Genomic DNA, 144179 nt, shown 5'->3' with positions numbered 1-144179 from the left:
CAAGTACTCAGGTTTCTGACAACTTTAAGATTATATAATTGCACTGGAAAAGAATTTCAAAAACTAAAAAAAAAAAAAAAAAACAAAAAAAACTAGACCCATAAGACTGCTAGTTTAACATCAAGTTGAACAAAAATTAATTACATGGGACTGAACTGATGGAGGACTAAAATTATGTTTTATCACTTTTGTTGTTTGAGACATTGCTGACTTTTTAAGGTTTTGTTTTCTTAGTCAATAAAGCTTTTTTCTATCTATAGGTGACGGCAATTGAGTAACATATACTTTTGTGAAAGAAAAATGAAACATTTACCTTTTTATCTAGTTCTTCAAGAATTCAGAAATGGTCATGAGTATTCTTATTTTATAGCAATATAGGTATTTATATAAGTCCAATAAGAATCTGTTTTGTAACAGGACACATTTAGAGGCACTGGTTATCAAGACTTTGACAGGAACATCACCTTTTCAGATTTGACTAGACTGTTTTGAGAGATTGACTTTATGAAGCAAGTAGACTTGGAAAAAGACTGGTCAGTATCTTGTCTATGTGGTTTCCTTAATGTCACTTTCTCACAGTCCCAAGAACCTTAAGATATTTTGGGGACCGCAGAAAGAAATGTATTTACCCAAATTTGTGAAAGTATTATAGACACTCTATGAGGGCGAGTCAAATCCTTGGGTTGACTTCTAAGCCTTGAGAGGCTTTTTAAAAGTCAAATGCAAAATTTCTTACAAAAACTTCCAGCAAAGCCAACTTCCAAAAAGCCCACCCACATGGCCAATCACCATTCTTGCTAATCTTATGTAAATAATTAGACCAAAGATAAAACTAATTTTGCAAATAAATTAGTCTTACACTAAATATTTTTGGTAAAAATGAGGGTAAATGTAGAAAGAAAAATTGTTTCAGAAGACCCATTATTAGATTCTAGTTCATTCATTTTTTGTTTTTTTTCTTTGAAATTTTATTATCTATAATTAGAACTAAATTCTAAACTTTTAGTTTTCTCTGATATCCGGCTATAACTCTCCAGACTAATGTTTCCAGTTTTATTCCTACCCTTCTGACTTTGAAATTTTATTATCTGCAATTAGGATTAAATTCTAAACTTTTAGTTTCCTCCAGTATCTGACTATAACTCTCCAGACTAATGTTTCCAGTTTTTCTCCTACCCTTCTGACTTAAAATCTCTGGAAGTTAAAACTGTGCTTTTTTTAAAGCCCTACAAACTAAAGCTGGAAAACCTGATATCAACTTTGGGAGAAATCACTACAGCAACTTGTATATGAACAACTTTCATGCCTGGAGGGTGTATGGATACTCAGACACTGAAACATCTGATTCAAACTATAATTCAGAAAAATCAATTACTTTGCCACTGCCTGCCCATTCCAACTGAATATGCTTCAGAGACTGTAGAAAAACTAACTTACAGACTTCTCCAGACATTAATCTTTATTTTCTTTTCTGTTTCCATAGAAATGCTTCTTATTAAACATCTGTTTGTCTGTATTATATATAGAGGCCTTGCTTTGAAAACCTATCTGCAATTTCACCTCCTGGAATGGGACGTAGCTGTCTAACTGACCTATTCTCAGGACTAGAAGATTGATTCAAGAAAATATGGATCCCTTGTTTAAATCTATGTTTTTTTTTTTTTCCTTCCCTTTGGCAATCTCTTATCTGACAACCTATAGCCGAAATCACTTCACAGATACCAATCCTATTTTAATATGTCAAACTTTCTAAAAATGAGCTTTAAATGAAAGAATAAAAGAAAACAAAAATATCTCAACCCAAGATATACTCTAACATCTTTCTAGATGGCTATTGAGAGGATCTGCTGAGTGAAATAGCCCTGCAAAGCTGCTTTTTTTCTGGAGCAGATTTTTATCTGTAGAGAAGTCTACATCCACAAAATAAGGACACCAGATTTCTCTGAGACCTTCCTTGTCTAGAGCTAGAAAGATTATCTCAGAGGAGAGAGAGAGACCAAGAGTATGACCTTTGAAGTTCTGATGGAGAAACCATTACCACAGGCTACCATCTACTTTTTCTAAGTGCTGCTACCTTAGAGGCTTCATTTGTATAACAAGACAGCTTTTGCTAGCCATGCCTTTTCTCTCCCTCACATAAACTGTCTTAACATGATCCAAGCCCCTAAGCTTCTTGTAATCTCAAGATGATATAAAAGTGTTAACTATCTGACCCCTTCTTTGAGTTTTCATATTTTGTATGACTCCATGCACATGTACTTATGTTAATAAGTTTGTATGCCTTCTTTTCCTGTTAACCTGGTCTATTATCAGTTTGCTTTATAGACTCATATTATTGAACCTTCCATGGAAAAAATTTAAACCTCTTTGCAATATTAAATAAGTGGAGAATAATAGCTTTAGAGAATTAATGACACAGGGATTTCATGGAAGGAGAGATTACTTCAAGCTGGAAGGGAGAGGAGATCTGGATTCACCTTAAATAATGATAGTTTGAGGAAAAGTGGGAAGCACAGAGAACATATTCTGAGAAATGAAATGGACAAAGGCACAGAAGAAAGCACAATCGCATATTCAAGGGAGTTTCAAAGGTCAATTACACATAAATAATGGTTTCCATTGTGATGGAGAAATAAGTTATTGGGGGACTTTAGATCAATATAGAAAGCTGAAGATGCAAAGTATGCCAACTACTCCAAGTACATACAAGAGTAAGATCACGAGGTCAGGAGTTCGAGACCATCCTGGCTAACACAGTGAAACCCCGTCTCTACTAAAAATACAAAAACTTAGCCGGGTGAGGTGGCAGGCGCCTGTAGTCCCAGCTACTCGGGAGGCTGAGGCAGGAGAATGGCATAAACCTGGGAGGCGGAGCTTGCAGTGAGCTGAGATCTGGCCACTGCACTCCAGCCTGGGTGACAGAGCAAGACTCCGTCTCAAAAAAAAAAAAAAATTATTTCTAATAAAGCTGAACTTTTAAACAAAAAATGAGAATTTCTAGGTGCTAGAAATGAAGAGGAATGTCAAATATGTAGTAACTTGGTAATTGTACCATAGTTGAGGCTTAGGAGCTCGGATGAGTAATAAAACTTTAAAGAGATCTTGGCCACAGTCATTGTGCAGGGCAGGAGACTTGGAACTGGTCATCTGAATACCACTGAGAAGCAGGGAGTGGCTGTCCCATTCCCTTGGCTCTCACATTAACAGACCAGAAATACTCTTCCACCAACTCAGGAATTTAGACCAAACCTAAGTACTCCTCTCTCCACGGTGGCAATCTGCCTGGATATGCCTATTCATAGGCATATGAAGTTATATAATTTTCTTGAATCCTAGAAAATAACTTTGCCATTATCCGTTTGCCATTCTCAGTCTCCTGCAAATTCTATTAAATATACACTAGAGTTAGTCTTATACAGAATATGTTTTAAATTTTCCTTCATAAACTCTATTTTAAGTGATAGTCTCCATTTTATCTTTGACTACTTATGCAAAGTATGTAGTTAACCCTTTGACTGAAATATTGAACATTTTTTACAAGTCAGTTAATATGTGGGGGTGTGTGTGTGCATACATACCTACATATACAATTGACCCTTGAACAACACAAGTTTGAACCATTTGAGTCCACTTATACACAGATCTTATTCTGCCTCTACTACCCCTGAGAAAACAAGACTAACTCCTCCTCTTCCTCCTCAGCCTAAACAATATGAAGTTGATGAGGATGAAGACCTTTATGATGATCTACTTTCACTTAATGAATAATAAATATATTTTCTCTTCCTTATAATTGTCTTAAAAACATTTGCTTTTCTCTATCTCACTTTATTATAAAAACACAGTATATAATGCATATAAGATATGAAATATGTTTTAGTCAACTGTTTATGCTATTAGTAAGGCCTCCCATCAACAGTAGGCTATCAGTAGTTAAATTCTGGGAATTTTAAAAAGTTATGCTTGGATTTTTGCCTATGTGGGATGTATACACCTCTAACTCTAGTGTTGTTCAAGGGTCAACTACATAGTCATGCTGCTTGATGACAAGACTTTGTTCTGAGAAATACATCGCTAGGTGATTTTGTCATTATATTAACATCATAGAAAATACTTACACAAACCTAGATGGGACCGCCTACTATATACCTAGGCTATAAGGTTTAGCCTATTCCTCCTAGGCTATGAACCTTTACAGCATGTTACTGTGCTGAATATGGTAGGCAATTATAATATAATGGTAAGTATTTGTATATCTAAACAGAGAAAAAGTACAGTAAAAATGTAGTATTATAATCTCATGGGATCCCTGTCATATATGTGGTCTTTCATTAATTTAAACCGCATTACATGGTGCATGACTATGTATATTTTTCCAATTCAGTAATGGGATAAAAGAAAGTAATGATCAGATATACAAAGACTTTAAAGCTTTGCTGCTAAATACTCTTGATGAAACTACTAAAGGATGTACTCCAACAAGAAAGAAACAGAACCCAAGGAAAGCATAGCAAGAAACAGCAGTGAGCAAAGAAAAATAATAATAAAAAAAAGATAAATGGAAGTTAGATGAAGGCAGGGAATTTTCTTATTTGCCAGTGTGACACCTGAACAAAGAAGAGGACTTATATGAGATACTGTAAATACTTGCTAAACTTAACAAAATAAGCATTGAATTTCATAACTAACTAAAAAGTAAAAATAAATTTTACTTTTAGAAACAACATGTAATAACAGTAACATGAAAGATGATAAGTTTGGGGGGAATTAAAGTATCCTAGTTTATCTGTTAAGGGAAAAATAGAAACATCGGTCAATGTTAGGCTTTGTGAAAAATAAAAAATTGTGCACATTTTTGTATTTTTACATATTTAGGGAAAGCCGTTAAAACAAAGAAAATAGTATGTGTAACTTTGAAGAGGAAACAAAGGATGTGAATAAAACTCCATTAATGCAATATATTCTGAGAAAAAAAAGAGCCAATAAATAAATGAAAATAAAATAATTCAAATAAGCACAAAGATATCAGTATGCACAATAAATAAAAATGAGCCTCTTGTGCATCAATAGGTACACTTGAGGAGGATTCCCTTGGAAGAGTAGAGCTAAGAATCCCAATTCCTCCTCCCAAAGTGTGTGTGTATGGGAGGAAGAGGTAATATGGGGAATTCTTACCGTCATTATTTTAAGTCTTGAGAGATTTGGCTTCAACAGGATACCAAGACTGTCTCTTTGCCCATGAACTGAGACATGACTTCTGCCTGGGACTTCTCAAAGTTGCAACTTGGCCTGAGTAGTGGTGATGGTGTAGCTAGGAGTGTGCGGTTGTCCTGGGACTGGACATCTCAGGGTTTGTACAAGTATAGATTTTATCATTATTCCTCTTGTACTGAATATGGACCATGTGGACAGACAGCAGAGCTATGGCCATTTAAAATCCTGCCCTAGAAAACTGCCTTAAGGGAGAAAGAATGCAAGAGCTGTATGGTCCAGACTACCAGAGAAGAAGAGGTTGTGGGAGGACTTATAAGTCTGGGGAAAGGAATGCATTATCTGATGCATGAGAGTTACAGGTAAGAAATACAGGTAAGAAATCCAGAGACTCAGATTCCACACTGTGTCAGCTTTAACTCTCTGCCAGATACAAAGAACGCAATGGCACTCAGCTAAAAAAGAGCTGTCCCATCCTCTTATTCTTATTCCCCAATGATCTCCCCCATTCAGTGCTGGAAATTCAAACCAACAGCTAACAAAGATAAAGCAGGCATCTTTTAATCAAAATGAAATGGGTTAGTATAAATAGTAGAAAACAGAATTTTGAGTAAAAAGCATCAATGAGGATTAAAGAAGGACATAGTAGAGTTATAAATGGGCCAAACTACTAAGAAGATACACTAATCATGAACTTTTATGCAATTAACATAAATGTGCTATTGAAAAACATCAAATAAAATTAATAGCATTACAAGGACAATTTGAAAAATAAAGAATTCCAGTAAAGCTTTTTTAGAAAGTTAGAGAGGAAAATGTAAAAAATAAGTACACAGAATAACAACATATTCTTCTATCAATCTAATAGTTATATGTGGGATATATGGGAATACTACAACCAACTTCATGCTAATAATTTTAAATTTTTGTACAGAAAAAATAAAAAAGGCTATTCAATTTACTTTTGAGACTAATACAAACTTGATATTCAAAGCAGAATTAAATAAATTAATGTCATATCAAATTCAGAAATGTTAATAAAAATCATAACCAAGTGGGTTTTCTAAGCAACACAAATATTATTCTAAATTAGTACATTTTTGCACCCTAAAAAATAAAGAATATGCCTTCTTTTCTAGAATTGAATATTTATAAAAACTTGATGAAATGCCGGCATAAAAATAAGGTATTAACAAAGTTTAGAGATAATATCATGCAGATCATATATTAATATGTAAAAGAGAACAAAAAGGGCAAAGTTACTTATATCATCTTAAAAATTTTTAAATTCAAATTAAAACTCATGAGATATAGCTAAATTATAGTTTAACAGGAAATATATAGCCTTAATTTAATATATTAGAGTAAAAGAGAAAATCAGTGAGCCAACATTACATTCAAGAGGCTAGATGAAAAACAGTAAAATCATGGAAGTGATAGCTAGAAAATAAGAGAATGGAAATTAATGGAGTGTAAAGTAACATTAGAGTTTTTTGTGCTTCACTTTTGAAAACCTCATAAAATAAATCTCTGGAAAGCTGCATTAAAGGAAAAAGTGGTAAAAGCAAATAAATCTTACAAATGAAAAAGAATGTAGCTATAGGTAAAATCATAGTTAAATTTTATTAAATGCTAGATAGCAAACTGTCACATAGTATTTTTCCATCTTAATGCATTCATGTTTCTTATATTAATGAATTTAATAAAATTATCCATTTATGATTTACAACTATTTTAACCAAGAGCAAATAAACTTAAGAATACATATTGCTTTTAATGGTGAAACTTTAGAAGTATTCTCAATAAAGTTAGGAAAAATTCTTTCTAAAAAGTTAGAAAAAAAATACTTTGTAGTACTAATTAGACTGAAATAAATAAAGTTAAGGAAACTGGATTTAACAATGAAATAAAAGGACATTTCCTTTTCTCCGTGGCTCTTTGAATGGGCAGCCCATACTCAATCCACATACAGACTTTCTATTGCTGGCAATGGGATTAGTGTGAGGTTTGAGTACAAAACAAGCAATTGGGATCTACCCTTTGTTTAAAAGATTTCCTATGCAGGATGTTAAAGAGAGGCAAGGGTCCTGTCATCCTGCTTGAGGGCCAAGTCCTCCTGTTTAAAATCTTATGAACTCTTTGGGTGATCAAACTTGTCGCAATAATAAGCCAGGCAGGGTAACAACATAAGTACTGAACATAAAAGTTTTTCAATTTTAAAAGCTTTCTTATGGTCATTAAACATTTCAGACAAACACTCATTATGAACTAATTGGTAGCAAATGTTAATTTGAAAACTTAATCGGGCTTCAAGTTATAGTCGTTTGGTTTTGTGATTTAAAAAGCGAAATATTGAGAAATCGTGTAAGCATCTTTCTGTGCTTAAAAATTCCAATCACCAAACCCTATTGTTCTTTAAATACCAACCCTGAATAAAATGAGCCTTCTAATCCCAGAGTTAACTTCTCTAAATTCTTTATGTCATGAAAATAACTTCTTCTGATCTGTCTCCTGACTTTTTTCACTGTCATTCTCTAGATCCTTTGAGACATGTTTGCGTAATTCTCATAAAGTTTTGAAATCTTGAGGATAAGAAACAGACATTTTCTATAGAGATGTCTATCCCTTCTTAGAATTCCTTTACCTTTTTCTGTTATTCTATAACATCAAAACATCTATAGAGATGTCTACCCCTTCTTAGAATTCCTTTACCTTTTTCCATTATTCTATAACATCAAAATTTGTGGAGCATCATAATAGGGACTAAGTTAAGTATCTCAGCAATTTTCTTCTCTTACTAACCCCAGATTCCCCAGGATGCATAATTATTTTTTTGTTTCATAGACTCTACATTTGTTGTTCTGGTACATAATAATGTTCTTACTTTTTATCAGTTCCACCGGAGGCTGGGAAAGTTGAGGGTGGGTAGGTAGGCACACTAGGGCCAAATCTGCCTGATAACACATACATGTTTTTTACTCACCAAAATTCCCTTTTTGCCACTCCCAGGGTTTTCTCCAAGCCTTTTCTCTGCTACTCTATTTTTATCGCCTCCTTTACATCTTGGGTTAAAACTCACATCTAAACGTCATTTTTATGAGCTCTACTTGAGCTGATTATTGCTTTATATTACTCAACTTAAAATGCAAGTTGTGAATTTTGATTTTTAAATCATTGTTATAAATACTTGTTGAAGAAATGTATTTTACTTCTGTATATGTTTTCATAGTTTAAGCTTATGCATGAGTTATGCTTTCTTTTTCCTTCCTTCCTTCCTTCCTTCCTTCCTTCCTTCCTCTCTTTCTCTCTTTCTTTCTTTCTTTCTTTCCTTCCTTCCTTCCTTCCTTCCTTCCTTCCTCTTTCTCTCTTTCTTTCTTTCTTTCTCTTTCTTTCTTTCCTTCTTTCTTTCTTTCTTTCTTTCTTTCTTTCTTTCTTTCTTTCTTTCTTTCTTTCTTTCTTTCCTTCCTTCCTTCCTTCCTTCCTTCCTTCCTCTTTCTCTCTTTCTTTCTTTCCTTCTTTCTTTCTTTCTTTCTTTCTTTCTTTCTTTCTTTCTTTCTTTCTTTCTTTCTTTCTTTCTTTTTCTCTTTCTTTCTCTTTCTTTCTTTTTTGTGTCCCCATTATTTTCCTTCCTTTCTATACTGTCTTATTTTATTACCCAAACTGGTAGTTCTTTAAAATACTTGACCAACTAAGAATTCATTTTTATTAGGGGATATAAGATTAATTATATTACACATGAAGGTTGGTCAGAAATTATTGAGAGGAAATATAGAAAAAAGAGCTTCCACTGATCTATTTCATGGTTTTCATTATATAGGTGCATGTGTGTTTATATCAAGGTAAATAATATGGCATTTTGGTTATACTGATATAGTGTAACCATAGACTATGGTGCCATATCCATGTTGTGATCAAATCCCAACATGGATACATCCTGGATGATTCTGGCTGAGTTACTTTACTTCTCTTCTACTTAATTTTTCAGTCTGTATAATGGGGATGATTATAAGCACCCACTTCATAAGATTGTTGTGAAGATTAAACAAATTAACATATATAGAGGACCCAACATAAAAACTACACACATTTTAGCTATCACAACTTGAGAGTCCCAACTTCAAACTCCAAAGAACTCTGAAAACAAAATTATTTCTATGATTAATTTGAAAGCGCTGAAGTTAACTATGACAAAACTATTTATGGTCTTTCTTATCTCTTTTAATGTGACTACACTTACGTTACCATACAGAAACATTAAAGTGTTTTTAAGAACCTTACTGGGGGAATGCAATATTAAATTCAATATATAAAACATGTTACATTTCTATGCTAATATATAGAGATATATATATAGAGAGAGAGTAGTCATTTTTCACAAGCATGAAGAATGGGAGTAAGAATGCTGCTGTATGTGTAAGCATGTGTTTGCATTCACTCCTTCAGTGCATCTCGAACTTAAAAAAAAGGTGGTATTACCAAGGAAAAATGAAAACATAATACTCCTTTCCATAATTTCTTCTTCTTCCTTTGTATAAACCTTTCTCTGAGAAACTTCATTGTTAACCTGTTATTCTCTATTTCTTCCCTGATCCTTTCTTGATGTAGATGTCTTCTCAGAAATAAGAAAAAGAGTGATAGGAGAAATCATTAAATTTATAAATTCTGTGAATCAGTGAAATATTTTCTGTACATTTTTTCTTAAAGTAGGAATCAACAAATACTTTATTGGCGTATCACCAAAGCCTAATATAGCTTCTTTAACACTTGTTTTATAAACAAATATTTCATCCAGTCCTCTTGCTAGCCTTCTTAATAGACTAGGTGCTTTTATTGAATTGACCACACAAAAGTATAAATGTTTGTTCTGAAAGGTTTCAGCACATTAAAAAACTATTGGCATATATAAACTTTTAAAAATAAGATTTTAGTTTTGCGATTATTTTCCCCTGGCCCTTGTCTGTGTTGAAATTGGCTGCTATTGTGTTGATCAATTATAACTTTTTATAATCCTTGAGTATTTTTTTCCTTTGCTCTGTTAGGCTAGTTTGTCATCAACAAATGCTTTCCCCTTGCTACTCATGTTTTTAATATATTTAGCTTATCTCACCCCAATTAACCCCATAGGCACACTACTAGAAAATCTTTCCATACTCAGAATTAGCTATTCATTCTACTCTTTACTCGTTATTTCATAACAAGTACAAAGTCCATAATATGACCTCTATTTCTTGTCCCATTGTCATCAACCATCACTTCTAAGGAAATAAATTTAAAGCACTCTTTCAACATTGTCATATATTCTACTTGTGAACATTCAGTAGTCGTTTTGTTTATTCTTTTTAGAAAATTCTAACACCTCAGAAGAATAACAAGGACGTAAAGGACTCCTCTGAGATTATTGGTCCATGTTCTTAGTTAGGAATTAAGCTATTCCAGAGTGACTAAGTCTCATGTGCTTTTAATTTCGGAGAAAGAAATAAATCTATTTTCAATTATTATTTGGTTTTCTAGTTCTAAGACTCTGGATGGGTGTGGCAATGAGGAGTACTCTGTATCATTATACAACTTCTGGTGTTGGGGTACTGACATCAGAATACTGAACGGTATAGCCATGATGCTAACACAATAAAGTCTTCTAGGTTTTCTAAAGATGAATACATTTGCTGATAACAACACTTCACTTATGTAAGTAACATTGTCAATCATAGTCAAAAGCACAGTAGTTTTAATAAATTAATCAACCAGCCAAATTGATATATATAAACTAATCATTTTACTTGTTTTATCACATTTTCTCTTTCATTTTGTTTGTGTCTCCTGTGATGCCACCATTTGATAAATACTACCATTTGTAGATAAAACGGAGTTATATATAGAGATTAGGTTCTAAAGTCAACACAGAAGGTAAAGATGTCAGAGTCAAATTTACTACAAACCTGTAATAAGAAGATTCTTCTGTCTCTGTATAAATCTATCTCATCGTTTTCCTCACAAAGTTGAAAGGATGGCTCATTTTGTCTTGTTTTAGCTGAACATCTGATATATAGGTGATGTACTCTTGGAGGTGAGGGGCCATTATGTATAAAAGTATAAAAATATCTTATAACACAAGAATTACATAGCATGGCAAGATTCTCAATTTTTAGAACCAATATAAAACCAAAACTGATTGGGATATCAGCAAAGCCTTGTCTCTCCTGATATTTATTACTGGAAACATATACATATTCTCATTGATTGAAATGTCAGGCAGAATTGTCCACACTATTTAAATTATTGTTATTATTACTATTATTGTTTTGGCAGAGAGCAAATAACTGAATTCAAGTAAGTGTGATGCACATGTAACGCATCTTTACTATACTTCACCAAATTGCCCATGCTAAAGTCACCAATGATTTCCAAAGGATAATTTTGTTACTAGAACTCTGTTACAGTTGACACTATTGACCACGTTTTCCTTCTTTTTATTAATACTATCCTTCCTTGATTTCTAGAATCCCATTATCTGTTACTTCTGTCTTTACTTATTCTGAGTTATTATGGGTTTTATTTTTTTTAACCAACTCTTAAATATTACTATTTCCATGATTCTTCTTTCCTTTACTTCTTTTTATTGCTCACAGTGTCACTTACCATGTTGATTTTCCTGAGATCCAAATGTACAATCTCTAACCTGAGTTTTTGATTCATGTTTTATGGTCTATTTACCATGTTGACTGGGATGTCTCACAGGTATGTTAAAGCTAAGCACACGATCTTTGTTCAAACTTTCTTCTACAACATTCCTTTTTCTATTAATAATTGTACAACCTGTTCAGTTTTCCAGAAACTCAGTCATTTCAGCTTCTTTTTTGCCATAAAATCCTATGTAAAATTACTCAATATATTCTGTCAGTTGCCACATCTTAAATTCTCTAAAATTTGTTCTCTCTATGGCTACTACTGTAGTTCCAGCCAGCATGTTTTTCTTTCTTAGATTATGACAAGAGATTCCTTGCTGGTCTGCCTGATAGCAGCTTTGTTTCCAATATGTCAGCTGCAACAATATTACCAGGATAAAATGAAAATGTTTACTTCAATTCAATTGTTCTGAATTAAATTGTGTCTCTTCAAAAATCATATGTTGAAGTCCTAACCCCTAGTACCTCAGAATGTGAACATATTTGGAAATAGGGTCACTGCAGATCTAATTAATTAAGATTGGAGTAGGGCAAGTCCCTAATTCATTATGACTGGTATCCTTACAAAATGGGGAAAATGGACACATACATGCACACAGGGAAAACACTATGTGAGCATGAAGGCAGAGATGGGGGTGACACATCTACAGCCAAGGAACACCAAAGATTTATAGGTAAACACTAGAAACTAGGGGAAAGGCATAAAACATATTTTTTTCTCACACCCTTTATAAATTAACCCTGCCAATACATTGATCTCATATTTCTAGCCTCCAGAACTGTAAGACAACAAATTTCTGTTGTTTAATCCACACAGTTTGTAGTACTTTGTCATGGTAGCTTCAGCAAATTAACACAATAATTATTATATAATATTTTTGCACTCTAGATTTTTAAATTTTCCAATGGCACCCGTTATTTGTGGTTTCTAACACAAATGTCTTACCATAATACAATATATCAGACTTAATATGATCTTGGCCATATTTATCTCTTCACTTTTGTTTCTTATTGCTTTTTTCTCTACTATACTTCATTTCTCTTATTTTTGTGTGTGTGTTTAGTGACCTTCTACCTGAAATGGCTTTTCTGCCATCATTGACTGAGTGATTTCAACCTGTTCATTATGGTGCATCAATGGCATCTCATTCTCTGTGAGTTATTTCAAGGCAGAGTTAGATTTTCATCCTCTCTGTTCTCTTGGAATCCTTTCTCCACTCTTTTGCCATGTTTACCAGGACACTTTCAAATTTCACTGACTTTCCCCGACCACCCACTAATTTCTCATATATTGAATTCTTTAAGGGAAGAGATTTTGACTTGTTCATCTGGCACCAATGGAAGTTAAATATTTTGAATAGAAAAATGAGGCCAGACATTCTTCCACCCTGTCTTTACTCCTTCACAAACCCTTTCTCTTTTTCAGCAGAGTGCCTGGATATTCTATGCATTCTTTTATAGTTCTACTTTATAGTTAAAAGTCTAAATTTTTTCTTATTATTTTAATCAGATGTTAATCAGATGATACGTTTCCTTCAAAGTTGATATTTATTTACACGCTGGGGAAAGAACATGTTACAAACATATTTTAAAGTCCTGTTGGCCAGGATTCACACATTTTGAATATTCAATGCAGGAAATCATTGGACAAGGGAATAAAGTGTAATGATTTTAGCCTATCAAATGTCTTTCCAATTCAGACGTATGATTTAGAACTTAATACCAAACTGTACCTCACAGCAGTGGGCAACACTAAAGTTTAAAATGAAATTCAGTAATTGCACAAGGTCCTTGGCTATAAATGCACTGCTATAGAAGACAATATTGTCAAATGGAAGAGGAGAGACAAATTATTCAATACAACATTGCATTTAATATTTGTTTAGTGTTTATTTTAGCAAATATATGTGACAGTTAGTAGACACAATTCTGGTCATAGTTCATGATAATATTTCCTTAGAAAGAAATTTAAATACAATAATAATTTCAGGAAATTGTGAACTCTACTTGCTGAATTTTTTGCACTGTGACTCTCAACTGATTGTATTGTATTTTAATATTCCACTTAATGTTCAGTCGGGATCATAAAATTCCAAGTCAGAAAGCACAGCATAGGTCATCTAGTTAAAATCATTTTTAGATTAAATTACTAAGGTCTGAATAGGCTAAATAACTTGTCTAAGTTCATGTAGTTGTCTGGTGAATTAAGAAAGACTAGAACTCAGGTCTTCTAACTTTTTATGAAGTGTTCTTTCCTTTTTAGTATATTTACTTCTGTTGGAAGGAAAATCCAGTAACAAAAATGTAAACAGTAAATATACTCTATCCTTAGAGTATATATAGATAAAGAACACCAGTGTATCATTGATTATTTATTTTACCTAAAAATGTAAGTCCAAGATTGCACATTTTACTAATCTAAAATTATAGTAACCATAATAGACAGTGAGTATGAGTTTGAGAACTATGCTTTGGTTGACTCATGTCTATTTAAAATACTGCTTAGAGTAGTTTGAACTGTAGTGTTTTCCTTTCAATTAACATCCATGTAGAAAGCAGAGCATTGCCTCAAACCACTTCATTGACCACCCTTTTATAAAACAGTCATTGTAGAATACAAATATGTGAAGATATCAATAAAAGTTTATATATCAGGATTCAAAGATCTGGCATTACTGTGAGGTCAAAGGTTGCTGGAATTTTCTATTCTCTACTGTTTTTGTATATCAAATATGAAGTTCTTTACTTTCAGTATTGTGTTGAGTACAGAAACATGGAAGAGTACTTCACACACAGTCTACGTTCAGTAAATAGATGTGTGGTTAAAAATGTGTATGTGTGCTGAAGAAAACACATTAGCCCCTTTTTAGACTCAGGCAAGAAACAAATTATAAACACATTATTAAATAAAAGCTTTTGGCATTGCTATAGAGCTCTCTGTCAATAATTGTACGCTTTGGCTCCCTAGAGTAGTAATGCACACAAAATATTATACTTAGGGTTTCTGTTCTAAGAAAATTGTGTTACAGTTTTGCCCACTGTTGTGCTTCATGCTGTGGCCTACCTAATAATTCACTATTGAAAGTTGAGTTGCCTTTCGTTATTAATAGAATTTCCATAGAAAATATCCTTTCAGAAATAAATGTTCAAAATCCTATTGTACTTAGAGTTAGGATTCCTAGCTTCTGTCACCAACAAGCTATCTAACTCTAATGGGTTTACCCTGTAGGGTACGATTGAAAAAATCTTTTAATGCTTTTTCCAACCTCTGCCCAGATCTCCATTCTATACTGATCAATCATATTTTGAAGAGAACTCTTTGTTGTCTAGATTTTATATTATATGAAGAGTTTCATTTTGGTCACCAAGACTCTATTTTCTTTTACAAAGTTTAGTCCAATCCAATTCAAATGTCAATTCTTATCTCAAATTCAAATAAAATATTTTTCTGCTTTCCAACTTCAGGCCTGGTCCACCCTGTTAAAGAGAAGAGAATGGTGTGGTCTTGTGCTCATTTCCACCTTTCATTCTTTGTTTCTGACTTTCTATAACTTTCTTTCTTTGTTTCTGACTCACTCCTCTGCCTCTAGATCTGTTTTTTCAGTTGTATGTTGAGGAAAGAAAAGAATGTTAGAGGAAAAAGGCCAGTAGTCTTACATGTCTACCTTCTTGACAGGCAGCCATGTGTGACTTTTATGGGCAGACACCCAAACGTAAGTTCTTTTATGAGATACACTTGTGGATTATTTAGAGGTCTACATAGAAAATGTCCACATATTCACCCACCAATGCCCTTTCTAGATGGTATCAGTTGTATTTTCCTATATTCTGCAGTGACAGCAAACAAATCCATGCCTTAGTGGGTTACAATAACAAAAGATTAGATTTAATTTATATTACATATCCTCTGCAGGTTGGCCTTATCTTTTCTCCTACTTCCTTTTTTTTTTTTTTTTTTTGAGACTGAGTCTCGCTCTGTCACCCAGGCTGGAGTGCGCGATCTCGGCTCACTGCAAGCACCATCTCCCGGGTTGACGCCATTCTCCTGCCTCAGCCTCCCGAGTAGCTGGGACTACAGGCGCCCACCACCACGCCTGGCTAATTTTTTTGTATTTTTAGTAGAGACGGGGTTTCACTGTGTTAGCCAGGATGGTCTCGATCACCTGACCTCGTGGTCTGCCTGCCTCGGCCTCCCAATCTCCTACTTCTTTATTCTAGGGTTTGAAAGAAGAAACCAGCCTTTATCTGAGAGCTGCTGCTGTCATTACAGAAGAAACCACAAGATGGTTACAACTTTAAGAACATTTTAATTGAGAGTGTTATATGCCACTTCTGCTTATATCCCATTGGCAAAGCAAGCCACACAGCCAATATGGCAGAATTATACTTTCTGCCATATTGGCTGAAGTCAATATGGCAGAAAGTATAATTTTACCATAGGTAGGGAAATAAATATTTTTAACAAATAAAACAATCTTTCACCATGATCCCTTGCACTCTGGCTCTATCTGTCTTTAGCTTCTACCCCTGGAAATATACTTCATACCCTCTACTTTTAATTGAGAGACATTCATACTGGCAAGCCATGCTCCTGGGTGGAGTCTTTTTAAGATGGCTCCCATATGACTACATTATAACTACATCTACTTATCGCCAATATCTGATCACAGTGTCCATGGCCCTAGAGTTATGTATGATTTTCATGTTCGATAATAGGAAGGCATACTGTTCTTCTGATGCCATGTCTTCTTATCTTGTTATCAGGAGCTACTTTAAACTGATTTGCATAGTTAACATTTTCCAGAATAAACAGAAACTAGGATGTATGTTCTATCTGCTCTTTAACTCGAGATGATCTATTTCTCCCAAGAGCTTCCTTATCATGATCTACTCTGATGCACCAGAAGGTAGGCCAAGAAGTTTCTTAGGTTCAGTAAATGTCAGACTGAGGAATGAGATGCTCGTGTTTAATTCCTGAGTAAACCTTCAGTTTCTTTGAGGAATTCCTTATTCCTTTCTTATCTGAGCAGAGGAGCAGGCACTTCTCCTTTCATTAGAAAGGAAAGAGGTTGAAATGCTAGTATACTTATTTCTAAGTTAAAGGTCATGAAATATATAAATGCACTCTTCGTTAAGCTCTACTTTTCTGTTTGTATAGCCTAGGAGTCATTATAAGGATTGAGAGTTGAAGAATCAGGTTGGCCATCTCTTCTTAAGCCCTGGTGATGATGTTTGGTATCTCCTTGAAACTCTAAAATATGGAGGTTCCTCATGGCTATTACCCATAACTTTGGGAATTTAGCTGACGTTGAGACAGACAGACACACACACACACACACACACTCACTCACACATGTGCAGTCTTCTTCAATACCCTTTTTATTTAATCATGGACAAGTCAATTAGCCTACACAGGACTCAGTCTTCTCATGTGGGAAGAAACATTATTTACTCTAGAGAACTCTAACCAAATATTACTAAAACACTACGACAAGTGGGGAGATACTTTGAACAGGAGGTAGGAGGGACACTTTGATCCTGGACTTATTTCTACACTAATAACTAAGGGTAAAATTTGGTGCTACTTTTTTAAAAGCACGAAACATATTTTGAACCATTAAACATTTGCCTTCATTTTAGGTTGCCTTTCTGATTAAATAAAACACAATTCCAATTGTAGCAATCAAACACGTAGGTCCCCATTAGGCCAATTTTAAAACACTTCCTATTTTGTAAAACCCATAGTGCTTACACTTCAGAATTTTCCATCCCCAACTATTCCTTTCACGTCATAGGAAATCTATTTCATCTGAAATAAAGAAAATGTTTTAAATTAAGACACAAAAGGTCCAGAGAACTCTAAGTTCAGGCCAGTTATTCTTTGAAACTGCAACTGATGAAAAAAAATGGCTTTGCTGGCCTCAGTTTGTGTTACATTCTTAATTTTATTGAAATATAGATATTTTGTAATTTCCGCTTCCTTTCATTTAAAAAAAGAAATGAGCTGTCTCAGGGGATCATGGACATAAAGCTTCATGAATTACCTATATCCTGTGGAAACTGGTTTGTATATCATGCACGCCCTTTCTGAACAGCCCAAGGAGTACCCGATGTGCTGTGGACACTCTGGACCTATAAGTTGTGTGCATAGCACATAAGCTAAAGGGATTCATAGCTTTTCTGTTAAAAGGGCCACATAAAACAAAAAGAAGAATCAAATTTCCACTAGACTTGCATATAAAAATTTTAGTTGCACACATCGTTAATCTTATTTCAGATTTTATAGGGGTTATTCTCTACTTTTAAAACAAAATATTGCAGTAAACTGGTGTCTCAGTATTTAAACATTTAATAATTTTGACATGTCCCATGGCACCTACTATACTATGTGAAATTTCCTTTTAAGGTATCAGTTCTCAGTTGGGAATATGTAATTTTCAATCACATAGTTGTTTAAGTGGTTTAACAGGCACCATACACTAGAAAATAGCACTTGAGAGTTGAAAAGAATTTTTAATGGTTGGCTAAAAGTTTATGCAACAGGTACTAGAAAAGTAGGAAGAATAAAGTAAGAGGAAAATATTGTGTTTTGTTTTTGTTTTTGTTTTTTTAAAGGTTAGGTACCTTACTCTACTTTCCAGTTGCATCTGATATCTAACTCTAGTATTTGATAATCTAAAAACTATCATACTAGGGATGAAAAATGACCAAATTCACATGGAGAGTCTAGAGGTAAGAAGGCACTAGGTAGGGCAACCTAAAAAGAGCTCCTTATCCTTCTAGCTTGCTCATACAACTTTCCTGCAGGAGAGGGGGAATAATTGGTATAAAAACTGTGTTACTTTTCTTTGCAGAAGTAATCACAAATTATCTTGGGAGCTGCAAGGTGATAAACCCTTCAGAGAAATTGAAAGACCAGAATTAATGGATTTTTGTTCTTTGCCACATTGAAAGAGAAAATGGGTTCTTGAATAACACAGAAAAGCAACCTAAGCAAGAAATTGAAAGGGAAGAGGTTTTGAGAAGGCAGAGGGAAATCAAATGAAATCAAGTACAACAAATGGCAGAATATTACACAAACAAAAATGGAAAGAAGAAAGTTTGATCCATTGGAGGGATCTTCGGGAAGAGATGTATAATTTCTGGAAAGGAAGCAGTATGCCCTATTTCTTTGAAAATATGGAAGAGTCTTCTAGAGTTAAGAAATGTGAAGAACTTAGTTATGGGAGCTACAAAAACGAAATAGAGTGGAGATAGCCATTTGTAGTGCTTACAGGGACAATCACTAGTGGTTCTCTCTTACTGAAATGAATAGCTTAATCTTGATGGAGAGTTGTCTGGGACTTATCGATTTACTGGCCTATTACTGTACCCGGAACAAAGTAGTCAGTCAACAAATGTAGTTTGAAGATGAGCAAATAAATTAATGAATTATCTGGCTCATCACCACTTACTAATCATGTTGAATGGGGATAAATGATATAAACAGAAGAAATCTGAATTTCTTCTAGGAATTATGAAGAAATTATGAAGCCCTAAGCAGGAAACTAAAATATTTGCTGGTAGTGTGGTCTTATCTATGTTTCTATTTTAGGATAGGAGATTTTGTAGATAGAAGATTAGTAAAATAATAGCTAGTTAAAATAAATACAGAACAGAATCTGGTTGCTGAACCAGGGATTATTCTGCTAGACTGATGAACACCTGGAGTGTATTGCACAGAATCATTTGGAAGCCTGCCAAATTTATACTATAAAATCAAAATCTCGGAAGAGGGAAACATTGTCAGTTAAAACTGTAAAACTGGATATAATGGAGGGCATCAACCATTACAAAAGAACAAGTTATGTAAGTGACATAGATTTTTAAAAAAATTCTTAATAAAAATCACTAAAAATAAGGTCAAAATTACCATTATGTACACAAAACTCAGCGTATCAGCAACATTTGGAGTATAATTCAACATAGCAAAACACTAAGATTTGTCATTGGAAATGCACGATCATAACAATGAAATATGTAGTTTGTTTAAATAAAGACTTGGAAGAAGAGGTGGATGGAGCCCACATGTCATGAAGATATAAGCTTTAGTGGAACTCTTCAATTTTGCTTTTGCTATCATGAAAGAAAATACCTCCATGAAGATAAAAGAAGAGAGAATTAAGTGAAATGGTAGAAAGAATGTTCTATAACTGAGCTTCTGAAAGAAGGTCTTGTTTTTGCTCTTAGAATGAGAATGAGCCTGGGGTCCAGGGCTAGGTATTATTAGAAGAGCATCCACCTAAGAAGGTAAAGTCCTTCTAATTGGAGAGGGAACCTGGATCTTAGTTGAAAGGTAAACAGCACTGAATGACAGATTTAAAGATCAAGACATGACAGAAAATAGGAGTGGTCAAAGCTGGAAGGATTAAGGGTGAGCTAGTATGTTACAGAAAAGTTTGTGGCAAGCAATTCATGATTAAAGCAATTGACAGCAAGAGAGTGTTTGGATTACTTTCCTAGGGGATGCTTAGTGCATGAGAGGTGGGGTAGAAATATTAACAGGTGACAGTAACAGCAGCGTAAAGGAATCAGAGAGCACAGACCCGAAAAGAAAAACAAATATCATAGTGTTGGAAATTTTTAGCTTCCTTGTAATCTGTTAAATTCTCTCATGGGAAAAGGCAATTTGATATAATCATGTCAACCACAGATTTTAGAATAAAATAGGCTTAATATGAAACCTGGCTCTGGAGGGATCTGTGACGTTGGGCAAAAAAATAATCTCTACATTGACCTCAAATTCCTCATCTGTAAAATGGGAATTCTAATAGCAATTGCTATAATATCAGGAAGATTAAGTATGAGTTTAATAAGATGGCCAATTCAAAGAGTGTACCTTGCACATAGAAATCCCTATATAAATGTTAGTCTACTCTTATTATTAGTATTCTAAAAGTAAATTATCTGATACATCCTTTTTTTTTTTTTCTCACTCTGTCGCCCAGGCTGAAGTACAGTGGTGCTATCATGGCTCACTGCAGCCTTGACCTCCCAGGCTCAGGTAATTCTCCCATCTCTGCCTCCTGGGTAGCTGGGACTATGGGTGCACACTACCACTGCACAGCTAATTTTTTTTTTTTTTTTTGTATTTTTGTAGAAATGAGTTTTCACCGTGTTGCCCAAGCTAGTCTCAAACTCCTGGGATCAGGTGGTCCTCCTGCCTCAACCTCTCAAAGTCTGATAGATTCTTCATTTGCCTTGAAGTAAATTGTTTTCCCCTAGAAGTCCATCAAATTAATTCCTGATTAGATTTAAGACATTGTTTTTAAAAGATAAGTAATACAGACAAAATATTTTGCCAATATTTTTTTCTTTAACCAATGATCTTGTTCATCTTTAAAGAACATATCCAAATGTAACTTTGTTGGTAAAGTAATTAATTACTATCTTAAATAAAATTAGTTACATTCTGTCTGTTCCCATTAATCTTCTGAAGTGAGTGAAATTCAGTCACTGTACTTACAACAATGTATTTTGGTTTCCCATTCACATATGTATTTTCTGACTTGATAAGGAATGGCTTATTTTTATTATTATAATCTTTATGTTCAGCAAAGTATATGATACTTAAAATCAAAATTTTAAATACAAAAATTGGAGTCTACACACATAGAGCATATGCATACATGGAAGGAACATAATTAAGTCTTTGATTGCATTCATCAAAATATAGTGTCCAGAGAAAGGAGGATGTAAGTCCCAGCCAACTGAGTGGTACACAAACTATGTCAAAAGTATACATTTTAGAAAATGCAGGATAGCTCAGTCATTAAGAGCATAGTCTCTATATTCCAGTCCAGACAACCTTGGATTCAAATGCTTGAGCTGTCATGTATTAACACTTCGGCAAGTTGTTTAACCTCTCTTACTTACAGTTTCCATGTGAATAATAACAGTACTACTGCATAAAGCAGCTGGAATGATTACATACAATTATATATGTAAAACACTTAAAGCAGTGGTTAGCACATAGCAAGTGCTAGGTGTTAGTTATTGTTATTGCTGCTATAATTATTAGTGATTACTAATTATTCTAGGTATTGCCCTTTAAGCACCAGTGATAAGCAGCCCAATCCAGGGAGAAGTGACCAAGAGAGCAAAACACTTGAAATCATTTCATAAGGAACGTTGAACTATCTCAAGTTGGTAGGCTGGAACTGAGATGGAGAAGGGTGGAAGGGACAAGAATTAGGACAGCTATCTTCAAAAATAAGGCAATGAATAACTTTGAGTTAAGACACTCAAGAGGACAAAATTATACCAAAATTGGAAACCACATGGAGGAAGATTTAGGCTCAAATAATGGAAAACTTTTCTCAAACGGAGTAAGTCTAATGGAATATCTCTAAAGGTACTTTAAGCAAGACTTAGAGACCTCATTGTTAGGGATGATAAACATGAGTTTGAATCATCGAATGTTAGGAGGACTAGGCTAGCTGGTTCATCTGTGACTTGAACTCTATCCTATTCATTTTAAAGATGAGGAACTGAGGCCTAGAAATACAAAATAACTTGACCTTACACACAGAGAGAACAATTAGTGGCAGATCCTGGCCTAGAACCCAGTTTATCAGATTCCCACTCTAGGGCTCTTTTCTAGGAAGTCCTCTTGTTAACAAAAAGAAAGTACTTTCCAGAACCTGTTGGGGTGTATTTCCAAGTAACAACATGAAGCAAATGTACAGGTGAGGCAGAGTATGTGAGAAAAAGTGAGTAGGGCAAGCCATGTAGAATAAAGTCGTTGAGTCCTGTATATGAAATCCCTAGGGCTTCTCTGGTGACTTTTTGTATCCTATTATCAGATATGGGTTTATTTGTATGTATACATGATCACAGAGCATTATATTTTATTTAGTTATTTAGTTTTTTGAGATGCAGTTTCACTTTTGTTGCCCAGGGTGGTGTGCAATGGCACGGTCTTGGCTCACTGCAACCTCTGCCTCCCGAGTTCAAGTGATTCTCCTGCCTCAGCCTCCCGAGTAGCTGGGATTACAGGCATGCGCCAAAATGCCTGGCTAATTTTTGTATTTTTAGTAGAGATGGGGTTTCTCCATGTTGGCCAGGTTAGTCTTGAACTCCTGACCTGAGGTAATCCACCCACCTCGGCCTCCCAAAGTGCTGGGATTATAGGCGTGAGCCACCGCTCTCGGCCTAATGAAATGTAAAGTTTTATGGGTATAGATTATATAAAGCTGAGAATGTATTGGCTAATTTTGCTCCACGTGTCTCAAGTTTTCATCTGGAATAAATGTATTCTAGGTTTCAGTAAATGAACATAATAATTAAAATCCAATCCCCTCTTTCATTTTTCTACCAAGAGATCGGAGAATCTATGCTCAAATATCTCAATAGACATCATCCAATTTTAAATATCTTTAACAATAATAACTGAGTGAAAAAGGGAAGAGAAATTTCCTTTGCACAAAACCCAGTTGGTTCACTGGAGAAATTATTCCCTTTTTAAGGCATTGATCATATGAAGAATAAAAGATAGATTAATGGGCTGAATGATAAAACATTAGATCATTGCAGTTTGTTACAGATAAAGTAATAAACAAATCTTAACTGGGCAATAAACTATATTATATATTCCAAGTAGGTTTTATAGTCAGAAGATATTTTGTTTCACTGTGGGAAAGATAGGAATGTTTTAGAGCTTTCTCTTGTCCCCTAATTTCTCAAAATGTTTGAGATTATGAGTTCTCTCCTTTGTCTTTCCTTTATCAGAATATATGCCTATTACAGCGAAGTATATGTTTTGTTTGCTAATACACTGTCATGTGCTTAGAATAATATTTGACATATAATTGACACTTGATAAATATTACTTGAATAAATAAATTAAAAATTGAACGAATTGACAAGTGGTAGTAGATAGAACAGGGAGGAGGATAGTTCATGAAAACTACTTTAATTTTACCAGATCTATCAAATAAAAAGGAACTTCTTATAGTAAAAATAAAATCATTGCTTACCTAAAGTTCAAATTTAACTGCGCATTCCATATTTTATCTGGCAAGCGTATACTTAGAAAAGAAAAAAGAAAAAATCTTAGGACAAAAGTGCCATCAATATTTACATATAATAAGGAAAGAAAGAAATTTCTTCCAAGACTATTTTGATACATGTAAGGAAATCACAATATATGTGTTTAAAAAACAAAGCAAAACTTAAAAAGATTCGAAAGGGATAAAACTTTCTTTAAAAACACAATTTGGTTTATAAAATCTTGCTAGACTCAGGGATGTTATGACCTGTTCCATCATGTGTTTATGTGGGTGTGTTTTGGGATAAACCCTAAAACTTTGTTATTCTCTACTTGGAGGTCATCAGGGATGAGTTGCTGCTGCTGGTGGCAAACATGGCCTTCTACTTTGAGTTTTACAGTGTAGTCTCAAAAGAATTATTACATTAAAAGTAAAATAACACATCGATTCACAGTGCCAAAACATCAAACAGGAATTATTTTATTCACTGACACAGAGAAGTAGGTACTTAACAATCTTCCTGAGCTGCCCTCTTACTGATCCTTCAGTTCTCAATTTAACAATTAGAGAAAGTGAAAGAGATATTATTTGTGAGATGACGTGTCTCCCTAATAATACCATAAACTTCAGGAGTACTAGGAACCATATATGAAGCATCTATCTTTTGTGTGTCTGGAGTTTAACATGGATTCTGGTAAATAATAGGTACTCAATTATAGATTGAAGAAAATATTAGGACAAATGAAAGAAGCATAAATAGGAGTGTCAGCATCTTTTCTATCTTTTTTAGTTAACTTCTTAGTATGTTTTTCTGTTCTCATCACTATGTTTAAATGAGTAAATGAATGAAATCCCAATGCCTCCATTTCTTTATCTGAAATGTAATAATGTACCTATCCAATGGCGTTGTTATGAAGATTAAGTCAGTTAATCTGGGTAAAGTGCTTGGAATAGTGATTGGCGCATAGAAAATTTTATCTATCAGCAGCAGCAGAAGCGGCACCATTTTTTATAGTTGGAACTTTTCCAGTGAGAGTTTCAGACTGGACATCTTTTGTCCTAATAGTCACCCCTCTAGTTAGAAACCTGGCCTTGGGCTGGATAAGCCCTTTTTTGAGGCTTTAAAAGAAGCGTCACCCCTTCTGGATGAGCCTAGCCTCAAATGTTTCCTTGAAAAGTGATGTGTCCCCTGCATGTTTATTTGATTGTTTATTTTTCTTCCCCCTCCCTGCTTCTTTATAATTCAATCCTGAACGTTGATTGTCATAGTTGAACTCTGTTTAACTGTGTTCTTGGATGCCTCAATATTTCCATTTTATTCTAATAAGCCTATTGTGATGTCATTGTCTCAGCTGTTTTTAATTAAACTACTTCAATGGATAATGGAGAATGACCCTACAAATTGGCTTTTAAAATACAGATCTGTTCAACACAGAATAACATGTTTTTTATTATGTTGTCTATTTACCAGTTTTATTAGAACTCCCTACCATCTATTGCTTGAATAGACTCAGATTAAGATTCAGATTAAATAGGTTATAGCCTGGGATATCTAGTACACTAAGCTGGTTAATGTTCTTTCTTTGTATACACTCTCTCTCCAATTTTCTTAGACCCGAATTATATTAATAATTATAATGAACATAAACTATGTTTAGTAACATTAATTTGTGGTTATTATATAAAGTTGTTAAAATTTCCGTCTTCCACACTGCCAAATTCACCTTCCTGAGTTATCTTGCATAATGGTTGAAGATGGGAGACTATTTCCACTGGGCTTTCTTGCTTCAGCAACACAACTTTCTGATGAGATCATGTTGCAAATATGCTAGAAAACCCCTGTTCCTTTCCCTCCTTGCTACCTCCTGGAATCCAGGGATGGTGAGCCACCCTCAATTTGCAAACTTCACATAATTCATTTTGCCTTTAATCTGTGTCACAAAGTATTTTCTCCTGTAATGAATATGGATGTAAAATAAATATATATATATAATTAATGTAAAAAATATTTTTTCAGTGCTAATACAATTATGCTTTTTACAAAAATGTGTAATTCAATGCATCTCTTACCTCTTTACTTATTCGTATCCTACATAATCTAACCCAGTGGCTGTCAACCTTGGCTCTTCAGTGTTTTAAAAACACAGATATCCCTCCTTACATCCAGAAAAGTGATCGGAAATGTTAGGGGTGGAAACCAAGCATTATATTTTAAAATAAACTTTATAAGACATTCTGATACTCAGCTGTGAGATTCTTTCCATTGCATCCTAACTGAGAAATAATTAATCAAGCTAGTAATATAATATTAGTATTGCTTTATTACAGGCTGAAAATACTTCTTAAAATGTGCCTGCATAGATCATAAAGAAGACATTCAATATCCAAAAATGAGAAAGAGGTGTATATTAGTCTTACATCTTTGGATCTTGGCAAATTATTTTGTAATTGGGAACACCTCCTTCTTGGAAAGTCTTGGTCTCTAGTGAGGAACAGTGGAATGGTAATGTTAAAAATGAGTCACCTGGGGTACTCTTTAAAATATGCTCTATATGAGTGACATTAGAGTCCTTCACTATTCAAATGCTTTTTTTCTTCCTTTGTTGTTTTTTGCCTATGAATTCTTCATGTTGAAAAGGGCAAACCCAAAGTACAGTCACATTACGTAAATGAAGTTATTTGAGTTAATTATTAGTAATAATCTGCAATGCGATGACAAGATGTATTCATTTGAATTTTAATAATCAGTTTTTATTTGTACACTTTTAAAATAACTTGCTCCTTAAGGAAAATAGAATATATAAGTGCACTTTAGAAACTTTTTCTTAATCCCAAACATATTGTATACATTTTAAATAATGCTAGAAAGAAGATAGCATATCATTATGCTTCAATTATATATTATAATATTAATAAAATTCAGAAAATTTGCTAATCAATATGCATCATGATTAAACAGATAAATTCCCAAGTAGTTTTGTAGCCAAACTTTCATAAAACTCTCAGTTGGGGGGAAATAGCCTTTCATGGAAAGGTTGTACTCCTAAGTTTAAGTGACTGTTACTTGGTCTCTGAGTCATATAATGTACATTAATTTCTATATATCATAATGATACCTTAAAATAGAATGTGGTCTAATAATTCCTAATATCTATTCAAGTATACATGAATAACTCAGTTACTCAGAGGTCCATTTTCCAGGTTATGAATTATTTATTTCTTTTGTTTTGAAGAGGTTATTATAGCTGTCAGAGGCAGGAGAATAGCAAAGCTCCAAAACCTGATGACAGTGTTTATAAGATACTCAAACGCAGAAAAGAGGCGCTAGTTACAAAACCGAATAACTTAAGTTAAGGAAGAGTGAAAGCAAAACACTTCAGTATTTCTAAGACTCTCTCCATATGGATTATTGAACAACAACATAAAGCGAACCCTCCAAGAATTCCCATGTGCTTTTAGTTTGTAATGAAATACAGCAGATAGGATTTTTGCCAACATTAGATGTAGGAAAGGCGCTGATATCCAGAACTGTAGCCATGATATTTATTTGATACTACTAGCAACCCAAACCAAAGTTCTGACTGCCATTGATTGTGCTTGACTGCCCTGAGCTCACTGAATTCCAGGATTATTTAAGTTTTTCCAAACAAAGAGTATTTTATTTGGCTTTTCCCCATGGATTAAATTGGAGCATAAGCAATAGAATAAGGCAGTGCTAAGGGTAAATGCTATTAACTACAAGTATTGATGTGACTCAGGTAAATTCTATATGCCTAAGACTTCTGTGAACAATGTTCAGCTAAAAGCTATCACTAATTCGTTATTTTGAGTGTCAGAAGGTTTTTGGATAGATTTTACTGTCAAAATAGCAATAAGTGATCAAATGAAGAAACTGTGAGATTCATAACTACCCAAGATTTTACATCTTTTTTCATTAGGCCATTTTATCAATGCTCCCTGAGTTCCATTACACATTAAGAAGGATTTGTAACCACATATGCCTATGGAAAATGTATTTTCTTTTAGACAACACAATTGACATGTTCATTATTGCAGTACAATTGCATTAGACTTAACTTACATAATGAATGGGGAATAAATTAATAGTTGACACAATTCTGTTTTGGGATATTCAACACCTTCATCATCAGAGAACCTAAGCCTTTATTGCACTGATTTATGTACACTAAAAAGTTACTTTAATCTGTCTTGCAGTCTCTTATACTTTAGTTAATTTCACCCAAGATAATTACTTGTGAATGCTATACTACCTCCTAGAAAGCATTCTTACATGGAAACAATAATGAATGACAATAGCTTGCCTATGAGATGGAAGGAAAAACACAAAAATAGGTCGCTTACCAGCTAAATTTTATTGCTTGTACCAATTTAATCCTAGAAAACATCTGTGACAATTGTCCAATACAGTCTGGACTACTCCTAAAATGTTTGATTTTTAAAATCCTTATTCTGGCAATTCTTCTGTTAACGTTAGTGTACTGAAATTAGAGATGGATTTTGCCTCTTTTATAGCTCTATACCCCAACAAAAATAATACTTAAAGTCTGGAGTTAGCTATTATTTAAAAAAAAGAACTTCAGCTATAAAATGTCAATGACATCATTGCCCAAATCAACAATTACCAAAGTTCTCTGGACATTGTAACTAGAGCATTTAAATTAAAAAAAAAAAAAAAATGTGACTCTAAAGCTAAAAATGTTCTTTCTCCCAAATTTTAAAAACAATGAACGCAGAGATACTTTGGGGGAAGGAAGCTGGATTATAGATCCTTATGATAACTTAGAAGCATCAAATAAAAAATTAAGAAATTAATTAATAAGATACTTAAGTATTAACAAGGAAAAACAACTAGATAGACAGCTTGAGACACCTAAACAATTAAGGTATCATCTGTCTGCTCTTCTAATGTCTGAAGACACAAAATTTATATTCATCATTCAGATTCTTCTTGAAGTCTTGCCTTTTGGAATGATCAGAATCAGAATCAATTTTTCCTGAAATTCACCCTGTCTGGATTTGAATGTGCTCCTCATGATCTGCCAAACGCATTTCCCAACTTTCATGTCCTTATTCTCAGTCCCTCTACCTAAAGTCATAATATGTATTTGATGATAATACTTTGCAGTCTAAAATTCAACAATCATGCCCTTGAAAGCCACTAGAGACATGGAAGGCAATGCTGTTTTGTAAAACAGCCAGGAATGGCAAAGTAGGTACCTACCGCAGAGTGTTGAAATTCAAGTTATTGAAAAAGCAAACATAGAAAGAAACAAACAAAAAAACACAAAGCTAGCCCAGCAAGATGGATTAATGAGATAGCTTCAGCCCAACAGCTGCCATGTTGCAACATTTAGCCTAGGTCAGTGGTTCTCAAGATGAGCTGCACATTAGAGTCATGGCAGCAATGGAAACGAAACACAACTATACATGCCCACCATTTTCCTCCCAAAATGGGGGGCAAATGGTCTGGAGTGGGGCTCAAAGCATTGGAATCTTTTAACAAGTTCCCTAGCTGATACTAATACCGAAGTTGAGAGCCATTGTTCTAAAAGAAAAACAAACAGATTTTATTGAATTACATGAATTTATATTTTTCTGCTTAGATATTAATCCCTATAGGACAGAAAGAGGCTGCTGACTTTCATATTTACAATAAAGCCAATTCACTGATTGTTTTTCAAATGCCAGTGGGAAGTTTCCCTACACTGTCTTTGATCATACATTTATTCATTAGATAGTTAGTTGAGGTTAATACAGTCAGACATACAGAACAACTGTAACTATGTGTATTAGAGTTATGCAGAAAAACAGAACCAAGAGGATGTATACATGTGTCTGCATGTGTGTGTGTGAGTGTGTGTGTGTGTGTAGACAGAGAGGTATGGTGTATGTGTGTGTGCACGTGTGTTTGTAGATGAGGGGAGGGAGTTATTTTAATGATTTGGCTTACATGATTGTAAAGGCTGGCAAGTGCAAAATCTGCAAGGTAGGCCAGCAGGCTAGAAACCCAAGGAAAAGTTGACGTTTCAGCTTTAGCCTAAAGATAGTATGGAGGCAGAATTCCTTCTTCCCCAAGAGACCTCCTCCTTTTTACTCTTAAGGTCTTCGGCTCATTGTGGTTGAGGGTCACCACATTATGGAGAGTAATCTGCTTTACTCAAAGTCTACTGATTTAAATGTTAATCTCATCTAGAAAAAATCTTCACAGCAACATTTAGACTAATGATTGACCAAATATTTGGATGCCAAGTTAATACATAAAATTAACCAGCATGCTATGCAAACCACCCCACAAATGAAAAATGGAACAACTTGCTTTTTATTAAACAGAATTACATTGTCTTACTTACAAATTAAACCTTTTGGATACTGATGTGTTCTAACCGGCCAAACTAAAGGCCTGAATAAAAACCACAGGTTTTCTTATTTTCAGGCCTATGTTTCTTCGTTTATAATTTTCTTCGTTTAGAAGACGTGACGTTATCAAGAGAATCCTCCCTAGTTAAGATCCTTAGCACTAGAAAACTTACTTGATTTTATTCTTTGCTTCATCATCTTTCTACTTATTGAGTTAATGTACACTTCAAAGTGATGAACTTGCCTTTTTCTAAGAAGCTCAGAAACTAAAAATAACTTAAATAACTATTCTACTAGAACATACAAGATTTGGAAGTACTATAATTTGAAGGTGTCCCAGAAAGCATGTGTTGGAAACTTAATCCCCAATGCAACAGTTTTGGGAGATGGGTCCCAATGGGAGGTGTCTAGATAAATAGATTAATGTTTATTATAAAAGGGATTGAGACTGCATATTTGATCTCTTGCACTCTCTCTTGCCCATGATCACTTGCTCTTCTACCTTCTGCCATTGAATGATGTAGCATAAAGGCCCTAGCCAGATGTAGTCCCTCAACCTTGGACTTCTCAGCCTCTAGAACTGTAAGAAGCAACTCTGTGTTCTTCAGGAATTAGCTAGTTTCACATATTCTGTTACAGCACCACAGAATCATCTAAGAAATATGTTTATAATAGTGTGGCAGTTCTTAAAAATGGTTATGATTTCTTTGTATCTCCTTGCATCTAGAGGTAGAGTATATGTCCCTTTTTCTGACTCTGAGAATCCTTGTGCTGTTTCAACCAGTAAGGCAGAAGAAGTGATGTTATATGACTTCCAAGACTAGGCTACAAAAGGTCTTGCAGTCTCTGCCAAGTTTTCTTGAGATGATCACTCTGGGGGAGGCTAACCTCCATATAAGAAGTGTGACTATTCTGAAATTGCCATGCTAGATTGGCTACCTGAAGGCATTGAAGTAGGCAGTCCCAGCTGAACCCAGCCATCCCAGTCATTCTTGCCAAGGTAACGAACAAGTGAATAAAGTTATCTTAGACTCTACAAACCAGCCTATTAATTGAATATTATGAGTGCCCTCATTTGATACCATAAGGAACAGATTCGAGTTCTACCTAAATTCCTCAGCCACAGAATTAGGGCAATATAAAAAGATGGTTGTTGTTTTAAACCACTCAATATGGTGATAGTTGTCACATAGAAATAAAATTGGAGAACTAGCAGACACGACAGAGGACTAGAAACTAAGAGCTGAAACATCCATCTATCTTTTCTCTTGAGTTAATGCAAACATGAAGGAAGCTGATACGCAATGTAGACTGTCAAAAAGCTAAATCTTCTCTGGAAAGGCTAGCACAAGGCTGATGATACTATCATTGTGTTCTGGTGCCTACTTAATAGCTGTGATATAATGAAGGTACTTCAAAAATATGTATACTGAAGACCTCTTGACTTTAAATCTTAAACCTGAATAATCTCCAGTAATCCTGTATTCACCCATTTGCAATGCAAGAAATACAAAGCTCTCAAGATGCTGAGGAGGAATATCACTTGAGCCTAGAAATTCTAGGCTATAGTGCACAATGACTGTGCCTGTGATTAGCCACTGCACCCCAACCTGGACAACACAGTGAAATCCTGTGTCTTTAAAAAAAGAAACAAAGAAAGAAATTCAGAGTAATCAGCACAGTAAATCCTGTTGAGTCTATCTCCAGAATATTCCTCAAATTCATTTACTACTCTGCATCTCTACCATTGCCTTCCCAGGTCACTATTATTCCTTGCTTGGTTTATGATAATAGCCTCCTAACTGGTTACTTCTCTTTCAATTCATTTAGCTGCTCTGCTTAAAACCTTCCTTTTGCCAGGTGTGGTGCTCACATCTGTAAGCCCAGCACATTGGGAGGCTGAGGCAAGAGGATCACTTGAGCTCAGGAATTTGAGACCAGCCTGGGTAACATAATGAAACCTTGTTGCTACTAAAAATAAATAAATAAAACCCCAAAACAAAAAACAAAAACTCTTCCTTTTTTCCCATTACCTTTAGGTTAAAAACTCAATGTCCTCACCATGACCTATTAGGTCGTGATTGATTTAGCCTCTATCAACATCTGCAATCTTATATCTAGCAGCTTCACTGTTTACATACCATGTTCCAGCCACACTGGTCTTTTCCAAGTGCCTTGAACTTTCTCTTTCCTGCCAGTGTTTTTGTGTTTACTGTGCTCATTGTCTAGAACACTCCTCACATGTCTGGCTCCTTCTCATTTTCATGTTTCTTAATATTCTCTATTAAAAAACACTTTTTATTTTCCTCACAATACCAATTTCAAGGTTTATCAACTTATTTATTCATTTTATGCTGTATATTCTCTACCAGCAAATAAGCCCCAGGAAGAAACAGAGATCTTGTCCATTCTAATCCACCATTTCATCACCATTGCCTAGTACCATACCACAGACATAACAGATGCCCAATGAATATTTCTGAATGCCCAAGTGATTGAACCAGTACTTTGATTTTGACATTTTAATACATATGTAAATAATTGAGTGATCTGGATGCCTAAATTTGGCTAAGAGGATAGGTTATATGGCAAAGTGCTGATCTGTTTGAGCAGTCTTTCAATAAATGCTTTCAGTTGTCATCAGCACAGTTCTTATTCATCTTTGATTTAAGCATTTGTCATTGTGCCCCATTGTAGAATAGCATAATACAATGCATACATGCCTCACCAATCTGATACATTTAAGGTCACATTATTAGTAATACTTGAATATTGCTATTTCCGACTTCTCATTTTCTCATTCAGGAACTCAAATGCCTTGACACTTCTGACCCCTTCAACAACAGAAAGGATCTTATATGCACTTCAATATCAGTTTGAGCTGTAATTTCCCACCATCCTCTGCTACTCCAAGCTCTATCTTCACCATCAATCCTTGCCTCAGACAGGCCTCTTATTTCATTAAGGTCCATATTCCTACCTTTTTATTTGCAACAGTAATGTTGTCAGTGCTCAAACAGTGTGTCAAGACTCTTTGCAATGTTTCATACCACTATATTAAGCTCAATGGGTAGGGTTCCATAGCAGGAGAGCTTGAGCATCTGAACTAGAGTAGACTCACAGTACAAGTAGACTCAAAAGCATATATGGCTCACAACAATAGAAGTGTATTTCTTGATTACGTGACAGTAAGAGGTGAGAGAACAGGGAGATGGATCTGCCATCTCTTACACTTTCAGTCACACAGAGACCCAGATTGGTGAAGTTCCTGCTGTTTCAGCATGAGGCTTCCAAAGTTCCCTGGGAGAAGATTTTATTATAGGCAGCAGAAAAAAAGAGAAAAGATCACAGAGGAGCACTTCCATGAGCCAGATCTTGAATAGTAACATCACTTCTTACAATATTCCACTGGATAGAGCTGAGTCACCCTGGTAATGCCTAATGACAAGGAGAGCTGAGAAAGGTAATACTTATCTGAGAAGTCACTTTTCAGTAACAATTCATGAATTTTTGCTGGATAATTGGCTCTGCCTGCCACAGCCCATACATATTTCAGAATATAGTGGAACACCTTTTCCAGATCACACGCAGAGCCCTTCATGTCCTCAGGATCTCCACATGCTTCTAGGGTAGGTATATTGGAATCGGTTTCAGGACTTGGTACCACACCATACTCAGAATTACCATTTCATTCCTACATCAGTCTCAGATTCAGAAGTTGCTGAATCTGCAAACTTCTGCAAGAGTTCAAGGTTCTTTCTGTATCCTGGCTTGCAAAGGCTTCTGTTGAACCATAAGTTACATCTGTAACATTTTGGATAAGTACAGGTTTTTTTTGTTTTTTGTTTTTTACCTTCAAGGAAACTCTTCAACCCTCAACAAAAAGTCACTGGGAGAAAAATAGAGATTTTCTGGTGACAGTGTTGCTCAAAACTATCTACCAGTCATACCCATACCACAGCTCCAACCCTTCTCAGATCCTTGTAAGGAATCTGAATTAAGTCAGAATATTGGTTGGAATTTATGAAGCCATAGGGGCTAAAGAAAGAATTCCAGATAAGAGATAAGACTTCAGTAAAGACTGACAGGAATTCATTCATCAAACATTCATTCATTCATTAAATAAAGATAGCTCTCTGAGGTTTACAGAAAGAAAATGGCTTTTTGATGTATAAACAAGTGTAATATTCTTTACATTAACTATAAACTGCCTTATGGTAGGAGCTATTTGTTATTCTGTTAGTAATCTTCACAAAGTTGATTCTAAATCCTATTTCACTAGAAATTTAAGAATACATCTTAAAGTTCAAAAATGGTTATTGGAGGTTTTTATATATGATTTCATTGATAAAGATCTTTTAAAATTAAGATCAGAAGTAAGATTAGAATAAATGCAGAAAGAGTATAGGTATTTTCAAGATGAAGTCATAAAGCAACTAAAAATACAACTGAAAATAAGGTTAATATACTACAGAATTGTAATTACAGGCAAGAGTCCAATGTTCATGAATCTCAGTCTCCAGAAGACTGGCTAAGTAATGACATTTGAGAAAGTAAGCAGCAACTCTCCAATCCTTCTTTCTGACGGAAAGCTGGACAGGCCTAGCCTAGCTGGCTTGAGTTTGAGGGGCCGCCTCAGAAGGTAGAAGTGCTTCTTGCTTGCATCTGTGGTGCGTGGTGCCAGAGTCCAAATACAAAATTTTGTTCCAAGAAGAGATGCCAAGGGCCAATTTGCAGAAATGTGTCCAAATGTGCTGTCAAACCAAAGAAACCTGAAAGTCAAAGCCAAGACAACCAATAATCCAGGGAAGTCAACACCAAGAAACAATGGGTCAGAACTGGGCAATAACCAGGATCAAATGACTTGGGCAATCATTGTTCTAGGTAGGATATAAGGTAAAAAAAAGCCAGTATATATCTAATAAGCCGTAGAACAGGGCAGACAGTGAGAAAACTGGTTTCTAAAAAATAGCTAGGATAGAAATTAATTCTACCACATATTTTTAGGAATGTGAAATAAGTGGTAACAAATGTAACTTGAGTTGAAAAAAGCTGAGAGATCTTGGCTCTTCCTAAACATATTCTTTATTGACTTGATTTTCAAATAGAGTTTTCAATTTTGACCAATAAAGTAATTTGTGTAGAATAAGACATTATTGACAGAAGATTTGTATAAAATATTAGAACCCTAAAAGGATGCACTCATTCAGTAATCTCCTCTTGAAACAATTTAATTGCTTATAATCCAGGAAAAAAAAAAAAAAAAGCAGAGGCCTAAAGGTGAAGGTTTGATTAGACAGAAATTTAATAGCCATATAGTTTGAGTGTAACTTAGACTGGGTGCCCCTGAAACAAATTCAGACCCAAGAATCCATGTGCAAGTGATTTCTGAAGAAAGAGCTCCCAGGGTAAGGGAGTGAGACAAGCAGGAAAGGCAGGGGAACAACCCAAACAAGAATGCAATTTCAGGCAAAGCCTCCTGCCCTAGAGGATAGCTGCAACTCGATTCCACCAGGGTTCTCTGCAGTCTAGAATGTATGTCAGAGTTATTCTGCCCCAGTGCAAGAGAGCTGGCCTTCATATTTTTGCATTGCACTAGACCTTCATTAGTTAAGTTACCCTGTGTGGAGGTCCTCTTTTGAGCAGTCATAGGTACAGGTTGCTGGAAGCAAAAATGCAGTAAACTTAGGGTCAGAGCTCCATGAAATAGTAAAAGGCATCAGAGGGAAGCTGGACAGAAGATTGGTAACTGTGGTGGTGTTAGAAGTGACTTTAATATGCATATGTGTCTCACTCCTTTTGGGCTGCTATAATGAAATACTTTAGGCTGAGCAACTTATAAACAGCAGAAATGTATTACTCACATTTCTGGAGGCTGCGAAGTCCAAAATCAAGATGCCAATAAATCTGGTGTTTAGTAAGGGCTCACTCATTACTTAATAGATGGTGCCTTGTTGCTGAGTCCTTACATAGCAGAGGCACAGGGAGTTCCTTTGAAACCTCTTTTTAGTTGGGGTACTAACCCATTCATGAGGATGAAGCTATCAGGCCTTAATCACTTCCTAAAGGCTCACCTTCTTACTACTATCACACTGGGTATTAAGCTCCAATATATGAATTTTGGGAGACACCAATATTCAGACCATAGCAGTATATAAACTGTTCTATTAAAAATACATTCTACATAATCATATGATTAAATATTCTTTTATAGGAAAATAGTATTTTACTAAAACGGTTATAAGAGAATATTTAAGTCAACTACAACAAAAATTGGAAATCAGTTTACTTCTCAATCATAAGCAAAATAAACCCATAAACCAAGAGATATAATAAAAATACAAATAGGAAATGTAATAAAAGTGATCTGGGATGATGGTAAGTTGACCTAGTAACATAATTTTATAATGGCTGAACAGAGTGTAAATTCATGCATCACCATAAGACATAATAATTAGATTGAAAGGTAAATTATGAGAAAATATATAAGGTATACTGGAATGGTAATTGCATTATGATAAAATGTATTATTAATGAAAATATGGCATAAATATGATTTGACATTTGAAATAAAAAAGCTTTTAAAATGTGATGTAAAATCTTTGAAACATTCAGAAAGCATTTGACAGATGAGTTATAGAGTGGGAGTTAAACTCGGCTGTATCTGTTAATGGTTAAACAAAATCTAAATATGAACATAATGATATCGAATGATACTCCCAACACAAAATTATCAGGTATATAGGTAAATTTTTTACAAAAAAATTGAATATGCCTTTATTAAAAAATGGATTTTCTCCGATAAGTATTTATTCAAAAGCAATGTGTTTCCTAATATAACTGAAGCAATGCAAGTATAGATAAAGAAAAATAATGTAAATCTAAAGCATGAATCCTCCATTTCTATTTCCTCAACTAACCAATTTTAAATTGTTAGTTGTTTGTTCTTAACATCTTTACCCATATTTATACATACATGTGAAATGTATATAAGATTTATTTTTGTTCATTTAAAACAGTAACATTACACACAATGTTTTTTACTTTCCCTTGCCCACTTAACAATATTACATGACCATCCTTCCAGGTAAATACACATACATTTACTGGATTTTCAAATAGGAGAAAAAATTTTAATAATAGGGATGACCCAAAATGTATAAAATTATTTCTCTGTGAATGATGAATATTAAATATGAGGCTTTTTCTATGTCACTATAAACATTGATACACTAATAAATTTTGTACCTATGTCCTTGTATGCCAGTGTTTTGTTTCCAAAGGATAGATTCCCGGAAGTGGAACATCTGGGTCAAAGAGTGTGTACATTTTTTTAATGTAAAAGGTAAAAATAAAATTCAGTTGATGACCAAGTTTTTTTATTTCACTAAGAACATAAGAAGTAATCAAAAGGGAAGACTCTCACAAGCTACCTGAGACAAATTTGCCACTTGACAAATTTGTATATGTGTATGTATATGTATATCATCTATACCATATACCATGTTCTCTCACCCATGGTAAAATTAACTGTTTATTCCCCTAAATCTAATCCCTTCATCTATACACCATATTTCATTCTCTCTTGCCGACTCAAAGGCAGTTTCACTCCAGCACTTCTCCTCTTTTCTTCTGTATCTTACACAAACTCAATATTTCCACTTTCTCAAAGCAAAAAATCTTGGTTCTGTCCTCGACGATTCTTTCTCTCATGCTGAACATACAACATATCAGCAAATCAGGTTGATTATACTCTAAGATGTAACCAGGATACAATCACATTTCACCACTTTTAATGTTATAACCTTTAGTCCAGCTATCTCATTTTCCTGGATTACAGCTCTAGTTGTCAAAATGGTCTCTTTGCTTCTACCTTTGTTCTTTTACAATATACTCTCAGCCATCAGAGTAATTCTTTTCACCCTAAGATCAATGATGCCACTATTTTCATAAAAAGTCTCAATAGTTTTGTGCTTCTGTCAGAGTAAAAACCAAAGTCTTTACACACATGAACCCACAGGTCCACCTGCAGCTCTTTACCAGATCTTTGACCTGATCTCCTGTTACTCTACACCTTGCTCATTCTGTTCCAGCTAACCAACCTCTGTGTTCTCTCTTAACTGTGCTAGATATGGTCCACTTCAGGGTCTTTGCACTTGTCACCCTTAACCATAACAACCTTCCTCCAAATTGCTGCTTACTTAATTGCTTCACCTCCTTTAATTCTGAACTTGGGCGTAATTTTCAGAGTGAAGACTCTGTAACAACCCTATTTAAAATTGTAGGCCAGGCGCGGTGGCTCAAGCCTGTAATCCCAGCACTTTGGGAGGCCGAGACGGGCGGATCACGAGGTCAGGAGATCGAGACCATCCTGGCTGACACGGTGAAACCCCGTCTCTACTAAAAAATACAAAAAACTAGCTGGGCGAGGTGGCGGGCGCCTGTAGTCCCAGCTACTCGGGAGGCTGAGGCAGGAGAATGGCGTGAGCCCGGGAGGCGGAGCTTGCAGTGAGCTGAGATCCGGCCACTGCACTCCAGCCTGGGCGGCAGAGCGAGACTCCGTCTCAAAAAAAAAAAAAAAAAAAAATTGCAGGCACCTCCCATATCCCAATCCATCTAGTCTTCTCTGTGTTATTATTGTGCAGCACTTATTGCTTTTAAATAAAATGCATAATTTCCACATTCTAGATCAGTTTAGATATTTCATAATTGTAAATCATTTTTATTACTGTTTAATGATTATTGTATTCACTTGTCTTTATATTGTCCAAGATCTCCTTATGGAAAAACTTTAACATACAACTTAGTGGAACAAATTTTGTAATAAACATCCTAATACTCATCACCTATATTTGACCATATACATTTTACTGTGCTTGTTTTATTGCATATATCTCTATGTCATCATCATCCCATTTAGCAATCCAGCCACTTCACTTTATATGCATTTCTAAATAAATTGCACATATCAGGTTTAATTCACATTTTCCTGATGCCAGATAATGCTGAACACTTTTTTACATGCTTACTGTCCTTTTATATATCTTGTGTTGTAAAATGTCTGTACAATTTTTTGCACATTTTAATTGGGTTATTTGTCTTTTGCTTATTGAATTATAGGGTATCATTGTATATCCCATGTACCTCCTCTTTGCCAGCGGTATGTATACAATTTTCTTCCCACCTGCGGCTTGCCTATTCATTTTTTTTTCATTTTTTTTCATTTTTTTTCATTTTCTTAACTGCGCATTTTGATAAGCATATTTTAATTTTTGATAAAGTATAATTTCTCAATTGTTATAGGTATTATTTCTGAAACTTAAGAAACCTTTGCTTACATGAACATCATGAAAATTACTTTTTTTGAAAAGTTTGATGATTTGAGCTTTTATATTTATGTCATAGTCCATTTTGAGTTAATTTTTGTGTATGTGTCAGGGAATTTTTAATTAATAAAATTTACCTATTGGAAGAGTTTTAGGTTCATGGCAAAATTAAGCAGAAAGTACAGAGAGTTCCCACACACACTGTCCACCGCCCCTCAACACAACTACCACCGCCACTATACCAGAGTAGTACATTTGTTACAATGCAAGAATGTATATTGACACATCCTTATCACTGAAGTCCATAGTTTACATAGCGGCTCACTCTTGGAATTGTACATTCTATAGGTTTGGATGAATGTATATTGACATGTACAATGGTGGTTACACCATTGTACTTTTTTTTCTCTCTTTTTTTGGAGACAGAGTCTTGCTCTGTTGCCCAGGCTGGAGTGTAGTGGTGCAATCTCAGCTCACTGCAAGCTCCACCTCCCGGGTTTCAAGCGATTCTCCTGACTCAGCCTCCCGAGTAACTGTACTACAGGCATGCGCCACCCAGCCCGGCTAACTTTTTGTATTTTTGGTAGAGACAGGGTTTCACCATGTTAGCCAGGATGGTCTCGATCTCCTGACCTCATGATCCGCCCGCCTTGACCTCTCAAAGTGCTAGGATTACAGGTGCATTGTACTATTGTATAGGATAGTTTCATTGTCCTAAAAATCCTCTATCCTCTGCCTATTCATCATTTCCTTCTCTTGAACTCTCAGCAACCACTAATTTTTTACTGTTTCCAGTTTTGCCTTCTCTGAAATGTCATATAGTTGGAATAATATAGTAACTGTAGCTCTTTCAGATTGTTTTCACTTAATTAGTAATGTCCATTTAAATTTCCTCCATGTTTTTTCATGGCTTGATAGCTCATCTCTTTTTAGCCCTGAATAATATTTCTTCATCTGACTGTAGCATAGTTTATTTATCCATTCATCGACTGAAGTATATCTTGGTTGCTTCCAAGTTTTGGCAATGATGAATAAAGCTGCTATAAACTTTCATGCAGAGGCACAACTTTGCAATTCATTTGGGTAAATACCAATGAGCATGATTGCTGGATTGAATGCTAATGGTATGTTTAGTTTTATAAACAACTGCCAAACTGTCTTCCAAAGTGACTGTATCATTTCCCATTCTCACCAGCAAGTGAAAGACTATCTTTTCTCCACTGTACTGCCTTTACTCCTCTGTCAAAGTACAGTTGACTATATTTTTATGGGTTTGTTTCTGTACTCGCTATTCTGTTTCATTTACATGTTTGTCTATTGTTTCACCAACACCAAACTGTCTTAATTACTGTAACTTTGTAGTAAGTATTGAATTTTGGTAATATCAGTGATCTGATATTCTTCTCCTTTAATAATTTGTTGGCTGTTCTTGGTCTTTTGCTTCTCCATATAAACGTGGTAATCAGTTTGTGAACATCCACAAATTAACTGCCTAAGATTTTTATTGGGATTGCCTTGAGTATATAGATCAAGTTAGAAATAACTGCCATCTTGACAATATTGAGTATTCCTATCTATGAACATGAACTCTCTCTCAATTTATTTCTTATCTGCTATTTTTCATTAGCGTTGTATAGTTTTTCTCATACAGATCTTATACATATTTTGTTAAATTTACATCTAGGTATTTCATTTTTGTGGTGCTAATGTAAATAAAATTGTGTTTTAATTTCAAATTCTACTTGTTCATTGCTCGTATATTAAAAAGTGATTGACTTTTGTATATTAACTTTGTGTCCTTCAACCTTGCTATAATCGCTCACTAGTTTTAGGAGTATTTTTGTTTATTTCATTCATATTGTCTACATAAATGATCATGTTATCTACAAAGACAGTTTTATATATTTTATTTCCTTTTCTTGTCTTTATGCATTAGTTAGGACTTTCAATATGATGTTTAAAAGCAGTAGTATCTAATCTTAGTGGGAAAACTTCAAGTTTCTCATAATTATTGTGTTACTGTGGACTTTTGTATGTGTGTGTGTGTTCTTTAACAAGTTGAAAAAGTTTCTATTTCTAATTTCCTGATAGTTTTTTTTTAATAAATAGGTGTTGAATTTGATATGATCTTGTGATTTTTATTCTTGAGGCTGTTGATGTGATGGATTGCATTGGTTTAGCATGTAAATCAGCCTTGAATACCTGAGATGAATCCCACTTGGTTATTGTGTATAATTCTTTTATACATTGTTGGATTCAATTTTTTTAATTGAAAATTGTTTGAGGATTTTTGTTTCTATGTTACTGAGTGATATGGGTCTGTACTTTCCTTTTTTGAGTTGTCTTTTTTTTTTTTTTTTTTGAGATGGAGTCTTACTCTGTTGCCCAGGCTTGCAGTGGCATGATCTCAGCTTACTGCAACTTCTGCCTCCCAGGTTAGCGGAGATGGGGTTTTACTATGTTGACCAGGCTGATCTCGAACTCTTGACTTCATGTTATCCACCCGCCTTGGCCTCCCAAAGTGTTGGGGTTACCAGCGTGAGTCACCATGTCCAGCCATTGTAATGGCTTTATCTGGTTTGGGTTGGGTAATGCTGACCTCATATAATGAATTAAAAAGAATTTCCTGTGCTTCTATATTATGTAAGAGATTGTAGAGAATTGGTATAATTTATTGCTTAAGTGTTGTGGTAGACTTCATCAATGAACCCATCTGAGCTCTCTATTTTGGAAGGTTGTTAATTATCTGTTCAATTTCCTTAATAGACATAGGCTTAATTTCAATCATCTGTTTCTTCTTGCATGAGGATTGTCAAGTGGTGTCTTGCAAGAAATTGGTCCATTTTACCCAGGTTGTCAAATTTGTGAGGAGAAACTTTTCATAATATTTTTATTACCCTTTTGATATGCATGGGATCTATAGTGATGTTCTCTCTTTCATTCTTATACTAATCACTTATATTTTCTCTCTCTTTTCTTAGCCTGCCAGAGTTTTATCAATTTTATTGATCTTTTAATAGAACTAGCTATTGGTTTCATTGACTTTTCTCTATTAATTTCCAGCTTTCAATTTCATTGAGTTATGCTCTAATTCTTTTTTTTTTTTTTTTATACTTTAAGTTCTAAGGTACATGTGGATAACGTGCAGGTTTGTTACATATGTATACTTGTGCCATGTTGGCGTGCTGCACCCATCAACTCGTCAGCACCCATCAATTCATCATTTACATCTGGTATAACTCCCAATGCAATCCCTCCCCCTCTAATTCTTATTATTTCTTTTTTTCTGCTTACTTTGGATTTCATTTGCACTTTTTAAAACTCTGGTTTTCTAAGGTTGACACTTAGAAACTTTATTTTAGCTCTTTCTTTTTTAAATATATGCAATTCAGTGTCGTAAGTGTTTCTCTGTGCACTAGTTTTACAGCATTCTACAAATTTTGATGTTTTGTTTTCACTTTTTTTTTAGTTCAAAATATTTTTTGAATTCTCTTGAGATTTCTTTTTTGACCTATGTGTTATTTAGAAGTCTGTTGTTTAATCTCTAAGTATTTTGGAATTTTCCAGCTATCTTTCTGTTATTAACTTCTCATTTAATTCCACTGTATTCTGAAAGCAGGCATTGTACAATTTTTACTTTAGATTTGTGGACATGTAATTTATGGCCCAGAATACAGTCAATATTGGTGAATGCTCCCTGAGAGATTGAGAAGCTTTTGTATTTTGTTGTATTTGGATGAGGTAGTCTACAGATGTGCGTTACATCCAATTGACTGATGATGTTGTTGAGTTCAACTATGTACTTAATGATTTTCTGTCTCCTAAATCTGTCCATTTCTGACAGAGGGGTGTGAAAGTCCCCAACAATAATTATGAATTAATCTATTTTTCCTTAAAAGTCTATGAGTTTTTGCCTCAAGTATTTTGATGTTCTGGTGTTAGGTGCATATACATTAAGGATTGTTATGTCACCTTGGAGAACTGATATCTTTATCATTACGTAATGTCTGTCTTTATCGCTGATAAGTTTCCTTGTTCTGAAGTCTTCTCTGTCTGAAGTTAAAATAGCTGCTCCAGTTTTTTTCTTTCTTCTCTCTCTCTCTGTCTCTCTCTCTCCCAGGCTGGGGTGTAATGGAGCGATCTCAGCTCACTGCAACCTCCACCTCCCGGGTTCAAGCAATTCTCCTGCCTCAGCTTCCCGAGTAGCTGGGATTACAGGTGTGTGCCACCAGTCCGGCTAATTTTTGTATTTTTTTAAGTAGAGACGGGGTTTCACCATGTTGGCCAGGCTGGTCTCTAACTCCTGGCCTCAGGTGATTCAGCCACCTCGGCCTCCCAAAGTATTGGGATTACTGGCGTGAGCCACCGCACCCGGCCTACTCCTGCTTTTTAAAAAATAATTTTAGTATGACATATCTTTCTCCATCCCTTTGCTATTAATATTTATGTGTCTTTATATATAAAGTGAGTTTCTTCAGACAACATATAGTTGGGTCTTATTTTTTTATCTACTCTGAAAATCTATTTCTTTAAATTTGTTTATTTAGACCTTGATGTTTAAGATGATTATTGATGTAGCTGAATACAATACTATTATTATTTTGAACAAACTATGATCTATCAGATCAATTAAGAAAAATGAAAGTTAAAGCTTATTATTTCAATATTTAGGATCTTCAATACAATGTTGAATACAAATGGTGGTGACTGTGTGCATCTTTGCATTATTCCCAATATCTGGGGGAAATATTAAATATTTTACCACTATAAAATGTTACCTGTAAATTTTTATATATGTCCATTATAGGGTTCAGAAAATCCCTTTATATTTTTACTGACTGATACATTTTATTATAAATGGGGGCCGAATTTTTCCCAAATATTTTCTCCACATTTCTTGAAATTGGCTTTTCCTATTTACTCTAATAATATGGTGATTTATATAGATTTATTCTAAATGTTAAAAACAAATGGACATGCTTGGAATAAACTCTACTTTTTCAAGATTTAAAATGCTTTTACATTGCTTGATTCCATATGGTAATATTTTATTTGTTATTTTGTGTCTATATTTATGAGGGCTAATTGTGTTTAATTTTTTTTTACAATGTCTTTGTTAAACCTACTCTTAGACTCATAACAAGGCTTTTGTTGCTGTTGTTGGTTTTGTTTCTTTTTTTTTTTTTTCCCCCGACATGGAGTCGCGGTCTATAGCCCAGTGTGGAGTGCAGTGGCGCGATCTTGGCTCACTGCGAGCTCTTTCTCCTGGTTTCACGCCATTCTCCTGCCTCAGCCCAAGTTGTCTTCTTTTAATGAAATATTTTGTGTAATATTAGGTTATTTCTTCATCAGTGTTTCTTAGGATTCATCAGGGTCACCATCTAGGCCTGTTTTCTTTTGTGATAAAATATTCTTTAACAAATTCAATTTCTTTAAGACATATGGGGCAGTTATCATGTAAGTTGGGAGGCACTGAACTTCTCTAAATCTATAAATTTGTATCTTTCACCTACTTGGAGAAATTTAGGCCACTATTTACTCTCTTTTTTTGTGTGTGCTACATGCTCTCCCTTCTCTCTTTTGGGACACCATTGTGCTATAGGTCCCAGAGTTTCTTTTTATGTTTTAAAAATCTTTTTCACCCTGTTCTTCAGATACCTAATTGCATTGACCTATGCCCAGTTCCACTTCTCCCTTCATAGTCACAAACGCTGTCATACTTCCAGGAACTGTATCTATGTATGGCAATGCCTGGCAGAATAAAAGAGACATCTCTTTTTATTTATCAGTAAGGTTGCCAGAAGCCTTCCCCTATGACAGAACTATGTCACATGTCCATCCTAAGTCCAATTACCAGCAAAAACAATGGTATACTATTTTTGGTTTAGTGAGTTATATGGCCTTTAGGAGGAGAGTTTGTTCAACAAATAAATTAGAGACTCTGTCACAAAGGAAAAAGCTGGTCGTACTTCTTGGATAGGCAGCCAGCAGTATCTTCTACATAAAGCTCTGCATTGCAAAATTCCAAAAGACAATTTTCATATAGACTAACACAAGAATCATGGGCCCCAAAATTGTACAATTTGATACTGTTAAAATTAATTACTAGGCGATTTTTTAAAAATAGAGTTGGGAAATTCAAAAAAATGAAAACCAGCTTTATTTCTGTCTAACTGCAAAGCCACCTAAATATGAATAAGATCAGCATTGGTTAAAATTCAGGATATAGACACTCTAAGCATAGTTTAAAAGGAACAAGGAGAATATTCTAAGGTGTGTAGATTAGCATATAATCATTATTGACAAAAATATGGAAAAAGAATAGGCTAAGATTTTGTAAAAAGTCTACAGTAAGTTTTCTCGGGGTGGGGGGAAAGCAAATAAAGTTGTGTTAGTTAGAGTTCTCCAGAGAAATAGCATGAATTGGATATATATATATATATATCCTATTCATATATCTATATATATGGCTATACATTTATTTATTATCTTATAATACATCTATATATTGGCTCACAGGATTATGGAGGCTGAGAAATTCCAAGATCTATAGTCAGAAAGCTGAAGACCCAGGAGAAACAATGGTGTCATTTCAATCAGAGTTTGAAGTCCTGAGAGATCATAGAGCTGATGGTATAAGTTTCATTCTGAATGGCCATGGCTTGAGACCTAAGAAGAATTGCTTTTCCAGCTTGAGTGTGAAGGCAAGAAATTTTTTTTTTTCAGAGTCTCACTTTGTCACCCAGACTGGGGTGCAGTGACCGTGATCTCTGCTCACTGCAGCCTATGCCTCCTGGGTTCAAGCGATTCTCATGCCTCAGCCTCCTGAGAAGCTGGAATTACAGGTGGGCACCACCATACCTGGCTAGTTTTTGTATTTTTAGTACAGATGGGGTAGAGAGGCTGATCTCGAACTCCTGACCTCAAGTGATCCACCAGCCTCGGCCTCCCAAAGCACTAGGATTACAGGCATGAGCCACCATGCCTGGCCAGAAAAAGGTTGATGTCCCAGTTTATCCAGTTAGGAAGGAGTACTTCCCTCTTATTTATAGGAGGGTGAGCTTTTTTATTCTATTCAGGCCTTCAACTGATTGAATGAGGCCCACCCACATTAGAGGGCAATCTGCTTTACTCAGTCTACTGATTTAAATATTAATCTGATCCGCAAACACCCTCGAAGGCACACTCAGAATAATGTTTGACTAAATTATCTGGGCACTTCATGGCCTAGTCAATTTGACACATGAAATTAACCATCACAAAAGTATGTCATTAGTTGATGATAAAAGCAATTATTTAATGATAAACTTCTCTGTTTACAGAAGTATTCCTAGAAGAGGAAAGGACCAAAATAGGCAGTAATTAGATCCAGTTAGTTCAAGAGTGTGATCCATATTAAAAATTCAGTCATTTTTTCGGATGAAGAGAAGGCCAAGGACTTTTTTCTTGGGATAAATTCCTAGAAATTATATCATTTTTCTGTTCATTAATGCAGTTTTTGATAGTTTCTTGGCAATTAATTCATTTTAGCTAAAAACATCCAACTGCCTAAAACATCAGTGCAATTAAGGACTGTCAAATATTAAACATGTAAACAAACAGAGTAGTATCATCTCATCATGGTTTGACTTCCAATCCCTTCCCATCATAAAATACCTACATTTATGCAACACCTTTTTATAGAAACTTGCGTAAGACTTAAAAAATCCATTTAGTCAGAGCTCCCTTTTATCAACATTTGCATTTTCTCACTATATTACTCATTATCTTTTTTCCAAAAAAAACAACAAAATTTTGCCATTTGCTGTAAAATATTGGTATTGTAAAAAGAATATTAGAAAGTTGGGGCTTCTAAAGATTCTGTCATTCATTAACTAGACAATATTGGAAAAGTAATTCTTCCTCTATGGACCATAGTTGTTTCATATGCAATTGTATAAAAAAATGAAAACAGAGCTTAATTTTAGACAGGACTTTCAGTTCCATAATTCTATGATTCCATGAAATAACCGAGTAACTAGATTGGGGTTTCCATGTTAATGACCACCTGTTTTTACTATTGCCATTAAGTGGTGCTAGTACAATACAAACATCATTATTCTGGGTCTCATAGGTTAGAAAATTTTAGAGTCAAAAGGTCTCTATCCCCTTGCCTAAATATTATCCCTAAGACACAAAATTATGAGTGTCAGAACCAGAAATACAATGTAGATTTCCTAACTTTTTGTTTCAGCACCCTTTACCTCTTTTCCCATTCATCTGAAAATATAAATAAACTATGTAAGCCTGACAATTATTTTGAATTATTCTTTCCTCCCTATGGGACAGAAGATACTATTAATATAATTTGTTAAAGCACTGGTTATCAGGCATTATTCCGTATCTCATTCCACATCATGTCATCATTCCATATCTCCCTTTCATCCTCAATAGACCTGGCATTCTTCAGCAATGTGAAAGTCTACTAAGTGAAAGCTAAGAAACTGTGTATTTTCCTATAGGAAACAGTTCCAGGAAATACACTTTGTTGGAGAACAAATCTAGAATAATATTCAACAGCACAGAGCACACACGTCTACTTAGGAAAACACTGCCTTTTTCAAGATATTGTTCAGTTCAAAACATATTACTTCCATACTTTATGTATTTTAGGTCATTTTATCATGAAAAATCATTTAAAAATCTACTAGTTGAAGACTCATTCCCAAATAAAATCATGTTACTTGTACTAACTTTAATATCTATACAATAGTGCTAGAAATACAACATAATAAAAAAGAGGTTAATTTAGGTAAGGGGTCTGTATTAATCTGTTCTCACACTGCTTATAAAGACATACCTGAGACTGAGTAATTTATAAAGGAAGGAGGTTTATTGGACTTACAGTTCCACATGGCTGCAGCGGCCTCACAATCATGGCAGAAGGCAAAGGAGGAGCAAAGTCACACCTTGCATGGTGGCAGGCAAGAGAGAGCATGTGCAGGGAAATTCCCCTTTATAAAACCATCGGATCTCATAAGACTAATTCACTATTACAAGAACAGCATAGGGAAAACCTGCCCTCATGATTCAATCACCTCCCACCAGTTCCATCCCATGACAGTGGGAATTATGGTAAAATTCAAGATTTGGGTGGGGACACAGCCAAAGCATATCAGGATCTTAAATAGCACCACTTTTGGAAAATGTGCTCAAGGTACCCCCTCCCTTCTGTCAGGCTCGTAAGCATACAATTTCTTTACAGGAACCTCACATACTCTTGAAATTGAGGACAGTGCCTCATCCTCTTGTCTCCACCACAGAGGGAAGTGATTGGGTCCTGGCTGTTAGTCTTGAGATGCTTTGACCAAAAGCAGGGATCTGGATCAGAGCCCCTTCCATTTGCATGCCGCAGGAGGGCTCTCTGCACTCCTCCCTTCACTAGTGCCTTGTAGGGAGCAGCGCTGTGACAAAACATTCCACCTTCCCCTCCTCCTCTCTGAACATAACGTTCTGCTTCCAGTCTGCTCTCTCGTAATGGAAATTGGGGTACACAGCTTTCTCGTTCCTTTCCACCAACATCACATCAGCTATAAATGTTTAATTTTTCCTAATGGTCATTCACCCTTCCTCAGTTGGGTAGCTTTGAAAAATTCATTTTGTAAGAAAGACAATTCAACCAGGAGACAAGCTCTCCTCCAAATGACAGAAGCAAATAGTTTTGAGACAGAAAAATGATGAAAATGAAATTGGCTCCCCAAACTTTATATAGCAATTAATTTCTTCATAAAACCTTTATATGCTGTCATGTGGGTACAACTGTGTATTTTCAGTAGGCCTAAAAGGATAGCATTTATCAATAAAACGTTCCTAAGTACCAAAATGAATTATACTTTGTATTGCTAAATCTAAAAGTTGGTTTATTTTAAAAAAAGAAAACTCTGAAGCTGAGGTTTCTAACTTTACCAAAAATGTGGTTTCCTTGCTGTCTGTGTTTCATTTCCCTTGCTTATTTACCAAAGGATAAACTAGTCACATTTTTCCCTGGCTTTGCTTGGTTATAATTTTTTTAACCTAAGAAACAATTTCATTTTGGACTTTGATAATAGGAGACCCTGACTTTAGGTTAAGACTCATTTTACTACTTTAAAGTTTTACTTATTTTAAAAATGCAGTAGCTAAAATTCAACTGACACACTCAAAATACCAAAATAGAGGTGAGAATGGCAGCAGAGTTTGTTAGCTAAATTCTAACTCTTAAGTAATGAGTAAATAGGGATTTTTTTTTTTTCTTCATAGCCCCCTTGATGTCATTTTAAGAATCTTCACTAAAGTAAGGTTCAGATGCTCTCAGGGAACATCCTCAACTAGCTTGAAAAGTTTTTTACTCCACTAATTATGTAGAGTGTATGTGAACTATCCAGCCTGAGTTTCTAGGCAAAATAATCATTATTTTTTTATCTTGGTGGAAAAGTAGCCCAGAAGTTAGGTCTCTGCTCCCAAAGGAAAGAAGAAGGGTTAACTTGACACAGAGCAGAGTCCCAAGTCAAGGACAAGGGCTCTTTTTACTGCTACTGTTGTAGTATCAATAACCAAACAGAGCAGGTGGTTTTGCAGAACAAACCTCTACATTTGGGAATGAAACAGAGAAGCAGAGAAATTTCTTTCATTTAAGTATACCTTCAGAACCAAGAATTTTCTAGAATAAAAAATAAAATCAGGCACCTGAAAGAGAAAAATATAAAAAGACATAATGTGAAGTACCACTGTCCCTATTCCTTAGGCTCTCTCAACATGGAGTCCCCCAGACTTTGCCAACTGGCATTTCTGAGATTCAAAGTACTGAATCTGGGTGCCCAGGGCTTTTCTAGGCAGAGGATTGCATCAGAAAATGGAAATAAATGTTGGCTTTGCCACTTGGGCAAGTTACTTCACTTGCCTGGACGTGGACTTATGTATCTAAAGCCCATGTTCCTTTCTACATTTTCCCCATCTTGTCAGACTAGAGGGCAAATAACTTACACATCTAATCATACAACACTTAAATTTCTTTGATAAATCAAATGCTCATAATTGCCTTCCAGTTACAATGGATTACTTTTATTGTTCTACTATGCAATTCTTTTGCTAGCGTTATTTCTGTCAGTCTAGAAGCTGACCTGTAAAACAGAATCCAGCAATAATTAATATAAATAACATTTATCTGTTATAGATATTGAACTGTGCCAAAATTGTATACACAAGTTTTTAAGCATTTTATTATTTTTTCAGTCTATTCCTAATGATCTGACAAGCTTTGTTTTTCAAATTCAAAACAAGACTATACGTCTAATAAGAGATCCTTGAAGCGGGGTGTGTGTGTGTTTATAAAATGACAGGAATGAGTTGGGTGATTTCCCACAACTAAGTTTCAAATTGTAGAAAATAAATGATTAAAATATTTCTCATATATATTTTAGGAAATTATATATTTATATATATGTTCCTATTTTTAGGAAACAAAAATATAAAACAGCAAGTATAGGCAAAACCTTGAAAATACACCAGCTAAATAAATAAACGTTACTATCTAGTGCTATAAGGTAGGAAGACTCTACCTTAATTCACCCACATATGAACATGGTTTCAGTGGTGTAAAGCAAAAGAATGTTTCTTTCTCACAAGTTGGCCAAAGAAATATTTCTGAGTTCTTTCTCCCTCTGCCAATAGAATTAAAGTATCAAATTAAAATAGCCAAACTTCTGCTGATAACTGAAGGTATCAGTCTGTCTTCATGCTGCTGATAGAGACATAACCTAGACTGGGCAATTTACAGAAGAAAGAGGTTCAATAGGACTTACAGTTTCACATGGCTGGGGAGGGCCTCACACTCATGGCAGAGGGCAAGGAGAAGCAAGTCACATCTCACATGGATGGCGGCAGGCAAAGAAAGAGAGTCTGTGCAGGGAAATTCCTCTTGTTAAGACTATCAGATCTTGTGAGACTTATTCACCATCACGAGAACAGCACAGGAAAGACTTGCCTCCATGATTCAATTACCTCCCACTGGGTCCCTCCCACATCTGAGAATTCAAGATGAGATTTCGTGGGGACACAGCCGAACCATATCACTGCAATAAGAACATGAAAGCCAGAATTTAGACTTAACATATAGGAAAGAAGGAGACATTACAGATTTTTAAAGAGAAATGAATTTGAAAAGGACCTACTGTTGAACCATTAACCTGAAAGCAGTCTCCTTCACCCCTGGCTAAGATTCAAGAGATATATCAAAATGCTGTCCTAACTTAGGGATAGCCCAGAATGTTTTCAACCACAAGGACAGAATCTTCCAAAGGCAAACATTGCAGTACACCATGAGAATTTTCCAAACATCATGTGCCAAATGCCCCAGAGATTCTGAAATGTTCCCTCTCTCCCTTCTTGCCCCACAGCCTCAGAAGGGACCACTGTTATTCTTGAAAGTACATTATATCGTTAAGTATGTAAGGTTGAAGTCTTGCCATTCACTAGTTTAGTGCACAGGAAGCAGCTTGTCACTATCGGCCCTGTCATTCTAGGCAGCTCACTTGGTGTTCCCAGATCTCTTTTTTTTTTCACCTGTAAAGTAAGGGCAGTAGAACTAAAAAAGGGTTAAAGTATTTTCCAGTTTTAAAGGTACAAAATTCTATGATTTGTCAGGGTTATAAGATTAGAGGATGAAAGATAAGCCCTGATCTGTGCTTCGTAGACTCTAGCCTATATTGATTTCTATAAGAAGTCATTTGTTGATGAAATTTGTGAAACTGTCTAGATAGTGAGCAATACACAAAATTATCTGCATATGTATTTCATTTGGGGGTTTTTGGTGCTCTACCTAGATTTAGCACCTAGCTGTACAATTGAGGGCTGCATATTTCTTCGTTTTTAAAGATCTGTCTTTAGTTGAAAAGAAAATGTTCAAACAATACCTCTCAGTGGGCTAGAAAATAATATTAATTTCCCTCATTCTTTTATACACCAGACTATTAACAAACATCAGTATAATATGTTTCCTTATAAAAACATTGTTTTTAAAGATTAGTAAAGATTAATATTAGGAAATATTTAAACTAAAAAGAAAAAAGCTGATTTTAATTTAGAACTTTACAGTTTTCCATAAATGTATGTCATTTATGAACATAATTTCTACTTTGTTGGATTCCTTTTCTGAAGTCATTTATATAAATGTATTTTATTGAACAATCAGCAATCAAAATAAATTACTCGTTGACTTTAGACCTCAAAATCTCTGCAATTATATAAAAAACTCTGCAATTATCAATCAAAATTCAATATTAGATTATAAATTTCTACAGGGCAAATGTCATGCAGCATTACCTTTTGTATGGTTCAAGGAATCCTGTACATCATCACGCAAGCATCAGATGCTTCACAACCTGCTTTGTAGTAAGTTGCACTTCCCTGTTATCTTAGATATCCAAAAAAAAACACATTTTATGGACTGGTTACTTACTGTGATGGTATGTACTACTGTTTGAAGTAAGTGTCCTGACTAGGACAGAATTCTTTCCAGCTGATTTAAGTGAAGAGGCTTTAATAAAGTAACCAGTTACAAAGGTGTAGGCACTGTGAAAGAAACAAGGGATAATGATGATAGGCAAGCAATAGACAGGAACTGCTGCCAGTCCTTGAGCTTAAAGAAGATGGAGAGGAAATATTATTTTAGGGATGTCAGTGATAGCCAGAGTCCTGGAGGAGGGGTCACCCAGTAAGAAGGGATACAGCCACGGCCAGAAATGTGTCACTGAAACATAAAAGAGGAGAGGAGGAAATATCCAGAGTTCTCTCACCTTCTGTGTGCTGATCTAAGGACTCCATTGTCCCATTGACAAAACAAACTCCAAGTCTTCTGTTTAAAAAGGACTGGTGATTCACAAATGCCAGCACAGAGCTGAACAGAGAAGGGGAAAGAATGGATCTGGGGGCCAATCGAAGGAAATCCAGTATAGCAAATATTGCACTGCCCCCAACACATTACATTTTCTGCTAATACTAATTCATAGAAAATACTTTCTTTTTGTCAAAATTTGCTTAACAGAGGCAAAATTTTTCAAATAGAAAAGACATCAGGTCAAATTATATTTCATAATAAGAGGCACAGAGGACAGCAAAAGGATTAGGGAAATTTTGTTGGGAAGTAATTAAAATAATAAGCTAGAAAGCAAGAAATATGCTTCTAGGAGTCTGGGAGCAGGAGTAAAGGAAAGGAAGTCAGGTTGGGTCAACACAAAGGATGCAACCAAAATCTCCACACAGTAAGGAAAACCTAGAAAAAAGGATTGTGCCAGGGACATAAAACAGGAAAAAATCAAGTCTTAATCGTTCATGAAGCCATAAATAGAAGTCACATTTTCCCTTAGCTCTTGTTGTAGAGAAAAGGAAAATCAAAAACAATTTTCAGGGGTTCTTCTTTCTTTTTCAATATCTCTCTTTCCAATACCTGGTTTCTGAGTCCTAAGATAACTATATTTTGCCCATCATTAATGATAAACTACCTAAATCCATGTATTCAATCATGTATGCACGTTCTTTATGGGGTAAGTTTCTCTGCCGTATTTATTGGAAAAAACCTTGCACCATTCACAATGCTTACCTACCATATAGTAAGCACTCAATAAACATTAATTGAATAAAAACCAGTTAAATGTCTGTTGGCATGACATCACAACTTTAAAGAAAATATTATAATCTGCCAGTTAATTCACAAACATAAATGACTAATATCAGAATGTTTACAATTTTGCCATAGGTAATAGGACTAAGATACCTAGAGGGCCTGAAGTAGAAAGAGGCACAGATCCACAAAAGGACAGCTGGGAACACAGAAAACAAACAAAACTCTTCAGAGACTTCACAACTTTGTCAAGGGAAGGTTCTGTTTACCATCAGCTGGGAGGGGACAAACAGCAGCTTTGTGAAAATATGTTTGTTGTGTTTACTGCCAAGATGCAAAGTTCAGTTCCAGGAATTTGTGGTGATTTATTGTATGTTTTAAACAATCTATACAGAATTCTTTTTTTGTTTCAAAAGATCATTTTTATCATCTTGGCCATGTTTCCTTCCTAATAACAGATCATTAAGTCTGTTTGAAAGTGAGGCAACAGAAAATTAACCTTGGTTTCAAACTTTGAAAAAAAATTGTTTAAGCAACCTATGCTTTGAAATATCACAATACTTTATGGGAAATTAATATTAGAACACAGAAACCCAGATCAAATTATAAATCTACTTTTCTAGAAAGTCTCATCAATTTTCTAGAGGCGAACTTATAAATTCAGATTCTATTAAACAATTGGCTCTCCTGAAAATATGGGGTATTCATTGCTTTTTGATTGTGTTCATCTCAGAAGCATTGATAAAATATCCCCCTTTTGCCAAGCATATATCAATATTTATTTTGGCTAACCAGCTGGTATTTAATAATTCAACACTACTTTATTACTTTTCCCTGGTTTATCTATTACAGCGAAGATGTAATTGATTTTCCATAACTAAGCCCCTAACCCTTTTTATCATTTCTACTCTGCCATCTTAGACATATTAGAATAATGAGTGGCCAATGGTAAGAAGGGGAGTAGGAAGGAAGAAAAAGAACATAAACAGGACAGATGTTTCAAAAATTAGGGTAGTAGCCTAAGGTCTATCACAGGAGTTCCAAATTCTGGTCTACCATGGAGTGACCTGGGAATCAATTTATTCATCTATAAAATGCATGTGCTGGATTCAGTTATAGCTAAGATTCCCACTGGTTCTGAAGCACTGCATGCTACTATCTGTGGGATAACACCGCTTTTCTGTTCACTTGAAGCTCCTCATTTAAAAACAATAAGGTATCACTCCTTCATTCATCCAAATGTGAGTGATTATGAGCATCATTTCTAGCTGCAGCCTGGGAAGTGCACAAGTCCTAACAATGCCTTAAAACTGGCATGATCTGTGTCCAGGAGGGAAAAATGGGCTGCAACACATACTCACAAGGCCTGCACCACAGGCTGAAAAAATTAGGCCTCCATATGTCTAAATTTTTGAACAGCCTGCCTGACTTTTGACCTGACTTAGCATTATTTGAAGCAGCGTACTGACACTGCCAATAACATCATTCATAATAGGGCACACATCTTATAACTGAACCACAGATAGTGTTGAGCAACATAAAGAATCCAGGCAATACATATGTACAATGTAAACTGCTAAAACAGAATAGCTACTGAAGGATCTGCTAGTACGTACACTGATTGCTTCTCTGAGGTTGAAGAGCCAGGTTTTAGGATTCTTCAATGGCTGCAGCCATGGTCTCGTTTTAAAAAGCCTCAATCATTTCTCAAGACATCACATGTAACAAAAGGCTGCATCTATTTCTGTCAATACAGAGCTAGCCTAATAGTGGTAGATATGTTTAGGGCATAGAAATAAAGTATGCCTTCCTGAGGTTGGATAAAAGAGAAAAACAGCCTTTGAGAATTAGTAGGTACCACTCTAATCTGAAGCTTGTACTGTCCTTTTCAATCCTAGCAAAGAAACAATTAATAAAGGAACCCATTAAGACCTGATTATTGCAGCTAAAAAAGGAAGGTAGAATTTCAGTCCTTTGAAGTAACTGAGAATGATTCAGGCCTCATTACAGAGATATAATCTACATTCATACATTTATGTTAGCGATTCAAATCTATTGGGAGAGATTGAATTCCGTTAAATAGTGCATCTTTCCTGTGGAACTTTTCTCAGGCTTTCTCGGGCTAACCTAAGAGGTGACCTAACAATGCAAAGTAGTGGGGTATTTAGGGATTCAGCTGTGCTGTAAAAGAAAGGCTGTACAGAAAAGAAAAAGAAGAATGAGATATAATCTAAAAAGCTATGTCAGCTTTTCCTTTGGGCTGTTTTGTAAATGCCCTCTTGTCATCACGCTGTACAGAAGAGTGGCGAAGGGGCTCTAGAACTTTCAAACACTGCACCTGCTGCAACCAGATTTTAATATGAAAGTTTAAAGACATGTTTTCCCTCATTTCAGACAGAAAAAAAGAGAAACTCCTAGCTAAAAGATCTGAATAGCTTCTTCTACTGGAACATAAAGTTGGTAGATTGTGTGTGTGAGAGAGGGAGAAAGAGACTCGCTTTGGATTGGAGGGGCACATGTCTAGGGTGAGTTTAACAAAAATTTTTAAACCCCAAGGTGGCATCAATAGTGTTGGTTTCTATTGTAGAGAAACCCCAAAATAATAACTTCCTGTGTTTTGTAACTTTTCACAGCAGAATCTTTATTGTTTGGTTTCACCAAACATAATTTTTTTAAAATGTAGTTTTAATTAGTTGTAAATTCAAACATTTGGATTCTTCTGGACCATTGGCCTGAAATGCAAATCCACGGGAAACACTACACTGTCTTTCAGGCGTTTGTCCTCTCAGGTATAAAACTGTGAACTAAAACATTGAAATTAGCACTGTTGGTTAATTTTTCAGTATCCTAAAGAAAAAGACTTGTTTGATGGATGCTCTTTATTTGCTTAACTTTCCAATTAATATCTACAGAAATTACAGCTAATTATATTAAACTTAAGAACCCTATTGTAATGTTCACCACATTGTTGAACTCTTCTAAATAAGCATGGCATGAATTATAACTAATGCAAGTAAAATCCTGATTCTAGTATTAAATGATTCTATTTCAAAGGATTTGAATGCACAGAAAAATATAAGAACATTCATGTAAACTCATTTTTCAAGTCACTAAATACTTAATTGAGCAATCATTCCTAATGCTCATCTCTAGAGCTATTTTTTTATTTCTTTGCATTTCTCTAGTTCACCACCAACATGGAGGTCAAACACACATTATAGGGATCCTGGCTTGTGTGAACACAGACTCTTCTAATTAGTTCCCTCCAAATTACAGTTGCTGTTGTTAAACTCCCAGTTCACCTTGAAGTGTTTCTCTATCTTACACTGGCAGCCTAACTTCAGTTTGGAACATATGAAATTACCATTTTTGTAGGTACAAAACCTTAAAATGTTGGCAATTTCATGGGCTTCAACAAAATACAAATGTCTAACTGTACTATGTGACATAGATACTTCATTCCGGTACATGTTTAGGCATTCCTTCTAGTTAAACGTTCCCTAGTTTAGAGTCATTCTTAAAGAAGTGGTCCTCTAGGAGTTGTTTCTTATTCAGATTGGGATGGATTATCACAGTATTTCCTTTTTTGTGCCTCTTAACTCTTGGCAAAGGCCCCCTAGCCTTGGACTTAGTTCTGTCAATACCTGGGCTGTGAGCTAGTTTCTGCGAGCAAGGAGGGAGTTGGAGTGGCTAAAGAGTGTGAAAAGGAGAGGAAGACTCCTAGAGCAGTGATATTGTAAAACAGAGCCCTTTAAACATAAAATGTGAAGATAGATAAAATTAAAAAAATAAAAAAATAAAAAACCTCCACTTTCTGACTAAGTGCAAAGGAAATTGCATAGAAAAGAAAACAGACAGCAGGGTATTCAGCCAAATTGTATGGTAAAATCTTTGCGGTCGCCATAAAGTGCGTTTCCTTTGAAGTGCACGCGTGATTCAGTGAAGGGCTCATGTTAGCAATTAGAAATCGGTTATTTGGGTCCCTGATTTCATTTGCGCCAAGAGAGAGGCAACTTTTAAGGGTGACGATAAATCTCCCTGAGCTTAAAAGGCAGAAAGGGCCAAAGTGTGAACTTTTTACTTCAGCAACGGAAGCGAGAAATCAGTGATTCATTAAAGAGGAGACCTCCTTGGAAGCTGGCAGCAGAGGAGGAAAGGACGCTAATTATGTCTTCCTTTTCTGTGCTCGCTCCGATCAGTTTATAATCTGCTGCTCTGGAGGGTTTAAAATCCTCAGCATCTTCTGCTTTCTCCCAGCCCTCTCCTCTTCTGGGAGTGAGAAGGGGGAAAAAGTCAGCCAAGCATCAGGCTCCAGGTGGCTCTCAAGTACTTCACTGCCAAAAGAAATGGGGGTGGGGGGAGGAGATCCTACGCTGGAAAACAAGTGAGAAAGGGGCTCCCCAGAAGGTATTAGTTCAGGCTGGAAGACAGCAAAATTCGGAAAGCTGGAGGATACCGTCAGCGCCGTGGCCCGCGCTGCGAGCAGGACGCTTTAGCAACGAATTTGCCAGAGCTAGAGGCGCCGGCGGCGGCTGCGGCCGCAACAGCGGCTGCGAGGAAGGGACCTGGCAGCCCCCAAGCTGGATGCAAAGGCATCGCGCTCTCTCCTCGCTCCCCTGCTCCCCCACCCCCTTCTCTGCCCCTTTCACCCTCCCTCTCCCTGGCGTTCCCAGCAGCGTAGGGTTTCAGATGTCCCACCGCCGGTTGACCCCCTCCCCCCTCTTCTCCACCCCTGCAAATGAGGTTTGACCAGCAGAGGCAGAGCCCACCTCTGGCTTAGAATCACTGACATTTAGACTCCAGGTTTCAACCTGTTTACAAGCGGACTTTCCAAAGGAAGGGGGTGGGGGATAGGGCCATACAAAACATCAGCCGCCGTCCCCCAAAACAAAAAGTGGCTTTCGGCAGCCTTCAAATCGGCAGGCACCACTAAAAACAGAAGGGAAGAGAGGGAAGAAAACAACGGCGACTGGGTAGCTGCCTGCAGTTCTGACAACTCCAAAGGGATACACTTGTAGAAGCGGCTCGCAGGCTGGGGCTCCGCAGAGAGAGGCCAGAAGGTGCCAACCGCAGAGGGGCGCAAATATCTCCCCCTATTCCCCACCCCACCTCCCTTGGGTTTTGTTCACCGTGCTGTCATCTGTTTTTCAGACCTTTTTGGCATCTAACATGGTGAAGAAAGGAGCAAAGAAGAGAACAAAGTAACTCCTGGGGGAGCGAAGAGCGCTGTGACCAACACCACCACCGCCACCACCAGCTCCTGCTTCTGCGGCCACCCACGTCCACCATTCACCGGGAGGCTCCAGAGGCGCAGGCAGCGGATCCCAGAAAGGAGCGAGGGGAGGCAGCCGGCTTTTCCAAGGAGTTATGGATGTTGGTGCATTCACTTCTGGCCAGATCCGCGCCCAGAGGGAGCTAACCAGCAGCCACCACCTCGAACTCTCTCCTTGCCTTGCACCAGGTCTTACCCTTCCAGTATGTTCCTTCTGATGAGACAATTTCCAGTGCCGAGAGTTTCAGTACAATGTGGAAATGGATACTGACACATTGTGCCTCAGCCTTTCCCCACCTGCCAGGCTGCTGCTGCTGCTGCTTTTTGTTGCTGTTCTTGGTATCTTCCGTCCCTGTCACCTGCCAAGCCCTTGGTCAGGACATGGTGTCACCAGAGACCACCAATTCTTCTTCTTCCTCCTTCTCCTCTCCTTCCAGCGCGGGAAGGCATGTGCGGAGCTACAATCACCTTCAAGGAGATGTCCGCTGGAGAAAGCTATTCTCTTTCACCAAGTACTTTCTCAAGATTGAAAAGAACGGGAAGGTCAGCGGGACCAAGAAGGAGAACTGCCCGTACAGTAAGTAACAAATGCGTGCTCCCCTCCTTCCAATTATCCACCCCCAGCCCACACGGGGGGGAAAAATCTCTTCCAGATGTGGCCAGCTAAATATTTACGTCCCCAACCCCTGTAAAATGATTAAGTGGAATACTTTCACACTAATTCACCACCCGCCCCCCCGCCGCGTGTATACATTGTGCTGCCGCATCCCCTCCCCTAAGCGCGCTCCCTCCACATCCCCCACCCCTTGCCGCCCTATACACCCCTTCCCTCCAGCCTGTCACTCGCCGGACCACGCAGGGCGCTCAAGAGAGTTGTTGCAGTGCAAAGATGCCCCTTTTCTCTCTCCACCGCCCTTCCCATCTCCTCCAAAGAGTTCTCTTTCCTTCCTTCTGGAAATGGCTCAAGTAAACACATTTTGTTTCTTTTCCCTGGAAATCTTGTTAAGAGTTTGGGACAGGCTCCTCAAGCTGAAAATAATCATCCGCTGTCAATTATAGGGGCTTTGTGGGAACTTTATTTAAGAAAGAAAAATCAATTCCACTCTCTCCCCACCCCCATCCCCTCACCCCAGCACCTCTAGATATGAGGGAAAAGCATTTTTCTGGTTTTGATTTTTGTTTTGTTTTGTTTTGCGTCCCTTATGTTAGTTTGAGTGATTGCAGTCCATGAAGTTAGCTTTTCAGGCACCACCGCTGCTATTTGTCTTCTGCCTGCCTTCTCTCTTGGTAACATGATGCTCATGTCTGCATTGTCAATAGCGTATGCACTGCTTCGTGGTGTCCTGTTGTACTGTTTCTTCTGAAACCTCTCATATTGCAGAGCCATACTACTACAGCATTGTAAACATCTGGGGCTGGATTCACACAGACCTCACACAAATTTCATTGTCATTCTTTTATTTTCAAAGTAAAAGTCATAAGTCTGTTTCCATGGCTATAGTTTATCCTACAGTGTGACGTTTTCTCCTCAGTGTAAATTATGCCTGGGATCCCTAGATTTTGTTCTTGCCTTTTCCCTCTCTCTTTCCTTCTTTCTCTCTTTCCCTTATTTCTTTCTTGCAGGGGTGTGGGCTGGTTGAGGGAGAGAGAACTAGAAGAGGAGGGGTGGATATTGTGTCTCTTCTTGAATCAACCCAGCAAAGCCAGATTACTCTGTTGACTTCCTTTCTCAGTTATTTTCAAGTGGCGAGACTTATTCATCCCCTGTTGATTATTATGTGAAAGGAACCCAAGACTTTGTAATTGCACACTGAAAACAGTAGACAATGATGTTTAAACATCTTTAGTGACCATTTGGCATTATCTCAGTGGTAAATACCAAGTCACCTTTAAAGGAGACATTTTTGTGTTCGTTTTTCAGGAATTCTAAGCATAGATTGTCAGCTAACTTAAATACATGAGTCAAGCATTTAAAGATTCCTTGGTTTAGAAAGTACCAAGTACTAATGGGAATGACAGTTGACCAGAATTTAGCATTTTATTTTTGAATACAAATTTACAATAATTAAGAATTTAGTTTTCTTCTGTGGGGATGCACACACACTCAACATTAACTTCTGTTCCTCCTCAGCCACTGGTTCTATTTACTAAAATTCACAATATGTTTATAAGTAATAAAAATACGTGTAGAAGTGCTTTTAAAGTGTTTCATTTTAAGTTTCATACTAGAGATAATTAAGTACTACATTACCTGATTCATAGAAAGTAGCTGAAATAATGTCATAATGATGACAATTATTTTTGCTTAAAAGTCATTTGTTACTTGAATTCATTAGATCCTATGTATATAACCTTTAAGGTTTTTGATTAAAATTTTAAAAACTTTATTTTCTTCTAAAATAAAATAGTTGTGATGTCATTCAGTTAGGAGGATGGGGAAGAAGCTATCCAAACATTGGGCTAGACAGAGTGAGCTGGAAATTTTAAAAAAAGAAATTCCGATGGACTGATTTCTTATTTTTCATGGAGGAAACTCAAAAGAATATGATAAAGTTTCAGAGTGTTGTCTTTGAGCAAACTTTTTTCTTTTTAACAAATGTTTGTGCTATACTTTAAAGGTCTTTATAATATGACTTAAGAACAAATCTGCTGTTTTAGTTAACAAAACTTAAATTGCTATTTTCTAGAATCATAATCACGTGTGATTAGTTGCATAGTAAAATGATTTCCACAGTAGAAACTGAATTTCATCTTTACAATAAGAACTACCTGCAAAGAAGAAAAGTATACAATATATATTGTATAAAAGGAGTGTAGAAAAGTTCCATCCTAACTGTCCAAAATTTACTAATATTTTATTTTCTGTGTGATAACATATATTATTTGTTATAATGACAAGCTAAATATCTTATATGGTAATGCAATCTTAATCAATGTTTAAAAGTGAAAGGGGAGGGGTTCACTCCACTAAATATTGTCAAATCATAAATAATTTAGGCTTTCCAAGAACATCTGTGTCAAAACATAGCAAGTGAAAATTAGAGATTGAAAAAGCCTTAATTTCACATGTGGCCAGGTAGTCTAAATGCTGCTACAATTTCCAACTGGACTGATTCAGCTGAACTACATGGTAGTAAGATATTGTCTAAATGTTGCATAATAACATGTGAACAAATTTTTGCCATGCCTACAGGGTAGCCAGCCAGCCGTCCACTAAATGGTAGCTTGTTAAATACTAGGATCTCTAACCTCTGAAGAGTGTCAGTTCCCTTTCCATAAACCACATTTCAGTAATATTTGCCTAAACAAGTTATTAATTATTCTCAGTACACAAACCTGTTCTTTTGAGGTTTGCTTATTTGAAGATTAATTTTCTTTGTTACTTTTGACCCTAGTATTATTGCTGCTAAATTGCAGTAACAGCTTATCTAAAAGGTTATATGTTTTTGATGTCCTGGATAATTAAAAAACTGTTTTATTGGCTTTTTGCCAGCAGAATGCTAGCAAAAGGAAAGTAAGACAATCATCCATAAGTATTGCAAAATCATTTTTAACTTCTACTTTCCAAGCTAGTTCCCAGAAATTAGATGGTTCTAAAAAGACCGCATATACTAACAAAGTTCTTCTCTATATGGGTGATTATTATAATTTTTGAGGGGGGGTGCTATACTTTTTGTTTGCTTCTTTGCCATGATATGAGAGTAGAATAAAGAGAACAGACATGAATTATTTTTCTCCTGCTAGAAGTCTGAGAAAGCTTGAATAATTTAGAATAGCTGTGGTGTATCTGTCACTAGATATGTGTAGGCTCATTGAGGTTTTTGTTTTATCATTCTTTACATCTTGAGCTTTGCCCTTGAAACCTTACCACTCGGCTTTAGTTCTGACCTCTTAGAAAGGCTGGATACAGCTGTTAGGTATCCTTGCAAGTTGGACCAGTTGACTTATTTCTGGATGTGAGTAAAACAGCTGTGAGTTTCTCCCATGGTTGTCATTTGTAGAAAAGAGGGATCTAGTGAAAGGAAAATGTATACCTAAACTTGAGACAATTAAGAATAGATATTCCAAAAAGGGAAAGTCACAAAAAAGGCTCCTGGGCCTTTCTAGGAAAGAAGTATGGAAGGCAATAGAGAAATCAATATGTAAAGAGTATGCTGTATATGCTTTCTCTTTAAATACACACTTCATTCAATAATCATAATAGTCCTATAACTATCAATATTTTTCAAATTTGAAAACTAATACTGAAAAAAGTAAATTGTCCAAGGTCATTCAACTAGAAATGGGCAGAACCAGGATTCAAGCCCCAGCCTATTGGTTATATCTCTCCTTTCTTATTGTACCTTTCTGCTACTTCCAACATTAATATCAATTTATTAGAATTGGACACTTGAGATCTCTAAAAAACAAATTATCCAGATCCTTACCTGCTTCTTGCTGGGAACACCGTTCTCTAGAAATAAATTGGAACAGAAATAAAATGACAATTGCAGAAAAACAAATACATTAAACGTGTCATTGCAGGTGGCCACATGATATCAAACAAGGCTAGTGTATTCACTAGGTAAACTCTCTCTTTTGATATTTGGGAATATAATTGCTTACGGATACATACAAAATACACATGCATCAATCTCACTTATGTTAACAGAGGTCATTAGGAATACATGACTATTTAAGAAAAATCCATGAATGTCATTTTATATAGTAATTTTTTATAGCTGAGGGCCAAATGTTTAATTGTTGCCTTGTGTAATAAAATAATTTGATTGTAAATACCTGTGAGAAGTTGGACTGTTGTAGAAACTTCTGATATATGACTCTAAAAAGGGCGACATCTTAGAGACTTAAGCTATACATATTAAGAAAATTTTAAAATAAACCTGCAAATCAAAAGGTACTTTACCATATAAAATGACAGATTATTGTCTGGGATTATTACTTTTTAACCAGGACTAGAGCTTATTGTAGGAAGCTAAATGAAGTGAGAAAAAATAATTGTTGAGGAAAATAGGAACTCAAAAATTATCCCCTAATAATGACACAAGAGTTTTCTGTGAAGAAAAACTATAGACAATTTATGGCTTCCACTGGTATCTTATTTCAGTTGTGGTTGTTTCTAGAATTTGGTTGCATAATTTATAACCGGCAGCATTTAATCATGAGCATTGAGGATTTATGAAGGTGGAAGACACTGTATTTAATGTTTACATGACATTGTCCTGTTACCTTTACTGCATTTCTACCATATGGAACCTCCAATTTGATGGATTTATCATAAATCTATTAAAAATGCACAATTCAAGAGAGTTTCCTCTTCATAAACCTGATTTATAACCACCTACAAGGAGAAATCTAAGGAAACAGTTGTCAGGAATTACATGCCCATATTGGAGCATGAGAATTCAGAGACACCAAATTCTAGGTCTTGGATATTTCAGTAACCTATTACCTAAAGGTGTGAATGACTCTTTAAAAGCAAGTGTTTTCAAAATGATGTTTAGGCACAGAATTTTAACAAAAGAAAAAGAAGTAGAAGAAGCGTGTCTTATAGGATCAAATAAACTCCACTGTCTTCATAGTTTCTTCTACATTTATACTATCCAGTTTAGAGTGAAAAGCTGCATTTCTTTAGAATTTAAAGAACGTATAGTAGAACATGAATGAACACTTTAAATTTCTATACAATTACTTTAATGTTCAGAAGCAAACTCCATTTATTATCCAAATGTCTAACTTTCCACAAGCCAAAAAAATGTGGAAAAAAATTTGACAGCTCATTTGAAATGGAACTAATGTTCCTCCCATTTATGAGCTGCCTGTGAATAACTACATCTTTCCTAAGCCTTAATGTCTATATGCTTATCCGACATTGCAGTGCAAATGATATTTCTTTATTATGCTTCAGAAAGAAGAGTAATATATGTGTATTAGTTCAAAGTGATTTTAATCTATCTTAACATTAATTTTGCAAACTTTGCAATCAAGAGTAATTCAGATGACATTTTTAGTATTACTGTTCCCTCATCTGTCAACCTTAATCGTTGATGTTTGCTTAATATAAGTAAGGAAAATATTAGAATTTTCTTTCCAGAAATAACAAATCTATTTTATTTTATAGAAAAGATGGAATATACAATTCATGTTTATATAATTTTAATATAGTTTTATCACAATATAGACATGTAATCAAATTCATTTTGTCTCAAGTCGTTTATGCAGAAGTGTTTAAATCTTTCATGGTATATTGCAATGATCTAAGATAATTTACATTTGACATTTGACCAAGGGTGTTTATTACTTTGTTTTCCAGATTTAAAACATTATTTTGTAATCAGCGCTCTTTCTTCTCAGTGCATGTTACCTTTATCTGTGCCATTCAGTCAGTATAACAAAGAATAGCTTAGAAATGCACCTTTAAAATTAGCGAAAGGAAATATACCCGCATCTTGGAAAGCCACCAGTGACACCCTGATGCTGAATTAATGAATACAAAATGTTGACATTGTACAGAATCAGTTTAAAACTCAGTACTTAATTTGTATAGATTTTACACAAATAGAAAGTTTCAAGATATCTAAAAGGGAGCCAGGTCACCCACAAAATAATGGCTTTAAAGGCTCCCTTGCTTTTAAATCAGATCAGTTGTGTTCTTTCTTTGAACGCTGTGTTCTAATTGGCACAATAAATCAAAGAAGACACTCAGAGTAGATTCCCATGTAAGGTGGACAACTGGACAGTGACTTTTTACTGCTGCTAACACGTGCATCCAATTACTATCTGATAGATTCATAGTGCTGGCAGTAAAGCATTGCCTTATTTTATAGTTCACCTAATAATTCTTCAACCTAAACCAGTCCAACTTTACCTATACCCATTCTGTCAGTATGTGCATTATTAATGAATGATTTTCAAAATTTTGGCACGCTTTCTGCAAGGAATGATGTCATTGAGCTATTAATGAATCATCTAACCCTAATAGAAGGCAAAGTATTGATTAACTTGATATACCCCAAATTTCAAAGAATTGTCGACTAAACAAACCTAATAATTTCACCACAACTAGAACCTAATTCTGAATAGGGTGGGTTAAATTCCATCTAATTCTGAATAGTGTTGGATTGCCACAAGATTTAGAACTTTTTTAAAAAGGTATTTTTAATGTTTTTCTATAATAATTATTATTATTACTTTTCTCCAAAGACCTTGTGTTAACATACTTTACGGATAAACAGACATGTTCTTTCATCCTTAACCTTTTTTGTTCCTATGTTGAGGACAACTTGACATATTCATAGAGTCTTTACAATTCAAGGCTCATTGACTTCTTTCTAATAGCTTTGTTTTGAGTCAGTCTGTGACAACCTGCTTCTGAGGCATTTTAAATCCCTAATAGTTTACCATCCCTTCCTCACTCCATTATTTTCACCTCCTTGGTTTTGTGGGTTTTTTTTTTTTTTAATAACTTTTCTCTGGTTTCAGAACTGGCTACATACCTTTAAGGCCAGGGAAAGTCATTCATGAGTGTTACTTGGCACCCAAGGTGACATTCAGGGCGTAGCATCTAAAACTGATAGTGTTGTTTTTATTTTGCTTAAAAATCTTCAATGGTGTAAATTCAATGTACTCCATCAGGACCATCTTCTCATTTCAATTCTGTAGTGAATTCCTTCTTATCCCAGCATTCCAGGTCAATTTCTCTTAAGCTTTGCTGTAAGTGAAGTGGACAAACCACAGATGAGCCCCCTTCAGAGTGCTGATTATCCCATTACTAGATCATCATTCTGCATTTTTCCTCCAAGTTAAATTTTTGCTCCCAATACCTCTCCCTGCTTTTCCTATTTTCTTTTAAATTATTTGCATATGTAACACTTACTAGCTACTTTGCCATTTTTCTTACATTTTTGTCTTTGTCTGGACTACCATGAAAGAAAGAAAGTGAAGATGATTTTAAAGACAGGGTCTCACTCATGATCACAACTTACTGCAGCCTGAACCTCCTGGGCTCAGGTGATCCTCCCAAGCAGTGGGAACTGCCGGCATGCACCACCCTGCCTGGATAATTTGATGATTTTTGTTTGTTTGTTCGTTTTGTAGAGACAGGGTCTCACTATGTTGCCCAGGCTTGTCTCAAATTCCTGGGCTCAAGTGATCCTCCAGCCTCGGCCACCCAAAGCACTGGGATTACAGGTGTGAGCCACCACACCCAGCCTGAACACTTCTATTTTTCTACTTTAGTTATCATTTATTTTTTAAAAAATGAATGCTGATTTGGAGGTCTTTGATATTCCCAACTTCCAGAATGGCACTTAGATTATCAAGCTTCTCTGTGTACCGCTGTCAAATATATGTGGCTTTTAAAAATAAAACCTAGGTTCTCAATAAAACTATTTTTAAATCAGGAAACAATGTAAAATATGTATACATATGTCAGATGAAACAAATGTAGAAATGCATATGCCTTTACTAGGAATTTTTGAAATACCAACAGGAGTTAGAATCTGAAGTAATTTCGTAAGTGTTTTCATATACTTCTCCTAAGAAAGAATTTTTTGGCACTGATTGATGAATTAGATTTAAGTTTATCATATGCAGAATCTGACTCAATAGTTAGATTGAGATAAATACGTTAAATTTATCTGTTATAATAATAATAAAAGTCAAGCTTGTTTTTACAATTGTTTTCAAATTTTAAGTAACTTTAATTTACTGACAGAATTATTAAAAGAAGAATTAATATTCTGTAACATGGGGTAAATGGTAACATATGACACTGATTTACATACTATTGATCTAAAGTAAGATACATTTATAATGGTATTCATGGCAGTAATTACCAGATTTGGGGGGTCATTTTTTGGGAATATCTCTGCAGAAGGATATGATTCCACAAGTATAAAAGAAAAGTGTTAGTGATGTTAATCACATTATAGTATAAAAACCTGATGAACAAAAATAGTGTTTTAGAGCTCAAATATGCTGACATCCAGGAAACAAGAAAGATGGTAAAGATCACATAATGAAACTTTTGAGAAGCCAGAAGCAAAAGTAGAAAAAGAGAAGAGGCCCTAGAGTGTTTAGACACATACTGTGAAAGGAGGAGGAGATGCTTTGCTGGAGTGATGAAGACAAGGGTTTTGAACTCTCAGGAAAGAGATCAAGCTAATGAGTAGCACTGCAAAAGGGCTGACATGACAAGAAAGGTGTGAGGGAAATATAACCCAAGCCCTGGCATTCAACTGGATGTTAAATTAACTGAAATGAGAACCTATGATCTAAGAGAAGTCCCACAGAAGTCATCGCAGCCAGGCTATCAAAGTAAGGAAAGCGAAGTCCCAATTCCTGCTAAAGAGGAGGTATGATAGAGTGATTAAAAGTATGCGCTTTGATTCAAAGTGATAAAATATATAGTCCCAGAGTGAAAGCGGGCTTTGAAGTCGCACACCTGTAGGCAAACTGCGAGATAAGAATTGGTAACTTTGGGCAAGTTGTCATCAGTAAAACAAGGATATTAACAATACCTACCTTTTTACTACATGGTAAAGATGAAATGAGATCTTACATTCATTCATTGATTCATTCAACTGAAATTTGAGTGCTTGCTTTGTGTCAGATAGTGCGTGAGGCACTGAAAAATGCATTGTTGAAAAAAGTTGGTCTTTCTGCTCTCATAGAGCTTACATTCTCCACAGAAAATGTCAAAGAACAAGTTAACCAAGAGGTGATATGATAAAAAATTGAGGTGAGTGCTATCAACAACACAAGTACAGTGGTTTAATAGAAAACTAGGAAACAACTGGGAGCTACTCCAAAGAGCACAGCTAGAGAAGCCTTTTGAAGAGGTCAGAAGGGAACTGCAAAGGGAGAGTTTGGTGTCTCATTCAAGAGGTACAGAGAAGGCACACTGAGGCTGGATGTGGCAGAAGTTTGAAATCTGAATTGACACACACAGCTTAATGGTGCCTGGCACATCATAAGCCTTAATCAAAAGGGTACTATATAAAGAAAAAGTAAATATGATGCTTCCTCTTATTTCAGGGTGAAAACATCAGGAAAGCAACAATTATATTATTCGATGAAGTGGCGTTCAACAATGCTGGAATTGAGGAAAGAGGCGGGAAGGAGAAATATACCTGGCTTTTGTTTAAAAAGGGAAATATTGGCCAGGCGCAGTGGCTCATGCCTGTAATCCCAGCACTTTGGGAGGCCAAGGCGGGCGGATCACGAGGTCAGGAGATCAAGACCATCCTGGCTAACACGGTGAAACCCCTTCTCTACTAAAAATACAAAAAACTAGCCTGGCGAGGTGGCGGGCGCCTGTAGTCCCAGCTACTTGGGAGGCTGAGGCAGGAGAATGTGGTGAACCCGGGAGGCGGAGCTTGCAGTGAGCCGAGATCGCGCCACTGCACTCCAGCCTCGGCGACAGAACGAGACTCCGTCTCAAAATAGAACTACCTGAAATTTGATTTGGAATTGTAATATTCATAATGTTCTGAAGTTTTGGGGAAAAGTAGAGGCCTGGTTCTTCAAGAAACTGGTAGAAGAAACAGATTTAGCACTTCTAATCCAAAAATCTCAAATCCAAAATGCTCCAAAATCCAAAACTTTTTGAGTGCCAACATGATGCCACAAGTAGAAAATTCCAAACCTGTCCTCATATAACAGATCACAGTCCAAACACAGAAGCACAGTTTATTCAGCATCCCCAAGGGGAAAAAAGATCCTCCCATCCCCATTTAGCTGCTGTTGCTTAACAGCTGATACAGGTATTCTGGTGATGCTACTGTGCTGCCTAATTACCCCGAACACATTATTTTTTCACTGTAATAGTGGTATGTCATGTTGTTTACTGTTAAGTACTTATGTATGAATAAGTGTAAGAAAATGATTGCTTATCAGTAGCATTTAAATTCAGAGTCAGGAATGAGGGTGATGCCAAATAACCACAGATTACCTACATCAGTGGCTAAGATAGTAGTAACACCTTTGCTTTCTGATGGTTCAATGTATATGGACTTTGTTTAATGCACACAACTATTTAAAATATTTTTAAAAAATTACTTCCAGGCTGTGTGTATATAAATCACAAATTAGTTTTGTGTTTAGAATTGGGTCCCATCCCCAAGATAGCGCATTATGTATGTGCAAATATTTCAAAAACTGAAAAAATCCAAAATCTGAAACGCTTCTGGTCCCAAGCATTTCAGATAAAGGATACTCAACCTGTATTTGAAAACTGAAGGTAACTTGAGGAGACAGCAGGGTGCTTAAAATAAAGAATAGAAGATGGATATTCTCAAGGACACAAGCTGTAAATGGTTAAAAGAAAGAAAGAAAGAAAAAGAATAGCAAAATAGGTAACCATGGAGATTTGATAATTACAGAATAAAAGGCAACAAAGAAAAGTAATTCTTAATTTTTAAATATTTCAGAATAAATCTTATATTTCAACTTACAGTTTCGAACCAGCATTATCACAGATACTTAGTTCTTCATAAAGTTGGTAGTTGTTTCTTGTTTCTTATCCTATTACTGTGACCTTTTTGGCTTATACCCTTAAAGCATTTGCAGTCTAGAAGTAGAAAGAAGAGATTGTCACAGGGAGTTGAAAGAGCATACAAGGCAGTTTGTATGCAATGCCAAGAAGCAGGGCAGAATTTAAGTAAACAGCAGTCTCTAACTGAGGGAGGGATGCATGACATCAGGGGGTCACACTGAGGATAAGGAACTCTAGCTAGACAGAGATAAAACAAGAGAAGGAAGAATATTCTAAAAGAAGGCACAGAAGTGTGTGGGTGTGAAGTCAAACATGAAGTTTTCAGGAAATCACAGGCAGGAAACAGAAAGTTTGCATGCAGGTGGGCATCTTCTGACAGACAAAGCAAAGTACAGTAGAAGGTGGTATCATGTGAAAGGGAAGTTTGTAAATTTATCCTCATATTTGTGGATCTCAACTTTCTGGCAAGGTATTACATTGACATGATTTTTATTTAAACTTGCCCTTTACTTTTTTTTTTTTTCATTTTTACTTCTTGAAGTAAAAAAAGAAAGTGGAAGAATATTTCAAAGGAGTATTATCTACATTATAATTGACAATCTAAATATAGTAAGTAGCAAGAAATTGTAGCTTAATTAAAAGAAAAAAGAGCTAATTTTATACTAGGGACATGGAAAAGAAGTAGTTCTTCTGCTCCTCACTAAAATGACATTATTCTTCGTATTTCTGATTTGCCAAAAGATCATTATTTTAAAATTTAAACTAATTGGAACTTCAAAAGTTCTTAATATGTATATTTCAATGTGAATAGGTTTTGTAATTTCCATCTAATTCCCAAAAGGAACACCTGAAGCATCAGTATTTCTTGCTCTAGTTGTGGGCCTTTTTTTGGGGGGGGGGCATTTGTATTGTAAATTGTCTTAGATTTACTTGGTTTACATGATCAGAAAAAGAAACAAAATATGCTAAACTTCTTTTTCTGGAAAAAGAGTACATGTAAGTATTTTTTAAAAACAAACTAGGAGAAACATAGAGACAGCATATATACAACTACACCCCCCTACTGACACTATGAGCTCTCGAGTCAGACTTCTTGGTGTAGATAACACCCACAATCTGGGTTATTTATAAAATTTCATAGCTGTGTGATCATGGCCAAGTTACTCCCTGGGTCTTGGTCTCTGTATCTTTTAAGTTTAGGTAATAATATCCCCCACCTCACTACTGTTGGAAGAATGAGTCATAAATTTACAAATGAGACTATAAATGTAAAGTTGTATTAAATACAGGACCTAACACCATGTAAGAGTTCAACAGTGTTAGTTCTCATTACTCTTTTATGCCATGACTACTTATGTTGTCACTAATTATTCCATTATGTGAAAAGTTCCCTAAATCATTGAATAATAAAAAATTCACCAGATTAATGCTTTCATCAATTGATTTTCAGAAAAATTTTGTAATATGGGTAAGATCATCATTGTTATGCCCATACTATGTTTAGATGAGAAAATTAGGCCTAAAGGTTATTGTGCCAGACTGACATTATAGAGTTAGCATAATTGAGGATAAAACCAGGCCAGTCTTAGTGATGTTGATCTTCTATCTTTGCTTGCCTGGGACAGTTCCAGTATATGTCTCTTGTTCTGGCATTTCATTATTCATACCTGTTCAGTCTCAGTGTACTATCACAAGACCATCCTAGTCTTAATCAGTGTGATCTGTGTAAGGCACAAATCCACACAAGCTAGTTCCCTCTTAGATACTACTACATACCATCACATCACATGTCATATGTCATATAATATCATGTAATCTCTACATTCCTTCACATGTCATATAAGACCCTAATGATTTACTCCCTACCAACTCCCTGACCTCATTTCTTACTACAGTGCCAATTATAGCTATTTTACGTTGATTTCAGTTCTAGAACGTGCCCTGTCCCTTCATGTTTGGCCTTGCCAGACACTCCTAGTTCAGCCTGGAATGATGCCCCGGCCCTCTTTCCCAGCTCCTCTTCTTTTCAAATTTCACTTAGATGTCATCTCTGGGAAACCTTCCTGCTGTCCTCTCAAAACTTGTGCTTCCAAAAACCCTATACCTAGTATTATAATACAACACCACACTTGATTAGTTGACTGTTTACCCATCTAGTTTCCTCATAAACAGAAAGCTTACTGAGAGTAAGAACCATACCTCATTGACTTTTACATGCAAGCACTTAAGATAGTATTTGGCATATAATAAGTCCTCTTTCTACACATTATTAAGTAAATTACTGCTTTTAACCACATGATCTTGGTCAACTTACTTAGACTCTCAAAGTTCAGTCACCTGGTCTGGAGAGGTGATTAATATGCTACCTACCTAAAATGATGGTTGAAATAAATTAGCTCTTAAAATTTCACTTAGTTCTAAGTTCTACAATTCTGAGAACTTGAAAAATAAGTTAGTAGGGTCATCATTATTTAAGAGACTGAATAAAAAAATTCATTGAATTCATTAAAATTTCTGAATAAAAAATGTGTAATCATGAAGTGAATCATTTTTCATGTTTCTCTAGTTTTCCTAAGGTTACTACTGATAACATTCAGTGGATATTAAAAGTTACTTTATCTCCTTTAAAATTCCTACTGACTATGAGACAGTTATTTCTAGTTTCAGAGTTGTGTTTTTGGATTCTTGGATAATTTGGTGGCAATTAAAAAATGAGCAATTCTTAGTAATTATTTTGGAGAGGAAGAATAAAGTGCTGCAAGGAGTGGGAGTAAAGAGAATGGTCTTGTCTGTGTCAAAATATTTACTGTGGATCTTAAGCAGGTCATTTACTTTATCTTGGCCTCAGAGGCTTAATAATAATATGACTGTATTGAACTAAATTATTATTAAAATATTTTAGTTTAGTATATTTATTTCACAGACTAAGGACTAGATTCCTGGAGTGTACCTATATTAGGAAATGTAGCTATATTATGCTGAATAATGACCACCCAAAGACATCAGGTTCTAATCCCTGGAAACTGTGAATGTTACTGTATTTGTAAAGCTTTTGCAAATGTGATCAAGTTAAGGATCTTGAGATGAGGAGATTATCGTCATTGTGCAGGTAGGCCCTTAATGCTATCGCAAGTGCCCTTATAAGAGAGACACAAGGAGATTAGACATATGTAGAAGCACAAAAGGCAGAAGGCATTTTGACAATGGAAAGAGAGAATAGATTTGTATTAGTCGAAGACACCAACTTTGTGGTAATTTGTTGCAGAAGCCATAAGAAACCAATATAGATATGGTACTTAGATCAGGGTCATGCTGTAACCAAATCTAAAAGTGTGAAAGTGGCTTGGGAAGTGGATAGTGGACATAAGTTGGATGGATTTTGAAGCACATGATAAAAAAGCCTGGATTTCCTTAGACAGACTTCTGTTAGACTTCTGTTAGAAATATAAAGAAAAAAGGTGCTAAGGTGAGGATTTAGGAGGAGGTGTTTGGCACAGTAGAGAACGCCTACCTCATTTAGAGAATACATGTAACATCATAAACAGAATGTTGGTAGACATATTAATATTAACAGTGCTTTTAGTGAGGGCTCAGAAGGAAATTAAGAGTATGTTATTGAAAACTAGAAGAAAGGCAATCCTTTCAGCTACAGAAATGTAGCTGAACTGTGTTCTACATTGTGTGAAAAACAGAACGTGTAAGTGATGAATTTGGATATTTAACTAGGGAAATTTCCAAGCAAAGTGTTGAAGCATCAGCCTGATTTTTCTTCCTGTTTATAGTAAAATTCAAAAGGAAGGAGATAAAGTGAAAAAAGAACTGTTAAGCAAAATCAAAATAGCACTTGATGATTTGGGAAATTCTCAGCCTACCTAGATTGCAAAAGATGCTAAGTTAGGAGATTCACTGTTAGGAAAGCATGCTCTGAAGAGAAGGGTAAGGGTATGACTAGATAACCTTATGATAGTGCTGAAGAAATGAAACATGTGATGGATAGATTCCCTCAGCCACCTCAACAGAAGTCAGGAATAGAGATGAGGTTATCTAGGAAAGATCTGTAGAGAACCGTCTCATGGCATGAATCCCTGTGACATACACAGGAGGACCACAGAGTTTTTGAGAATGTTGTATCAGCAGAAACACTGCCAGCTTGAACTAAAATAGACAAAGACAGAGCAAATTGAAGGAAGGCTGTCAGACTCCCAAAATTCTACAGGCAAGTTGATAAAACTATTCAGCTGCAAACACATGATACCTTTAAAGAAAAAGGATCACCATAAGTGCAGAGCCTTGGATACAAAGGAAGTGCAGAGGCATAGAAACAGAGACTCTAGCCATGTGCCCTGAGGCAGGACCCTCAAGTCACAGAGGGTGACTCCCAGGCCGGGAAACCTAGTGGAGTTTACCCTGCTGGATTTTGAAATTGCTTGGGACCAATGACTTCTTTCTTCTTTACATTTTTCTCCTTTTGGAATAGGAATGTTATACTATGCTTGTTCCACCACTGCATTTTAGGAACCAATAACTTTTTTTCTAGTTTTATGGATTCAGTAATGGAGAATACTTTTGCCCAGGATAGATCATATCCAGAGTCTTATCCATATCTGAATTCTATTATTTACATTATACAATTTGAGATTTTAGAACTGTTGTTATTTAAATGAGATTTTGGACTTTAATTTAGGTAGGATATAGAAGGCTGAATAATGGTCACCCAAAAATATCAGGTTGTAATCCCTGGAACCTGTAACTATTACCTTATATGGTAAAGTTTTGCAGATGTGATTAAAAATTTTGCGATGAGGAGATTATCCTGGATTATTCAAGTGGGCCCCAAATACCATGACAAATGTCCTTATAAGAGAGAAGCAGAGGGAGAGTAGATATACACACAGAAGGCAGAAGGTGATTTGAGGATGGAAGCAGAGATTTGAAGATGCTACACTGTTGGCTTTGAACATAGTAGTAAGTCCATGAGCCAAGGAATGTGGCCAAGGAATGTGGCACCAGAAGCTGAAAGAGGCAGGCAATGGATGCTCCCCCGGAGAGCTTCTAGATGGAATACAGCCCTGCCAGCACCTTAATTTCAGCCAAGGGAAACAGATATTAGAGTTCTGGCCTCCAGAACTGTGAGAGAGTAAATTTCCGTTGCTTTGAGCCATCAACTTTGTAGTAGTTTGTTATATCTGCCCTAGAAAAGTAATATAGGAATCTATGAAAACTTTGTGCTGCCCAAATTAAGGATAATTTGACAAAAACAAAGCAGTATCTTGTGGTAGATAGTACTAAGCATGGACTCAAATAGATATAAGTTCCAACCTCTTAAGAATTGTGTGAGTGAGAAAAGTCTCTAAACTTTTGCTTTCTCATTCCATCTATGAGGATTAAATGAAATAATCTATGAAAAGTATCCAGAATAAAGTATCAGGCTTATAATGGAACCTCAAATTTTAGTTGAATCTAAAGGGATAACAAGTTTAATTGACTATATGTTTGTAAAACATTATTTTAAAATATAGTTTATTTTCTTACAATACCTTGACTGCGAGGCACTACAAAAGCAAAGGACTTTGGTTGTTGGATACAGAACCTGTCCACAAAAGTGGCCTGTTTTTCCTTTGGGCTATATGTTCAATCTGACTTGATTAAAGGGTTTCCATTAACCTGGCCCAAGAGCCCCTTTTCTGAAGATGGGCGCTAAAATAATGGGAACCTTTCCTATTTAAAGAAGCCCCTTTATAGTTAAAGGTGAGAGAAGACCAATTTTTAAAAATGGGTAATTAGTGTTGCCTTAGTTCATTTTCTGTTGCTTGTAACAGACTACCTGAAACTAGGCAATTTATAAGAAACAAAGTTTGTTTCTTACACTTATGAAGTCTGAGAAGTCCAGAGTCATGGGGCCACATCTGTTGAGGGTATTCTTGCTACTAGGGACTTTCTGCAGGGCACCGTGGCAGCAGAGAACATCACACATCAAAGGGGCTGAGTGTGATAGCTCAGGTTCCTCTTTCTCTCCCTATAAAGCCACCAGTTCTACTCCCATGATAATACATAAATCAATTAATCCATTATGAATTAATCCAGTCATGAGGGCAGAGCATTCATGAACCAATCACCTTTTGGTTAATGCTGCCGTACTGGGGATTAAATTTCAAATGAATTTTGGAGGGGACAAATATTCAAACCATAGCAAATGTAATTAAATTTCAGTAACTAGTACTTTCTGAAGGATTTTTCAACATTTATGTTGACGTTACTGTGTATTTACTCTTTGAAACTAACATCTTTTATCATCCATCTTCTCTCACTATGTATAGAATTCCTTTAACACCCTACCTTTAAGCCTCTCACATCTCAAAATGTTTCCATAATACATAGTACAACTCTCCTAAAATTTATTAACATCTTTGTTTATATCGCTTGAATTTTTATGGCCTGGAAAAAAAAAAAAAAAGAAACAAGATTCTAAAACTGGAATTTCCTCTTACAGAAAATTTGTTTCTCTCACAGTAATAGAGGTATTGAAGTTGCAGACAGCAGATAAATGTTTTGTCAAGTCTTAGGGTAATGGGGCTTTTATGGAGCTGAGGCTGACTGAAACAGCTGCTAATTTAGAGTGCTATGGAGCTTACTTCTTTTTCTCCTCAACAATTGTTGTCTACTGAGTGTTGTGACTATAGTAATTTGAGAAGATAGGTGATGGTTGTGATATTGGGAAAGGTGGTGCAATTAGGAATGGGCCTCCGGCGCAAGGGAAATAGATAAGAAATGTGACCCAGGATTACCTTGAGCACAGAGAGCACATGAGGATCAATTCTACCAACCCCAGTGTCATTCAAGGATTTTACTTATATTATCTGATACTAGGCAAATAAATGAATATGTTCATTCATTCCAATCCCCAGGAAGTTTCTGCAACTTTCTTGGAGATAGAATGCCCAAAGGCAGAGTTGTGCATTCTGATTTGAGATCCATACCCTACCTATTTCTCTTTATAAGAAGATTCCTTCTAATGAGCATTTAGAAAGAGGCTTGGAGCAGGAGAGGAAAGCCAGATTGGAAATAGATAGTAATAACAGTCAATAACAGATATTTCTCAAACTTAGGTCTATGGACCACATGCTCAGAATGAACTAATGTGCTTGTCCAAAATGCAAACTATAAAAGTCTCATTCTAGATGTACTGCACAAAGTTGGCGATGGAGGGGAGGGGCAAATATGTTCACACAAAGAAATCTGAACTTTAATAATCTCTAAAAAACAATAAAATTAAGAGTAACACTAAATTAAGTGTAGAGGTGATGGGAGGAAAGGCCAAAGGTTTTTTGAGATTGAGATAATCTGAAAAATTTGGCAGAATGAATTTCATACACATATTCCAGGTTTGCACATTTTCTGCTTTTGGACATATTCTGGAAAGGGAGAAAGTGCCAGTATATTCTATAAAAAGGAGGTAATTTTTAAAGTAAGTTAAAACATACGCTTAAGTTTAAATGCTCCCTGTTTGGTGAAAGAGATTTTCTGATAAATCTGAGATTAGGTCAGTTTTCAGCTCACTCTTGTAAGTGTGTGAGTGCATGTGTGCTAAAGCTGGAGGGAGGGAAGAGAAGATATGATACTCATCAAAAGCTGGCTGTTTTCTCACCATGTCAGAGTGCTCCGCCACTGCTATTTATGAGGAAGAGCTGGGGATGCTACACCAAATGACAGTCATGTAAACAAACTTTTAGAGATCGAGAGCTCTTCCCTTCTTTTTTAAGCCACAGAAATTTATGCATATGTGTGTCTAACCTCAAGAGTGTTGGCAGAAACCTAGCCCTCAAAACGATCACTTGAATTTGCAGCCCAGCCTCCAAAACTGGAAACATGGAGAAGGAATATGGATGGGATTCTATAGTTTCCTCAGGAACCATCTTTTGAACTCAAACAGTTCTTTAATGTCTTATGGTTTATTAAGAAAAAAGTCCTCTATTGTGAGAAATTCTTTCCTTCAGCTGTGGAGATTATTTGAGTTTCAGTTCCTGTGGATGACCTTTTCTCAGATGACTGGAACTGGGACTACAGTCAAAGCTGTGACTCTGTCCACTTTGGGTGTTTCATGAGTATGCAAATTATAGGCTCATGTCTGTGTAAGTGACATTTCTTTATAACTACAAAATATATATAATACCAGATTCATATTCCATATAATTCATGAAATATCTCCTGTAAAGTCATAGGAAATATGAATATGAACATATTAATAAATAATTGACAACATGGGCTGGAAGCAGTGGCTTATACCTGTAATCTCAACACTTTGGAAGACCGAAGCAGGAGTATTACTTCAGCCCAGGAATTTGATACCAGCCTGGACAACATAAGGAGACCTCATCTCTACAAAAAATAAAAAAATTAGCCACTCATGATAGTGCTTGCTGGTAGTCCTAGCTACTGGAGAGGCTGAGGTGGGAGGATCACTTGCTCTTAGGATGAGGCTGCAGTGAGCCCTGCTTGTGCCACTGAACCCTAGCCTGGACAAGAGTGAGACCCTGTCTCAAAAAAACAAAGCAACAAAAAAATTGACAACACATAACACACTGAAGCATCTTTCTTCCATCCAGATCTTTTAAAAATATTTTTTCTTCTTATCAAGGCTTCAAAGTCATTTAATAAGCTTAACCTATAGTTTCAGCCGAATTTAGCAGTATGTAACCACTGACAATGGCCATAACTTACTAGTCTGGGATGATTATTTTACTGAACAACCTAAAGTAGTGTGGTTGTATTTTTCACAATCCCAAAATACTTCATGGAGGTGTGGAGGTTTGAAATTATTTGTTATATTCTGTGCTATGTTGTATGAGGCACTTAGCCGAAGCCATCTTTGCCCTAATGTTTTGTGCTCCAAAGAAGGATCAAATTATTTCTACTATTAAAGAATCTGAATTGCAAACTTCCAATTTACTCATTGAAAAATGCCATCCGTCAATTGTCTTATTATATATTTTCCTCTATTAGTGACTATGATTATAGGTAGAATAGAAATATATTGCCTCCACCCTAGACCATCCTACCCTCTCATGTCCTTATTCAGGGCCTGGCACTCTGATTGAATTAATAAAATTTTGAATTAGTAATATTGACATTTTGTGAAGAAGCAGGCTGGGGACTAGAAGAGAAAAACTCGAAATTGGAATAAGTTGTTATTAAAATCATATTTTTATAATCTGTTAGACTGACTATATAAAAATCCTTGTTTCCCTATGTTAATCTTGGGCAAGGTTTTGAGGCAATTCAGTTTTAATCAACATATGTGTTATTTATGTGCCACTGTGTTTTTTTTTTTATTACTTTGTGTATCAGCACGTTACATTTAAACAACAGATAGACTTTTTTTATTTTTTAATCAGCATACAAAACTTTCTTTGAATGATTAATGCAAACTGGGTGAATGGTCTTAATTACTGATCTAGCTCCTGGTTTTAGATATTGTTTCTGTTCTGTTTTTAGAATAGGAGAAAATAATTTAATAACTAATGATATTGAATGCTTAGGTCTGTGTACTTTATATGTACACTCATTTAATGCTCAAAACAATCCTAGGGTGTGGATACTAGGTTATCCTACTGTACTGACGGGAAAATTTGAAGCTACTGAGAAGCCGAGTAACTTCACTGAGTAGTTAATAAGTGATGAGACTAGGATTTGAACCAGGTAGTATGGCTTCAGTTCCTGTGCACTTAATCACTAAGTATTGTGCCCTTCGATAAGATGCAACTAGTCTAATCTGAAATCCTTCAATTAGACAGAGGCAAATTAGTTACTATGCTACATCAGCAAATTAAACTGCATAGCTAGAGGAAACTTCCATAGAGTATTCTGTGCTTTCTTGACAAACTTTGCCTACATAAAGAACAAAAAAAGATCTCTTCTTGCCATCTACAAATGTTTACCTGCTGTTAAAAAGTCTGGCTCCTGACCACTTTTATTTTGAAATTCATGATGGCTAAAAAAGAAACAGATGAAAAAGAAATGGATTTTTTCAGTAGTTACTTTTCAAAGGATGATAAATGGAAACATTTAAAAAATACTTTTATAGTATGAATTCATTTTCTATCAGTTCTTTCAGTTTGAAATTTCTTATGTCATTTGTTTAATATCAAAGATTTTTAACCATCTTACATATGAGGAATACTATTTATTTTATTTTCTTGCAGTTTGAGAAATATTTGTCTTGATGCCCAACTGCCTGAAGACATACTCTTTTACAAAGAAAGCAAAATTTTAAGAGAAGTTAACCGAGGGTTGCTGATATTTATTTTCTTCTTTATTTAATCTTCCCATAGTTCCCAAGTTCAGAACTTGAAATATTATCTTTATTAGAGAAAGTATTCATATTAAACTTCCACATCTATATGTAGCTATTTTTAAGTCTAAAGTATTAATTAAAAATTATCCAGACACTATCAAATAAAATCCCCATCTTAGCAAACGCTTTTCCCAACGAATTTCAACCACACTAACCTAGAATCAGCTTTTGCCGTACGTTGTACTAATGGAAGATTTGCTTTTTGCTTTTGAAGGCAAATTGATATTCACAAATCATATGTCACAAGCCACTAAAAGTGTCAGAATCCCACAGCAGGCCCTTGGTAGCTTGTTAATCTCTCCTGTTTAAAGGAAACAGACTAATTCACTTAAATATAATGAAAGCCATGCCTGCTCCAGCTTAGTCCCTCAAAGCTTGAGCCCATACAAGTCCTGCCTTCTTTCTTCACCTCCTTCTTTCCTGGCTCTGACAATTAAACATGAAACTAAGAAGCAGTGCTTTCCTTAATGTTGCCATGTCTGAGCTCTTTCAGATGTCACATATGTGAAAATTGTGAAAATGTGGGATGCCTTTAAAAAAAAAATTCATCGACAATATATACAAAGGGGTATCCTTGCCCACCTTTCACCATTGTTCTCAACAAAGCATAAAAGATAAAGCAGGATGTTAAATGCAGGGACCAGATGTATATATAACCTTTTGCCCTCATTATTCTAATTGGTTTCCATTAGAGAGGAGGGAGGGAAAAGTAAAATAGCAAAAAAAAAAAAAAAAAAAGGAAATAATTGATATAGATTGATATAGAGGTGAGAGAGTGAACTTTTAACATTGGATTGACTAAAATCTGGGAATATTATAATCAGAATAACAGAAGAGCAATTTCAAAAGTTCAAATCAAAAGGTGATTCATATAACAGGAAGAAACGGGAAGGAAATAATTTATCTTAATTTTATGCACCCAGAAATTGTTCAACTGTGGTCAATAGTGCCCCAACTATATTATTTTTTAACACTTCTCATATTTACATTAATTTTTGCACTTTGAAGGAAGAGCCAAATGTTCTCTGACTCTTATTGCCCAGATATACACAATCACATTTGTGGTTAACTATATTTGTAGTTAGTTCTCTCCCTTCTAACCATGTGCATTTTCCCCTTTTAGTAGCATTAGCTATTTGTGGTTCTCCATGCTGAAATGAAGTATAATATGCAGTGAGTTTAGATCTTCCAATCAAGGACTTCAATGGCAAAGGACCTGAGACTGGGATGACAATGGAGTCTTACTTTCAACCTAAGTCTTAATCAGAGCTTAGAGTCATAAGATTGAAAATCTGGAGTTAGGGCATGTAGGGGAAAAAACCACTTTCATTGCAAGCATACTGTACATGTTAGTCATGGCTCAGAGTGGAATAGGAATTTTATGGAGCAAGAAAGGGGAGGTGCAAGAAGAAGGTTTTGAGTTTCTTTCTAAGTGTATTTTTAAATAGCATTACAGCATCGGGATTTATAAAGAAAGAAACAATACAAAAAGAAAGCTTTTTGTCTCTCTCTCTTTTTTGTTTCTTTGCAAATTATTTGAGAATGAAATTGACCACGAGGAAGGAGACATGAGGAGACCAAAATGAGCTGACTGATTAAAGAGTGAGCTCCTGAATGTGGCAAAGTCTGGAATCCTACAAGACAACATGCCAAAGCCTGTTGACAGCTAATCTTGGGGTATAAAGTCTGAGTGGAGGTCTTAGGTATGGACGGAACTTTCAGAGGTCATTTAGGTCACTTCAGTCTCTCTCCACAAATCACACTCTTTGTTATTTTAGACAACTCCCTCCCATGCCGACATTTTACAGTAATAACTTTAATTGGAAAGTTGACAATATCCATTAATTTCCAATTCTAGTGTTTGGCTATACCTATTTTTATCTATATATTTTTTAACTCAAATCTCTTATTCTCTCATTTTAGCTCATTTTGCCTTGGTTTCTCCTCTGTAAGCATGAGAAATAATTGGGTTTAAATACTTACTTAAAATCTTCACATATTCTATGTAAAAACCACCTACACAGATAATATTGTCAGATTTCTACCTTGGTTTCCTTAAACTCAAAGGATTCACACTGTGTTTCAATTCATTTTGATACTTTATTTGGTTTGCAAGATGATTTTACATGTATAATGTTATTTAGTTTTCACAATAGCACTATCAATTAGGCAGCATATATAGTAGTATCTTCATTATGTTTGTGAGAAACCTCATCATATTTCACTTAAACTAGAATTATCTTTCTTTGAGTTCTAATTAGTAATCTTTCCACTGCACTATCATTTTAATCTTAAATAAAGATTTGTTAGCCACAGCACTATTTTGAACCAGGTAATTCTTTGTGGTAGGAGTCTGCCCTGGGTTTCGTACGATATTTACCAGCATCCCTGGTCTCCACCTACTGAATGCCAGTAACACCTCCTTCCCAGTTGTGACAACTAAAAACTGTTGTAAGCTGAGGAATAGAAAATCTGACTATATTGGGAGAATAATTTCATTCAATTACTACTAAGTATCATGAGATTCTCTAAATATAAGATGTGCATCTTCCTATTAATATACATAAGATTGCTGAGTTATCACTTTTTTTATTATGACAATGCCTGTCACCTCACAGAGGATATAATCCAATACATTTTCTTAATATGTCTAAGGGCTTTAGTTCTCCATCAAAAAGTAATTTTCCACTTTTGCTTTAAAAAGAGTCACAGTAAGAAATGCTATTTCTTTTTTTCTTAGAAATTTGATTTTCAAAAGAAGAAAATGTAACTCAGATGAGTTTTGAAAGTCTCAGCTACCTCAGTCTTGGTGGATAGTTAGGGTCTCAGCCCTAAGGTTTTCTTTCTTTTTTTATGGGGCTCCCTCAGGTTGTGAGTTTCTGAAATATATAGTGAATTCTACAATGCAATTCAAATATAAGGAAGTCTTGTTTATTACCAAGTGCAAACTTGTTGCTTCATTACCATGTGATCCAAGGATATCTTACTTGTGTAAATAAGGTTATAAGAGAGATATAAACTGTGAAGGAAAATGTACCTGGAGACTGAAAGTGTATGTGAAATAATGAATGATTTCACATGAATATGTAGTCAGTGATTGCCCACCCTCTAAGTTAAAAATAGATTTCCTAATGACATAGGACAAATACCAGGTTGCTAAAATTTACTTTTTCCATATTGTAGAGAGGCTCTTTCAATGAAGAAAGATATTATCAATGACCTTATTGGAAAGTCACATTTAAAGTGGATGAATCTTTCATGCTGTATTTTTGCTCTTCAACAAACGTATCTTTTCTGGTGCTTCTTGAGTGTATAAGACATTTCATGGGAAGTTTCAAACTCGGTGAAATTTGCTTGTACAAATAACAGAAAATTTAGAGCATAAAGCTTTGAAATGCCTTTAAATTTTCCAATCTATGTTTTTAAAATTACTGTTGGTTTCACGAATGTCTAATGGCTGAGTCCTGTTGCTTCACTGTAAGTGTAATTGTATTTCCTTATGAAGGTTAAAATTTGCATTTCATTCCTTCCATTTATCTAAGTTTCCGGGTGACATTCACAATTAGTCATTAAAAATGATTGTGTTTAATTGAGATTTACCAGTGGCTTTAATACAAGTTTTCACTTAAAGAGCAATTATGTTTTATATTGCAAGTTGAAAACTATATTAACAGTGAATTCAATGAAGGAAATTTAGAGATCTGAAGCTAATGAAAACTTTTTAATGATAGGTAATACTTAGGTAATCATATTCATCTGCTGTTTTTCACAAAAATTAACTCCAGGAAAATTGATATCGTTGTAGAATATTGGAAAACTTACAGTGGACACTATTTAGAAGTACATTCATTATTCAACAACTACTTTCAATACTTAATACATGCCAGCCCCCGTGAAATATTTTGGGGACAACATAATTAATAATTGCTGTCTCCTACTAAAACCAGAGACAGACGCATACACACATAATCATACAGTACAGTAAGTGCTGGAATAACAGGGCAGTGGAGGCACAAAAAGAGAGGGGAAGAGATAACCCTGCCTAGGGTGTTGGGGGCAGGAACACTCAGAGCTGAATAGTGTCAATTCAAGTTTCTCCAAGAGAGAATTTCTTTAGCAGAGGGTAAAGGATATATAGGATATTTCCAAGACATTAGAGACATTGTGACTAGAGGAGGGAAAGCAGCATCTATAAGGGCAGATAAGATTACAACAATTTGTCATGCTGGGGGAGTATTTGTTCTCTAACAAATAGTATCCATTGATACTCTATGATATCTCTATATGGGATAAGAGAACAAAAGGAATACAGGATCAGCGCCTGTGAATAACACTAGCATTGTCAAATATCAGGAAATATAATAAGGTGCTTTGTGCCATTTGCTGGGTTATAGAGTTCTCCCTATGTCCTAGGTAATTTTATCAAAAATAATAACATTACAGTGAATGATAGAATAACAGGGCAACAGAGGTATAAAAAAAGAGAGAAGAGTTAACCCTGCCTAGGTCTGAGTGTTTGGAGCAAGAACACTAGGAGAGGAATGGTGTCAATTCAAGTTTCAAGAAGGAATGTCTTTAGCAAAGGATAAAAGACTGTCTCCAAGACATTGGGGGCATTGTGAATAGAGGACGGAAAGGAGCACACATCATGGAGCAGATGATGTCATTTTCATTTTTCAGAAGAATTAAAGAGTAACTAGTCCAAGTTCAAAAAGATGGTAAGTAGCAGAACCATGATGCCAAGCTAGGTCTGCTTGACTCCAATTATTATGAAATATCATCTCTCTTTTATGTGTTTTATCTGGTTTGGCATGGCTTTTTAGAGAGTATAGTCTCCTCAAGGGATCTTCAGGAATGGAAGCAGGAGGCATAAAGACATGAGATTAGTTTGGGCAAAAAAAATACAGATCACCTTTCTGGTAAAGGGAGCAGTTGAGAGAGTGGTAGGAAGTGACTTTGTGTCCACATAGATTTGAGAAAGAGGCCTTTTGCAAATGCAGATGAAAGGAAATGAGAATGGTATGTAGGTGCTTAGGAAATAGAGGCTATAAAACTGCTGAATAGACAAACCAAAATCGGAAAATTTTTAAGCAAACGTACAGAAAATAGCAAAGGCAGATTTATTAAGTGAAATATAATAATGAGTTTGTAAGGCATAAAGAATCTGTAGAAGCCCAATGTTTCCAAATCTTGCCAGACTGTGCAAGACAGACTTCTCTCTCCTCCCTGGCTCAGCTCCTAAACAGAGCTATTATCTACAGAGATAATTCCAGATGCTCTGACCCCTTCCAAATTCTTATTTGATGATCAATCATCTGGAGTGGAACTCTTACTCCCCATTCAGGTTTCAGGGTGATGCACCAAACTTTCCTCTCCTAATTAACACTGTGGGTCATCCCCAGGCACCCAGTAGTTCTTAGAGACTGGACTGTCAGACTCTCAAATCTATGACATTGCCTCTGGGGCGAAGAAGGAAGGGTGGACCCCTTGAGTGGCCTTCAAATGCCTCAGCATTAAAATAGAAAGCTCTCATGAGTGCCTGAAAAATCTCAGCTGTTATTTCTCCAGCTTAAAAATGTTTGAACTCAGAAAGCAATAAACTATAAGCTAAGAAGACCCAAGGAGCTTCTGTGGGGCAGCAGAAGCTGCTTTTAGCTGAACTAGGAAACCCTCTGATTGTCATCATTCCAGTCAAGATTTCAGCGCTGAAGAATAATCTTGACACAGAGTTGCTGCTGCAAGGCAACTTACTATTTTGCCTTGGCAACTTTACTATTCCTTTTAAGTATAAAGAGTACCTTTTAACAAAGACATTTCTGGGAACTTTGGTTTGAATTCTGTATTGGGTCAATGAGATAGCAAGGAGGACATTCATTCAGAAAAGTTAGAAGTTGAAGTTAGGAAAATTAGAGAATTTCCTAAGCTTTTTGCAGCAGCAGGCCTCCTTAAAAGATCCAAATTTTGAAATATCATTAGGACAGAATATTTGCTCAATAAAGTAGTCATGCCATTAATATTCTTTCACAATTATTCAGTTGGTGATTGTGTTGCCAGAGGTGACTTGCTTCTTTTTAATGGTAGTGTTAATGATTGTCATCATGCCTTGCAAATATTCATTACATCCTTGTAGCCATCATATAAAGAGACATTAAGATTTCAGCTCCCATGCTTAAAAGTCTTGCAATTAAATTTAGAAAACAAGACAGCTAGTATTCTGATAAGTACCTACCAAATTTCCTAATTGTTGATGCAAATGAAATGACATATAAAGTTAATACACAGGTAGGCATGAGAGGCCATGAGGTAGACAAGAGGTATTCTTTGAAGGAAGCCTGTAGTCTAGAGAAGTGGCTGCAGGGAATTCTAAGTGTTGGCCTTGACTTAAATTACAAATGTGGCTGTTATGTTCAGGGATCAAGGACCAGATGCTTATGGTTGAATGAATGATTGCCCTAGGGAAGGGAGTGTTAAAGATTAGTAGGGAAAGCTAAATGGGCATATCAAAAGTCATCAGAAGATATCAAATGTCAGGATAAGCCGGAAAACTCATTAACACATTAAATGTCTTGCCTTTTAAAACTACTTTTCTTGATGGAGTATATTTTAAACAATTAAGCGAAACCTATTTTAATTTAAGATGCTACTGATGTGATTAAGTTGTCATTTTACAGTGCCATGATGAATTGTAACACTTGGACTTCAAAATTCTCCAAGTGCATTTTGGCAAAAGCTATTCCATGAAGTCATAATCTGTCATCAAGAACCGAAGCATTTAATGGTCAATGCAAATTTGTTTCTGTTTTCAGTGCTGTGAGGATTGGGATGATTTGAAGGGCAACTCTTAGGGTTCTTAAAAGGATATAGGTATTCTAAGGTGATTCAGTTCAGGAAGGTGGCATTTTCTAAACAATCACAGGACTAACCCTGGATCACATAGTTTCAAGATGGAATTAGATTTTCTAGTTCAGTAGAAAGTAGAATGATAGACAGTGGAGACTTGGAAGGGTTAGGGAGTGAAAGCTGGGGTGGATGATGAGAAATTACATAATGGGTATGATGTATATTATTCAAGCGACAGATACCATGAAAGCCCTCACTTGACCACTACACATGTAACAAAATTCCACCTGTACCCCATAAATTTATATGAATTTTTCAAAAAGAGATTTTCCAGTCCAGTAAGGTGCCTATAGTAAGCCACTGAAGAAAATGGCATTATCACCATTTTATAATGAGGAAACATAAGATTTTGAGACATTAAGCCAATTAACTGAAGTTACCCCACTAATAATTTAAAACTTTAGCCCAGTCTGTTAGACTGAAAAGTCCACTGTGCAACACCCTCCCTCAGATTCAATCTGCAGGATTGGTCTAGAAAAGATTTATCTAATTCACATTTTCCTTCTACCAGGTAATGTGGAAGTTTTTGTGATTTGGTGCTATGCAATGACAAATGTCAGGAAGAGTAATTAAGAATTACTTTCCCTATAGGATTCAGAATATCATATGTCATTATCTTTGAATATGCATGTGATTTTTGCAATGCTATCCCATTCCATGTGTGCCAATACAACTTTTTCTTTCAAAGTCTTTTATGCAAAAATATGCAAGTTAATAGCATACCTAGTAGCAATCCTCAAAACTTCACTGGCACATAAACTAAATATAAGCACTTTCCAAAGATGGTGCAAAAGAAATACAAGATGATAACTTGACTTTGCTGACTTCAGGTCTTATTAGGAGGCTCTCACTGGGGTATAACACTGTGCATAATCAACTGCTAAAAGGCTTGAGCCTTTGTGTATGCCAAGGATAAGCGTGTATGTATTGCATCACATAGAAAACAAATGTACCATAAAAGCAGAGAGTCTTTACTGGAGAATGTTATTCTGAGATTTTTATTTTAGGAGGGTAATCCTATTAATTATCTAATTTCCATTTTTCTCTTGGCTTTTAAAGTAGATATATCAATTTTAGATACAATGTACTGACTTTTTATGTTGTCATGAGTAGAGCATGTACCATTAAAACTGATGTGTGGAGATAATATGCACCACATGGTTTCTTACTGTCTATATGTCTGGCTTTAATCACAGATTCTTCATGAAATGTTGCAATCCTGGGGTGAGCTAGCTGTTAGTTTCTTCTGGGGTACAGTCCGGGCTGTGGATTTTTGGTGAAACTGCATTACGAGGCTACTGGGGTTAATTATGTCTGAAAGTTTCCAGTACAATCCACATCAGTTGACACTCTGTGCATACTACATAAACAGTCTGGAGGGAGACCTTTATTAGCAGATCAAGAAAGCAGCTAGCTGTCTGTGTTCTATAATGTCCTTTGTTTTTTAGAGCTTCTGACTCACGTAGCCCTTCTGTTTTATTTAATGTATTCTTAATCAAATGTGTGCTTATTAAGCCAAATAATGAAGAGTCAAGAGGTTCAAATCTTGAATACAAATTCCCTAAATCTAAGAACAATTCTTAATTTAAGATTATGTGCCCCAGGACAGCAGCACATTGAATCTGGGGGAAAGCATGCCAATGTTTACCCAGAATTTCAAAGTACATGGTGGCACTGGGAGCCATCCTAACCTGCAGAAGTGCTATGAAGAAATTAGCCAATGAACATACATTAAAGATCTTCTCCCTTATGTATGTCGTATCTTATCTGTTGGAACTTCTGCCATGTAGAATCTTCCTGATTGTCAATTAACCATAATGTTCTTATGTATAATATTCTTTCTGTTTCTAAACAAAAGAAAGATGGAAGAACATTAGTCTAAGCTAATCCAGAAATGCCTTTGCCCCCCTCAAGACTCCTGACTTTGAAGTCACTCAGCCTCTTGGGTACACCAGTTCTACTTTACCTGGCATGAACTCTGCATCATCTTATAATGTGGTGGGTTTGGTAAGTTCTGGAGGAGACAGAGGGGAATGCATTATTCCAACAGGTCTTCCTAAGAACCTTCGTAGCAGAAAACACTAGGAAGTTTGAGGGTCCTGATGGCCTTTTAAGTGAAAATACACTTACTTGGCTATACTTAGCTATAAGGAGAAATCTATATTCACCAAGATATTGAAAAGCAGGAGAATTTTGCTCCCAATTGGCATTTTTGTCTCTAAACTACCTAAGTGCCTCACAAAGAGAGGCAAAATAGTATAATGGTTAAGAGCAAGGACACTGGATCAGATGCTGAGTTTGAATCCTGGCTTCACCACTTAAGAGGCATGTGACCGTGGACAAGTTATTGAACCTCATGTACCTATTACCTCTCAGTAAAATGTAAAACAGGGATACTAATAGTGCCTCACTCAAGGCTATCATGATGGCTAAATTACTTGATATTTGTCACTTGGTAAGTGTTAAACAGTTTCAACTGTGAATTCTCAATTCCATCCATTTCTCTGATAGAAAGTTCATTACTAGTCATTTATGTATAGATCAACTTTTATATCTATAAACTAATATGAAAAAAACCTGGCAAAACTACAAGATAACTTCTTGCTTTTAGCCCAACACTGGGAATCTGTGACTTTGTGTAATAACATGATCTTTCGGATTTAAGATTCCTCTGCTGTTTTACAGAAAGAGGTTGAAGTAGATCACTGGTATGGTCCCTTTCAGGTCTAACATTCAATTTCTCCAACTTGAGGGTTTTGTTGCTGCTAAGCAAAAATAACTCATCATATTTCCAAATTGCATTAGAATATTGTTTTTTTTTCATAAAAATCTTAGAAAATCGCAGGTAGTGTCGGTGATCTAAATGGCATCTCTTACCTACACATAATTTTTTTTCGTAATAATCTTTTTTTCCAACAGTTTTGGCAATTGAAGCAGAAAGAAGTGAAACATTAGATTTTTGAAAGCCAAGTGTACTGGGGGAAAGGGATGTAAGGTCACCTGGTTAGTTTGAAGTGTATAATTCTTTTCTCTCTCACCTCATTCTGGCTTCTTCAGAATGGCAGTTGGGTAACACTGCATCAGTTTGATAAGGCTCCCTTGCCCTTCCTAACAACTAAAACCATCCTAGACACCTTTTCAGGGACACTCCTTCCATTAAAGCACTAGAACTTTAGAACTGCTTTTTAAAATAGCAGATACATTAATGATGTTCTTAAGTAACACTTTTCACTAGACGAGTCTGACTGAGAAACACAGTTGATAATGCCGTACAATATTCTTATATTGAATAAAGGCATGGAGTCTTTCTGCTTCGAGAAACAGTCAGAAAATAGCCCTGGGACACCGATATTAGAAAAGGAACAGACACAAACTCCATTGCATTTGGCTGCCAGTAAAGAGCTCATTTTGTTTACATTATTACTCTCTAAAGAAGACAAGATGAAATTGTCATTATCCAAATGTTGTCTAGTGTTTTCCAACTAAGTTCCCGAGCTAAAGTAAGAGATTGCCAAAAACCATGTTTACAACATTGAATGCATTGTGTAATAAAGTGTTAGGTAGATCAGCTAATAAAATTACTTATTTTAGACTTAGATAAGTTGAATTTGGGTTTAATTCACTACCCAATGGGGATAAAGTGAGTTGATTTTCTGATAAACTGAAACGTAACCAACTTTTTGTTGATAACAGAGTGTAAGAGCCTTTAGATGTTACCCAGGGTAACCACTCCCTTTCAGTGGGAAAAGCTGGCAAATCTCAACTGAATTGCTAATGGTCATCTATTTAATTGATTTTGATTCTCGAATTTGTTAAAATGCAGTTGGCAAGGAATGTTTTTTATTGTCCCTGTTGGCTGACCTATGGACTATGAGCTGGAATAGAGTTGGTGAAAGTTTAGGAATGGACCTGAAATTAAATGTTTAGATTCCCATCATCTATTTCCTAAGGGAAATTGTAACAATTTCATCTCCTTCTTTTTCCTGACACTGAGAATTGTATGACCAGCACTCTCTTGTTAAAGTATTAGTGGATCAAGTCTTTTGGGAAAAGCTGCAATGTACTTTGAATATTTGGCCCACAGTACCACTTAGGATAATTTACCTGAATTTATTTTATTTATAAGATGCAGAATAGGAAACTGAATCATGATACTTTAAATATAAATACACCCTGCTCTCAACATAGTCCTGTGGAATCATATGAAAGAGGTCCTCTCTTCCACACTGCATTTTACTTTACTTTTATCATTTTAATTTTGTTTAAATATTGCAGAAAAATGTGGACCATTATATTCTCCCTGTTTTTATTATACCTTCTATACACTAATAATTAATTAGTCTTCCTTTGTTTTGCACTATGAGTCTGAGATGTTTGTTAGTTCTCTACTTTCTTAGTAAATGGTACCATTTAAAATAGATTGTAAATATATATATATATTGCATAGATATTTAAATATATATATTATATATGCATACTCAGAGTCCTCTATAAGCTCTCTGTTCTACTTGTGACTTTTCATACTAGATCCTTATAATCTGTTTTCTCTTTGTGTTTGATCTGTTCTTTTATCATGTCTACAACAAAGATGTTTAACCTATGTACAAAGGGAATACAATTTGACTTTACATACCCCCTGTAGAAGATCGTTTTTAATAGTAGTTTGAAGCCACATACATCAGAGTCATTTGGTAAAATGAGATTTTACATTTCTTGAAAAGTCCAGGAGACAATGGTTATACTTGGTGAATCAAATTGTCTTCCTTCCTACCCCATTTTTCCAACTCTTAATACAAGTGAAATGAATGTTCTTGTAAATTTTACTTTCTTTTTATGTCTTTTAGACCATAGTTCTATACACTATGTGCACACATAATTTAGAGACTAGGTACGTGCAAAGAGGATAAAGTCACTGCCTTTTAAAGCTCTGTGTTCATGTCAACACTGCTTAGCTAGATAGAAAGCCTAATGGATGAAAAAGGGAACTGGTATTATAATGGTAGTGAATTAGGAAAGCTAATACAACCAAGATCCAACCAAAACTGCATCTGGGAGTGAGGTTTTAAGAAGCAGGCAGGACTGCGCACTAATTGTTGGATTGTTATGATATTACATGTGTCTTGGAGAGGAGATAATGTGACTCAGGATAGGCAGTAGCTGAATCGGTATCTCTGGGTTTTATCCATCACAAATTTAGTATTAAAACTTCAGCTGCATTATAACTTTCCTAATGGAGCAAATTTCAACACATGACTTGCTGCTACAGCCAAACACACCTACCACTGCTTTTAGAGATTTTAACACTCATATGAGGACTGGTTCTATTTGGATATTTTCTGAGCAGGATAGAAAGTTTACTTATATCTGCTGGGTAATGTTTACGGCTCTGCTGTAACAATGAACAAAATTAGTGGCTCTGAAGATTTTCAGATGCAATTAGATGTAAGAGTAAATTGATTATTTGACCTAAAAAGCCCACATAACCATCCTTTAGTATGAGATAGTTGTAGAGACAGGGAAGATATAACAGAGTATTAACTATAATATACTACCAATGGTATTATTTTAATGATTTAATAAGCACTTTTAATTAAAAATATACCTTCCTCTTAGTCCATGTGAGAAATGCCATTAATTATAATGTTAAGGCAACATATATGTTAGACAAAAGCATTTTAGTAAGAACACATGAGTGTTCAACATGCCATCCACTCTCTACTTTCTATTTAAGAGTTTAACATACAAAGGTGTTACTAGAGATGCAACTTAAGGATCTAGTATATTATTTGTTAAGGAGTCTGTTTGTATTCTCTTAAGAAAAGGGAATATTTTAATATTCAAAGGGTAAGGTAGATCTAACGTATTTTAATTCACCTAAACTAAGAAATCCGGAGAGTTATAGCTTATTATCACTCTCTTACTCTATATTATTACTTGGTTGTCTTGCTACCAATATGAAAGACAAAAATAGAGGAAAAAAAATCCTCAAATTACTTATGACATAATAAGTGCACTTTTTGCAAATTTATTTTATTTCAGAAATGGAAGCATGTTAGCTGACTGGATAAACCAGAAGTACTCTTTCAAGTCTGGCTGTATTCTAGCAGAGAAAAGAAGAGTCCCCCAACTTTTTTTCATGTTAAATTATTGCGTTTTCTCCTCCCATCGATGGCTTAGTAGATAGTTCACTTAATCTTAAAGCAAATAGGGAGAGATGGTAGAACTTCTACCACTTTCCTTACTCACCAGCTATTTTTGCTGAGGAAAAATTTTCTAGATACTTTCTAATTTTATTAAGAGAATCTTTTAAATTAGAAGGTACCTGAGCTCTCATAATATTTGAAATGTACCTTCAGGATTTACTTTTTAAAATTTATTATTTCTACATAATTACCAAGGGGTTTGATGCAATTTAAAAATACAAACTCAAAACAAAACTAATGAAGTGGGAAAATGAGAATAAAAGCTAAATAATGAGGGTTTAGTTGCAATAGTTTTATTGGAAACTGTACTGGAGATTGCTATAAATCATAATGTTTAGCTCTAAGCTTATTGAAATGTAAAGAAAAAAGAAAAAGCAGAACAAACCATATAGTTCTCAACAAAAAACAAAGCACAGCAAGCAAGGCAGGAAAACTAACAAAAATAACAACAAACAGATCATTTAGACAATAAGCAAATATATCTTGGCATTGGATTCTTATGTGGATATTGAGGAGGGACTATGGGCTATGCATTGGGAACCTAATATTAACTAAGAAGAAAGTGCTCACAAGACACCGTTCTAGAAAATTTACCTGCATAATCTTATTCATAATTATCATAAAATCACTATGAAATAAATTGTGTCTCTGTAAGAAAGATGAGAACAAAGAGACTATTTGTTTTCATTGCACCTACAGATGGCATTGTGTCATATAATCTTTTTCACTTTGGGAGGCCGAGACGGGCGGATCACTAAGTCAGGAGATCGAGACCATCCTGGCTAACACAGTGAAACCCCGTCTCTACTAAAATATACAAAAAAACTAGCCGGGCGAGGTGGTGGGCACCTGTAGTCCCAGCTACTTGGGAGACTGAGGCAGGAGAATGGCGGGAACCCGGGAGGCGGAGCTTGCAATGAGCTGAGATCCGGCCACTGCACTCCAGCCTGGGCGACAGAGAGAGACTCCGTCTCAAAAAAAAAAAAAAAAGAAATCTTTTTTAAATTACAAAACATTTTGTCTAAGGAAGTATCTCAACAGTTCTTGTGACAAGCCTAGGATATAATATGAGGAAGGCTGAAAGTTTTTATTTTTTAATAGTGTCAAAAACAACTTCTGTTAGCATTTATTGAGGACATATTATAATTAACTCATTCAAATCTCAGAAAAATCCTTGTGTTAGGTACAAATAATATTTTACTGATGAGGAAAAAGAGTCACAGAGGGAATCCTGGGGGCACTTTCAAATACCATAATGAGAGCTTCTCAGATATCTTCTAAATTGGAAGGTTCTCTTGGTAGAATCAAATGTATCTGGAAAATTTTTTCTCAGCATAAGAAGCCTGGGTAACCGTAATTGTAGAACTTAGACATTTCCCCAGGAGAATGTCCAAATCATGTACTCCTGTCAATCTAAACTGGCACAGGGGTGGGTTTTAAGATACTTTCATGGATGTTTTTGAGCTTTAGACTGTTGCTCTCAAAAATCAGCTATCTCAATCAGAGTTATGTCAGCAGCTGAGTTGGAGTCAAGTGGAGTTCCCGAAATGCACAGTTGATACTTTGTTCGTAAAATGTAAGAGCGAGGCTTGTACCCTGGCCCTGGTAAGGGTCATGCTACCTCTGTATTGGTGTCCCCTTTTAGAGGTATGAAGGGCCATGCATGAGTTCCCTCTGTGGTAGCTTTTACATTGTGTACAAGCCACTCTTTGACTAAACCATTGAAATCTATTGTCAGAGCATAAGAGTTCAGCCAAAGAATTGCATCGGAAGTCCCTCAAATCCTCACCCTGTTAACCGGGTAAGTGGCATGGCATTATCTTTATCAGTTCTGATGTTGTGCCCAGTGCTGAATGATGGTCACCCATGCAGTGCATCCCCAAATGTGCTCCTTTTTCATGGATTATGCTTCTAATTAATTTTTGGCCCCACTTAGTCTGAGATGGAATAACTGATAATGGCATAACTGATTGATTCTATAAATATTTGTTAGTTTATTTTACTACTGAAATTAGTAGTATTACAATTATTATTAGTATTATTAGTAGTATTAGTAGTATTAGAATTTCACACTTGGAAAACTCAGACCTTAAACTTAAAAATCAAGATATAAATCAGTAAATATTTAACTCTACATGTGTGTGCGTGTGTGTGTTTAATTAAAAAAAGGAATGTTACTGTTGTTTATCTTTTGGCACAAATTATTACACTGAATCTTAAACTATTGACTCCATCTCTCCAAATTTATCCTGCAAGAATGGAAATTCATAGAGTTCAAACTAATAATGGCAGTAAAATATTAATAGAAATGTTAGTATAGAAAGTAGTCACAGATAATCTGGAAGTTGTCTTTCTTACAGATAAGAATCCAGTGATGGGGCTGACTTGGAAAGCATTGACTTCTGATTTTCAGAGGAAACGTTTACAGAGTAGCATGTTTCTCTATTTAATTAAACAGTATTTTTGATCAAACATTTAACTTTAGTTTTACTTATAGTTCTCAAATAGTCAGAGATATTTCTATTTTTAAATCTTTGGAAAAACCACTTAACTGTTAAAAAAAAGATCCTATCAAATGGGATAAATCAGAGAATGTGATATGTGTTATGGATATAGGACATCTCAATATAATCTCTAATTATCAAAAAGAATTACCATTGTTAAAAATATTAAGACCACAAAGACCTTAATTTGTAAAGTGATGGTAAAAAAAGAAAAGATAGCTAAATTGCTTTCCATATGAACTTAATAATGATCTGGCTTCCGGGGTAAGCAGCAAGACAGATGAGATGGCTAAAGAAATAGGAGGTGAAACAAAACAGAAAGAGGCTAAAGATTATAGAGACAAGTGCCTAAGAGAAATTTGCTCGAAGTAGAAAGTGGGAGAGGGGCAGGGAGTGTAACCAAAGTGTCCTAGAAAATAAGTACATCTTTAATTTAATCTTGAATTATTTAAATGGGACAGATCTATAGTCCCTCTTTAGCTGCAAATGTTAAGCAAAGTCTGTTGTGTTCATAAATTTCTTCAACGAGTTTTGGAGGGAAACATTACAGAAGAGAAACCCTGGTTCACGATGCAACTAGTGCAGAGCATAAGGAAGAAGAGTCACAGAAAATGAAATCAGAATTTTAGTGGACACACAAGATTAAGCATTTAGGGTAAGCCAGAATTTAGAATCAGAGGTGATGAGGGGAAGCATACGTCACCACTTCCCAGAATTCTCCCCATGTAAAGTTGCCAGATAAAAATTAAATATGGATTTCTATTAAATGGCTTCCAATTAAATATGGATTTCAGATAAATAACAGATTTTCTTTTTATAAATATGTCCAAAATATTGCATGTAATACACATACATCTAAAATAAAAAGCCATTTATTATATATCTTAAATTCAAATTTAATTGGGAATTCTGTATTTTTGTTTGCTAAGTCTGGGAACCTGCTCCTGAGAACCTCTAGAGATAATGCGAAGGCTGGGAAGTTCCACCTTATCTGGGATGGGAGTGATAGAAACTTGCACTGAACTTTCTTTACAACTCAGAAGGTCTGGTGAACACAAATACGCACAATTAGTGTCAGAATGATTATAAAATCCAGGTCCCATGTTAAGTGCCCTTTCTTCTGTCCCTAGTTCTGTTTTCAGAACTAGGTAAGGTTACTCCATTAGTAAATTGTGCTACTCTGGCAAGGAAGTATGGCAAGACTACTCCATTAGTAAGTTTTATTAGTGTTAACTTTGTTTAATACTTATGGAATATTTCATCCTACTATTGCCAGTGATTTCAAAAAAGCAAATTATATTTTTAATAACTCACTGTTAACCCACCTTTATAGGCACAATTCTTCAGAATATATGAGACATTTCTTTAAAAAAAAAAAGTTGCAAGTCTACTTGTGCCTTATTAACTACTTTATCCATGGTATAGAGAGATGGCAGATAGAATCCTCAGGAGTTTCTATTAACCATCCACATATTTGTCAAACATTTTTCCCCAGACACATTCTATTTACATTTTATACCAAACTGGCAATCTTAGGAAAAGGCGTATTCCAGAAGGATTGTGTGGAAGACTCCTATATTGACCTTCTAAATTAAATAAAAATATAGCATGTTCCCAACATAAATAAAATCATATTATCCAGACACTAAAAACAGTTGTTCTATATAAGAAAAATGGTAGAAAAGAAAATAAATAGTTTTTCTATAGGAACAACAAAAACCTTGAGACAGAGTCATTGGGTCCCCTCCACCAGCACAGTGGAACCCTACTCTAAGGGCATGAGATGAGTTTAATTAGCAATTATTGATTGAGCACTTATTTTGTGCTATAGCTAGACCTTTTGCTCTGTGCTAAAATTACAAAGTACGTCACAGTCCATGCTGTCATGTATGATTTATTCATGTGGCAATCAATATTTGGGCAAAGTATAAAAGGTGTCCAAAAAAAGAAAAAAGAGTGATTCTTAGCAGAAGAAGAAAGATTTGCCAGGGACGAAGCATCACAAAGAGCAGCCCTCAGAGTTTTTGAAGGATGGATATGGGTTTGCTAAACAAAAAGAAGAAGTTCTATTGTTACTACCCTAAGGTGTGAAAAATGGCAAGCACATCAGTATTGCTCGAGTAAAATATGAGGTGGACAGAGCCAGACTAGGCAAAAGTCACCATATTATAAAGGATTGTTCACATTTCTTCACAATGGTAACGTAAAAACCAAAGTGTTTTAGGCAGGAGAGCATGACTTGATCCCATATGTAACTCAGACTGATCACTTTGACAGTGACGTGAAGGAGAGAGTCGAGTGAGGCAGTTGTCGTCCCAGGGAGCATAGGGAGGATGCAGTTATACTAGTCTGAACTGGAGACATTATGACTCATGCTTAACTTCATGAGGGATAGATTCATCCATTCATGCAATTATCTATTTTTTTCTACAAATGTTTATTGAGTATTTACTATGTACTGGGCCTTCTTCTAGGTACTGATTATACGAAAGCAAACCGACAAAGACGTCCCCACCCTCATGGTGACTATGCTGTAGAGAAGAGAAATAAATTTTTCAAAAGTATATCAATTCATTTTTTTAATTTATAATTTTAAATTTTATTTTTTAAGAAATAAAATAAATGCTGTGCTAGAACTGCATTATTCAATTCAGTAGTCACTAGCCAAGTATCACTATTTTAATTTAAATTAGTTGACACAGTAAATGAAAACTAAATAGAATTATTCTGTTTCTCAATATTATTAGTCACATTTTAAATGCTCAACACTCACATACTGGATAGCATAAATTATCAAACATTTCTATTACTGCAAAAAGTTCAAGATGGAGCTACTTTGAGACTGATGATTGATATCAGATTATTTACTTAGGAGATGATATTTGCACTGAGACCTGAATGACAAAATAGAGTAAGCTATACAAAAATCAAGTAAATAAAGCTCAGGCAGAGTGCATGAGTTCTGAAGAAGGAAATCGATGTGTGAAAAAGAAAGAAGGCCAAGTGGGCTGGAGAGTGTTGTGTGAAGGAGAGAGTAGTGGGAGAAATTTGGAAAGCAGATTCTGGCCATGTAGGCCATGCTAGGAAATCTGACATTTACTCTAACTAAATATTGATCTTATCTCCAAAATTAATTGATGTGTTAATTTGGGAAGCTAGTGAATGGATTAATGTAAGTGAAAGACATGATATAATTTTTATGTTTGTTTTTTAAATTCATTTTAACTATTTTGGGGACTGGGAAAAATGAAGGAAATACAGAAACGAGAAAAAATGATGGCTTTGGATAGCACTGACAGTGGAGCTGTAGAGAAGTGAAAGAGTCAAGACATTTTGGAGGCAGAGCAAGTAGGTGTTCATGTTTGACTGTAAATGGGGGTGGAAGTACATAGGTAAGAAAAAAGGAGTAAGTGGTATTGCTTCCTGCTGAAATGAAGGCTATGGGACAAGGAACAGCTTCAGCAAGACAAATCAGTTAATTTTGGAGATAAGATCACTATTAGAATTTCAAGGGCAGCCGTTAAGTGATTAGAGGTTTATGAGGTTAGAGAAGAGGTCAGGGCTGGAGATGTATGTTTGGGCATCATCAACATATGTATTGAATTTAAAGTCATGAAACATAAGTGCCTGTGGAGGCAGCATACAACACTTAGGCCTGAGTCCAATGTCAACCAAATATTTTCATACTGAGTAGAGGAAGAGAAGAAAACAGAAAAATGACTTAGAAGTACTAAGGAATGGGAGAAAATCAAGAGAATGATATCTCAGAAGATAGGTAAGAAAACTTTCCAAGTATAGAAGGTCAGCTATATTGAATGCCATGCAAGGAGGGGTAAGATGAGAAAAGACGGTTGAAATTGAGCAGCATTGTTGGTGCCTGATGAAAGACAAGTAGAAGTTCGATTTTTGTTTGTTTGTTTTTGAGCCCAGAAAGGGAATGAACAGTGAAACAATGAGGAAACACTTTCTATTTCAGAGAAGGGAGGCAAAGGAAAAAAAGGAGAGAAATTTTGAGGAAAGCTTGAGGTCAAAATAAGGTTGTTTTTGCGAAGAGATCCCCAAGCATGTTGCAGAGAATGATCCTGTATATTGTCAGATATTGATGATGGTAATGGTCATTCACTTTGGTTAATATGAATGGAAGTTCAATAATAATGGAAAATTGTAATGCATTAGTAGTCTTGTAAACAGAAAATATAAAACCTAGCTGAAATATGATATTCTTGGTTAAATTCTACTTGTTCGATTTTATTTTACTGATTTTTTCCCTCAAAGTATCTTCAAATCAAGTCTTTCCGTTTTCTTATTCTACTATTCATTATTTTCCAGCAGTATATTGTTTGTTTTGGAATTCGAAGACTATTTTTAAGGTCAAGATATTTTGCAGACTCCCACATCGAGTCATTATACCTACATTATGATGAAAAGCTAGTGTGGATGCTTTAAAACAAATTTTATTATCTTGTCACTAAAAATACCCATATATATTTTAAAATAGTGTATATACATAATATATGCTGATTTAAGTTATAGACAATCTCTAATGTGACTCTCAATTGTAATAACTGAAGTTTTTTAGGCACCCAAGGCCACAGATTGGTGGTCCATATGCAATATGAAAAGAAGGGAGCAAACAAGTAATTGTATATACTGTTTGTTGAATCAGGGAAATTACAAGGAATATACAAGTGTTATTATCCAAATTCAAAAAGTTATTTTTTCAGATGAAATCCTTTGAAAGTTCCAAAACTTCCTTTCTTTTACTGACCCCTAGAAGCTACTGACCCGGTACATACCATAAAATTGGAACAATGTTGAAACTTACGTTCCACAGAAAACCATCATGAAGGAAAACTTACACTTTCTCAATCCTAAGTATTGGAAATGCAAACTATTTGACCCTGGAAGCAGAAGTGGGTCAGGGAGTTAGTTTAAAACACACACACACACACACACACATACACACACACACAGAAAACAAAACAGTAAAACCCTAATTTTGGTAAAGGGAAAAAAAAAAGGTTAACGTTTGCCCCAACTCTAACTCATCTCAAATCTGATATTTTTACTGTTTGTTTGAAATTTTGTAATAAAAAAATTCATTTAATCTTTTTAACAACTTTCAAATGACACATCTTATGGTTTTTATAGTACCCTAGTAACAAATACAATTGCTTAAAATGCTGTTTTCCTAACTGTCTTCAATCAGACATAGTATTATCATCTGCCTGAATTTATCCCCATTTAAGCATGAAGTCATAAAATTGGACTGTGGCAATGGGATGCATTAAAGTACCTGGGCTGGACTAGCAGTTTGCTTCAGCCTTAGAGCTGACAGCTTTTCTGTGTTTTCAATCTCACCTGTCTCTCTGTTCTCTATGGACGTCTCTTTGCTTGCACTCTGACCAGATCCCTGACCATCCAACCTGGCTTTTTCTGTTGTTCCCTATGTCTGGATGCACATTTTTTCACCTCTAGTTCTTTAATCAGAGTTGTGCTTTGATCTGTCTGCATTCAGCAAGAGCTTTTACTTTCCTGGGTTGTTAAACCATCATTAGAAGTATTTTCTCAACACCAGTCATTCACATACCACTACTACAAATGTTGCCATATCTGTCAGGCCCTATCCTATTATTTCCTTAATTCTTTTCCTTTAAGTTGACTCACTTTGTATACTAAAATTAATTTATTTTTAAAGACAAATTATTATGTCACTCTAATAAAGGGAAAGCCAATATCTGTTGCCATAAATAGAAGGTGATCACAGAATGAAATATAATAAAAACAAGATACCATGGTTAAATTCTGGCTATATGCTAAGTTTTGGCAAAAGAATCTAAGTCTGAAGGCTCAGATTTCATTTGTTGGAAAGGGAGATAAGCAAGCTTTCCAGAGGTGTTAATGACGTATTAGTAATAAACTGAGATTTTACTTGACATAATCAGAAGGATTGAAAAACAGGGAAGTGTTTCATTTTATGATTTAATGTTATTTCATATTACTTGTATGTGTCACCTCAGAATCATCTCATATATCTCATAGCATGAAACATCTAGAATGTTATGTGTCCCACATTTTAGAAGGTAGAATTTTAATGTAAAATTAGATATCAGAGAGTTTGTGCTAAACATGAATAAAACTTGATAATACAATCAGGTAATGCATGATCTTCAGTCATATTTCCTATGGTTGAGCTATAATATTAGCAATAGACTTAAGGATCTTTAGACTTAAGGGATCCAAGATAGTCATGATTGCAATGATTTTTTTTTTCTTGTCATTTAATAAGACTTTAGGATTCATAGCATAGATTTCAGTGGGGAATGAGTACTTGTACCTAACTTGTATATAAAGTGGAAATTTAAATTCAAAAAAATTATTTAAATAGAGTTTTTAAATGAAAAATTATTTTTGTAAACAAAATGCCTGTCATGAACTATAAACTCTAGACTAGTTATTTTTATTTGCTCATGTAAGGGTACCACACACCCACCCACTTCTATTTGAATCTGCACCCCATCTCTGGAGATGCTTCTTTCCTGAAGTTCGGAACTTTGATGGAATGATGAGGAAATTATTAAAAAACTAATTAGATCCTACCAAACTATGTGATGCATTTGGGGAAGAGGATTAATGCTTTGGAACTAGTATACAATGCAATAAAAGCTAGAGACTCACTTTACTCCACTAGAATTGGCTTACTGTTCTAGATTCTGTTTACTAATGTAAAACAGAAAGATTGACATCCCCAAATTTGGAGATATCATGGATTTCCTTTAGAGAGTAACATTCTACAACTTAAATTACTGAAATATCCCAAAGCAAGCAACTTATTTTTTTTTTTTAATGCAGATGAACTTTAGTGTGGTCAAGGTAATGAACTTCCTAAATATTTTCATTCCCTTTATGTAAGGGTACTCTGGCTTCCTCTTGCCTGTGGTTTACTAGAGTGCTTAACCTATAGGTGGCAGTCAGTAAATACAGCACTTTGAAAAATGAATTCTGGTTAGCTATTTTTTTTTTTTCCTAAAACTTTCTATAAATTTCTTAATCCAAAATCCTTGTTCCCTTGAACTCCAATTGAATTTTTTTGATACAATTTATGCAGAAACTTATATATTATAAAAGGATTTGTGACATCTATATCTAATATTTATTAACTTTCACAAATTGTTTTGTCCTTTGACAGAATGTGCCTAACGCAATGTGCACTGAATTTCAATGACTGAAGTAAAAGTAAGGTCTAGATGCTGGAGTGTGACTTCTACTTCTTTGTATCCTATAGTTAATAATCCATATGGGCTACTTCATAAGTGGTCATTGATTTGTCTGTGATACTCATGAAGATCAAATTTAAGACTAAAATAATATAATTTTATAAAGGAGACAGCTAATTAAGGAATATGTGGTAGCATGGACTGAGAATATAAATGTACTTGCTTCCAGATAGTTTTAAATTCACAAATGTTATTGCTAGAGTGAGGTTATTAAGATATGCATACATTCTTTTTAAAGAATATTATAAAAAAGACAATATTGTTTTCCCATCTCTAACTTCGATCATCACTAAATGGTATTTCTGCAAAGCATACAGGATTCATTGGAATTTAGAAATAAAATAACCACTATTTGTTGAATACTTTCCATACCTTAAATAATGTATTACTTACATAAATTCTACACAGTAAGGTTGTTCAATATCAATCAAAAGAGTATAAGGCAGATTTGGTTCAACTCTGTCTGATTTTAAATTATATGATGAACCCACTGTCCCATGATTTCTCCCCAGTCACTTTGGATCTTATTCAGAAATGTTTCTGTTCTTACATTTAGGTCCTACAGCGGTGCTGAGCAACCATAACAGTTCCCTAGAAGTTTTAGGTCTTCAGATAATGGGTGTTAAATCTCCTCCAAGATTATTACATTACAGTAAGTTGGTCTACTATGTGGACATTATAGAGCTTTCATTGCTCTGCTTCAAAGAATAGACTAAAATAACTTACCTACTTGAAAACACTCATCAGTTTTATGTTTTTTTAAATAATAAGGCAGTGAATTATGGAAATAGCTCAGACTATTATCTATCTGAATATATAAAATAATAAACCATATTATATTTTTTCTTCTTCATTGTATTCTGTAAACCAGATACAGGACCTAATGAAGTAGAACTGAGTGGTGTAGTTTTATTTTTTTACATTCTTGCTCCTAAGAATTCCCTACAAGTGAAATTTTACCAATTTTTATCCAATGCAGCATTCCTTATGTATACCACGTTTTCAAGAAGACATATTCAATGAATCTGCATAATATCTGTAGGAAAGAAGCAAGTATAATGTTTTCCATTGTAAAAAAAACTATAATAGTTATTAGGTTAACAAGCATTTATTGCCATTTATTTCACCTAGAACTCGTATGCAAACTTTTACTCTAGAACCGAGAAATCGGACAGACTCTAGAAATGCTAAAAAATAAGAACAAAGGAAGACTTGATTAGAATATATTTTTCTCATATTAAATGGAAAGTATATTTCAAGTCATCATGTAAACCAATCGTTAACTTGGGGGTGGTTCACATGTTAATTTCTAAGGTTTATACATGGATGTGGTTTTTCTTTATTTTGTTTTGTCTCTCCCCTTTCACCTTGGATTGACTCTTTCTTTGACTGTCATTTCTTTTTTCTTTTGGGCAAAGGACAACAAATACATTCCCAATTCTCTTTTCTTCTCGACAGTTCTGAGTTTACCAAAGGTGGTAGATTTTAAATTCCTAGAAAAAAAGGTTAGCTATATACAAGAGAGTTATTCCACTAGCGTCTAAATTCTCAAAGGCATTTTCTTTCAGAATTTCATATTTAGTAACACTCTGCTGTCCTAAAGTGAGAGCCAAGAACTATCAATCATTTATGTCAGTATTGTCATAATAATGAAAATTAGAATTATCACACTGAAAAAAGACAATACCTGTAGCCATCATGACAAAGAAACATTTATCTGTGACCTGTTATTAAACACTTCTTTTCATGCTGCATATAATGTCATTGAACTTTCAAATTTTTATTATATCTCATAATATTTTGCTATTAGGTTGGTGCTGTATGTTTTTTTAAAGAGCTAATGGAAAGTACACCAAGAAGCTAAAACATTGGCACTTTATGGATACAAGGGAAGATTTCAAAGTCTTATAACCCTCACTAAAGTTATAACTTTTGGGCAATTCTTGAAGGGACATGGAAAGAAGCAAGCCCAAGGAATGTTATTCCTATTCTTTGGGCTACTTTCATTTCACCTTCCAAATTCTGTGTTGATGCCAACTCCTGCTTTTTCCTTCCACAACTATTTCAGTCTCATCTGCTCCTGTCATTTTTATAGACTCCTTTCTTCTTTAACTCTATTTCTCCTTGACTGTCCAAAGTGGTAAATATGTGTGAAATGGAAAATTTCATGACCACTTTGGCAGTAGTGGCAAGTGGTCACTGGGATAAAGACAAAGCTACTTTCTAAAGTTCTTCACTCCTAGCCTCTCATAAATCTTGATTTCTTACCTTTTTCTGTCCTATTAACTAACTAAATAGTGGAGAAAGAAAGTTCAAGTCAAGAGAAATGAGCAAAGCTCTACCTTAATTTAAAGCAATGTATAAGAATGAAGACTTGAGTCTTCAGATGTAAGAGATGGATGTTGATAGGAACATGAAAAGAATGGGGGCAGATAGCCTGAAGTGCCAGTCCTTTGTCTGAGATAATACGGACTCTGAAAGAAGGGAAGAATTTAACCAAAAGTTGGAAGGTGAGGAGCTGAATAGCACAGAGTAGAAAGCATGACATTAAAGATAGGGGTCAAATGGCCAGAGGAAACCTTGAAGATAAGAAGACATCATTCAAAGAATCGCAAAGTGGAAAAAGAAGAAGTGGAAATTTCTCAGTATGGGCCTCATAGGTTACTGTTTCACAAATAGAGTGTTGATAGGAGGTTATCACTGCATTTTAGATAATTTGCAAATACACAAGGAAAATTGTCTTGCTATACCAGAACAAAGCCTACTTATATAAAGAAAGCTAATATCCCCAATAGAATGCCTTATGCTAAAGTTTTTTAAATTTGTGGGGTTTTTCTCTTGTCCTCAACTCTAAATGTCTTTAATATACTGTGAGTACAATTATCATAATTTCTACATTCAAAAGTTAAAAACCAATTAAATTATAATAAGTGTAACATTTTTTGAGTGGTGGGTTAATTTATACTTACTGGTACTACTGAACTCTAAAATAATTTAACTATTCTGGTCATATCTGTACAACATTTAGAACCTCAAATGTAAAGACTTCAAATAAAAATAATTAAATAAAGTTTAAAATGTTCTTTGTGTTTGAATTTTAATCTCTATTTAAAGACAGATTAGATATTTTGGAAATTTTCATAAAATACCCTCTTTAAATCATATTCATTGTGTGCTTTGATCACTTTCAGAAAAAATAGTGAAAGGAAAGAAGCTGTTTAAAATTAAATATAGTTGGTCTTAAATGAACAGGAAATTAGATTCATTGATTTGACTTTACATGACCATTTATCCACATTCTAACTGACGTTCTTAACATGCCTTAAATTCATTAAGTAGCTAGTTAGACAATCTCAATTTAGATATAGTTTGTTTTTCTACAATAATTCTCTATGTTATCTTCTTACATTACTCACTCAATAACAATAACATGTCTCATTCTTTTGACTTTGATACTTAAAGCAGAACATATTAATCACAAACAACGAAAATTAATAGAGTACTTTAACTCAGCAGTTTGGGAAATTCTGATAAAGTTATAGAGAAACTTTAAATTGTAATTCAAATCTGGGGACACATATTTGTTAGAATTTAGCCTTTTTATAATAAATGTTTCTTTGAACTTGTGTTGTGATGAGGGAAGACAATGGAAAAGCCTTGCTGATCTTTTAAACACATCAAAGCCTTAGGAAGTTAACATGCTAGACAGATGCTTTTGTCAACCTGAATGGTATCTGTGCCGCATCTTTCAATGTAGATATGGCATTTATCTCCTCTAAATGGCAGAAGACCTCCGGTCACTGCATGCAGGGACTCGAAACCAAGAGGTCTACACAGAGCTTCATAATTTTTTTTGGTATCCCTCAAATTTGATTATTGTCATATTTTCTGAAAAACAATTTTGTACTCTGAAAAACAAGTACTAAATACTGGTTGTAGAAAATACAGAAGTGTACAAAGAAAATAAAAATAACCAATAATGTCATCACATAGAAGCAATCATTGTTATTTTAGATTATCTTCCTTCTTTCTGATATGTAAAAACTATATGTGTTAAGATAATATGTTAAATTGTAGCTTTTGTGGAATTGTGAGCATAAAATTTCATATTTAAAGCTTACATTTTATTAGCAATTCCTCAACTCATTAATGCTATTTTTAACCTTTTTCTAACATATTGTATGATTGTTGGTAGAAGCATAATAATTACGTTAGAATAATAATTTATTTAACACATACATTTATTTGGACATTTAGATTGTTTTCACTTTGTCATTATTACACATAATAAATCTAATACGTATTTTTTTTTTTTTTTTTTCTGACATGGAGTCTCGCTCTTTTGCCCAGTCTGGAGTGGAGTGGCACAATTCGGCTCACTGCAACCTCCACCTCCCGGGTTCAAGAGATTCTCCTGCCTTAGCCTCCCATGTAGCTAGGACTACAGGTGCGTGCCACCACGCCTGGCTATTTTTTTTGTATTTTTAGTAGAGACGGGGTTTCACTGTGTTAGCCAGGATGGTCTCGATCTCCTGACCTCATGATCCACCTGCCTTAGCCTCGCAAAGTGTCGGGATTACAGGCGTGAGCCACCACGCTGAGCCCTAATATGCTTTTTAATATCCAAATCTGTTTTTGGCATCTCTGACCATTTTATTTTCTAATAGTGCTTGGTGTATAGAAACATATTGATTTAAAATACTTTTAATTCAACAAACTGAAATAAATGTTTTCAGTAGATTTTTTTTTGTGTTTTGGCTAGGCAGTTATCATCAAAAGGTAATGATGGTATGGTTTCCTCTTTTTAATACTTATCTTTCTAATTTTTGTTTAATGTTACATTGCATTGACCTGGACTTGTGAGTTAATGTTAAAGACTAGTAGTGTCAGTGGGTGTAGTTTACTAAGAGGGAACTTCATTTGAATTCCTAGGATATGTATCATAATGAGATCTTCTATAATACACTATGGAATTCAATTAATTAATGTTTTATCTAGGATTCAATAGTATCTTTCTTTTTGTGTTATCTTAATATTTCAGTATCAGAGTTATGCTACTTTTTTTGCAAAATAAATTGGGATCACTAATACAACATAAGCTTACCTATTTTAGAAAATTTAATAATATTCACAGGTGAAACCATTAGATGTTAAAGCCTATTCTGGGGATTAAAATTTCTTATAATAGTAGTGGTAGTAACAGCGGTACTCTATCTTACTAAGATAGTCTCTTTCTTTGAGTCAGCTGTGGGCGGATATAGGAGCTAAGAAAATTGGGGGCTCACTTTTTATTATTTTCAGGTTTACCATTCTGCCTTGCCACTTCCCAAATTGGTTAGTAAGTGCTCTTTGTCTTCCATGTCACTTCCTCTATCTAGACTTCACCTTAGATGGAACATAACTTAGATGAAAAATTGCTCTGAAATATGCAAAACAAGGAGATTAATAATAATAACTGTCATTTTACCATATCCTTTTATCATTCTTCTACATACTTTTAAGGCATCATCTCGTTTAATTCTCACCACAGTTCTAAATTCTATTATTATCTCATATTACAGATGAAAAAACTGGGCTTAGTAAGCTTAAATAATTTGTCCAAGGTTACAAAGGTAATAAGTGGTGGAGCCAGGATTTGAACTTCATCTTTCCAAAGTCCAAATGTATAAGCATTACTCTATGTGGTCTTTCTGTCGCTTATAATACTCATTAGAGAAATCTTTCCATGAGACAGTTCTCCTCCACCTGTCTCCTGAGGAGGAGGGTGTGGGGAAATGAAGTGATATGATTACAACAAAAAAAAGCAGACAAACATAGAATCTGGCAATCAGTAATTTTGATCACAGTAAGTATTTGAAACTGATTATCTCTCAATATTATGAAACAAAACCACAAAAAGATGAGAATAAAATGTATAAACTAGCACAAAATTATGGATTTAAATACCATGAAAGAAATTTTGAAAAATGCCAGTATTTCTTAGATGATTTAAATCATTTTCAGACAAAAATTATATATTTTAAGTAACTCTCATTAAAGAGATAAAATGAATTAGAAAAAAAACCAAAAGAGAATCAAACTCACATACAAACAAATTAATAATGAGCAGTTATAAAAACCACAGTTCTCCAAAAACATTAATGAAATGCCGATGAAAATTTGGTTTTAAAATATGATGAAAACATACAGGTTCGTTAATATACACTAATAAAGATAAAACAATTCTATCTTATTCATCTACAAATTTGTAGTTCAAATGGTACATATTTTATGTTATCTTGTTTCAGTTTTCTTCCTTTTTACTTTCTAGTCTATCAAGTATTTGAATCCATAGAATTGTCCTATTTGTTAGACCTCCACTGAAGTTATTATTGTTATTAATATTTATTAATTATATTCTGATTTTTAAATATTCAATAATATGAATGGTTACATGAGTTACTAAAATGGGTATGCCTAGGTAAAGTAGCATATTCTATAACATTTGTTTACAGATTATCTTTCATTTTCAATCTGGACTTCCCCAAATTGTATAGTCAATAGAGTGAAAAGCAGTATATTAAAGCTAGGCAGGCAACTCTATTCGTATGGCTTAACTGCTATATGAATTGGTACAAAGGATTTGTTTTCCATAATTAGCTTCCATGTGCTAAAAAATAATTTAACCAAAATAAATAGAATGTAATTGGCCTCTCTTAATAATGCTCAGGTTGTAAATCCATGAATACATTTAACATGACAAAAATTATATTTGTCACATAGAATTGGGAACACAAAATCTAAATGATTCTTACCAGTAGAATTCCCAAGAGAACTTTTGCTTGAATTTTATTTTGATAAAATACCCTTAACATGAAAGTATGTTTTTTGTTATATACTAAGATATATACTAAGTAGAACATTAGCTATAAATAGGATGGAAAATATAGCCACTAGAGTTTAACTTGATACAAAAAGGAAAATCTGGAGATCTCCAGTCTACTTGGGCATGCTTAAGGGAAGGGAAGGGGGAGTAGGTCATTTCTTCTCACCATTAAGAAAAGATGCATGAATGCCTCTTGGTGAGTGATCATTGTTATAAGTCATTGTTGTTATGTTATGATCCACATATTCCTACCTGTAAGCCTAGTTTAAAAACCAAATTCCATTTATAACTGATAATTAGAAAAAGATTATTCAGAGTGACTGGATCTCAGCTCACTGCAAGCTCCGCCTCCCGGGTTTACGCCATTCTCCTGCCTCAGCCTCCCGAGTAGCTGGGACTACAGGCGCCCGCCACCTCGCCCGGCTAGTTTTTTTTTTTTTTTTAGTAGAGACGGGGTTTCACTGTGTTAGCCAGGATGGTCTCGATCTCCTGACCTCGTGATCCGCCCATCTCGGCCTCCCAAAGTGCCGGGATTACAGGCTTGAGCCACCGCGCCCGGCCTGATTATTCAGATTTATATGTTCCTATCTTGCTGTTATTTATCACTCTTTCATGATGAGGTTAAATTTTGAGTCTGGAAGTATGTGGAAAGATTAAATTGAATCAAATACAATATTATATCTTTTTAAAATCCTAACGTTAGTAGGGGAAAATGTTCAAGTGAGAATGATTAAGAGAGACAAAGAAAGGGAAAAGTTCTTCTGTGATACAGGGATTTATCTTATGCTTACTCATGATTTCCTCCCAACATTTACGATCAATTTCCACTGAGCCTTTCCTGGGCTTGTTTATGCAAGTATCTTTATTTGTCAGCTGACTAAACAATGTCAGGCACCAGCTATCATGTTCACCAGGCATTACTGTATCAGGTGGTAACTATTCTGCAATAGTATCATTTTTTCTAGAGCTAGTGAAAAGCACATTTGGCTGGTATTGAAAAAAATATGAGTTTAAATTTCAGCTGGCCTAACTACCAGTTGTGTTAAGGTAGGCAATTCATTCAACCATTAGGACATTCATTGTGTCCAATCCAAATTACTGACATTCTTTAATGTGACCTCTAAAGATATTTCCACTGGTAAGTTTCTAACATTGTGCACGTGTACCCTAGAACTTAAAGTATAATAATTTTTCTTTTTGTTTTCCTGTGTGAAGTAACCATATTCCCCTATGTATCTGGGATAGGAAGGTGGCTGACATTTCTTTTTTTTAAGTGACCTGGGAGAGCCTTTATGTTGGTTTTGGATTTCAAGATTTCTTTGTAGACAATCCCTGAGACTATTCCAGAAACAAACTTAGAATATTCTATGAAAGGACTAGAAGAAGGAGTATTTTCAAATGAATTCTTACTCTGGAGTACAGAGATAATATGGCAAAATAGAAACGAATACAAGGCCTAAAATTGTGGACATAAGGATAGGGCACTATATCCTCATTCAAAATTAAAAAAATGGAGCATAACAAAGTTTCAAGACAAGTAACTGAGGCTTGCTTGGAAGTAGAAAACTGCGAAGGTAAATTTGAAGTAATATTTACCATTATTACAAGGAAATGGTGACCCTCCTAGTTGAATCACCTTTTGCCCCAGGTGACCATTTGTTTCTGAAAAGAAAGCGGGTGTGGGCCAGAAGATTTCATCTACTGAAGAGGATGAAAGCTACGCTTTAGGAGTAGAGTAGGGAACTAAATTTAAAACAGAGATACAAGTCGCAGTCTCTGCTTTCTCTCCCCCTGCCTTTTCCTACAGTCACACTCCTCACAGATCGAATAAAAATGAAGAGATGCTGAGACACCAACACACATTATTTATTACTCAAACTGGCAGCCTCATGTCATCTCCTTCCATTGCACTAAAGAGGCAACTGTTGAAAATATGGAACACAGAAGGGAAGGATTCCTGTTCGTCTGTTGATTAGCTGGAGTTAACATTTTGAAAATAAACAAAATGCAACACAATCTGGTGGTTAAGGTTTGATATCATACATGAGTTTGGACCTTGACTCTAACCTCTTTTAGTTTCAGCTTTCTCATGTATATCATGGAGAATATAATGGAGCCATCACACTAATGGCCGATGTTTGCTTAGCATAAGGTCAAGGACATAGTGATACCCCATAAATGGGACTATTATTAATCTTCTATAAATTTTGTTATACTTTAACATAGTCGTTTATTTTTTTTCTTCCTCTCTGTAGAATTAACTCATGACAAAATACCACTGCTGGGTTGGCTTCCTTGCTTAGGTCTATATTCTCAGTACTCAGAACAGTGCTTTGAACATACAGGTTTTTGTTGCTAAACTTTGACTATTCTACTGTCTGGGAAGAAATCTCACTATGCAAGAGTTAAGTGTATCTGGCTATATATACTCAGTGTTCCATCAACACAGCTTACTTCTGTAATAAAATACACAAAAGTAGTGAGTATTTTCTGTCTAGATTGATTTGAATATGTATTTTTACATAACTATAGAATTGTAAAATCTTAACTTTGGTTCAACAAGTTGTAATTTTTTTTGAGGGGGGTCAGGACTTCTTTTTAATTAAAATTTACTAACATATAATAAAAGATAAGAGGAACACAATGTAAGTCCTAATGCATATACTGTCCTATTAAGCCTAGATATAGAAACTTTCTAGAGATTGCCAGTGATCAAGAACTATGTAGTTTTGCCACATGAGCCCTTTCAATCTGGTGGATTTAATTTCTTCTTCATATTCTTCCCCATCTCCTTCTCACGCTCTTGCCCTTTTCTCTCCTCCTCCTCCTTCCCCTCCTGTTTCTTTTTCTTCCTCTGCATCTTCTGCTAACTAGAAACTTCTTTCATATCATGTGCCAAATATGTTTCCTTCCTTCCGTAAAGTAATTATGTACCAAGGAAAATCACTTAAACTCATGCTACTCAAAATGTGGTCCTAGAATCAGCAGCATTGAAACCACCTAGGAGTTTGTAACGCAGACGCTAAGGCGTCACCCCAGGTGATGTGTATAGTTTGAGAAGCGCTATTTCAACCTAACTTGTAACTACTCTAGGGAAGATATGGTTTTATCCACTAGAGGGCAGTAGGACATATGTGCCACTGGCATTACATTTATTTCCCAAGTATAATTAAAAGCTCTTTTAAGAACCACTCTCAGTTGCCAAATGGACAGTATGCTTGGTTCCTTTAAAGGAAAAAACAACAAAGTCAAACCAGGTTACATAGAGAAATTCAACATGTGAGATTAATGAAATAAGCAGTTCTATGGCACTAGCATAGTATAAAATCAGGTGCCAAATCCTAAATTGTGATTTTGGCTCTTGTTCATAGATCATAGAATTATAAAGCTGGAAAAGTCTTTGATAATCACCTCTGGGGCAACTGACTTATTTTACAGATGAGGAAGGAAACTCCTAGACATTAACTGGCTGTTTCAAATTCATACAGCTTCCAACTTGCCAAGTCAATAGCAACAAAATCCCTACCTAAAGACTGCGAGAGAGAGAGAGAGACTTTAACATGATGCTAAACACCTTTTTGTATTATTTAAATGGAAAAATGGGGTTCATACTTCTGCTTTACACATCTATTGAGTTTAATAGTATTAGATGTTTCTGAAGAGGTGGGGAGATAGGGAGGAATTGGTAGGTTATTTTTTCCCTTCAAGTTATTTATATTCAGTTGCACTACCATCAGAACACAGCTTGCATGTCTCCATCTCAAGCCCAAAAGTGTCCACATGTAAATATCAACCAATCACTAAGTATTGAGTAACCACAATATTCATGGCACTGTTCGACATTCTTTTTAGCATGATGCTAGCATGATTTCTGTTCTCGATGATCTTTGGTTATGTGTTGTTAACAGCCTGGCTGGTAACTGCTTTTAATTTTCAATCCCTCATGTTTTTTGCATGCAAAATGGGATCAACAACATTGTGTCAGACTCAGAGACACAAAAGGTGATGAAAACTGAGCTGGTGGATTCTCATTCATCTAAGGAACTGGCAAGGCTTTACAGAGAAAAGAACCCTAATTGCACATACAACACCCTCAGTACAACTTGCTCATATGTCTTCAAAATGACCTTTTAAAAAGTGTTTTAAATGTCAATGCTTTTTTAGAAAACATTGAATCAAACATGAAAATTGCTTGAGAAAAATTTTGCAATCTCCAAGTAAAGGCAGTCACATTTCCAGTTTCGTTTTCCTTTTTCTCTTATGATCAGTGGAATTATTTAATAAAACCTAAAATCACATGAAGTTTAAGGACATATTTGGATACTGATAGATATTTGCAAGCAGTTTCTAAGAAAGAAAGCGCCTGAATTGTTAAGCAAAGCTCCAAAGTGAAAAACATAATAAGCAAAATCTTGGTGCAGTGGCCCCAGAAACAAAGGAGCTCCTAAAATAAGTGCATAAAAATTTTAAGCACTCTCTAGTCTGGCTTACTTTGTATTTTGACAAAAGGAAGAGGCTTGTCAGAAATATAAATTTAGCTCCCAAAGAAATTTTTCAGAACTATGTCTTCAAACCACAGAAAAGCACTTCTCATTTGCCTGTCTCTCGCTTTACCATTAACTTTAGTATATAAATGAAGTCATAACCAACTGTCATAATTTTACCAGGAATCACTATTTATAATGTCTTTTCCCCATGATCTCACCTTAATTATTAAGAATATGAATGCAAAATACTGTTTGTGAGACAAAGTCTGAAGAAAACATCCATGTTTTTTATTTTAAGCGAACAGTCAATAATCTCACAAAAAAATGACGTCCGATCAATCAAGTTGATAATTCTTAGTTTATATTTTGAACAGTTTAAATTGTAATTTTGATATTTTTCTAAGAGACAGATGAGGTTTTACATTGCTTATATAGGCTATATATGCTCTCTATCCTATCAAATAGTACATAGTCATGAAAAAAAACAGTAGCATTTAGTATGCTTTATCTTCAGCATTCATTACACACACAGTTATTTTAGGAGAGTAATGTTACCATTTGGACTTACTCTACCTATTTCATCTGAGAACATCCTCTGTTTTCCCCTCATTATAATAAAAGAATAGCTCTCAATTATTGCCAGTAATATTAGTGGCACACTCATGTTTATATCTCAAATATGCTTTTAATTTTCTGAAACAGAGGCAAATTGCTGGTGATATCTTAATGTTTTAAGGTAGTAATGCCAAAAGGCTTGGATCTGATCTTAAACTGAATATTTCCCAGATGTTTGGTAGGGTGAAAGGTGGAAATGCTAACCGAAACCAACTTCCTATCCCTGTTATACTTAGGTGAATTTTAAGTAAGGATTAATTAGACATTGAGACCTTATGAGTAGTCAACTTCACAGCTCCCAGAGATAAAAGCTGGGGGCTTGCTCAGTTGTAACATAAGCCATATGTTGAGAGAGAGAAGTCTCGACTGCCACTGTCTCCCTGCACCTTGTTGATAGTGCTCCTTTAACTTTCTTTTGAAAATGCAATACTTTTGAAAATGTTGAAAAACTACTAAAGGACTAGACAAATTACAGTTTTTGAGTAAGTATTGGGTAAGTATTAAAGTTGCAGAAATACATCCAAAATATTTAACTCACAAGAATGAGCTCATAAATATAAAAAGACAGCTTAAGAATGAAAAGAGGAAACTGCTATTAATGTGGCTTATCCTAGACCAGCTTTGTACTGGCAGATACCCTGAGGACACTGAAGCTCTAAAAACTCTATGTCTCCATGGGAAGCCAGGCTGCCTATTATAGGAAGAAGAATTTAGCGCAAATTCACAGTTGTTTGCCCAGATTCAGTAGAGACCAAAGATGAACTGGAACAAGGCCTTGCCAATTACCCATGCTTAAGGGTTGGGTGCTTTAGCTTGACAAGATTTTGCCACCTAAAACAGCTGTTTTGTGTTGGAGACTAGATGGAAATTTTGCCAAAACTACTTAAAAAGTCTGATCCATCAATTTCAAAGCAAATGTTTCTTATATTGGGTACATGCTCATTTTTGTGATTTTTTTTTCATTTAAATTTTCATATGAATATGAGTTCTAGTTTAGGTTGGAGGTGTTGATGAAGTAGCAGATAGTGATGCCAAGTTAAGAAACTATGACCAATCTATACCAACCAATGAGAGAGATCTACTTCTATAAATATAGAAAAGACTAGGCCGGGTGTGGTGGCTTACGCCTGTAATCCCAGCATTTTGGGAGGCCAACGCAGGAGGATCAAGAGGTCAGGAGTTCGAGACCAGTCTGACAAACATGGTGAAACCCTGTCTCTACTAAAAATACAAAAATTAGCCAAGCGTGGTGGCACACACCTGTAATCCCAGCTACACAGGAGGCTGCGGCAGGAGAACCGCTTGAACTCGGGAGGCAGAGGTTGTAGTGAGCTGAAATTGCACCAGTGAACTCCAGCCAGGCCAGCCTGGGCGACAGAGTGAGACTCTGTCTCAAACAAAACAAAACAAAAGACCGTACTTGGTAAAACCAAAAGAAATCAATGAAATACACCTATTTACTAACAGTAAGAGCACAATCTACATTATTAAATCTTCAAATACGTCAACTAGTTGTTCTGGGTTGAAATCCACTTGAAATAATTTTTCTTATAAGGTTTTCCTCTTCTTAGGCTATTTATTTATTTAGAGACAGAGTCCCACTCTGTCACCCAGGCTAGAGTGTAATGGCACAATCATGGCTCCCTGCAGCTTCAAACTCCCGGGCTTAAACATCCTCCCAACTCAGCCTCCTGAATAGCTAACTACAGGTGTGCACTGCCATGCCCAGATAATTTTGTATTATCCCCACTTATGAGTGAGAATACATATTTGTCTTTTTGTGTCTCACTTGTTTCACTAAAAATAACAGCTTCCTGTTCCATCCATGTTGCTGCAAAAGACATCCAGACTGGAGTGCAGTGGTGCAATCACAGTTCATTGCAGCCTCTACCTCCTTGGCTCACGTGATTTTCCTACCTCAGCCTCTTGAGCATCTGGAACCACAGGCATGCACCACCATGCCCAGTTAATTTTTCTGTGTGTGTTTTGTAGTGACGAGGTATTACTATGGTGCCCAGGCTGGTCTCAAATTCCTAGGCTCAAGCAGTCCTCCTGCATTGGCTTCCCAAAGTGCTGGGATTACAAGAGTGAGCCACCATGCCTGACCATTAGACTTTTTAAAAGTATTTTATACATATACATGAGATTGTCAGTATGGGTTAAGATCTCATAGATAAGATAATTATAAGGGTTAAGGGAAATGTACATAATCTGAGAAAGTACGTATCTTGTAAAGAAAACAACTGGTTATATGTTTTTCTGCCTGTAATAAATTTGGCAGCAAGTCTGCTACCTAAAGAATTTTTGTGTCACAATTTTGCTTCAGTTTCAAAGTCAAAAATATCTCTGACTTTCCAATGTGATTACCTTGTATATAACAGTTAGCCAACAAGGGCAACTAAAAAAAGAAACCTATGGATTCTAATGAGCCGTACACTCCTCACTCAACATCTATGCCAGTAGTTTTGGAGGGGTTACATAAAGGTGAAAGCAGAAAAAAAACAAAACAAAACAAAGCAAAACAAAAAAAAAAACCATGAAAACAATTTTCAAGTGCAGCCATTTAACAGTATAGTATGAATATCCCTTGAAGTTTGTGAGTGGGAAGACATCTAAGGAAATGTCTCTGTAGTTCTCCTTTTGGAAATAAAGCTTAGCTGGACAAGACCCCTGGCCACAAGCCTATGCAATTAGATTGCTTATCCCAGTACCACAAATGGAATTGTTAGCAGCTGTCTTTGTCAACAGGCAAGTTGGAGAAACAATAAAAAGAGGAGCTGGTGATGATGACAGAAGAAGGGTGTGAAATGGTTGTGTGCTTCCTAGTAGTCTTTAAGTCTCCACATACAGAAAAGCATTTGTCCTCCTCCCTATAGTTAAAGTGTTGAATGACCGAGAAGGCAAAGAGGGATGAGAAAGCTGTTTGTTGTCTAGAGGAAGAAAGATAGGATCTCCTACCATGTCAGAAAGCTGTTAAACACTCAAGATGAAAACACTCATCAGGGTTTTAGAGTCAATAAGCAGTTGTTTATGTTTGGATGTTTGCAGCGGACCTTATTACCTTAACATCCTTGACCAAGTTTCTGAGACAAAGAATATCCAGGGTGTGGACTGAGATATTGTACTTTGTGGTTAAGGGACTGTTTTTAAAAAACTTTTTTAAAAGGCTATTATGACTGCAAACTTGGGTAAGAAAAGAGTACCAAAGTGGTTCTTGGCTTTTGTTGTGGTTGAAGGAAGTGAATTTAGAAGAAAAAGGCTGAGCAGAATAATTCTGGTTTAGGTTTGGGACTCTTTTATTAGTTCTCTTCCTATAGCATACGAGTCACAAGATATCCTTTTTATGTTTCATAGATGGCTTTTATATGCAGTAAACATCAAATATTGTCAGTGTGATTTTTCACAGGGTTACATTTGGCAATCAGTCCCTCGGGGTACACGTTTATTATTTTGAGTCAAATATCCATACATAAAATAATGTGAGGATTCAGCCTCAGGCTGGAAACCACGCTGAAGACGGAAGAAAAATTGGGGCAGTGGGGTGGGGAGTGCTGCTCTATAGTGCTGCCTACCCTGGAAGGGCTTCTGATTTTACCCCGCTGAGTACCCTGGGCATAGTTGAGACACAATTAAGTAGGGAATACCTGCCAACAGAGGAGCAGCTTCCCTTTTCCTGTAGCGTCCCCTTTCAACTTGAGAACTGAACCATGGTGAACAGAAAGAACACCCAGTACTTCTTTCTTCTTTCCTTTTTCTAGGAAAAAATGAGTTTGCCAAACTGAAGCAACTACTTTTCACATGAGTTTCTTCAGATAAATTTATTAATTTGTTTATATATATACATATGAAATGAGAGCCCGGTGCCGGTAGTACAGCATCAGGTAAGAGAGGCAGATGAGGCCCATATGAAGAAAGAAGAAGTATGCTTTCAATAAACTAAGGGCGGTCTCAACACTTTGGGAGGCTGAGATGGGAGGACTGCTTGATCCCAGGAGATTGAGAACAGCTTAGGCAACATAGTGAGACCTCTGTCTCTACAAACAATATTTTTAAAAAATTAGCTGCGCGTGGTGGTTTGTGCCTGTAGTCCCAGCTACTTCGGAGGCAGAATTGGGAGGATCGCTTGAGCCTGGGAGGTTGAAACTGTAGTGAGCCATGATCATGGCACTGCACTGCAGCATGGGTGCAGAGTGAGACCCTGTCTCAAAAATAAATACATAATAAACTATGGGCAAGTTGGATCTCTTTTAACTTCAAGCCAAATTTGCCATCCTCTTCATCATACTTCTCAATTCTACTACATGATCAGAGATAAGAATTTTGAAAGATCTTGAAATCTGCACACTAAATATTTCTCCTCTAAATGAAAAGATACCTAGTTCTTGTATCAGTGCATTAAGAAATAGGCTCAGCTACACAGTAACTGTAATCTATACATAAGGAAAAATTGTTTAATAGAGTTCTATTCCTGAGTTCTGTTTCCATGGTTTGCCAGAGTTTAATTAGGTTTTTCAAGCTTTTTAAGGGCATGTCTACTTTTATTTATTTCTGTTTTGATTAAGTTTTATTTTTATTTTTAAATGCTTTTTGTACCTGTTTTTGTATAAGATAGATGTGTATCTATTCATATACATACCTATTGATTAATAGTGACTGTGAAATATATGCTGTATGATGTATGTATATTTGTTAAAATATATATTTTCTGAAATTAAATTATGACACTAAATTTGATGTCTATTTGGATATCATTTATAAAATCCTTATAAAAACAAATAAACAGGGTTTACTTTGAATTTTACCAAAGAATAATCTACATTGAAATTAAGTTATGTTACATACGGTTTTTTTCCTGATCTTTAAGAATTAGCATAAAAAGAGGAAACCTGTGCAAAAGAAATTGAATAGTATGAAACTGTTGGATGTTGCTTGTTCTTTATAGATGTTTACATTAATTTATTAATCTGACTTGGTAAAAAGTCAACCACTTTACCTAGAATTATGTTTTGCCATTTTGGTGGCAAGTTGCAAAGTTGTTTTCAAATTTATCCAGTCTTTTCCAGCTTTCGCTTTTCCCTGTCTCATATTTATGTACTGACATTTTAATCATCATGCATTATTATAAATTATTTTATTTCAGTTGAATTTAATAATTGTCTGACAATACTTTATACGCTAGTCAGATTTGAGAAAATCAATTTAAAGTCCTTCTTGCAATTCATTATATGCAATAAATAATGTTAAGAGAGTCTTTCTTCCAGAAGGAATGCCTTCAGATTTTGACGAATAAATGTAAATAGAAACATTTCTTCAAGATATGATGTTGTGGGGTTTTATGTAGCTGAACCCAGGTACATTAAAAAGAAGCTTAAGATAAAGTTTCTCTGAATATTCTTCGTCTAAGTTTTAAAAGTTTTAACAGTTTCAGATAAAATTTCACGAGGAAAATTAGACATTTACAGTTAGCATGACTTGGATATATATTTTAATAATGTATTTAATAATGTAATATATGCAAAGTCAAGTCAGTTCAATAATTTTATTTTTTTCAGTGTTTCTTCTCTTTTAACTTTTAGTTTTTGCCTTCTCCTTTATCTCCCAGATCCCAGCAATATTTTATGTGCATGAGAACTCAAGTGCATAGTAGTTTTAATCTATCGTCTATTCTTAAGTAATGAAATGTCAACATATTCCATTTAGAATCGTTTACTAAGACACCAAAAGGGGTATGAAATAACATTTGTTTGTGTGTAGATAGACAGGTAGATAGATAGGGATATACATTATTTTTCTCCACTTACTATTCTCTTTGCGTTTTAAAAACTCTTAATTTTTCCTGTTGATTATGTAGCACCAATTCCCACATAAAATGTTTCCCTTATCCATCAGTTTTCATTTTCAAATTGGATCAGATAGATCATGCTTTTTCTTAAAGGTCATGAGCACTTCCTCAAGAACATACTACTTTAAAACAATGTAAGCATTTTTAAAAAGTCAAATGGAATAATGGGACAATTGCTGACCTTTTCTCTCATGAGGGAACAGATCATAATGTGTCAGATTGTACTCATCCTCTCTAGGAATTTCTTTATAGATAGTTTGTTAATTCAAGATTTAATAAAAGTGTTTCATGACCTTTATAAAACCATCTTACCTGACAATCCATTTCCCACATTTAATTACAAAAAACAATAATGCATATATGTTGGATTCTAATATCAATCCTTAGTTGCATCTCACTAAAGAAAGAGTAATGATCCCTCCCACATGTGGTTAAGATAAGGAGTACCTGTTCGTAGATCATCTCTAGCCCAATGTTGCTTTTCCCATATTATCTGTACTAGAAAGTCAGATTTTTATGCTGAGTTCTAATATTTGTTTTATTACTTTCTTAAAATTCAATTTTTAAGCACCAGGAAAACCCTTTAGATTAATTTCTATGAAAGTACTTTCTCTAGCATGCTCTGCAAAATACTGGCTGCATGCTTTACTGGTGGTCAGAAATGATGTGTGATGCTGTCTTCTTGTATTTCCAACCTATGGTTCTGTTTTCTTTGCCAAGTGTGTGTGCTGTGGCAAAAATAGGACATTTCCATGGACTTGGGGGATAAAAAAGCACTTCAATCTTGGTATTCAGCCCAAAGGGGGAAATCTGTAGTCCAGAAAGCCAGGACCTTCCAGAATATCTTGATTAAACATCTCCTTTACAGCAGAAGCCAAAAATCTTTATTGTCAATATTATAAAATACAGCAGTGGTCCCCAACATTTTTGACACCAGGGACTGATTTTGTGGAAGACATTGTTTCCATGGACCACTGAAGGAGATGGCGTCAGGAGGATTCAGTCACATTACATTTATTGCGTATTTTATTTCTATTATTATTATTACGTTGTAATATATAATAACATAATTATACAACTCACCATAATGTAGAATCAGTGGGAGCCCTGAGCGTGTTTTCCTGCATCTAGATGGTCCCATCTACCCCATAATCTCATTTTGATTGCTGTCACTGCAGAAAACCCAGATTCACAAAGATAGAATGTTGGAAATTGAAGCAGGCTCTTTGGTGCTTTTGTGGCAGTCACAGGATATTCTGCCTTGACTTTAATCCAGAACATATGGAGCTTTGAAGTTGTCTCAAATGTATTTTAAAGTCCACTGTCATTTGTGATCTCAAGCAGTTGATCCTCTTCTAGCATGGACAAAGTCCATTCACCTGACTTATTCATAAATAGGTCGTGAATCCATTTCTTCCCAGTTTGGAGGTCTTTTGAGTAATACTCAAACTCTTTTGAAAGCTGAGGTAAGTTATCATGCACCAGCTGGGAGAAAGAAGGCCCTGGCTCAGTCTCCTTATAAATCACAGTTAATGTTTAAAACCTATCAGAAATCTCAATGTTCACTCATCACCCCGATAATTCTAGTTTGACTTTGAATGCAGACCCTTTTGCTGACTTGAACACAGTTCTCATTCTCCCCTGAAGTGACAGATTGAGTTTGCTGACTAGGTTGAATATGTCACACAAATAGGCAAGTTTTGGGACCAATTCTGTGTCACTGAAATGTGCTGCCAGTGGTAATTATTGTTCTGAAGGAAATCTCTGGAGTAGTTCCCATAACTAAAAAACTCTGGCCAGTGATCTACCTTTAAAAAGCCATCTCACTTCTGTGTATAAGGGAAGATGTAGCTGGGCGCGGTGGCTCATACATATAATTCCAGCACTTTGGGAGGCTAAGGCGGGCAGATCGCTTGAAGTCAGGAGTTCAAGACCAGCCTGGCCAACATGGAGAAACCCTGTTTCTACTAAAACTACAAAGATTAGTCGGGAGTGGTGGTAGGTACCTGTAATCCCAGTTACTCAGGAGGCTGAGGAGAATCGCTGGAACCCAGGAGGCAGAGGTTATGGTGAACTGAGATCGTGCCACTGCACTCCAGCCTGGGCAACAGAGAAAGACTCTGTCTCAAAAAAAAAAAAAAAAAAGAAGAAGAAGATGTATGTGCTCTCTGTCTATCTCCTCACAGAACTGTGCAAACAGACATGAGTTAAGGGCATGTACTTTAATGTGGCTGATAATTTTAATCACAGCCTGCAAAATGTTGTTAAGTTCAAGTGACATTTCTCGGCTAGCCAGCATTTCTCTGTAGATGACACAGTGCATAGACCGAAATTCAGAAGTGAAATCAGAAAGCCATTTTAATCATGGCAGCTACTCTGTCTATGCATATACTGACACAAAATGACCTATTCAGTTTTCACGATATATATTCGTTCGAAGACTTGAACATTTATGCAGCTGTGGTGTTGATTGGCAACAAAAGTGCACATAACAAATCCTCATGCACATTGTCCTGAAAAATATATTGCACTAAAACAAGCATTGTTGCCTTGTCAACATTGATAGATGCCATCAACCTAGACTACATACCATGGTAACTCATTAATCCCGTCTAAAAATTGTGCCCTGATATCCCCTACTATTTCATCAATTGGTCTACTTATGGTGCTAGCTGAAAGAGAAACATGTGCCACCTTTTGAATTTCTGCCTCTTCTATAAGTTCATGACAAATGTCCTCAGCAGCAGGAAGGATGAACTCTTCACCAGTAGTAAAGGACCTCTTAGCTGTAGCAATGTTGTTAGCCAGTAAGAATGATGCTCTCAGTTTAGATACATTTGATGAAGTGGTGTCCTTCAATGTTTGCTTCTGTTCTTCATATTCATCTTTTTCTTTTTTGCTTTTGAAAAACTTCAAAGGGGACTGGCACTTTGGGAGGCCTAGGTGGGTGGACTGCTTGAGCCCAGGAGTTTGAGACCAGCCTGAGCAACATGGCAAAACCCCATATATACAAAAAATACAAAACTCAGGCATGGTGGCACATGCCTGTGGTTCCAGCTACTAAGGACACTGAGATGAAAGTATCACTTGAGTCCAGGAGGCAGAGGTTGCAGTGAGCCAAGACCGTACTACTGCACTTCAGCCTGGGTAGCAGAGTGAGACCCTATCTCAAATAAATAAATAAATAAATAAATAAATAAATAAATAAATAAATAGATAAATAACCTCCAAAGACTTGAACTTGACTTTTGATGCAGAGTGCTTAATCTCCATGTGGTGAAGCAGTTTTGAAGGTTTTATGGCTTTGTTGGATAGCCAGTCATCACATATTATACAAAGCAGGCTTTCAGAGTGAATGTGAATCACCTGTTGCAATTAATCCATAATTTAAGTAGGACTCTTGTTATTTTCTTTTAAATGCTGATATTTTGGTAGGTTGTCTTAGAGTCTTCTGCTGTTTCATCACTGGCTCTTTCCCTCCTTCAAAGAAGCTCTCCAGTGATGTTTGTTTTTTACTCATTTTGGTTGGTTTAGCTTGTGGGCTTACCAAAACTGTGACTGAAACAAGAGCACAGTGCAAGAAAAAAGCATGGATGGAAGTGGTAAATACAATAATGGATGGACCATGCATGGACTAAATTAAGTGCTAGATTCTGACTTAAAGCCTGATACCAGATGCAATTGTACAATCGGAGTACATCAACTCACTTGCCAATATAAAGCCTGCCACCATAAAGCCTGCCGCCATATGCAGCTTAATTGTCACTTGTCACTCACAGATAGGGTTTTGATATGAATCTGCAAACAACTGATTCATTATGGTCTCTGTGCAGTCAAATCTCTCTGCTAATGTTCATCTATATTTGCAACTGCTCCTCAGTGCTAGCATAGCCACCTCAGCTTCACCTCAGATCATCAGGCATTAGATTCTCATAAGAAGTGTGCAACCCAGATCCCTCACATATGCAGTTCACAATAGGGTTCGAGCTCCTATGAGAATCTAATGCTGCTGCTGATCTGACAGGAGGCAGAGTTCAGGCAGTAACAAGTGATGGGCAGTAGCTGGGGAGTGACTGTAAATACAGATGGAGCTTCACTCACTCACCACCAGCCACTTCCTGCTGTGCAGCCTGGTTCCTACCAGGCTATGGACCAGTACTAGTCCATGGTGCAGTGGTTGGGGACCCCTGAGTTACAGAAATATATAGTTATGGCAAATGAATCAATGTTGTCATTTGTCAAGTATACATAAATAGACAAATTGTCTTTCTGCACAAATCAAAATTCACATACCACACAGTGGAATATATATTTCTTAAAAGTATTATGATTACCCACTATCTAAGTAATCATGGAAACAATCTTTGAAGGAGTTAAGAGGCCAATTATGTATCCACACCATGTTGGAAGCTTGTCAGATTTACAATACACATGTTCAAAGTGAGCCTACAGCTTGAACCCCTCAAACTTATTCCATATTAAGTATTTTAAACTACTTAGGGCTGTTCATGATTAGCTAATTTGTGAACACTTTAATGCATCAAGTAAGACTTTTTCTTACAGGAAACCCAATATCAATATCTACTAACCCATTTTATTATTTTCCTTAAATTGAGGAGAAAAGATACTCTATATTATAATTAGTTATATTAAAGAAATTCATAAAAACCTGAGTAAATGTAGTAGACAGTTTATAGCAATGTCTTTAGGGTAAATGTCTATATTAACATGTTGATCATTTAATAAAATATGCCATGCAGTAATTCCTCTAACCCTTTATGTTAGCTTAAAATTTTTTCTCCGTTTATAAATAAAATGCAGTGGACAAGCCCCAGTAGAATGAATTGTTTCTGTGTAAGAAACCAGATATAAAATCTTTGCCTGGCTGCCAATTGTTTGTAAATGTTAGCAGGAGCCTCATTGTGTGGTAGACTAAGTATTTACTTAAGGCTCTAAGTAACCTTTACAGATAAGTCCCTCAATCTCTCCGGATTTCCCAAAGTCATCTATTACGAAAGAGCATTGGATAGGAAACAGACAATCTCTAGAATTCTTCGAGCTCTTCTCTGACTCTACAATTTGCTAAGACCAAGCCTCAAATGATCTGAACTTTTTTCACTAAAATAATAAGTACTTTTTAAATTTGGTAATTTCAACTCAGATTGATCAGAGGTTTTGATTGAACATAGAAGATATCTCAAAATAATGTATAATAATGTAGTACTTTGGGGAAAAGTGTGACAGTTGACATGCTTGCCAAAGCTTCTGTATCATAACAAATCTAATCTGGGTAGTAAATTGGCTTCTACTGATGCATAACATGTTTCTAATATTATTTTACATTCTGGATCTATTTTCCCAGAAGTGATAACATTGCAGTGATTGTCCCTTAGTTTTGCATGGTCAGTATATGAAACTCTTTCTATACAGACTAGCAGGCTTTCTGTACTTCCAATATTCAGTGAGAAGACACAAGCCACACAAAGATTCCCTTGGGATTTTCCTTAAAATGTGAAATGCAGGAGACAAGAATAGGGACAAAAGTGGGATGTGGCCATGATACCCTGGCAAAAAGCCAGGATTTCTAACTTTTCAGAATTTTTGAAGGGTTGATTTATCTACTAAAGGAAATGAGGGGAAGGCAAAATCAACAAATTGCTACATAAAACCTCATATAGAAATATATTTTCTGATACAGAAATGTTTACCTATTAGGAAGAATTACTCTCTGCCTTGCTCATGGCTTTGTTACCATTCAAATGAGTTGTGCTGGGCTCTTCTAAGGTAATCATTCAGGCTTCCTTTCATTTTTCTGTTTTGTACCATTTCCTGCAATTTATCTCATTGCAAAATGGGATCAAACGTCTGTTATCTTGGGTCACAGCAAATGACTGAAACATGTAAGTGTTTCCAGTAGTAGCTGTTGTTTTGTTTGTTTGCTGGTAGTTGGGAATAAGGGTAGAGTTTCTATCTCCAGGGGCACACAAGCTTTTCTAGATCTTTATTTCATCCAAAACTAGCGATAGAATCATTTCACACTTTGTGAGTTAAATTTGTATCAGCACTTATTATGAACAGTTCCCAAGAATTACAAATCCATTTCTGTCCTAGACACATGTCATTTATGTCTTACTGTGAATGCATCCTAAGAACAGAGAAGATAATGTTTGAAAACATGACATTATTAAACATTGATAAGTAATTATTTCCTGAAATATTTCCATAATGTTAAATACATTTTAAAAATCTCTACCAGTGAGGAAAAAATTAGAAAAAAAATACCAAGTTTACCAAATCTATCGATCTAGCACAGTGTTGTGAAGAAACCTATTAGATGGCCATCTGTGAATATTTGTTTACTTATGATCAGTGGGAAAGATCTGGTGTCATATTTCATTTGTAATAAAAATGCAGTAAGAAATTGATCTTTAACACACTTTAACAATTAATTTACCACTTGAGAATATTGCCCCTATATTGCATTGTAAGTTTCTGATACTTTTAATGTTAGATCAATGGCAATGGTTCAATGACAATACTGGTTAAATATAGTCTTAAATTGACAAGTGTTTTAGGATCTGCCACTGTACTCATCAATAAGGCTAAGCTAGGCACTGTGTTTATCCTATGACGTGAATTATCAGGTGAGAATGTAAAGTGTCATTTTGGTATTTAGCATGCTGGGAAAGATATATCATCTTATCCAGAGATGGGAAGGATTTTCTGCAAATTCAGATCTCATTTTATCTGTAATTATAAATGCATGTCAAGTGTATTGACAGAACTGTGGAAGATAGAGAAACTAAGTAACTCCAATACATTATACTAAAAAGGCAGCCAGAGTATATAATGGTACAAGGTGTACTAGACCTAGATTACTCATTAGCCCAGTCTGGTACCCTCCTTTTAATGGCAATGAGATCATTCTAGAGCAAGTATTATTATATATTCTTTCAAATCTGGGTGTAGGGTGAGGGATAAAGTGAAGCCCTATTGCTTTGAGACAATTTCTTGACCATGTGCATATCTTTAAGGGGGCCATACAGTCCTTTAATTCTTGTGTTAACAGAATTAGCCCCTTGAAAAAGCCTATAAAATTCTTATGAGTAGTTGAAGGTACTTAAGTTTCCACCAACATTTCCACACTTTTAAAATGGAGAAGAAAATAAAGATTCTGATGACTATCAACTACAATGCAGTGTATCTGTACACAAATCCCAAATTCACAATACCATAGTTATGTAGATGTTAAAAATCCCATGCCTGTTCAAAAATGAGGTTACTCATTTTCCACATTGTTTAAAATTTTTCTTGTTGTTAAGCTCCTGCTATTACTTGTGTCTATTCTTGTTTGTGGTTCTGCTTCTATGCACATGTTCTGTCAATGCTTTTTTGCATCAAAGCTGTGCTCTGTCTCTGAATCACAGCATATAGAATAGTGTGTAGTCCTTGGACAAGCAGAATTAGCATTGTTTGGAAATATGCTAGAAATTCTAATTCTCTGACTCCAATCTGGAATTACTAAGTCAAAAATCCCAGCAATCTGTCTTTAAGCAGTTCTTCCAGATGATTCTGATGCAGGTTCATATTTGAGAACCATTGGTATAGAAGATTGGTTAACTTGCCACTATTCTGATTGAGTAGACAGTAAATATATATTTAGCACCCACTCTCTGAGACTCTTTGCAACCCTATGAGCTATAGGCCAGCAGTCCGCAACCTTTTTGGCAACAGAGGTTGGTTTCGTGGAAGACAATTTTTTCCACGAAGGGGAATGGGGGGATGGTTTGTGGATGAAACTGTTCCACCCCAGATAATCAGGTATTAGTTAGATTCTCATAAGGAGCATGCAACCTAGATCCCTTGTTGCATGGTTCATAGTAGGGTTTGCACTCCAATGAGAATCTAATGCCACCACTGATCTGATAAGAAGCAGTTCTCAGGCAGTAATGCTAGTGATGGAGAATGGCTAAATACAGTTGAAACCTTGCTCTCACTCGCCTATGGCTCACCTCCCTCTGTGTGGCCCAGTTCCAGTATTGGTCCGTGGGACTTCATAGTTCCCATAATGTTTTGAGGTTTCACTTAATTTAACTTTGTTTTATTTTTAAAGAGAGGTAATATCACAGTTAGAGCCATTTAGACTCACACTATGGTATGGCCACATTATCTCAGAGGTATTAGTGAAAATGTGATAACAACCCCAAGGAGTTCCCTAGGTCCTTCTATGCTAGGATATAATAGATGAGCTTAGGATACTGACAACAACTCTTGAGAGAGAGAGATTTCATTTAGAGGGGTTAGGATTTGTGTCTTACATTGTGCTAACCATGATATGTTTCAGCATCTTGATTAAAACTATGAGACTATATAGCATTATAATCAATTTTGAGTTAAAATGTTTAGAAAAAAATAGATGTGACTGATTCTGAATTAATGAGACTTTCCACATTTCACAATAATTTTTTTTTGGAAAGTACATTCCTCACTCAGAAAAGCACTACTACCACTCAATGAAGCAGAACCCTTAGTTTTAGCTAGTGGCCACCTCAAAGTGCTGTTGGGGGAGGTGGGGAGAAATGTGGCACAAGCACTTGAGCTCTTTCTCTCTTCAAGTCTGTTTTTATGCATGCACTTTCTCTCCCTGGAATGTTCCTTCTCAACTTCCCAGAACTCCCCTATTAAAACCCTACTCTTGAAAAGTCACCTCAAATACCAGCTGTCTTCTTCAGGATGACTTCACTATTTAAAGTAATGTATAACATATTTTATCTCTCATACCACACTTAATATATTTTCTTTCTCATGTTTTATATTGTCATTACTTATTTGTGTCTTTATCTTACTGAGCTTTAAAACTCCTTGAGGCAAAAACCAAATCTTGTTTGCCTTTGTAACCTTCAGAATGAGAGCTAACACCTACCCTGCACATTGGTGCTTCATACACATTAGCCAAATTAATTGACTCGGTCTATAGAATCCCATTATATATTTGTGTTCTATTTATCTAGGAGTGGACAGAAGGATTTTGCATTTATTTTTCACATTAGTTTTCCTTGTCTATATCCATTCTATTTAATACAAGTTTTATTTGCCATATACTTTTTCCTTTTGTGTTTATGGAAAAATATTTAATGAGAAAGTTACCCTCTAGACCAATAGCTTTTTTATTCTAATAGCACCAAAACAGAAGTAGCCTTTTGTCCAATATGATTGCTACGGGGGCAATAGGTCAGATGCTCCTCTTCTGGTGAAGAATGAGAAGCAGCAGCTGGGAAAGATGCTTGTGAATGGCCACCTTCTCAGATTAACTATTTAGTCACTCATCAAAACACTACCAGCCCAAACAATTATATACATGAGCATTAAAAGAAAAAAATGCATGTACATGAAAATTGTGACTTCGAAGTTATTTCCACTCAGAGATTATCACAAAATTTTCTCCATTACTAAGGTGATGATGTATCATGAGGGAACATTTGCAAAGTAATATGAACTGATTTTTGTCATAATCGCTTTTGTAATGTTGACTATAAAACTTTACTTTTTTAAGATTTTAAATATAATCTAAAATAAACTTTATAGATTGCTACTATTTATTGAAGAAATTTGCTAAATATTACTTTATTTCTAATGTATTATTTAAACAATTTTATGTTTGTAGACAAAATCCTTCCTAGTTGTCAAAATTCTTAGAATCTGCACAAGATGTTTACTAAACTGAGTCTCATTATCTCCCAACTTCACTTTTCCCAACTTCCTGCCTTGTTCCTTGTACTCCAGTTGGTAAATCAAACATCTTATGATATTTGAAAACACCATACTGTTTCACCTTAAAGATTTTGCTCTTGCCTTCCCACCCTTCCCCTGGACACTTCTTACTCAACCTTCATGACTCAGTTCAGGTCTCATTTCCAACAGTAATTTGATCGTGGAACCCCAGCCAGTATGACCTGCCTTTATCTTTTCCCCATAGTCCCCTTGTCATCATCTTAAGTCATCACTTACTGCCGTGTAACATGTTTTATTGTAGTTATCTGTGTATTTGTCTTTTATTCCCAATAGTACATAGACTTTTCAATAGAAAAACCATTACGTATTTGACTTTATATTTTCATTTTCTAAAAGCGTACCCTTCTCCTCCTAGGTCTTCCTAAGTGACTGAACTAAATTGTCCAAAGACCCTTAAATAGATTCACAATGCTACCTGGGCTATTCATGTTTTAAGGGATATAAAAACTAATATAGTTACAACTTAATATAGATAATAGAATTTCACTACAAGAATATGCCTATAAATTTATAAAATATCTGATTTACATGAATGGGAAATATAATTCATGTGACCTTTCATTAATAATATAATTTTCAAGTGTTTCTTTGAGTAAAAAAACTTTTCTTTTAACTTTTAATGTTAAGATAATTGTAGTCATAAACTTGTAAGAAACACAGGGAGATCCAGTATGCCCTCAACTCACTTTCCTCCTGGAGGCTCTTTTAACTGGTGTTTAGTTTTGCTTCAAAATATACACATATAGAACTATAAGCTACTGATCCAACAATCCTCAAACAAAATTCTAGAGCTCTTTTCCAAAAATAATTTGATAGGCAAACTTGATCATCCTCACCAAATAACAGAAAAAACAGGAGTGATTCCTTATGAAAAGTAAAGAAGTTCTCTAGGCTTCAGTCCTTCAGAGCTCCCCTTTTACATTCACAGATGTTTATAAGAGGTGCAGTCATTGTCCAATACCCACAAGATGATCAAATTATAACTTACCTGACCATATGCTGTGTCCAAAAATTATTTTCAAAATTCGAAAGGATTTTAAATCACCTATGTCTTCCCTCTTTCTATTTTGAGACAATAACTAAATAATAATATAAAAATAATAGCTAAACCTTTTTAAGCTTGCCTAAACTAGTGGCAGAGTGGGAAAAAAAAAACGTTGATTGAGTCTTTGAATATTGCGCTCCTAATCAGGTAAAGCAGAAAGAAACCAAGGCGTATCTAAGCTAAATATAATCTACAATACCACATGCAGTGCATCCTCAGAAATAATTGGTCAAAAATTCAGATATATATTATACTATTACTATAGCTCAGTCTGTTAGTATAGTTTAATCCCACAATGTTGCATGCACCTTCAAAAATATTGGTTTATTTTTGGATTAAAATCATCCTTCATTCCTCTTTGTTCTATTAATTTTCAGTTTCAAAAGTATACATAAGGTAATATCTTGCAGTTTACTGACAGTACTTTCTTGTCTTTTAGCCAGACAATGTAAGGAACTGCCTAATCTTTTGCCCCCGAATTCTACCTCCTGCTCTGCTTTGTATTTTCTGCTTATGACATAAATAAAGTATATTAGATTTTGTTCTCTAAGATTCAGACGTTATCCTCTGTGGCATGCCATCATCCTTGGGAGGAACAGCACATTAAGTCATTAAAGAAAATTATTTTGATGAGTCATTTTGTCAGATAGTTTACAACAGGATTCCCTTGTAGGAATGGGAAAGAGGAGGAAGAGATGATGGAGAGGCAACATAGTCAGAGATGGCGAGCAATAGCATCTAAAAGTCAGAGGCTTAAGTGTTAACAACCATTATTCCTGACCTTTAACACCTTACCACCTGTGCGTGTGTGAGTTAAATAATCTAAGTATATCTTCCTTTTTTTTTTTATTTGTAATCGAGACCAAGAATAGTATCCTTAGAGGGTTATTGTGTGAATTAAAATATTTTTCAGAATATGCAAATAAATATGTGTGTGTGTATTTGTACGTGTGTGTATACCTTAGGGCAACTACCAGCATAAGGGAAACGGATGTAAAAAACCACAGATAATGTCTCCTTTATCCTTCACAATCTTTCCTTGGTTTTGGCTTGCAAATAGAGTGAGATATACCTCTTTTGATGAAAAGGAGTGCTGTGTTAGGTCAGAGACTTCCTACAGATACATGGACAAAAGGGTCTCTGACATGTAGTTTTGGCAAAGTCTCTGGTTATGTCAACTTTGCAACAGGGGAAACTCAAGCATTTCTATTAGCCTCCATAAGGCTAACCCGTGAAGGAATAGGACAGAAGGTATTCATCTCTCGAGAATAAGTTAAGCCACTCTATCTCTATGGGTAGAGTGAAAACATATAATCTGTAGACACATTGGGGATGGTGTTTCTCATGATACATGACAAATGATAATATGCTCAACTTTCAGATTTTATGTATTAAGCCAATGGGAATTTGTATGTATTGCTCAGGATTTACAAAGCCCATTGAAGAATTTCCAAAATCTGGAACTGTTGGAGAAAAATTCCCCTCTAATGATATTTAAGAAGATACTAAGTTCCAGGAAAATTCTAATCATTTTATAGGTACTATCTCATTTAATATTCACAACAAAATTATGAGGGAGGTACTATTATGTTGCCCATTTTGCAAATAAAATTGAGTCATGGGACACTTCAGTGACTTCTACTGTGGTAATTCACTAATAAATGTAAAGCCAGGAGTTGAACCCAGGTATTTTGGCTCCAGGGTCCACATGCTAATCACAATGCTACTTCTCTACCCTGAACAAACTGCTGAGAATTTTGAAATATGTAGTTTTAGTTCCTTAAGTCTTCTTGAACTAAAATGGGTGGGCACTTCGGGTAGACGATAAACTGCCTTCCCTATTGTGATCTACGAACTTTTCCGAGAAAATTATCTTTAGATGCAGCAATAGAAACTTGTGTATAAGGGGAAAAGGAGCTTTGTCTACCTCTTACTACTTCCCTCGATTTTCCATTTTTCCTAGGAAAAAAAACTTTAAAAGTCCATGTTTATGGATTTTCCCCCAACACAGAGCAGTGATTCTGCTATTTCAGAGACAGTGTAGATGTTGGGATTAGTCTCTCTGTATCTCAGAATGTCAACACATTTGCCAGAAATGAATCTATCAGTTAAATGTAACCAAGAGATTTAGTTTATCTAGATCCTACAAAGAAGAAATAGTTTACCACTATTTTTACATATTGAGGTAATCTGACATATTATTGACATGTGCTATAGATTTAATTTAATACCATAGTACAGATATGTGCTTTGATAACTTATTTTGAAATCTAAACTGAGTGGAGTTGTTTCAATATTTATAGGGTTGAAAATGCAGAGTTAGCAAAGGAAACATTTTAATTAAAACAATATTTTTCTACGTATGCTCAGAGTAAAATGAAGGGGAATTCTTTTAAAGCCTTATTACTTTCTTCCATATATTTGCTGGAAATACTTGCTGGGTTTTAAGACACATTGAACAAGATTTGCTTGTTTGTTTACCAATGTTTTGAGCCTTTTGTTTTTAGAACCACCAAAAAAAAAAAAAAAAAAAAAAAAAAAAAAAAAAAAAAAAAAAACCTCAATAGTTTATTTTGATTTTACTTTTCTTCCAAATAGCTTTAGGATTATTTATTTAGCTTTTTCAAATTGTTATGTTTTAGGCATCCTGGAGATAACATCAGTAGAAATCGGAGTTGTTGCCGTCAAAGCCATTAACAGCAACTATTACTTAGCCATGAACAAGAAGGGGAAACTCTATGGCTCAGTAAGTAATTCTGCTTTTGTTTTCAAATCCACTTCAGTAAATCATTACCACAGTTTTGGAATGTTTCCTCCAGACACTGAATAGCTTTGTTATCCTTCTATTGCTAGTAAATAGAGCCACAGTGGGTCGGTCACCACTGTTTCAAGGGCTGGCCAAACAGCTCTTCCAATTCTCTAATCTCCTCTGTTGTTCACCCATTAGTCCACCACACAGGCTGCTGCTGGCATGTGTCTGTGAATGTTCTAAACTGCTAACCAAGTCAGGCTCTCACGGAAGCATCTGGTCAGATTGGCACGGGAACTGCAGACAACTTGGAGAAAAAACACTAAGAATAAAGATCTTGAATTGAGTAGAAACCCATGTATTATGTGTGTGTTATGGCTGAAGATAAAACAAGGGCTCAGATGTTTTGCATTTTGTTAAAATCTGAAATGGGGAAATGCATCAAGAGACACCATTTTGCTTGTTGTTCAATCAACTCTAGAATTTTATTTGTCTAGACAATAACCATTAATTCAAATTATGCCTCAAAATCATATATATGTATATGGGAAATATTCTTTGCAATAGGGTCCTTGTGGAGCAGATATTCCTGCAGTGCTTTGGGCACATCCATGGCTGTATTCCATACCAGGTGTTGAGTATTTGGAATACCACTTCTGCAATCTTGGATCAAACTCATTTAAACCAATTTTTTAGAAATTTAAGATCTCACTTAAAATACCAAATAGTTGTTTTATAATTGCAATTGTAACAATAATTAAATTACCAGCACTGAGACAATTTGTCCTGTTCAGGTCCTTAGAAAAGATTGATTGATGCATCAATCAATCATATCAACATCTACCATATGCCAGATACTGTTTGACGTATCAAAGATGCGTAAGAAAGAAGCATAGAAATGGGCCTTGACTTCAAATAATTTATAATATATTTAGGGGAAAATGTTAACAAATATGAAATAATTACAGCATCATTGGTTGTTACATGTATGAAAGGATCAAGTATAGTAAAGCAGCCCTATGATAAAGTTGGGAACTAAGTTTCAATCTCTTAGCTGTCATTCGAATGATGACAGGGGTATATTAGTTTGTGCATGTGGATCCATCTTATTGTGTCCCTCCCATAGGTACATCAAGGGGATGCTAACTGAATTTCATTTTTTTTTCTCTGGATTCTACTGCAGGGGAGTATATTGAAGGCAGCTGTAAACTTGGACAAATTTTAACTGAATTTTTTGGAGAACATGTAATGTTACATATGGCCAGAAATAAAATCTGTGACACAAATCTCTTAAATAATTTTATATTTTTCAAAACAGATCCTGTGTCATTTTTACACTTTTATGTAATCAAAAAGGAATTTCACTTTAAATTTGTAGATAAACTTACTTTATTGATTAGCATAAGGCTGATGATAGTGACCATTTAGAATCAGCAGCTCTCAAACTTGAGTATGCATCAGAATCACTGGAAGGGCTTATTAAAAGACAGAATAATGGTACTCACAGCCATATTTTCTGATTCAATAAGTCTGTGGTGCAGTTCAAGAATTTCCATTCCTCACATGGTCCCAGGTGTTCCTGATGCTGCTGTTGCAGTAACCACGATTTGAGGACTGCTGGTCTGGATGTAGGGTAACCTTGCGTTTTACAAATATCAGATTCACTTTTAACTGGGGAGTCAGGCATGCTTTGAGTTGGTCCCTGGGACTAGGGTAAATGGTTTTTATGTGTGGGGGTCAGAGGAATTTTAGTAAAATTTCTCCATTACCGTGGCTCCCCTAATGAACCCAGAGGAATACCAGACGATTATAAAAAGTGGTTCCATTTAGGGGTTCACATCATAATCACTTTTGAGGCATGTTTAATGTTTTCATTACTTAGTCTAGACCCAACGTCTTAAAGTCAGCTAACACTAATTTAGACTAAGGAAGAAAATGTAAATAATTTTAATGAATATAACATATTTTAAATAATTTTAATTGATAAAATATACTTATTTAAAAACATGACATCAAGGAGAAATGGATAACTTTCAAATAAACTCTGACATAAAAATATTTAATAATTTTCTTCACATTTCTCCTTTTTTCTTCTGCCCCAACACAGCTCATGGATTGTGCTTATGCTTCATCTTGAGCTCTAAGCTCTGTGAATTATTTCATTCAAATTCTTTATCTAAAGTACAGTCCAGTGGCTTTCTATTATCTTCAGTGGCACTTAGCTGAGATTTCTCTCATTAACGTTTTTTGTTCACTGTCTTCTCCCAGTAGATTGTGACCTTGGAGACAGCGAGGTCAGTCTTGTCCCCTGCTATTTGTTCAGCACTTAGAACTGTACAGAGCACAGTTATACATTGCATAAACCTAACCTCTCCTGGAAGCTCAATCAATTACAGAACATGATTTACACTTCCAGCCTGTCTCAGAAAGAAACTCATTCTCTAACCATAATATTCTTTTTTCTGTGACTTTACATTTCTACTAGGAATAATGAAAAATTATGGCTTGTTAAAATTAAACAAAAAATTTATTCAAGTTGAATGTTCTGCTCAGAATGGAATAGGACTAACATCAAAATTTATGAATGCATATCTAATATAATTCTGTATATTAGGTGACAACTCTTGTAATTTCTACCTCCATTTTTTTGTTTCGTCTAGTATCCATCGATTCCGTAAGCCCTCCTAAAAATCTAATTTGGGCAAAGATTCAGATTGACTGATTAAACCAGTTTTATATCTATTCTCTTGAATGATCTTCCTCTATTTCTTTTTGGAAACTATATACCTTTCTTATATTTTCATTATTCGTTATCAAAGCAATGTATCTATTGTATTGTGAGTTTTCTCCTGACTGATGGGATTCAGTAAATAAATTATAAAACGGAATTAAATAGAATAGGCCTTCATAGAGCATGATTTAAAGACCAAAGAAATTTTTCAGGTAGCTGGAAAAAATCCAAACTTCTTTTTAAGAAACTCCCCGAACCCTGCTTTTGAGACCTTGCCATAGCCTGAATTTTCTTTTTATACATTACTGCTTATGATTTTCTTAGATCCTGTCAACAATATATTTGAGGCCCCTTCTCCAGAGATTTTGCTACCTTTGACCTATGGCCCAAATATTTAAAACATCTGAAAGAAAAGGCTGATACATGTGCACTTCAATTTAAGAAACATTACTCTATAAATTAATTTTTGGGAGGAAAATTAATTAAGCATACATTCCCTCTTTTCTCTACATAGCTTCATCTGAAATACGAAATCACCTCAAATAATCTCAGTCCTTCATTAGCCTCTAAACGTACCCCATTTATTGAAATGAACATAATTATCCATATTTTAAAAATTAACTCTGCTTTGAAAAGTAGGTAGTTTTAGACAGACTGAGATAAAGAGAATAAAAGTAAATCTATACTAAGGATTTATATTCCTTTGAAATACAGAATTATTTTTGTTTTATCAAAATCCTTACCTTAAATAATTTACCTTTCCTTCTTACTTTCAGCCAGTTAAATCATCATTTGAATGTTATGTTTAAATATTACTTTATAGAAGAGAAGTATTTAAGACTAAAATATTTCAGGACAGGTAACTTGAGCTGGTAACATTAACATAAACTATATCTGCTTCTTATGGTTCTGATGATGTTCAAAATTGTGATATATCCTATAGACACCTAGGTATATAAACATATACATTTTCAGGAATTTGGAATTTTGTAGAAATTTCAAAATGTCTCAAGGTGAGAGAAACTGCCAAGTAGAGTCCTCAACTGAACTATGCCTACGGGGCCCTTGCTCTGGATGAAGAAGTTAGAACCAGAGGGCAAGTGCTCCAATTCCTTAGCTTCTTAACTACTTTAGTTTGAGTATAAAAAAAGAGCTTACTTCTAAAGCCAGAGTCTTGAGATCATTGAGGTACCTCCTCTTAACTCCAGAGTAAGATCCTGGATTTGCGGAGTGAGTGAGAGCAAAGCCTTGTCCAGGTGTGTCTCCTTAAATCCAGCTGGCCTCCTGAACAAAACCAAAGCTCTATGGCTATGGGATGGAACTTCCCAGGATCAAAGTCCTTAGGCTTATACAATATAGGCATTGCTATTCACCATGCTCACAATTTCTTCAACACAGTAGTTCACAAAATGAGGAATTCCATGTCCTAGTTTTCAATCCCTGGAGTTCATGAGCAAAATCTGTCAAAATTCCAAGCTATAGAATATTGCAAATAATTTCATTAAATTAAGAAATTTGATATTTGGAAGGAAGATATCCCCCTTTTTGGTTATGTAGAACTATTGTGGTTTTGCTATAAGATCTGCTTTCTTATGAAGGTGTGTGTGTATTTATTGTGGATTTGTAGGTAAAGTTTGCAAACTTGACAAGCCCATATCTTTCCTTTAGTTCTATTTTTTCCCATTGGCCCCTGGTTATTACTGTAAAAGAAGCATTATAATACTATTATTTATAACTGACTCATCACAAATATTGTTAGTGGGATGTCTACTTCTTGACAATTATTCTAGGCCCTTAAACCATGTAATATTCAAAGCGCATCAGCTTTTTAAAACGGCTTTCAAAAAATGACTATGATGATCAATTAAAATGTATGATGTGCTTTCAAACAGAATGTGTTTTGTGGCTCTGAGATTTACTTTTCTATTGTTGACATTATGTATTAAGCACACACCTTAGGTACAGATGGCAACTACAAACAGAATCCTGGGACTGGAATTCTCTGGATCGTTTGTATCAAATGAAATCAAGTACAATCACCATAGGAATAAAAGAGTCTGTTGTTTTTCCTTTGCAGAAAGAATTTAACAATGACTGTAAGCTGAAGGAGAGGATAGAAGAAAATGGATACAATACCTATGCATCCTTTAACTGGCAGCATAATGGAAGGCAAATGTATGTGGCATTGAATGGAAAAGGAGCTCCAAGGAGAGGACAGAAAACACGAAGGAAAAACACCTCTGCTCACTTTCTTCCAATGGTGGTACACTCATAGAGAAAGGCAACATTTGTGGATGCAGCAGAACCATGGCTCTTTTGCCAAGAATAGTGGATATTCTTCATGAAGACAGTAGCTTGAAAGGCAAAGACATGTTGCAGATGTCTGCTTGCTTAAAAGAAAGCCAGACTTTGAAGGTTTTTGTATTCACTGCTGACATATGATGTTTTTTTAATTACTTCTGTATCATGTCTTATAATCAAGATATAGGCAGATCAAATGGGATAGAAGTTATTCCCAAGTGAAAAACATTGTGGCCGGGTTTTTGTTGTTGTTGTTGTTAGGTTTTTGTTTTGAAACTTCTGAGATAGAACTTAAAGGACATAGAACAATCTGTTGAATGAATGATCTTCGGGAAAGTTATTTATGGAATACGAACTCATATCAAAGACTTCATTGCTCATTCAAGCCTAATGAATCAATGAGCAGTAATACACGCAAGCATTTACTGGAAAGCACTTGGGTCATATCATATGCACAACCAAAGGAGTTCTGGATGTGGTCTCATGGAAGAATTGAATAGAATTTAAAAATATAAACATGTTAGTGTGAAACTGTTCTAACAATACAAATAGTATGGTATGCTTGTGCATTCTGCCTTCATCCCTTTCTATTGCTTTCTAAGTTATTTATTTAATAGGATGTTAAATATCTTTTGGGGTTTTAAAGAGTATCCTCAGCAGCTGTCTTTATCTTTTCTTTTTCTTCAGCACACCACATGCATGTTCACGACAAAGTGTTTTTAAAACTTGGCAAACACTTCAAAAATAGGAGTTGGGATTAGGGAAGCAGTATTAGTGCCCATGTGCTATCAGTTGACTTAATTTGTATTTCTGCAGTAATAACCATCAACAATAAATATGGCAATGCTGTGCCATGTCTTGAGTGAGAGATGTCTGCTATCACTTGAAACCATACATTACTCTCGAGGCTTCCTCTCTCAATAAATAGACCAGAAGGCCAAATTCCTCTCTTTCAATACATCAATTTACCTCCAAGAATATACTAAAAAAGGAAAATTAATTGCTAAATACACTTAAGTAGCCTCGCCTCATTATTTACTCGTGATTTTTTGCCATATGTCATGGAGGTAAAGAGACTGTCCACATCTCTAAAAACCCTCTGTAAATTCCACATAATGCATCTTTCCCAAAGGAACTATCAAAGCATTTGATATTAAGTGCAACTCTCCCAGGGACTTAAACTGAGCAAATCAAATGTATACTGGTATATGTGTAACCATATACAAAAACCTGTTTAAGCTGTATGACCTCATCCTTACAAAACCAAATAAAACTTGTTTTCTGTAAATTTAAAGAGCTTTACAAGGTTCCATAATGTAACCATATCAAAATTCATTTTGTTAGAGCAGGTATAGAAAACAGTACATAAGAGTTTACCAACCATCATCACATTGTATTCCACTAAATAAATACATAAGCCTTATTTGCAGTGTCTGTGGTGATTTTAAAAATGTAGAAAAATACTATTTGTTCTAAATAATTTTAATCAATACCTATAAAAGTATATTGATGCTGCAATTTTAGCTTCATATTTCTTGTTTTGAAAAAGTGTTTTATTGTTTGGACACAGTATTTTGGTACAAAAAAAAAGACTCACTAAATGTGTCTTACTAAAGTTTAACCTCTTGAAAGGCTGGTGTTCTGTGATTCTCTTACAAACTTATAGGTGTCAGCACTTAACCAGCACTTCCATTTAATCTGTTATTTTTAAAAATTGCTTTATGAAGAATTTTTTTGCATAAAATAATCCTATAAAAGGTCATATTCTTCAAAAAAATTGTATTTCAGAAGAAACACATTTGAGGCACTGTCTTTTGGCTTATAGCTTAAATTGCATTTCATCATACTTTACTTCCAACTTGTTTTTTGGCAAACGAGATTATAAAAATGTTTAATTGTTGTGGTTGGAATATGGATGTTAAAATTCAATTGGTAATTCAGTCTGTGAGCTATAATGTAATGTGTTCCTATCAAAACTAGGTATCTTTTTTTCCTTTATTTTAAAATAATAATTGCACCTGACACATAAACATAGACCACCCACAACCAAAATTAAATGTTTGGTGAGACAAATACACATTGGATGACCACAGTAACAGCAAATAGGGCACAAATTGGATTCTTATTTCACATAGCCATTTAGATTACCAAAGAGGCTATGTGTAAACAGTAATCATTATAGTACTCAAGACACTAAAACAGCTTCTAGCAAAATGTATTACAGTTTGCAGACACCAAAAATAGAAAACATCTCCCTGTCTCTCCCACACTCCCCTCACAGTAAGACAAAAATCCTGCCTGGTGCAGTAGCTTACACCTGTAATCCCAGCAGTTTGGGAGGCTGAGGTGGGAAGATGGGATGGCTTGAGTCCAAGAGTTCTGGACAGGCCTGAGAAACCTAGGGAGACATCCTTCTCTTAAACAAAACAACACAAAACAAAACAAATGTAGCCATGCGTGGTGGCATGTACCTGTGGTCCCAACTACTCAGGAGGCTGAAGCAGAAGGATCTCTTTGGTCCAGGAGTTTGAGGCTGCAGTGAGCTATAATCTTGCCACTGCACTCCAGCCTGGGTGAACAAGAGCCAGAAAGAAAGGAAAGAGAGAAAAGACAGAAAGACAGGAAGGAAGAAAGGAAGAAAGGAAGAAAGAAAGAAGGAAGGAAAGAAAGAAAGAAAGAAAGAAAGAAAGAAAGAAAGAAAGAAAGAAAGAAAGAGAGGGAGGGAGGGAGGGAGGGAGGAAGGAAGGAAGGAAGGAAGGAAGGGAGGAAGGAAGGAAGATTGTTTGGTAAGGAGTAATGACATTCTTTTGCATTTAAAAGTGGCATGTTTGCTTCAAATGGAAATAGAATTCTGGTCCCTTTTGCAACTACTGAAAAAAAAAAAAATCAGTTTCAGCCCTGAATGTTGTAGGTTTGAAAAAAAAAAAATTGGAGATTTTGAGAGCTCTGCCTCTGTAGGAGTATGACCCTAGGCCCACAAAGTTAAAGTGCATCAGCCACAAATATGTGTCTATTTGAGTTTTGCTTCTGAAAATACTCCTCATAAAGGTATAGAATCACTCTCTCCTCCTAACTCCCAAAAGGCCGAACAGTTATAGCATGTTACATTTAAATAAAAACAATAAAAATGTTGGGAAAAGAAAATTAAAATATTGTTCTTGTTTGTTTTATTAGTCAGAAACTCTACCTGGTAATAAAGAGAGAAGCTCAAGTATGTGCATGGCAGGATGTGGTTAAATGCCCAACAGCCCCAAACAACAACAGAAAAAATAAATTACTCAAACATTTGTAAGGTTTCTTTAATGTTTCACATGTGTGAGTTAGCTATCCTTACTTTAATAACAACCAAATGCTTTCAATCTTTCTTAAGTATTCAGGTCCACCTAATTTACAGAGTGGATAAAGAAAAATGAATTGGAAACGAGGATGGTTTGTGAAACAATGGAAGACGTTTGGAGGAAAGCCAGGTGGCTGCAGAATCTGATT

The 144179-nt window shown here is 35.4% G+C and overlaps 1 protein-coding gene and 1 long non-coding RNA gene across 3 annotated transcripts; one reads left to right on the top strand and one right to left on the bottom strand.

Moving 5' to 3' along the window:
* Nucleotides 1-33457: 33457 nt before the first annotated feature.
* On the bottom strand, nucleotides 33458-59737 carry LOC105534156. Its single transcript, XR_001005220.1, has 3 exons — nucleotides 59556-59737; nucleotides 53102-53214; nucleotides 33458-35073 (listed from the first exon to the last, which is right to left on the bottom strand). It is a non-coding gene; the product is annotated as an uncharacterized LOC105534156 (long non-coding RNA).
* On the top strand, nucleotides 58698-141672 carry FGF10 (fibroblast growth factor 10). 2 transcript variants are annotated; one of them, XM_011972838.1, is made up of 4 exons: nucleotides 58698-59322; nucleotides 59414-60111; nucleotides 135555-135658; nucleotides 140470-141672. In XM_011972838.1, the coding sequence occupies exons 2-4, from the start codon at nucleotides 59787-59789 to the stop codon at nucleotides 140665-140667; spliced, it is 627 nt and encodes a 208-aa protein (XP_011828228.1). In that variant the 5' UTR covers nucleotides 58698-59322; nucleotides 59414-59786; the 3' UTR covers nucleotides 140668-141672. The 2 variants fall into 2 exon arrangements, with proteins under 2 accessions (XP_011828228.1, XP_011828227.1); XM_011972837.1 differs by having other exon boundaries at nucleotides 58698-60111.
* The last annotated feature ends 2507 nt before the right edge of the window (nucleotides 141673-144179 follow it).

This window comes from Mandrillus leucophaeus, unplaced genomic scaffold, assembly GCF_000951045.1.
Source record: "Mandrillus leucophaeus isolate KB7577 unplaced genomic scaffold, Mleu.le_1.0 Scaffold1308, whole genome shotgun sequence".
NCBI lineage: Eukaryota > Metazoa > Chordata > Mammalia > Primates > Cercopithecidae > Mandrillus > Mandrillus leucophaeus.
Note: the sequence above shows the minus strand (reverse complement) of the source record. Positions and strands in the feature narration are given on the sequence as shown.

Bases quoted from the DNA above. Each gene is read 5' to 3' on its own strand.
- FGF10 (XM_011972838.1), top strand. From the start codon at position 59,787: ATGTGGAAATGGATACTGACACATTGTGCCTCAGCCTTTCCCCACCTG. The intron at 60,112-135,554 runs GTAAGTAACAAA...GTTATGTTTTAG, and splicing joins GAAGGAGAACTGCCCGTACA to GCATCCTGGAGATAACATCA. The intron at 135,659-140,469 runs GTAAGTAATTCT...TTTCCTTTGCAG, and splicing joins AGGGGAAACTCTATGGCTCA to AAAGAATTTAACAATGACTG.